The sequence below is a fragment of the Centruroides vittatus genome, unplaced genomic scaffold (genome assembly GCF_030686945.1).
Source record: "Centruroides vittatus isolate TY-2023 unplaced genomic scaffold, ASM3068694v2 contig_1032, whole genome shotgun sequence".
NCBI lineage: Eukaryota > Metazoa > Arthropoda > Arachnida > Scorpiones > Buthidae > Centruroides > Centruroides vittatus.
In genome coordinates this window covers 348908-471883 of record NW_027120670.1, presented here as the reverse complement: position 1 = coordinate 471883, position 122976 = coordinate 348908, and the positions used below count along the sequence as shown (strand labels likewise).

The window sequence follows — 122976 nt, the reverse complement described above, 5'->3', positions numbered from 1 at the left end:
ATTTGATATGGAAACTTGTATATAAGGCATTTGTTGCTATGACCCCATTCGAGTTTATCTCTCTCAGAAAAAGCATTCATGAGTTTCTTGGTTCTAATTCATTAATAATGAGTATTAAATAACGTCAGAATTTTATGAAAGTTACGTATGCATTTTTGTATATGACCAGCAATGGCCGATTGGAACCATAGTAGATAGTCGTGGGTTCGCACCAGACCAACGAGCTGGTCACGCGGTGTTTCTGGTTTTCTTTGCGTGTGTGACTTCTAAATAGGAGGCAGTTTACCAATGAAATTCCTTCCGGGAGGTTTTCCGGCTGTCAGATTGCCCATGTGTTACACTGACTGACTCTATTAACCCATTCTATTTCTATAATAGTATTTGCCCATTTTAATTAATTTCAACTCATTCTGTCGTATTTTTTCAAATAATATAAATTATTTCTTTTTTAAGCGTCAATAGTAATGATTAAAATCGCCAAAATGCCAATAAAACTTTTGTTAATGTAAAATTCTTTCTACTGATCTTAATTACGTTATACTTCTCCCCCTAGTCAAAGTCAAAATACTTGCTATATCTACGGAAGTAAAATCATAGCAGATAAAGATGCAGATAAGAAACAGTTTAATGTTCTGAAATTATTCTATATTTATGAGCATTTATGAAAGGAAGAAACGTTTCGAATACTTTTAAACAAAAGTGGATGCAAATTACAAAAAGGCATTCTTCGGAAATATTAAATCATGAGCAGACAAATCTCGTTTGTGTCGACATTTTCAAGAACAGATGAAACGTAAATATGAAACAGACAATCATTACTTTGCATCAGAAGTTAGCCAATTAGAAATGAATCTACAAACTTTTATAAAACTATAAATACAAACATCACCATTGTTATTAAGTCAAATACATCGGTTATCGTCGAGGGTAAGTTTCTCTTATTTTGAATTATTTAACTATTCAAAGTTAAATACAATTTTAATCTTTTCAATTTGGTTTTAAAATTGATTTATATTAAAATTATGACCAATTAAGAATTTGATTTTGTGAGATTCGCCCTATAAATTACATTTTTATTACTTAAAATTTTCACTCAAAACTTTGCGTCTATTTCGAAGGAAGTTTCAAGCGGAAACGTCCTGATAACGGAAGTACACAGAACTTTCGTTTCCCATCTTTTAAAGTCAAATTCCTTATTCTAAAGTAAAGGAAGACAAAAATATAACACCTCTGTGTATTAAAATATTGTTTCTATAAATTTTGTAGTAAATTAATTGACAAAAGAACCAAACACCTCCCATTTTTCGGCTGAGAGAAAAAGGAAGATGTTTTGTCACACTTTCCATGCAAAGGAAGTTGAATTTCCTTTCTGCCGATCACTTATCACCATCTTTATCATAAAACTTTAGCGTCATCCGAAGATTCACCCCTTGTGATCACCCCCATACATACCGTTAACGTATATAAAATCCCTCATTTTAATTGACAAAATCCTTAAAATATACCGAATCCCTCACTTGAATCGGGGAGTTCGCCGTCGATCCACGAGAAGAGAAGATCCATTTCAAACCGGAAGTCGTCACTCCAGTCCGGCATTGAAGATATCCGCCGTTTCTCTAAGAACTCCAACTAAAATTCTGTCGCTCGGGATCGTCGTTCCAGATCCATTAAGAACATCCTTCTTAATCATCAGATTTTGATGAGGTAGTATATAACTACGGGATTATTGTAAACCCTCTTTCTCTCGGCGAGATAGGTCTTGAATAGATTAATTTGTAATTTATTCAAATTTTGTTTTAACATGATCTCATTCTTGACTCGAATCTGAGCAAACAGCCTTTCCACTTACTCGCGACCCTCCCACTCGAAATTCCTCGCGAACGAATATTAGCGTGTCTAACGCTATAACTAGGCTGGTGTCAGGAAAAACAACTTACAGGGGATCCTTACGGACTCCTAATTCTCATTAAAGTCTTAGGAAGCCATCCTTCGACCCTGCGGGTCAGTTTTCCCAACTGGACAGCCGATTAAGTGGTATACGAGTTCATTCCAACTCGATATCCCCGGCTAGCCCCTCAATTTATTTCATCCGATTGCCAAAAATGGACAAAAAAGATATTTATTCGAACGAATTTCGGGCAATTTTCGAAGATGGTCAAGCCTCGAGACGTAGAATTTAAGAAGATCGTCTTTTACCTCTCCGCGATGGACATTCTGAACCATATCAATGCAGAAGATAATTTATTTATCAAATTCCAAACACAAGAAAATGATTGAAGCAAATTTAAAAAATAAATTATAAATTAATTAATTAAGAAAAAATAAAATTAATCTTATTTTTATTCTAATTTTTACAAAATTCGAAACATTGGTGACGCGTCTTTTAACGTTTGTTCGAAATACGTCACACATGACGATTCGCAGCTCGATTGTGTTTCTGATTGGGTCGGATGTGCTTTTCTTGCGCTATTGGATTGTGTGCTGTTTTTTGCCGTTTGAGGAGTTTTCTAAAGAAGAAAAGAGATTTTTGAGGTAAGTCGTAGTCCATATTGACCCTAGACGTAAGAATTTATTTAATATTCCCGGAAGAATCGTTGCCAGAAGACGTCTCGGCCCATCGTTCGATGGTCGATTCGAATCTTTTAGATTTAACAAGGGAACTGCGGTGAGCATTTTGCTTTACTCGTCGACGTAATTTAAGCTTTTGTTTTCACTCGACTAATTGCAAATTTTCTTTTTTACAGAATGAAGTTGCTGGAGTGGTTCCGCAGGAGGTTCCGACGGAGGAGGGGGTTCCTCGGCCGGCTCCAATGGCGCGGAACAAGTCTTTAGGACTCTTGACACGCCCGAAGAGACGTTGGAAAACGGGGGCTCGACCGTGTCTCTTGCCAATCGATTAGTTCGATGTGGGAAGAAACCGTCGAGCGAGAGGTAGCGGGTGAAGACCTTTCCCGAGTGCGTGTGGCGTGGCACGCTCCCGGAGTCGGGATACTGCCACGCTACACTCTGGGTCCGTTACACTTGGCCAAGGTCTTCGGGGATCATCCAGCCACAGATCTTGTTGTGGAGGATGTAGGAAGTGACGGCTCGTCCGAGTTGTCACTTCCTGTTTTCTCGTGTTCTGCCTTTTTGTCCGCCACGGGGACGTCACTGCTTTCCGGAAATCGGAACGGGAGGAATCGGAGGAGAAAGCCGCTGAAGTCGAGGGACCGTAGTGTCTGTGGTTTTGTTGCTGCGGATGGCTGCGGTTGCCTTGGCCTAGGCGATGGTCCATCTTCGACCTTTCTTCCCAAACAACTGTTATGAAGATTGAGCTTTCGGTTAGATTAAGTTAGGCTAGGCTAGGTCAGGTCCTTCGCTCCTCTCGTGACACTGTTCGGAAAGAAAGACGGATCATTCATATAAAGGTAATAATATAAATAAACGACAACTAACCCGTTACAAAGATATACAACCACCAAAGCCGAATTATCGGGCTAGAGTCGGTTATAATAAATAAATAATAAGACAATTTGGCACTAGAGCCTGGCGTTAGGCGCCATCTCTTACTAAATTTAATAATTATAATTTAATTAAATATTCGGCTTTGGTGGTTGTATAAAGGTAATAATATTGACCTTATATAATAAATGAACTTTTCGCTTTCTCACAGTCTGTGTTTTGTAAGAACATTTGGGAGGAAGTTTACTCCCTCCCAACTTTACCACAAAGAGGACGAAGTGACCATTTATCATACAAGTGAATATTTCCCGAAATCTCCGATGGTAAGAACTCTTTCGTTTTATTTATTTTTTTTTTTATACATCTCATTCTCGTATCGTAATTTACATACCGAAGATGTTCTTGGATCACGCGTGCGCACATAAACACACACACAGACACACCATCACTGTACACGAAGATAATAATACACCATAATACACGATGATAATACACAGTTTAACCTTCACTCGAATTCTCGCACTCACGCACTCGCCTCGTTCTCTGTAATTTGACAAAATGAAACAACCCGAACATTCGCTTCCCACAAATCCAACCCCTGGGTCCTGGTCGGGAAAGTGGAAATGCCAATTTTAAAGATTAAAAGTTTTTAAATTGGCTGCCGAAAGAGCTCTGGTAATCACAACTTGCATGGATTGAATGGAATTTTAGACGGTCGCATCAATAATCGTTTTGTGATGAATTTTTCTGTTAAATCTCTGGAAATTTAGTATGGCAAGAAATTAACCGCGCTCGTATTTCAGTATTTCTAACTCTTACCTAAGACAGTATTGCTCGTCGTATATTGCACCATACTTGCAATGTGGCAGCTGGTGATTTTTTGGTTTTGTTTTGTTTATCGCAGTGGCGTGCCGTGACATTTGATGACAGGGAAGCTGTGTTTCTGTAAGAAGCCGACTTCCAGGGGCAATCAGTTAATTGCGCGTCAGTGATGGTCTAGGGCAGTGGTTCTTAACCTTTTTATACTCGCCGCCCACCAAATATTTCATAATTTTTTTGTGACCCCCATTTTTTAATAATTTATATTTGATAATTTGATAATTTGATAATTTATCTATAATAAATTGATTTTTTTATTATTGCTTTATTTTTTATATAATAAATGTAAATCATAACTTTATTATTTCATTATCTATTTAAATAACATTCAAACTTCACAATTAAACATGAAAACTCATTAATTTTTAACAGAAAATAAAATAAGAAACATGTCGATAAATCGATCCAATGTCGATGCTAAAACTAAACTAAAACTAAAGGATTTTGCATATCTTTTGCAAAAATATTTAAATTTTCAAAGCCTACTATTTTTCCTAATTATTTTTAAAATTCCAAGCATTAATAGTTTCTTAAAATTGCTTTGGAATAAAAGAAGTAAATACTGCGGTGTAAGTAGCATATTTGCATTTATTTCTTCTGTACTAACAAAGTTGTATGTAGGAAGAAATACAAAATAAATAAATAAAAACTAAATAGGAAAACTTTATCTTTCTTATTTCACTTTTCAATACGATATTCGGATTATACATCAATTTTCTTTTTATTATATTCTGAAGGAAATTTTGCATAATTTGGCGGCCCCGGCAAACTTCTTATGGACCCCCAGGGGCCGCGGCCCCCTGTTAAGAATCACTGGTCTAGGGTCCATTCGTATTCATTTGTTCGATAAGCCAGTAAAAACTGTAGACTTCTCTAAATGTATTTTTAATATCACAATTACATTTGAATCGCTAGCCACGATATAAGGGCTAAAATTAAAAATAAATTATAAAAACTTACTCGGTGAAATAAAATGTGCGATGGATATACATACCTGGTACAATGTATTGTTCGATTGTATTAATATACTTTAAAGAAAATTATAATTAAAATATAGCTTTGTAAAGAAACGTACATAAAAATAACATAAAATAGTCTTTACTTTTTAAATCTTAAAACAATCCACTTAGTCAAATATCTTGATACGAGTAGCTAATGGATGGAACTAGTGACGGTCCAGGTAGGTGTGTAGTGAGTGTGTGCGTGCCAAATCCCGAGGGTGCCGATACCGGTCAATGTCAAATGCCTCTTTTGTCGCATCACTAGTATATCTCGACGCCACGGGTGTTGTAAATTTTAAACGTTTCTCACCGTAGCTGTAAAAATCTAACTATGTTAAACTTAATAGTCATTCGTTTTCTAACTAATTCGTTTTAATACCAGGTGTACACGGAAATCGGTTTCCCACTGTACTGAGCGAGTGATTGGTTCTGTTAAGCTTTTGTTGAAGTAAAATTCTGGCTCTTTCGACAGGGTTTTATTTATGTCCCCATTCCCTAATCTCTTAATTATTTACTCACTTCTTAAGTAGAAATAAGTCGAAACCAGTTACTTTGTACCTGAATATCTGTAGTCTTGGGAAAACAGTGGAAAGACAAATTTTTATGACAACGGATATATAAATCGTAAATTTAAGGAAAATAAATTCTAGAGCTTTTTTTTTTGTACCATTGTATGTACTGTACGTCTCATTCATTAAATTTGGTTGTAAATGATGCTGCCAAAGTAACAGTTAATTTTTAACACTACTAGAATTGTACACGTTTTTTCTGCATCCCCTTACAGATGGGACATACTAAATCGTAATATCACCGGTTTAACATCGAAATTCGTAAGTAATATAAGATGGGAGAGCGGAATAAACGCAGAATAAATATATCAAATATTTTAATGGAGTTTTTTAAAACTCCCGTCAACTATACAGAACTATCATAAAAACGTGCCAGTAAACTCCTATCGGTTGGGTTGTTATAAATCTAGTCTAGGGTGGGCAACCCTTTTTATAACATGGGCCAGAATAAATTTTACGTTTTTTTCCGCGCCGTAGTAGTTAATTGACGCCTTCTTGTGACTCGTAATTTTTTTAGTCTGCAAATATGAAATAAATAAATAAAAAGTTAATTACTACATTTATTTCTCTTATCGTTTTCGAAAATTACAAAGAATTGGAAAAATAACTATTAATTAGTTATTTTTCCAATTTAATAATCTATTAAAGATCTCGCGGGCCGGATAGAAACTTTTCGCCAGCCGTAGCTGGCCCGCGGGTTGCCCGCCGTTGATCTAGTCTGCTCGTGATTCACATAATCGGGCGAGGGTGGCCGAATATCTAGCAGGCGGCTAACAGCCCACAACCGCTCCGGGATATAAAGTCGCGTACTCTTTACGCGTGTGTCGCTTCTACCAGCTAAACCGTGACGTTTGTGCTATGTAAAGCGCATGCGCCAATGCCTATAATCTGGCTGCTTGGAAGTTGACAGGCAGGCAGATAACAGCCCACAACCGCTCCGGGATATAAAGCTGTACTCTTTACGAGTGTGTCGCTTCTACCAGCTAAACCGGGTGAGGTTGGTGCACTGTAAACCGCATGTGCTAATGCCTATATAATCTGGTTGATTGGAGACTGACCCGGTTTCGACATTCCTTCCGCCACCGAATTATTCGAATATACAATAGCAATCTTATCGTTTTTTTTTCACATGTAGTATAGAAATTTGTAAAAGATACATAATGCAGTTATAATAAAATATTAATTTTAATTAATTCAAAGTACGTTAAAATATGAAAATTTATATTTTATAAAATTCAAGGGAAGGTCATTGAAAGGTGGAATCGGCGCTTCCATCGCTTCCAATGACGGCACGCCACTGGTTTATCGAGGGCATTAAGAGAGAGGGATGTTTTACATTTATGAAAAATCAACTGAATGCCGAAAATCCATACGATTTCATCTATCGTTACTTATTATTTTCAAAATGTTAAAATAACGAATGCAGCATTTATATGGTAGATATTGTGAGTAAAGAAAGGAATAAAATATATATTATTCATTAGGAAATCTTATTAAAATGAAAATATTTAAATTGTTTAGTTTGAAATTGTAATTAGTTTGTAAACTAAATCACTTATTTATTTATAATTTTGTACGATATGGAAATAAATTTTTCTTATAGAGAATTTTCGGGTGTGTTACGCAGACAATAGTAGTGGAAAGAGCTGTGGCCTTTGTGTTGGTTGCTTTTCTCTTATGCACTTTAGGCAAGACTTTCTAATGTAGAAGTAAAATAATTACTTGAGGAGTTTTGCTTCAATTTCGTGTAAATATTGAAATTTCAGATATTTCGAATTTGTTTTTAATGTTTCCAACAATACTTCATTGTATTTTAGTGTGTATTGCTTATAAATATTTGTTTTAAGAGCATTCGATGTGAAGGCAGACCACGGATGTCCTAATGAATTAGAGGAATGCTTCGCGTTTTGCTTGTTAACGTTTATCCATTGGAATATGTACCCGTGAAAAATGCGTCCGCTTGACAATTACTAAGCCGAGAACTGAATAAGAAAGAATATAATTGGTTCTGTTTTCTAAAGATGGGGGTTTTTGAAATTTTTATTGTGGAATGAAATACTTTAATATACGAATGTATCCGTACATTTTGTTTTCCATTAGTTAGTTTCGAACGAACAAAATGAACACTAATTGTTCGCATTGTACCACCTGACACAAGCTAAGATAAAAGTATTAAAAACAATTACGTTCTAAAATTCTTAGAATGTGTGGGTTGAATTTATATGTTTGACCTTCTATGCGAAATCTCGTAATTGATAAGATGACGTGTTTTTTTTTCCTTTTAATTTGTAATCAAGAATTTTTAATAAATATAAATATTTAATAGAAGATAAGAATGCTTGATTAACCACAGCCACTCGATCAATTTTCAAGACAAAATGAAATGTGTGTATCAACGAGCTAAAATATACTACATAGAGTGGCTGAAGCGACGCCATGTTTGAGGAAGATTGAATACACGTCCGCCATTTTCCTTTTAGTCAAGGGACGTGACATTTGTGTTGTGTAAAGGCAATGAAGTGGAATATTCCAACTCGTCGATAGTACTCATCGTTGCCACCAAGAACGCTGTAATCACGGTCACCGCCACTAGTATATTCTAGCTCGTTGATGTAGATTCATAAACAATTCTTTCACCCCGTAAAGACCTAACAATGGCCCAACCCGAGGGCCAAACTAAAATGAAATTGATTTTAAAACGTTTTCAACTTCTATGGACAATTCTTCTAAAACGTGTCTCAACGAATTATGCAAAATATTCACGTGACAATTAGCTTTTATAATAAGTGGTGCCTCATATAATGTACTGTACCTGTACATACTTAATCTGTTCCAGGTGCACGTCCGTTATACGAAACGCATTTTCCTATAGAAATACATGTTAAAACATTAATTCGTTCCGCAGCATAAAATAACCGTACTGTATCATAAAAAAATGAACATGGGGCGCGTTCTTTTATTCCTCCGCGTAACTCTGCGCGAGCGACATCCGTTTAAAAATTCCTGCGGAACGCGTTCCTAAATTCTGGTGGGAGTGCGCGCCGTCGAACGGCAAAAACGGCCGCTTGTAGCAGTAGTTTACGGTGGAAAGCAACATGGCGTCCTCCATGGTTCAGATAGTTTCGTTTCCGGGTCCATTATGTGGTTTTATGAATGAAAATTTAGAAATTGTGAAAGCGCGAGTTAGCGCACGCGGTGATGTGTCTTTACGAATTTTTTTTCGAGGCTATTTTGAATGCTCTTTCAACAAATAATCCATTTTATGGTTAAATTTTGCAATTGGGACCCTTCTTTTGCCTTTTAAAGCTCATATTTTAGAATTATAGATTCCTCCATCACGATACTATCGATAGTGCGGGGGCGCTGCCATCTTTGTTTCTTTCACCGTCATTCCTAAATGCCTACAAACAGCAGCGCACTCCCGTAGTAGCGGAGACGCAGAGCGACCGCTATTAAAGAACGCACCCATGGAGCAGTCACCAATTATGCCGGAAAGTCCGTTGTTCGACGTCGATTCGAGGCACCACTGTACTTTCATTTACATTTTATAAATTTACGAAAAACGAAAGATTACGACTAAAACAGGCCAACTTTTTAACAGTTTTTTTTTGTAAAAGTTAAAATGTAACGTAGGATAATTAGGCTTTCGTGTAAGACTTGAGACACAGTAATTGTAGGGCTGTCCTATCGAAAGTCGGACGCGTGGCAACCTTATGTGTAAATAAAATTTTTATAGTGTTTAGAACTGAATAATTAATGAAATTTATAGCTAAGAAAGATTTAATTAAATTCTAGTTCCTTTTAGAATCATTCAAAGATGACATCGGTACTGGTAGGGGATATGCACAAATTTTGTGACAGATTGTAACAGCAGGGGGGTGTTAGAGTAAAGATTTTGTCCTAAAGATTCTCAAAAAATATTCCAATTTGAAATAATGTATAATGAGTTTGGTAAAAATTAACATTTTAATCCGAGAGGAATGTTTCGTTAGTGGTTCCTCCCCACCAGATAGTCCCATTAATGCCCACAGGAGAGGGAATTAAAACAAAACCCTGTCTTGGCAGAATATAAATAAATTCTGTATAATGAGTTAAATATTAATGGTTCGTTTCTTTGAAGAAACTGATTAGGTGTGAAGAAAAATGGAGATCGAAATTCAAACCAAGATTACCTTAATTTTATTGTATAAATATGCATATCTACACTAAGAATAAGACATTACCATAAAATGGTTGGGCACAGGCAACATAAGCTGCATACGTGGGCCGCTCGATCGGTGATGTGCCAATATGCATAACTGCTTTACTCTTTGTTTTGCATAATGCTTGCTAAGTCTCATTGCAATGAGAAATGGTACGACAGTAAGACCATTTGTACAGTTTGACAATTTACATCGAGATGCTTTCTTCTTAGTGGGGAGGGGAAACAAAACTATGTTCCGGTATGCGTACTTATATGTACATATGCAATTAATGTTAGTACTGTAACTGAAGTGTAAACAAGTTAAAAGAAATCCGAATTTTTAAATTAAGCGGCACGTCTAAAAAAATAATAATTTACGTGATTAAAATGTAAATCGGTCGAGCTTCTCGTTGGTCGAGGCGTAAAGAGGGCCCGAAAGGATACGCTCGAGCAGCAAAGAAGTTGTATCTTAACTATCTTAACATTAATTTCATACATTGCATGATTTTCAAAGCAGGTGAATGATGGACACGTAAAGTTTAAAGTTCACTATACAAAATAACTACATTATTTACATTTAAGGAAGACATCGAAGCAGCTTGGTAAAGTGCGGTTAAGGAAGGGCTGAAAAATAAAACACTGTCTGAATGCGTCAACATCGTTTAAGTAAGTTTTCTCCTATCAAAAATTCTTGTCCGATTCTCCAAAGATGGTAAAATTCGTCATTTTGGTCCATCGTGTAAATAGCTTTAGAAAATTGGGAAAGCCGGAGAGAGGTGTGAAGTCGAAACGATGATTTTGCAATGAAGATGGAAATTAATGTCTCGGAATGATTTGAAATTTTTTTGTTCACGGATTTTAAAAGCGACTATGAACGGTAAAGGTGTAATTACAAAAAAACTTGCAGAAGACATTCAGGCTACGTTATAGGAGAAAAGAGGGAATTTGGTCTAAGATTATAAATTGGACTTCTTCCGATGGGATAAATTCCAAGTGGTGCATGTGAACTACCACTTTTATCTCACCTCGACCAAAACATTTCTGGAATGTCTCCGGTTAACCTGTAAATGTCCTGCAAGCTAGAGATGTCTACCATTTTCCTACACAAAAAAGTACTGTTGTGCACGGTCGGTGTCGCTGTTTCGTGTAACAGCGTAAGTACTTTCGTAAGACGTGAAATTTTGCACCGTATTTGTGAAGCAAAATTTCGCCTGACTACAATTTGTCATTCTATTCACATATAACTGGAGATCTTCAGATTTTGATTTGGCAGTACACAATAAATACCAATAAAATGGCAGTCTGAGTAGTCGAGTTCTAGAGTGCGCTACACACAATTGCTTCTGTACACTTCTTATTCAATGTAATGCTGTCCTTTGTATATCAAACACCAATTTTGGCAGAATCAAACATTGCTTGAAGTACAAATTTCAATTAACTGTTCACATAAGTGGCTGCAATATTTAATCCAGTCATTGAGTCAATCACTATTAATACTGTAAAAACAGTATCTTTTCAGTTATGTATTTTGTGACATTGCACCCGTAACGACTGTCAGTAAAGGAACACGTTACACCATCACAGAGCAAACAAATTTAAATTTTCTCTTATTACTGCTTGATGGAAATATCAATTTTTGGAACACTTTTCATTGGTCCACTGGGATTTAAGATTCAAACAGTGCCAATAAGTCATCACTAGAACTACTTGATGTCGAGGTAGTAGTACTTGTAATTGTATTTGACGTACTGGAAGCAGTTGTGCTATTTGCGTTGCAGTTGTTTGTCGTTCCACCCAGATCAGGAGGTTCCAGGTAAGAGAGTAACTCAATAGGATCGACAACGTTTTCAGGTAACAACTGAAAATAAGCAGAAATATTTTTACAAAAAGCTCATAACTGAACAATAGAATTTACTCTCATAACTACTCTCATAACTAAAAAATAGAAAGGAAAATAAAACTTACATTAAGACCCTCTTGACCTTGTCCTTCTCCATCAATAACAGCTGCAGGATCAAAATTCAAATCACTCAAATCTGGAGCAGGTGGAAGGGTATCGTTGCTACCAGATGACTGACTATTACTGTTTCCATTACTTCCATTTTCTGTGCTGTTGCTGTTATGGCTGACCATCGATGACTGTGATGATGTAGATGGAGGAGGAACACTGGGAGGTCCACCACCAGGAGTGTGAGGTGTATGAGGAGTATGAGGTGTATGTGGAGTATGAGGTCCTCCGTGCTGCATCACACCTTGGCTCTGCGACGAAGGAGTACTTTGTTGGCTGTTTGATTGCTGGCTAAGTGTGCTAGAAGTAGGTGTTGGCCGCATGGATGCACTAGACTGATCATGCAAATTTGGAGGACCCATTTGCTATAAAGTACATCAAAATTGAACTAAATCACTGATCTAATTTTATAAATTTTCTTTTATAAAATATAAATTCTAATTGGATCAACATTAAAGATAACTTACATAAGCCATCTTTAATGTTACAAAATTAAATGGAACAGAATTAAATTAAATGTGACAAGAAGCAGCTTTCTTTTCAGTCACATGCTAATTTAATTTAAATTTAACAGTTTGTATATTGAGGCAAATGAGGGCCTCAAGAGAAGGAGAAAGATCAATTAGAAAAGGCAGTATATTAAAAATGTCTTGTGCAGTTTTTAAAAGTAATTTAGTCTAAAGGTATGCTGTTAAGCTGCCACTTGAAATTTACTAATTATATTAATTTTGAAAATTTTTCAAGAATGAAATTAATTGCATAGCTAATAGTTTTAAATTTTAATTATTATTATTATTATTAATAGTAACCACATTTTTTATACGTAAACAACCATATCCAAACTTTAATCTATTCTTAAAAGTCATATGATATCACAGTACAAAGATTCTCTTAAGAAATATAAATGTAATTATTAGTATTATAGCTGCTGATTATATTATAGCATGCTGATACAATCATCATCATTAAAATCAAAGTAATCAGCAACCTGTCTATTTTGTTGCAATCATCATCTAATAAATAAAAAGTTTCTCATAGAAAAATCTGAAGATCTAATTATCTTACTGCCATATTTCTCATTTATTAACTGAGGAGCTAACCTCAGTTAATAAATGAGAAATGCATGAAAAAAACAGCATATACAAAAGTGAATTATTTACAAGTTTGGATTTGTGCACCACCCATCTACCTTGTAAGGAACTTCATGGTTCAGTTCATGCTACTTAGGTTGTCTACATTAATGAAGCATTGCAAATTAAACTGCTGGTGAATTGAAACAAATCCTCCTTTTTTCTTGAAAACTTCCCATGTGGGATATGCCATTTTTCCCATCAAGCTCCTCAATTACTGGTAATAAATGTACAAATAATCATAATTATTGCTTTATCTCTATTCAATGCTGTCTACAGAGATATTTAGCAGTTCAAATGTAACCAAATCACATTCAGTGGCATTTTCAGTACATATGGAAAACATTTCTGTAAAAAATTTAGTACCAACACTCATTTACTAGGACACTTTTGGCACATGTAAAAGAAATTCTTCTTCCTTACAAAGTGTGTATGATGTAGTCACTGGCCTCAACTACTGAATGTCATTCCTATCAAATATAATGACCTTCACCTTGCCAGAATGCATATTTCTTGTAAAGCTGTTTTGTGAAAACAATGGCAAAATGCTGAAGCTGCACTTCAGGAATTTCACCATTATAAGGATATTCACTGAGAACCATTGACTCCACAAGTTCAAAGAAATTATATGCATGAGGGTTTAATCTAATCATTTGATAATGTACCTTGGCATTTTTCATTGGCAAATGACTTTATGCTGAGTAATGTAGCTAGTGTTTAGTGCACTTTCTCTGCTTCCCCCCTTCATAGAAAAGATAAGAAACAGATTAATATTCACTTTTATTCTGAAAGAATGACCAAACCATGAAAAAATAATACATGCAGTAAATGTATTGATTTTGTACCATAGAGTATTGTATAAATGATTTTATTGTCTTTTCACTGTACGTGTTTCTGTGTGGTATTCTCTGATAAAAGCTGTACAATAAAACAAAGTACATTTACATATCAGTACAGTTGTTCTGTATATTGACCACCTTTGTATGTTGACAAGTTTCCTTCAGTCCCTTGGGTGTCAAATTTCAGAGGTCTTACTGTATTATAATTTAAAAAAGCTTTTCATAAGCTAGAATACATGAAAATTTTCAATTTGACTTAGGACTTCTAGTAATTATCTCAAAATTACCAAATATCTGAATGATATCAAATGACTGCTAATTGAGGAAACCAACTAATTTTTATTAATTAGATGTTTTCAACTTGCTGTCATAATCAAAATTCTGAATGTTGCAAAATGGAAAACATATAGGAAATGAAACTTTTTCTGTTCTCAATGGTAACACAAATAGAAAAAATAAACTAAACTCAGTATAATTCTATTTCTATTATTCAATCTTATTCAATATATATCACATGTATACTCAACGATAATTCACAAAAACAACATTCATATTCTTGTTTTTATTCCATTTACCAATGTTTGAAATGCTGATGTCTCTTACCAAGTCAAAAATGTTTTATTAATAAAAAGTATTTGGTTTCTCAATTAACGGTCATTTAAATATATTCAGTCAGTTACGGTGACAAGTTTCATGTTGGATGTTACTGATTAGCTATATTAAAGAAGCAACTAAAACAAAAATTAAAGTTAAAATTTTCAAAAATTGGGAACAAATATTTTCATTAATTCCAGATTCTACACAAAATAGCTGAAAACAATCGTGTGGTGTTCACATATTAATTGAGAAAATCATCAGTGATTCAGAACAATTATACTAAAAGCTTTTAAAATATTTGCTGGACTTACTATAAATAATTTGAAATAGTAATTTTGTGTCCTTGTTTAAAGTTTCATGTATTTTAACATTAAATATTGCACATAGATTATTGAAAATGTTTTTTTTACACCAACGTATAATTGTATTAGTGATAATATCTTTATATATATATATATATATATTAAAATATAATAAAAGAAATTTTAAATTTTTATTTGGCAAAAATAATCAGAAAATACTTTATTGTTGTATTTTCATACAGCAATTAAAAAATTAACCAACCAAACAAAAATGGTACAGAGGAAAAAAAATGTTAAAAATTCTCAGAACTCATTATAATATTATAAATATTTAGGATTTGTGAATAATATTTTATTTTTATATCTTACTAGTCTCAATAAATCTTAATATTTAGAATTAACAAATGATTTTCTATGTTTGATTTTACTAAAATCAATTACTTAAATTTATTATTTTTTTCAGCTTTAACTAACCTGTTCATGATGATTTAATGACTTTTCCATAGCAGCCAGTGGATCAAGAGAAGCCACACTTTCATTCAGATGTGAGAGTGGGCTGCCAAAATCTGATGTCTGAGACTGGAAATCAAACCCGCTGTTCCCAAAACTCATTCCATTGGGCATCATAGGACCATTGGATACAGAACCATTTGCAATACCTAGAAAGGTTATATATATTAAACATTTTGTAAATTTTTTCATTAATACACTGAACACTTGTATCAAAGAAAAGTTTTCATAAAAAAAATTCCATCATTTCATCCTAAGTCAGGCATTACTAAAAAATATTTATATACTTTTTATCAACAAATACTGGAAGATGGATTTTTCTACACAAAATACAATGTTTAAAGCAGCTTTTTAACATCTTTAAATTCTTAATTATTATATTATTTAAATAATAATATATTTTAAAAATTAATTTCATTTAAAATATGTCACATCATTAGGAAATTAACTCATTCTTTAAATTTATATCAGTAACCAACAGACAATGAAACATATAAGAAATTTTCTTTATAAAGAAATAAAATATCTAATAACCACTGTAATTTGAGTACTGTATAATACTTCAATTTAAAATGTTTTTCTGAATCTAATGAATGATAAATTTAAATACTGCCTTTAAAATGCAACAAACTGAATTATTTTAATACAGCACAGAAAATGAAATATCCAGAAAAGATTCATATAAATGTTTCAACAATTTATCATAAATAGAGAATTATTTTCTGAAATTTTCTGACAATTGCATTATGGTTTATCATTGCTGGAATATATATTCCAATTTTGTTTAATATAATATATATGCATACGTTGCTGTAAAAACTACTGTATCTTTAAGAAATAAAAAAAATTAAAATTATTTATTACAAAAATAACTAAATCCACATTTAATGAACATTATGCAATTGGAGTGGGGTTAAATAAATACTATAAAGATGACAGTAATTTCAACATTACACAACTGTTAAGTTAAAAGTATAATTTTCAATTTGATGTATAATATTTTGGAGGTATAGTTCATATTAAATTTCAATATCTGATATTTATCCAAAGCATAAGCATTTCTGTAATTTACTTTGTTTTTTTAATCAAATATTTCAAGCTTTATGATATGAAGCTAGAAAAACAAAAAAATGATTTGTTGAAATAATTCTACATAACAAAAAATCAAAAATATAACATTTTCAAGACTCCTCATGTCTCAACTTCAAATTTCATTTATAATTAAATGTATTCTTTTCAAATTTTTTCCAATTTAATTAGACACATGCTGTATATGTATAATGACTTTGATCACCATGCATTACTGTACACAATATAAAATAGGTTTTTTTCTGACTTCTATATGCATAAAATGAAAATAATGATCAAAATGTTTAATAACAGAATGAATTATTTTTAAACCTCTACCTAATGCTGCATTTTGTTTCTATTGATATCTAATGTTTCTTTTTATATGAAGGGATTCAAAATAAATTTTTTTTTTTTTTGTTAAGTCTAGTGCAGGGGTAGCAAATTTATGGCACACCTGCCCAAAGTGGCATGTCAGGAGAAATAACCTGGCATGTAACAGTTCATACAATTTTGGATTATCATTTAATCATCCTTTTTCAATCATTGTCTTTATATTTATTCTAATTAAAGTATTTTCACTCAATTTCTTTAAATATTGTTATTCAAAATCTAAAACTTCAGCACGCATAAATATTTTTAAAGATATTTATGCTCACTATATGACAGGCAGACTAAACAAGGTTCACTATCCCTGGTCTAGAGAAATCATAAGAATAGTGAAATAAGCTAATTTTGGTATTCTTATGATTACTCTAGACCAGGGATGGTGAACCTTTTTTAGTCTGCTTGTCATATAGTGAGCATAAATATCTTTAAAAAATATTGTGTGCGCTGAAGTTTAGATTATGCATGCTGAAGTTTTAAATCTTACTTTAGAAAAAAACATTTGTTCAAGATCTGAAGATTTTTGATAAGGAGGAACATGTCCAAGGCCTAAGATGTGTTTAAAACATTACAATTGTTTCAAATATTAAGATGTATAACGCAAATGATATTCATACGATTTCTTAAAAAAAATTAAGTGGTTTGAATTTATCTGTGTTGAAGTGTTCCTAAAAATAACCACTTGGAATGTACAAGCTGTTTCTTTAAATCAAAAACCTTTTTCAACTTGAAAATTTGGCAACATTTGATTTGCTTTTTTTTTAATTATTAAGATGCTGGAAAATTGTAATATATAAGTAATAAACATTCTATGTATAAATTTAAAAATTTGCAGCATGTAATTATCAGATTACAGTTTACTGATAACAGATTAGTACAATTAATATACAAATATAGTTAATAGAAAAACTAATTTTTAACAAAAATGAGTAATTGTAAAAAATTGATTATTTTCCTTTAGATTTAACTTGCTAACATATTTCTTTAATTAAAAATAATTAGAATAAATTTCAAAGGTAAATTTATAAATACTTTTAATATTTGGCTTAATTGATTTAGATGTTTTTTCCAGCAATGATAAAGCTAACTTATTCTGCATTTTAATTAATTACCATAGTGTACTTTTAAATGTGAGCATGTACTGTACACACATTGGCAAGAAAATCAAAACAAAAAACTAAATTATTCATTTTCTCTATAAATTAGAAAAACTGTCTACATACTTTGCATATCAGGAGGAGGAATAGGATTATAAGGAGAAAGTCCTTGTCCCATTTCCCAACTACTTGTTGTAGGCATGGTCATACTGTTTGGAGACATAGCTTTGAATCGCTTTTGTCCACTACACATGGATTCTAAAATAAAAAATTAATATCTGTTAATTAAATAAATATTTTATTTTTGTGAGTACAGCACACCAAAGCATATTATGTATATATAATTTCATTCCAGAATGACAAAAGATAACAGAAAAATTACATTACTGTTTATTTGAGTTATTAAAGAATTATTTCAATATAACCATATATTATAAAAATACATTTTCTTAAAAATAATCTTTGAAACTTGACAAATTTGTAAAAAATATTATGCTATTACTAAATGATGTTATCTTAATTGGTTGATTATCATTTTAAAAAATCTTAATAAAATTTTTAAAACTATTCAATTTTGTTTCAATAAATTGCTTTAGAATTTCAAAACATTGACAGAATGAGAGTGAATTCACACCTAAAACATCTCTCATTCATTTATTGAAGTTTTTCTTTGCAGACTTTTTGTAGATCATAATACTTCTCATTTTTTAAAGAAAATTATTGGACTATATTAATTGGAATATAATATATTTTATAATAATTTACCTCCATCGTGTTCTTCTTTTATCGTCTTCATAGATACTGGTTTCCAACTGGCAGAGGCATCAATTGTAACTTCTTCAACATCCGAATTACTTAGATTTGTTAATATGCCCCATATATACTGATCTACTTCTAAACCTTCTAATAATGCTGGTTTACTATTAAAAAAATAAAAAAAAAATTTGTGTAAATGTATTACTGAGTTACCAATATTAATAAATTCCTTAACACTTTTTTCCTATATGGAACTATTTGTAGGAATTATGAAATGGTTAATAATACTTACTTGCACACTGGGCATCTCCATGCACCTCTATCACTGTTTAACTGAAGATAGGATTCTAAATCAAAGCACTAAAAAAATAAATGAAAAATAATATGTTAAATTTCCAAACACCAAACTTTTAAGATTTCTTAAATAATCTATTATTGTTGTTAATAATTTATCAACTAAATAATGTAATTATAAAAAAGGTACAATGTTATTTGATGACATGGAATGAGTTTGAGCTCTCTATTAAAATTTAAACAAAAAAACTTTACATTACTAATTTCATAAAAAGTTATTTTTTATTTTAGATTATCTATAAAGTAATATTTAAATTAGTGTATAAAATTATTTAATTACTTGGATATGTTTGCAGTCTTGTCCTCTGGCTGGCAAAGTTATTCTCTTAAATGTTATAGGACATTTAAGGGATACTTTAATAGCAGTCTGCTCTACACCATCTTCTCCATTTAAAGCACTATTGTTTGAAGCAGCAACACTAGTAAAGTTACGTTTTATTTTGGCGATGCAGTGTTCCGCAGGAAGTAATCGTTTACGTAACAAACCTTGTAACACAGAACGTACTGTTGGTCTGTGTACAAGTTGGAGTAAGAACAGATGTGACTAAAATAAATAAATAATGAATTTATGTTATTGAAAATGCAAAAAAATTTTGAAAAATGTATCTATATAAATGTAAACGTACACAACAACAAGCCGTAACCGTAATCTGAATTGTATTGCGACCAGGTTGACAAACTTCTTTTAAATACAGAGGCTTGTGAGATGTCTTGTTTTCTCCACGATCAATACTAAGAGGAGTTGCATTAACAGATACTTGCACTGATGCAGGCCAATTGGTATTCATCTGTCTATCTTCATGGTGAAAACATTTCAACTGGAGTTCTAAGTCTGTTCGCCATACTAATGTTTGATGCACAGATTGCTTTAGGTGGAAGACATGATTGCTCACTGCCAGATTGTGTTCCAATCGAAAGGGTGATAAAATAATTCCGTCACGAACCGGGAATGTCAGACGTAATTCATCATCTTCTAGAAGAAATGCAAAACATTAAAGAATATTCCATAATTCCCCAATTATTATTCTATTGAAACTGAATAAATCAAATCAAAAATATACTCACTTGGGGGTGGGATTGGTGGTTTAATATCTGGAAATGTTGGTTTGAGATCAGGATTAGGAGATAAATAAGGTGGTACACCAGATCTGGTGTCAAAGGTGGGGTGGGATTTCCTGGTATAGGAGATGGTTGATAATTCATGTTCCTCTGTTAGATAAAAATAAAATTTTAAAAATATAAGAATAATACATTGATTTGGCATTTCAATTACTAAATATATTTAAACTTATCTATTAAATTTCCTTTGTATTTATAAATATGAACACAAAATTATAAAAACAAATGCATTTTTCATACTGAATTCCATATCCTAGAATAAATATAAGTTTAATTGTATACTTATATATAAATTCTGCTTTTCTGACATTTAATAATGACTTGTTTCCTTAATACCAAATTTAATTCATTCTTTTTTAATATCAACTAGCTTATGTACCTAGAATTCTAGAGTAAAATAAAACAAAGAAAAACTTATATATAATTTTGAATTTACTTTTATTCCTTAAAAAAAAGCATATACATAATCAACTTTTACATTAATTTTCTATTGTAAAGCTTTTTGATAAACAATATTTTTTGTTTTTCCCTCTGGTGGCACATATACAAATAATTTTTTAGGACTTCCTACTCTAGAGCAAGTCATGTGTAGCTAGCTGGCCATAAAAAAAGAAATGGACTTTCAAAGTTCACACCAACCACATTTAATGATTGTCATTAATGATTGTGCTTTGTTTATAGTCATTGCAAAGGCTAATCTGACTGGAAATTGTAGCCACTAAACTGAAAGGCATATACATGAGAATTAATGGTATTTTTGGAATTAACATATCTCCCGTTGTTCTTCCTGTTAATATTTTTGCCTTGATGACATTTGGCATCAAATTTTTTACAATCATTCTCATCCCATTCCATAACTTTGGTGGGTCCAAATTTCATAAAAGCATTACCGGTGCTCCAACCCTTAGTTGTAGATTTAGTGGCTGTAAACATGTCACGTTTTCTGGAAAAATTTCCACTCCAAATATGATGGATTCTTGTATCAATTTCAAGCAGAATCCTAGGAGCAGAATTTCTCTCTTTTATCAGCACATTTTGCCATATACTTGTTAAGCCATGAACACACCAAGAAAGAGTGGATCATATCACCATGTTTGTATACCAATAAATACAAAGTCATAAAGCATTGTCATTTTTGAAGCACCTTGTTGGAAGAGCTATACAGCTCCCTTCTCAGCAGAGATTAGTATACAAGGCAACAGTTTTTGCTAGTTTCCTGTTTTTGCACTGTTCACCTTTCATTGTTAATGTTTTGTTTGGAATTACTTTGTAAAATAATTCTGCCTCATCCACACTGGATGTCATAATCAGCATAGACATCAATAATGGTCAAAATTCTTGATTTCCACTCATCAACAGCATATCTGTTTACTTTTGCACTTTCAACACTAGTCAAAACACAATGTTGTGGCACAGAAAAAATTTTAATTGCCATCTATTGCAATAAGTTAAAACACCAAATTCCATGCAACCTTGAAGGCTATTTCTTGCAGAACTGATCCTCAGACAGGGAAGCCTTTAGCCCAACTGTGAATGAACTACTCCAAAATTTCTCTGTTGACTTCTACATAAGATTGGGGATGTTTTATTTTAACGTTCTCATTTGCGTTTGCTTCTTATTCACTGAGATAAAGTTCTGTAATGGAAAGAACTGCCTGGATTTGAGTCTTCCCAGAATAAAATTTCTTTGCCAATTATTGTTGCAATTTTCCAGTTTTACTTTGCTTAATTACAAGCATCCTTTCTTAAAGTAAAGAAAGAAAGCTTCCTTTTTCAAGTACACTGAAATCTTGCTTGCACCATAACTGACTTAAAATGAAGATATAAGCCCTAAATTTTATGGTAAATCTCAGAAAAAAGATATCTTAAGGAAAATTGGGTCAAGGGAGGAAATGGATAAATCCTGATAAAGATAAGTCACCAGCCTGATGTGTATAGAAATATTTCTGAATACACACCAAAAATTTGGATAGATACTGTACTGTAATTCACAAATTTAATACCATGTTATTATTATAAGTATTTAAAATCATAATAAAATTAAATACTGTAAATAAGTTACTGTATGTACTGTAATTTATTTACAGTATTCACTGAGGAGATTCTAAAAATTAAATATAGTAAAATGTACTGTAAATAACTCCTCAGATACTGGAAGGTTATGACCTATGTTAAAATTTAATATACAAGCATCAAAACTAGAAAATAAAGATCTATTAACAGTAACCTTCGTTTCAGACATCTTGCTGTCCTGTCTTCACTAATCATTTTGTTGGCAGAGAAAATGGCTTAAAAGGCAGTTTTTTATTTACAGTATATAGTGCATGAAGTATTTTGATTTTCAGAACACATGAAGCGTGCAACGTCATAACATTGTAAATGCCATTTTTCTCTAAATATGTTTTATTGAAGAAATAAATTATAAACATGCTGTTTTCTGCTGCTGAAAAAAAATATTGTGGCAATATTGGCACTGTACATGGCTGTATTTTAAAGTTGAATTTATGTGAAGTCTTATGACATTGCACACTTTACATTTGCAGCATATGTGGTTATTTAAAGTGTGTATTTTTCATTATCATACCGTAAGGGGGTAGTTATTGCTCAAAATGGTTTTTTTCAAATGGGTATGAATTGCAATCACACATCAAAAATTCCATTCAAGAAACCAATCATATTGGACATCTTCCAAAAGAGGTGATCATCTTTGGAAGTTTCATTGTATTAAATCACAATTATTCTAAATTTGCATCCAAAGAAAAATTCTAGAATCACAATTCCCCCTAAATATAAAATTAAAAATTACATTTCATAATTGCATATCACTTTCTATTCAATTAGTATCCTATTCAAGGAAATAAATTACATATTAGCTTATTTTTCAAGGTGCTCCTTATATCACGCTAGAAGGCACACTAGGAAAAAGTGTGTTCAATCTGTACCCCTTCATGACTCAGTGCTAGAAGAGACTCCATGCTGCATATTAGCATCATTTTAACATTAAGCCATCAAAACTGTGTAACTATTGCTTTTACAATACCTTAAACTTTTTTAATTTTCTTTTTATATGATAATGATTCTTAAATGTTTTGAAACAAAATCATACAAGCTCAGAAATGAGAAATATTATGAAAGTATCTCAATTCATTTATCAGCCATACAGAATAGAGACAACTGCTCTAATTTTTGTTGTGTTCCAATTATTTTAAATTTGTCATACTCTAAAATTTTTGAATTTCATTAAAAAATTTAACACATTATTTCAAAAATTAGAATTTAAAAAAAATTCTTCAAAAGTATCACACAAATTAATTGTTTTTTAGTGTATTTTAAGCTGAGTTGGACAGTAAATTTATTTGGAGTACAACTTTATTTTAGTAATGAATGAAATTTACGGAATACTGTAAAAACAATGTTATTATTTATGATAGTTAAACATAAATTAAATCCATTTTTATCCATGCAATATTGCTTTTCATTCTCCTCAATTAATATTTATCTGACAGATTTAAATACACTTGAAAAAATGCAACTAAACACTTCATTTATATCATTTTGCAAGCTCTCCAATGCCATTACTTTTCATTAATCTTTTATTTGCCTATTTCTTAATTCTCTTCTTCAAAAACAATGTCATTTTAGATGTACCAGTACAACATCCTCCCGATTTATGGACAATCATATTCCAAAACCTACTCTGTAACCAGAGTTATAAAGTCAAATGATTATTCTCTTAAGAAATAACATAATCAACAGTAATTATATCTAACTTTAGTGTCTCTTTTTTTTTTTACTTTTTATTTTTAATCTACTTTCACATTTTAATTGCCAGACAAAGTTCCAAGTTAACATTGCCAGCTGGAATTTTTAAAATATTGGGAAATGTTCTTTAAAGCTGAATTGTTGCAGCTCTAATTAGTACAGTATTTAAAGTGAAAATAAAAACTGAAATTTTACAGACCATGTGTTTATTTTCAATAATACTTCTAATGTACCATTGCTCAGTTAAAATAGTAATTAAAATTCCCCTCATATATATTTTAAAATTTAACTTAATGTTTGCTTAAAAATAGAATTAATAAAAGTGTTATTCAAACATAACCGGAAGTGTGGTCAAAGTTGAAAGTGTAGAAAAATTGCTACCAAACAAAGCAAATAAAATTGTTAACAACATTACATGATTTATTTATAACATTATCTAATAATAAATTATATAAATTACAATGCAAAATCAGTTTTATAAATTAAAAAAGGTTTATCACTTTAAATTTAAAAAAAATTAAATATTCAATCAAGAATTAAGTAATGACCAAATATAAAAAAATATTCAGAATAATCAAAGCAATGCAGAAGTTTAAGAAATAAAGATTAACGGATCTAGAAAATTATACAGCAAGATTGAATAAATTCTCACTTATCGTCATCAATAGATTCTCGAAAACTGCGACATTAAGCAGAAAATGACTTGTTACAAAACCAATTTTACTGTAGGCTAAATACTATAAACAAAATATAATTCAGTTATTATTATTATTCTAACTGAATCATGTTTGCAACCTCTGGTATTTATTTTCCACCTCATAGAACCAATTGTACTGTATATAAAGAAAATCCAATAATAATTGTAAATGATTACAAGTGTAATTGTATCTTTCCTTGAGAACATTATAACGAAACAGCATTTAGTGAGAACTTGCTATGTTTGAAATAATTCTAATCTTAATACAGTGTATTATAATAATTTGCAAAGAATTACCAGATTATTATTTGTACAATTAAATTAATTGATGATGAATAATCATTACAATTACACTAGAGTCTAAAATTAATATAAATCTGAAAATTTGGATAGAAGCAGTGTAACCAGTAATATGCTCATATTTTAAGTATGAATTAAGGATTTGAATCCTGTTCTGGATTGTTGTCTTTCCACACAATTCTAAATCCAATCATTAAAGTCATTAATAAATAGAAAATATTCATTCTAGTAGTACTTATTTATTCAATCATTTAATAACTTAATGAATTAAACAATAATCTAGTAATTTTTGATAATTGTTACGTATTTGATATTTGTAATAATTAAGTTGACATATAAAAATCTGTTTGCAATTCTTGAAAGTTTTAGTGATTCAAAAAGTAAGTAATATATCATGAAATTTCATGATAAAAGTGTTAAACAAAATAGTAAGTAATGTAGAAGTAATGTAGTTACAGGAAAGATTATTCTTATAATTCTGGAAAGTATTGTGCAATTTCTATCTTCAATACATAATAAGTTTGTTAACTTAAATTAATAATGATTAATTTTAATATTTAAAGATATAAGCAAGAAATCTTGGGTATATCCATGGATCCCAAAAATTTTAATCATCTATATATATAATCGAGACGAGTTGATGATGATGATAATAATAATAATCAGCGCAGAGCCCAAACGGATAGGAGTTCAAAGTTGAAATTTGGTACGCAGTTAGGGTACATCACGAAAACGCACACTAAGAAGGGATTTTTCGAAATTCCTCCCCACGGGGGAGAGGGACAGGATTAAGGCTTAACACTTCCATTGTTGATGGAAGTCTTAAGTATCAATAGAAGTGTTAAGTAACAATGGAGAACAAGAGAAAGCGACGTGCAAAATTTATGGGCGCTGGAGGAAAAAAAAAAGTAATATGTTAGAACATATTCGATTTTCAAATTTAAACAGATTAATTCGGTTTTTCTCGACTTTTCTTCTTTAGAACATTCGATGAAAATCGAACGATATAATCAGAACACGTCGTGAAAATCGAACAATATTCGATTTTCAAATTCGACCTTTTATTAGAAATATTTAGTTTGTTGATGAAATTACTCTTTTTCTTCTGTGACTATAACGTAATAATCTTAATCTTCGCTATCATTACTTTTGCCCGAGCAACGCCGGGCCTATCTGCTAGTATATAAATAAGTATGTTTTTCCAATTACTTTATAACTTTTCTTCAGATTCTGCTAACAAAAATATTAACATTTGTCATCATCACTAATACTAAATTTTTTTAAATGTCATATTTATAATTATACTTCTGATATTCATTTCCAATTTCAATTAAAACTTTAATTATGGTAACTGATTAGCATGATTAAATATATCTTTATGTTACTACATATACATTCTTTATTGTTAACAATTTGAATTTCCTTTTTAACAATACAATGACTGAACATTTACTGCTTACATGTTGTTATCTGCAAACCATAAAGCATGCATAGAATACAACGAGCCTGTGTGCACCAACCGGAAATTGCTTAACATCAATGAATTTGTACTATACTTTGTTTCCAAACAAATCACTATCAACATTTATGTATTTGACATTAAATCTACATTATTGCTACTTTTTATAATCTTCTCCTTATTTTAAAATATTTTATTCATAAAATTTTGAATTTATATAACTGTGCGTTTAGAATTCAAACTATTCAAAATACCAAAAAGACCTGTCACTCTAAATCAAGTCATGAAAAATAGTAGGATTCAACTGCTGAGTGATTGATTTAAAGTGTCAACTTGTGTTTTATGATAATAGGATATAATGCTATTGTTGAAAGTTTAATTTTTGAATTTTATTATTCTGGAATGTTTTGACAATCTTCCTATAAATAATATTTTAATATATGATGACTATTATTAATGTAATGGATTTTTATCCATAGAATAATAATAAAAATTAACTATTATGTAATTCAGTACAATCCTGTGTTTTTGTATATAGAAATGCAACTCACAAGCAATTGTCAAAGGGGAGATGCCTCCCAGGACAACTTTTCTACAGAAAACTGGCCCATATTTGGATGTTACAAACAGAATGAAAAAAACCTGAAAAACTCCACATAGCCAGTCCATTGGTGAGATGAAAACCCACAACTACCTACCACTGTTCAGTAATTTTATTCACTCAGCCACTGGTGAGTGAATAAAGTTAATTTAGTATAATTTAAGACTTGAAATATATACTGTTTTAAATTTAGTTGTTACTATAGACTAATAGCAAATCATATTATTAATAATAACATGTAAGTCAATTAGAATACATAATACTTGTTATTATTAAATATTTTAATTAGTATTAGAAAATATTTATAATTCAAAAAGTAAAAGTAATTTCAGTATTTACAATTACTCTCAAATATTTTGTAAAAATAATGTTATCAGTAAATATATACACTGATATTTCTAGTAATAGTTGCTGAGGAAAGGTTGTAAAACCTTTCATCAGCAAGTATTTTTATAGTATTAAATTCTTTAATACTTGAAATAATTTCAAGCATGAAAGAATTTCATGCAATTAATAAAAACTACAGTTTCTAATTCCTGGTTCATATTTGATTGAAAAATTAAATTTAACAAAAACAAATTTTTTTGTTAAATTAATAAAAACTATTATTGTAAAATAATTTTTAACTATTATGACTGAAAACATTTTTTGGTATTAAAGCTTTAGAACATTATAGACAAAACTTTTATACGCCATTAGTATCTTGTAGAATAAAGGTATAACAGAAAAAAAGGACTAGATTACTGTTGTTTAATTTTCTAATTTGGAAACTATTCACTGTTTCATGTATTAATATAAGATGATAATCATATCGATTCTTAGGATGCTACAATTTCTTTGCTTATGAATTACATTAGTAATGATTATACTCAAATGTGTTCATTTCATTTTTTATAATAAGTATTTTCTAAGTATATTATCTTGGTCGCAGTGTTTAGCAGTTGAACTGAAGTGTTATGATGTATTTAACTATCTTATTTAACAAAAGACAACAAAAAGGTAACATAATTAGAAAAATTCAGATGTCATTTCTTTATACTCTGATTGTATAGATCTAAAAATTTAATACTTACAAATCCTTAGCTCATCATTATATTATTGTCACTCCTCTTTATGAACAATTAGGGTTAATGTTACCTTAGGTAGCCAAGATGGTGGCTCGTCCCTAATTCCAGCAAGGAAACAGTGGGACACACATTCTAACCTAACCTATTCTAATAAATTACTATAATTATTAGCAACCAAATTAGTAGAATAGGTTAGGTTAGGTCAGAACGTGCGTCCCACTGTTTCCTTGCTGGAATTAGAGACAAGCCACCATCTTGGCTACCTGAGGTAACAATAACCACAATTAGTTATAGTTATTATAAGTTATTTTGCAAAATTTAAAATAAAAATGTTTCCAATATATGACATTATTTTACCTGAGAGACAATTGTAATCACAAAAACTGTGAAGTTTCTGTCACATATAATAATCAAATTTTAACAAACATATATATGCCTAGTTATTATTTTTGGTAATGTATCAAAACACATTTAACATTCATATGTTTAAGAGAATATAATTACATGCCAATACCATCTAAAACTCAGCTTTATTAATTCATTAATATCATTATTGTTGATATATCTACAATAATGATATTAAAAAATGTTTGCAAATCTTTTTCAATCAGTTCATATAAAAATATAACCAGCTTCAAACTAAATAGAAAAAAAATAATTTTTCTTTGCGTATCAGAATTACTGATTTTAAGAGCAGTTTGTGTGTGTGATTATTGTAGTTTTTAAAAATTATTTCATAAGTTATGGAAAAAAGTTTTACACTAACATACACATGGAAAAAAAATCCAAAATGGTTTATTTTGATGAAATATTATCATTGCTTGGCTATCCTTTTTATAATATCTACTCAATATATATATAAATTACTTGATTTAAAATCATCAAAACTTTTTCCACATGCACAACAATAAAAAAATAAATAAATAATAGCACTGGAAATTGATAAATTGCCTTAAAATTTTTATGAATAGTCTATATTGGGAATAAAGGGTCAAAGCCTGTAAGGCAAGTGGCAAATCTCCTGTAGAATCATAATAGTTTCTTTAGAAAGAGAATTTAAAATACTTTTACATGTTTTGTTAATTTTTTTATAGACTATATATTCTGAAAGCAAAACTAAATTAATAATGTCACTAATGTAATAAAAACAACTGGTAAGTTCCAAAAACCAGCCAATACAAACCACCATAAAATTTGGAATTTCTGAGTGAGTAAATTGGCCATCACAAAGTTATTTGATTATGCTTAATTATGGCAGGAATTTGTATGGAATACAATGACTATTTGTAATTTTTAAAACATCTGTAAGTATTTATACTGTATACTTTAATCCTGTAGCTGAAGACTGACACATCAAAATACATTTGTAAAGAATTAAACTTTGGAAATTTTGTGTTACCTGGTTTCTTTAGTACCTATTATTACTTGTTTTTATTACATTATTAATATAATTTACTAGTTCCTTCATTGTAAAACTAATTTAATTCAAATCATATTAATCAGCATATATTTTTATATAAAAATATATATTTGTCAATATAATCTGAATTAATTTAAAGAATTTATATTTAAAAATTATTTATCATCATAGTACAAAATATATAATTCCAAACAGTTGGATAGATATATTTATAAAACAAGTAATAATGAATACTAAATTTAAAAGAAATTTTAATATTTAATTAGACTGCCTGTTTTGTGACAGGTGGCTTGATGACAGTACTAGACTGTCAAAAATATCAACCTATAACTATAATGTTTATATCATATAGTGATTCATCTTGCCATGTTCTGTTGTTTTATCCACAGATGGTATTAAAACATTATGAGGTTGTTTTCACCCACACATTATTTAAATATACTAAAAAATTAGTTGGGAGAGTAGAATAAATAATAAATTTTTGTATTCAATGAAGATGTAATATACTGCATAAACAAAATTATATTTACCAGCATTGAAAACTTTGAATTTTTAAACAGATTATCTTATGTAGCAATTAAAATTCAGATGAATTATCTGAAGTTATATTTTATTCATTTTTCTGAAATATATTCATATCTAATTCATTATATAATATGTTTATAAATAACAACAATGAAATTAATTCTGTTAAACTTTTAATAAAAGTTTTTATTATATAGTGTTTGAAAATTATATTTTAAATGTTTAAAAATTCCTTTATTTCTACAAAGTTTTTCTTAAATTTTGTTTTTGTAAATAAAAGAAAAAAATCACATTTATGTGAAATTATTTTATTTTTTTCCCTGTTATTGATATTCCATGAATAAAAACCAGATGTTTTCTTTCTAGATGTCTCTTGTTCACTAACAAATTGCAAAAACCATAAAATATTAAGAATTTTTGCTATTTTTAAGAAACTAATAAGATTGTATTTCAATTAAATAATGAAAAACAGTTGCAAATTCTTTTAAAATATAACAAAAATCTGTTTTATAGGAATTAAATCTAGAATGAACTTCACTGAAGCAGATTTTTTGTTATATCTGCAAATTCTTTTCTTTCAAATAGAGTCCTCATTTATTTTACAAAAGTCATGTGACAGGGGAAAAATTTATGTAAAACTCAAAAGTTTACTAATTAATCTCAACACTACATATCAACAATACTTTTAAACCAATAGTGTAGAATTCCTTCAGAGTTATAAACCTCATTTTCTAAGTAATAATATGATCATCTGATACATTAATAAGAAAAACAATCTAAAATAATTTGGGAACACAAATCTACAATTAAAAACATTGTTTTAATTTTTACTTTTGAAGTTAATTTAAACAACGTACAAATTAATTTGCATATTTTACCAACATTAATCCTCTATAAATTATAAGTTTATTTTCTATTGTTAACACAAACATGTCAGGTCATTTAGAAATAAAACTTTTCCAAGGCAGTTTAATTATTTTTGAGAGGAATAAGCCAAAAATTTTAAGTGATTAAAAGACAGTTTGATAATGTATTTTTCAATATTTAATTTTGGTACTGTAAGGTACATGTTATAACATATTTCCACACTATCTAAATTCAAAATTACTTACTTGCATATTTTGCTGTGGATACTGAGAACCATAAGTAGGGTCATACTGACCCTGCTGGGATGCACCATTCATTTGACTTTGCTGATAATACTGGCCAGCCTGTCCAGCATAAGGAGGTGCACTCTGTCTCATGGTAGGACGCATTTGTTGTTGAGAGAGGTAATTGTTTGAAGCCATAGTTTGCTGCTGCATTGTTGGCCCATATTGTTTAGCAAATTGAGCTTGACCACCAGAATACTATAATATATAATTAATTAATGCAGAGTCTATTTCTTGGTACTATTATATATATATTTATTTACATTAATATATTTATTTATTACCTGCATTGGTGCATAACCCTGTTGTGTTCCTGGTCCATAACCTTGCATCGCAGGGCTATAAGATTGGGCAACGTGATTATATTGTGCTGCTCTCTTTTGAGATATTTGTTGAGGACTGGGATACGGTGCAGATCGGCCACGAACTTGTCCACCCATTCCAGTAGTTGCTCCAGGATACATTCCTGGTGTCTGCTGGCCAGGACCAGCCATATTCTGAAGACCATGCATCATAGGTTTATTCATGTTCATAGGTCCATTCATGGACATTTGGGAATTAACAGAATTCATAGAATTAGGCATTCCCATCATTGCATTGTTTACAGAATTCATATTTCCAGGCATCTGATTAGACATTGCACCTGCCATTGGAGTTCCTAATGGAGTATTAAGTGGATTTGTCATTCCAGGATTGGAAGGTACACGTTGTGGTGCAGGAGGACCATAACCTGGTTGAAATTGTTGGTTCTGCATTCCCTGCATCTAATAAAAGTCATAAATATTTTCATAAATACAAGTTATATTTTAAAATATTGCTATTCCTTTATTAATTTTTTTGTTATATAATGATATCTTACCTGACTGTACTGATTATTCATAACTACCTCTTGCTGCTGCCTTTCTTGAAGGGCAACAACACTAGCTGTTGCTGTTGCTGTAGCTGTTGCTGCTGCAGCAACCAAAGCGGCAGCACTAAGAGCATTGTGAGGATTTTGAAAATCTCCATTTCCTCCTGCATTTGGCATTGCACCACCCATGCCATTCCCAACATTTGAAGGATTTGGTCCATACCTGAAATTAATTAACATAAATTAATATTGTCTTAATTTAAATAATATAAAATAAAATTTATGATAAAAATAAACTGCAAAATAAGCATTTTCTCTTCTACATTAAATTCAAAATAATAAAATCTATTAAACTTGTGCTCAGTTTAACTAAACATCTGTTATATGAGTAGATAGCAAATAAACAACTGCATAAATATTTAAATAGTAGGAGAATTAAATGTTGTGCAAATTATTTTATAAATAATATAAGCATAAAAATATGTTTTTAATTAGTATTTTGAATCTAAATAAAAATTAACCTTTAATAAATCTTACATTAAAAAAATTATCAATCAAAGTTTAATTAATAATCCTAAAATCTAGTTTCCTTTAATTACAACAAAATAACCATTTTCTTTAAGACAGAAACATCAAAAATATTTTTGGTATTTCATTAATATATAAAATTTGGTATTTTTCATAGCAGACCATCATCACTCATAGAGGATTCTTGTAATAAAAGGATTGCCCCCTCTTCTATGAAAGATTAGATGCCTAAGCTTCATTTTTCACTATACATCACCAAAAATGCACTGCCCCATAGATAGTTCTGACATTCCTTACAAAAATTCCAGTAAATAAATCCTTCCTAAGAAAGTGATTGAGCTATATTTTTTTCTATAAATTTTTTCCAAAAATTGTGTATCCCCTGTACAAAAGTAATTTTGTTTAAGCAAGCGAGCAATCGATTAATAAAATATAAGAAATATTTCATTCGGGTACATTATGTCTATGTTTCTTTATTTATATAACACATTAAAACTAATATTTCATTTAATTTTATTTTTAAAGCAAGCTAATTAAATCTGGAAAATTATGTATTATTTTTCTATTTTATTCATTTGATATATAAAATATAAAAAAATAGTAATAAATTAACATAAATTTCAATGTAATTATCAATTAAAGTTAATGTTCTTAAAAGCAACTTTAAAATTCTTAAATATTAAAAAAATCATTTTTAATGCTGAATCAAGGTAACTCGACTTTAATATTAAGAAGTTGCAACTTTATTTAACAATACGAAAATCAATTTGACAATAATTAATCTTAATTGCACTAAAATTCTAAATATTAAAGAAGACAAGCATTCAATATGGAGAAAGTGATCGAAAGAAATCAAATGGAACATAATAAATTCAAGAAAAGCTTTTAGCTAATGATAAAACCAAAATATTCTATTAGTTCAGATAAACAAAACTTCAAATTAGCTAAAAGGTTATATTATTAAAATTTAATTTTTCAAAGCTAGACCATTATAAAGATTCCCAATATTTAAATAATAAATACATAATGACATTTAAAATAAAAGAAGTTTATACATTAAATACTAGTTAATATTCAATAACTTTATTATTGTAAAAATAATTTTTAGCAATTGATACAGACTTATTAAGTTTTATATAGTAATATTGTAAGATATCTAAAGAGTATAGTAGTTTTTCTTTAAAAATGTTTTAGAAATCTTATATCATGCTTATAACGATACAAATCCTTTATAAATAGTCGAATTATAAAATCATCATCATATCTTACAACACGTATAAGTTATACGATCCGAAAATAGCATTACCATTGTAAAAAAGCAGAGCAGTATATAATTATAATTCAGCAAAACAGATGGAAGATAAACAAGGACACAAGTAAAATGATTAAACACATACAACTAAGCAAAGGAAAATAAATATGTACGACAAATAATTAAATTAATCATTTATAGCAATAAAATAAACGAAGTTCAGCTTAAATGGCAAAAGTCAGAGACAAACGCACATTTCGTAAGACAACGGTCTATAAAATGGGCTAAAAACACTTCAAAATTTATTGCCAGAATATAAAGGTATTCTCTTATTGATTTGTTTCATGCAGTTTAGATTAATTTTGTTTTTATACAACAACAAAAAGAGTGAAAACGAGATATTTATAACAACAAAATAAACTGGCAAACAGCATATATAATAATAATATTTGACGCTAAGCACTTGTTTTGTCATCTTTTGTCAGATGATGAAACGAGTGCTTATAAACTAGACCCTAACAGAATCTAGTTATTCCATAACCGATTTGATTTATCCAGGTTCTGATGGTTTTTGTCCGCACATATCATCACGCGCAAAGATTACACCACATCAGATTGAGACAATCAAACTGAGGATTCTTTGCTTCTTCGGTTACCCGACAATGTCATTTTTTGCTTCGAAACTTCTGGCATATACAAAATTTTCTGTCGTCAACTTATTTTATCCAGTTTTAGATTCATTTTGTTTGTATCTAACAGAATAAGGCGAAAACTAATAAGAGTAGCACATGATTAACTCTTCATAGATTTATTACAGAAAATCACCAATTTTGATATCATTAATGTGGAATCACTCCCAAAAAATAACGTATAAATTTATTAATTTGAATAAAAATAAGGCACAAAAATTCATTTTGTAATTTGAAAGAACACAACAAACAGACGACAAAAATATTACTTGGCGTCGTCTGCCTACGACCACCGCGCTAAGCCTAACGTGGAAAAAAGTAAATGCCATTTCTAACGCCTTTACGAATAAATTACAACCTTTTAAGCTTTTAATATTTATTATTGTTGGTCTTTTATTATTTTTAACCACCTCTCACCTACCTACACTCCACGGTAACTAAGGTAAGACCCCTATTTCCCTCCATTAGCGCACTTTTTTTAATACCCGAGGGCCTAACCCGGCCTGGGTGACGTCATTTCCGGCGGGAGATGTACGACGTTTGGCTTGGTCTCTTTTATCTTCCTTTTATAAAAATTATTTATATAATAATAAACTTTACTTTTCCTTTTCTTCCATTTTACCAAAAAAGATGACTGATGGTGCAAGAAAGAAGAGCATGCGCCGCTTATACCGAATAATTTGCGCATATGCAAATATAAATTGTGTCGTCGCCATCGTCGCCATTTACCATTCGTTTAAAAATGTTTAAATCGACAGTTTAAAATTATCATCGTTTACAACGTTAAGATTATTTTTTAATATTTTTTTTATTTTTAGTGTTATTAATATTATCGTTATTACTTTCGTATTTTTAAGAGAATTTATCACCATGTTTTTCTTTCTCTCTCTGCTCGCCACCGCAGTGACGTCATCCAACTGCATGACGCAGTCTCGACGTCATTGCAGACGGAAGAGCAGGCTCGTTACTTATTCTGCACTCGACTGGAGAATAAAAGATAAAGATAGGAAAACAGAATATAGAAAAATAAAAGAAATACAAAAAACGAAAAAAGAAATTTTGACGTATTCCTAAAGGAAATAAATGCCGAAGATTGGATTATTTTACTTTATTTTTTCCTCTCTCTCTTTTTGTTAACTACGCAGTCGCTGTTATGCTAATAACAAATTTGCTTCTGTTTTCCTATTTACGTAAATATTAAATTGTTTTATAATATAAAATACTCTAAAATTCCTTTAAAATAATTTAAAGTATTAATAGCTATACAAGAATGCTTACAAAATTAAATAAAATGTTTTAATTCTAATCCGCCATGACAGTTAAAGGCAATTTGACTTGCTTTATCATGGAGTCGTCTTAAATTATTTTTTTTTATTTAAAACATTTTTTAAGTTTAGTGTCACACGAAAAGAGATAATGTACACAATAAATTGTTTTTTAATTAAACTGAGACAAATTTTCGTATTGCGCGCGAGAATTAAGTTTTGGAAATTGAAATAGTAATTTCGAATTTTAATTTTTTGTTTTATTTTTTTAGATTAAAATAATTAAATTTAAAGTAAAATTTTCCTAGTTCATAGTAAGTATACAGTGATTAACGGGTGATAAAGTTCTAGTCTGGAAGTGATCGCGTACGTCACGTTACGTAATCACTCGTTTTCGAAAGTTCGAACCACGATTCTGGCACGATGCCGAACTTTCTCTCATGTGTTAACTACATAATAATTTTTCCACCCTTTTATCCTGAATGGGCAATGGTTTAACACGAGAATTTTCTGTTATCCAGACTAGAACTTGGTTTTGATGTTAAACTGCTCTTACCCATTATATCCGGGTGTCGGTTGTCTTTGATTAATCCCCTGTTGACTATATCCTTTCGGACCAGTCCCAGTCTGGTACGGTTGTTGAGCCGTTGATGTGTATGGGGTGGGTGCCATGCTGGTGCTACTACCCGTTCCTCCAAAAGACGAATGGACTGTGGGTCCGCTCTGAGTACTGCTAGACACTCCCCAAACTGTTGTCACCACAGAAAGTTGCTGTTGAGCCGTCTGATGATTCGGTGTCGGTGGTCCTGGCTGTTGCGATTGCTGCCATCCCAACGGTGCCATGGGATCACTAAAACAGGTATAACTGAAGGGGAAGAGAAAAAATATATCTTCCCTCAATAAAAACAGCTCGACATTATAACACACATTCCCAAGCAGCAGTTTTCATCAATAATTAAATTGTTTACTGTACACATATTATGCAAAGATACCAGGAAAAAAATACGTAAATTTTCGCTTAGAACGACGGGATAGTTTAAGTATTTGCTTGGCAAATTGCCTATGAGATGTCATTTTAAATTGTCACAGCGTTGCAAAACGTTATATACCTTTAAACACCAATAAAATTACCACCAAAAAAAAATTAATTTATACGATTTAACTAAACATTAAGCATTATTTAATTACTTAAAATTTTAACTATTACTTTCCTTGAGAAAATAAATTTTAAGCGATTTAAACGCATTAAAAATCTTTCGTTTTATAACTAAACTTAAAGAATTTTTCCCTCTAAACAGGAAAATCTAGTATAGCTGAAACTCTGTAAAACGATACATCATTGTTTCTAAATTAAAAAAATAATAAAAATAAATATGATAATATTCGCATTACATAATAACCTACGTAATATTATAAAAGTTAAAATAATTAATTATATTTCACACATCATCATATACCGTATAATGATTATTTTTAAAATAATCCCTAGCTTAATTAATTTTAAAAGATTTATTATAGATTCACGCTTTCCTATAACGCGAGGGGAAATTTAGGGATTTTTCCAGATTTTAACTAGTTAATAAGCATTTTTCTTGTACTTAAAAAAAGAGTGTTAGCGAGTGAGAGGGTGAAAGTAAATTAATTCGTTCTACCATTCACAGATGTCAGCACTACTTTCCAGGAAAACTCATCAAAGCTTTTCCCTGAGTATCACCTTGAGTTGTTGATTGAAGTAGGGGAAAAGGGGGAGTGATAGAAATACAAACAACTCGTCCGTTCCACATCAAGCCACCTGAGCTTTACTACCATCCTTTAACATAACAAGGAAACGAATCCATTCGTTTAATTAGCAAAAATTTCCTTATTCCAAGAGGAAATTTTACATTAAGCGAGGAGGGAAAAATAAAACTTGGAGATTTTTTAATTCCCTAAAATCTAGTTTCGAATACTTTTATTTTATTTTATTTTTTTACACTTTTATTCGATACGCGAATTTAGGTTGGAGCCATTAGCATCTTGATTATTAGCATTAAACAAATAGTTTAATAAACATTAACGTTGAGTAACACGCGAACGACAGGAAGTTGAGGTTAAATCGTCGACCTCCCCCCTACTTTACGGGCTATAAAATTACATTCGTTGCAACCCCCTCTCATCTTTGATACTCTTAGTGGCATACAAAAACGAGAGAAAAACTGTTTACAATTTGCTCAAATTGTTTATAAGATACGAAATTTTCCCTCCGAAATGGGGATAGGAAAAAGTGAGGAGATATCCCCGTACACGTGACAGAAAAATCGACCTTGGTAGCTCAGCCGTCTCCGTTACCATGACAACCGGCTTCCGGGAAACGGGGAGGGAGAAGATGTGGGAAAACGGGTGGGATTTTTTTTCTCCTCCTTCTCCTCTGCTCTGTCCCTCTCCGTGCAACCGGGGTTGAGGGGATGTTTCAATAGCTCCGGGGCGAGAAACAACAGAACCGACATCGCCACTTCTACCAGTCTGGGACGATCCTTGTGTCTCCTAGACCCTATTTCTCACGGGGCCTCCCCCTAAAGTAGGGAGCGTCCTGTGGAGGGGGTGGAACAGGAAGTCGTATTTTTAGAAAAACCCGGGATGATGGGGAACATATGGAAAAAGTCGCTCGAATAATTTCGATCCCAATCCCGAAAAATTTGCATTTAATGAAGGAAACTCCGACACGACACACCCTCGCGTAAAGATGAGGCGAAGTTATTAAAGCTTTCGTGACGTCAACGATTAACTCGGGGACTCTCTCTCTCTCTCTCTCTCTCTGTCATTCTTTCTTCCCCCTCGTCGAATCGGAAACCGTGCAATTCTTTCACAGATTCGAGGTTTCGTTCTCGGAACCACTTTTGCCACAAGTGGATCAACCCCATTATCTAAGAAGGGTGGAGAAATCCGAGATATAAAGTTACTTAAGTCGATTGTTGAGATTACTAAATAAAAATTCCACTAAATGGCAGCATCGTATGACTGAATTATTCATCTGAATCTGGATTTAAAAATCTGTTTTGTTCTCTTCCGCGCATTTTATCAACTCCCAAATTTCTTTCTAGCAATGGCGTGTTAATGTTCTCCTCTTCTAAAACTTAAAAAATATTTTCAAATATTTTATAAAATTCTAAAAAACACTTTATATAGTCTTGCTTATTTAATTTTTTAAATAAAATTTAGGATAATCAGACTTTGTTGCTCAATTGTGCATTAAGATTGTGTTTATTTAATTGTACGTCAGGTTTTTTTTACATTTTAGTGTAAATAATCTTATTTAACAGCCTAGATTTATATAAATCCAAGTAAAAGGCTTTAAAATATTTTTAAAAAGCCTTACTACCCCACATGGTGGATATTAATGCCCTAATACATCACCTGAATCAATAGTATAGAAATAGCTAAGTACGAAAAAAATAGGAACCAGGCAGAAAAAATTTAAATATTTTTAAAAATCTTTCCATTAGTAAAATTACTTCAATTTAAAAAAGAATTATAAAAAAAAATTATTTAAAAAACAATTAAAAATTTCAGTTTGCCTCCGCAGCGCCATCTTGTTACAGTTTTAATAACTAATTTGAAGTAGGTACTGTACTCTGGTTGCTTTAAAGATAAAAATAAAATAAAAAATCATAACCTCGGAACGAATATTTTATGCCTTAGATTTAAACAGGATAATTCAATTTAATAAAATGGGAAAGAACGGATGATGAAAAAGAACTATTACTGTTCCATTTCTATTTTATTCACCTCACTGATACAAAGGCGATGATTGTACAATTGTATGCTCCGTTTCTGTACACACATTCAATAAATGGTCGATGAGGCAGCAATAAAAGCAAATGTTAGTCGAAAAATGAGAGAAAGACCGCTCGACTAAGTTGATAGAAACTGGAAAGACGATGGTTACGAAGGAGACATTCTCTTGAGATTCACGCTATTGGAAAGGGACGAAATACGTAAAGGAAAGAAAGGAATAAAAAAAGGGAGGGAGACTCGGCTAGCGAGAAGAGAGAAGGGGGCAAAACTTATTTCCGGCCAGACAAAAGGAAGAGCAGAAAGCACAGCATCCTACCGATCGATAACATCTAATTGTACGCTGGCTCCATCTAACGGTTTCCAAATAAACTAAAGTATCTCATCGATTTTAAAACCATTCTTTAATCATAAATAACCCGTCTGCTCCGCTAAAACTAAATTTTAAAAAATGTTGAATTAATATATGTATTAAAATTTCCTTAAAATGCTCACGCTAAGCAAAAATAACGAAAAAAATTAATTAATGACATGGCGCCATCTATTAGTGACGACCGAGACATAATTTATAACTTTTTTTTTGGTTATTAAGTTTTATCTTAATAGATTAATGGAAGATTTTTAAAACTTGTGCAAAATTTATTTTTTATTAAAAAAATATATATTATATTAATTTATAAGGAATTTAAGCTTTCGACCAGTTTAAAATAATGTAAAAAATTGCGCCATCTATTAGTAAAATTAAAAATCTTTTTAAGAATAAATTATTTTTAAAAGTAATTGACAGATTAGTAATACATTACACTGCAAAGGGGGAGAAAAAATTTAATTTAAATTTTTCCCCTATAGTTCCTCATTTGTATCATATATTTTATCGAAAATTTCTATCAATACATTAACTTATCGATGAGGAAGGAAGGAAGGAAGGAAGGAAATGGTGTTTATAATCGGAGGAGGGGAGAGAGAAAAAAATTAAAAGATGACCTTATATAGTACACCGAACGTAAATCGGGTCAAATTAACCATACAGATAAGGAAAAATTCGGTTTAAAACCATAAATTGACGATAAAATATTTAGTTTAATGATCTGCAATGTTTAGCAAACACCAGAGAGAAAAAATGAGGGGAGAAAAAACACCCCATTTCGATATAGAAGAAATTTCTATTGTGAGTAATAGCAATGTTTCAATTGAGAAATCACCCCGAGTGTGGTCGGAGGAACATTTCTTTAAAAGTATTTTTTTCTTCTTCTTCTTCTTCTTCCCCCTCAGGTTTATTTGTATAGTTTCTACTCTACGTGTCCCAACCCAGAACTGACACTTTCTGAAAAGAACTGCAGGAAATAGAGGAGGCCCTTAAGGCTATCGACACTTCCCTTTGCGGTAACACTCGAAAGGCTAAAAAGAGAGGAGGGAGGGAAGAAAAAAAATCCACCATCACCTCCTCCTCCACCTCCTCCCTTGTAAAATGCTTATGGGAGAGTTACTAGGCCTCATATTCCTCTGGTACTACTTTCAACAGCGTAGTCACAGATGAGCAAATTGCCAGAGGCGAATTGACACACACACAATCCAGAATATGACCCTGTCTGGTTGCCATAACAACAGAATCTCAAGCGACCTTGAGCATGATCTCTCCATTTTGTCTCAAGTTACATTTATTGATAAGTTTCGGTATAAAACTGTGTCGCCGATTGTTCTGTTTTACTTTACTTCCAAACAACGATAGGATTCTTTTTTCTTCTGCGGATCAACAGTTAAATAGACGAATAGAAAAATGAGAGATTCTTTACGCATTTTTCTATAAAAATAGGATCAATTTTTCTCCTATCTTTAATTACTAAACTAAGCGCGGCTCTAATGAAACTTTTCGGGAACAGCAGGAACATTTCGCAAGCAACACAGCCTTTTTCTCTTCATAAAATGGAGAAATTTTCCCACGCCGGTGTACAATACCGTCACGACTTTCATCTGACGTCACATTTACTCCAACAACCCTTTGTGCCCCACTATCGCGGGGTACAGAATATGGAGCGTGTACGTAGGTGACGTCATGATAGCGAGGTCGATTCTTGTTTACGGAGCACCGGAATTAAATTCCGAACATTCGGGGGTGCGAAGCTTTAAATTTTCAAAAATCTTAAAGCGGAAGTCAAGAACCGTGCAAGGTCGAGTGAACGATCCTTCAGGTAATGCCCCGGAGGAACTAGAGAAGAAAAAAAACTTAAAGCGGATTTAGTCAATCACGTGATTCTACAAAAGGACACGACAGGTTACTGGGCGATATTCCGCAAACATATAAAACAACAACAAAAATAATACTAAGAATAATTTACGATATTCACACAAGAAAATCAGATTTTTAAATAAAATATTTAATCTTCTACAAGATTTTACCTAACTCAGTTAAAAATAAACTGAATATTCTCACATGGCGTACGGGTTAAGGCTAGTTTACTGTGTTACAACCATTTAAAAAAATGATGCCGAAAGTTCGAATTGTTCTTAATTAATTCTAAAAAAAATCGCTTAATTTTCTCATCGTAATAGAAGAAGAGTTGAAAATTTGCAGAAATATTATTATTAACAACATATACAACGTCCCGATTCAATTAGAATTTCCAAATGATATTTATTCGGCTATATTAAGGCTAATTTAATAATTACGTATGAAACAATTTGGCTAGAAGTAGGCGGTTAGGTGTGCCAACTCGTGATAAGTTTACTAATCAGAGATAAATTAAATTTTTAATTTAAATTTGGAATATTCTGGAAGAAAAGATCGGCACTCGAACCCGCAACTCCCGCTTGCCGAGCAGATGCGTTGTCAGTTACGTCACCCGAGCCTATTATTCTAAAACGAGAATAAGTCCCGATTTTTCTGATATACGTGAAAAAGTTCGAGTTTAGTTCTTGATAAAAACTTAATATCAAGAATATCTCGATTCGTTCTCGGCTTAAAGAATATCCATTTCTTTAATTACTTCGAAAAATATCCATATTAATCTCTAGTTTCTAGAGTAGATCTTTTCCTAGTTTCAATGAAATTAGATTCTAGATCTTACTTTCTAGAATTTAATTTTTAAGTCTCAGATTCAAGAAATCCAGAACCATTTACATTTCCCCCCTCAAGAATATTCAGATTCATCTTTAATTCTTCAAGAAAAGTTTACTCTTTCTTATATTCCAGACGAATCTAGAAAATCCAAACTCACTCTAAGCTCAAGAAAACTTCATGAAAAATCTAAGTTCAAAGTTTCTTCAGGAAATCGAGATTCATTTTTTAAAATAGATAATCGAATTTTTCAATAAATTAAGCCAAAAATTGATTTACTTTACTAATTATTCTTGCGCCAAAGAGGATGTTAAAGGTGGTTCCATTTTTCTGTACATTTAATCAATTTAAAATTCTCTCAAATATTTTAGGACATAAATTCGAATCTTGAATTAAATAAAAATTAAAATTTAACTGGAAATTATCGAATTAAACTCACTCATTCATCGATTGTCGCATGATTCGAACTCGCTAGACAAAGCGCTGAAATCTTGAATTTCGAAACAAAATTCTATAACGCCCGCATTTTTAATCTATAACAGTATATCACTAACACGAAGAAAATGATCTGCGAAGTAAAAAAATACCGAGTAGAGATAATAATCGCTAACAGATGATACAGCAATCTATAAGACTGTAGACGACAAAATGCCAATAATTGTTATTTTTCACGTTACGTTCTTTATTCTAAGCAATAATTTTATTAAAAAAATAATTATTATTTCTAAAAAATGATTAGAATTTCTTTATAAAATTTAAATATTCTAATTTTATTTCCAAAAGCACACCCTTAACGCGGAGTTCAACCTTTAACATAAATAAAAAGTCAATTGGTTACAGCGAGCTTTTGTAAATTTACAAGTAAAATTGGATAATTAATTTACCTCTGAGGCGGAAGGTTCTTCTGGAGAGGTTGATACATCGCACCTGTCTGTTTATTAGGACTTTCTCCACCCGTGCGGCACTTCTGATGCCGCAGTAGAAGCAAACGGCCTAACTCTTCACACCAAACCGAAAGTAAAGCTGTAAGAAGAGAGGGAGGGAGAAAGGGGGAAAAAAGAAAATCAAAATTATTATCCTCAAATATGTTATCGTCCTATTTCTTTCCAACTGTTCACTCTCTAACAACGACTTTAACCGGGGGATCAGTTTTTATTCAATAGAGATCTACAGTAGTGAAGTGCTGGCACTCGGTTGAGTTACAATCCCAGACAAAAAGCAGGGATCGTTTTAAAGCTGTAGAAAACCATCCATTGGATTGAGTTCTGTTTACATCAGAGAATTCTTTCAGATCCTCTGCGGCTTCGGTTGAGAAAAAGTAAAATACTTTAGGCTCAAAGGGACTTTTCCTGGCAACAGTAACAGAGAATTGAAGTTACATTTTTGTCTGCCATATAAATGTTATACCTATATTTACCCTTCATAAATGAAGACCTTGTGAACTTGTGATAAAAATCGCTTGATAACTATGGAAATTTGATAAGGTTTTTTTTTCCTTATTTTATTATTAATTGGTTTAAAATAATAGCGCCGATACTCTAAAACCATTTTCACACTCTAAAAACCACAGACTTATATAATTAGTTTCTCACCGATTCTTCCTGTAGGAAAAACTAGTTTTTTGTTTTATTTTTTAATTTCCTAGACTGGTAAGAATTTAGTAGCTTTATTACTTATTTTGGAGGAAAATTTATAAATTTTTTCCAATCTTTAGAAGTTTTTTTAAAAGTAATTTAATGGATGACAACCTGTTTTAAAAAAACTGCTCGATTTACCCGAACAATAATCTACAATAGGTAACATAACTTAGGGCCTCACGTTTCTGAATCTGTCATTATTTTGTACAGACGGAGCAGCTATCGAATTAAAGTTTCTGTTTTAGGGTGGCCCAGAAGTCAATTAACCACTGTGACGACTAAGCATTTTAATTTCGACAGGGTAGCCCAAATGTCAAATATTTGAACAAAGGTGGCAATTTAATATTTACGTGGCTAATTAACTTTTGGGCTACCCTACAGATTAAAAAATACGATTAAGAGTAATTTATTTACAGGGTGGCCCAAGTCAGTTAACAATCGTAAAGTACTCATTCTTACTCAAATACTTGATCACGTTTCCACATACAGTACAGTACAAGAGCACCTGGGTAATTTTTGAGCCACACGTTATTATCCAGACTAAATGTTGTTATATTATCTAAAACACACACATACACACACATATATATACATATATTATTTTATCTAGAAAGATATGAAAATATTATCATCTACTTCAAACCTGATTATATTTAATAATAAAAAAAATTTAAAAAGTATATATATTATATCAGGATGACGAAACGTTTTAAAAAGATATGCAAAACTCAACACCTGTCGAACATCTGTGCTAGAACAAATGATTAGAAAATAAATAAATATAAAGTAAAATATAATATAGAAAAAACTGTTACGTTTTCTTTTCGATTTTTAGTATTTGTTCATGTTATAAATTGAAGTGTAGCATGACTGTAGACTTAATGAGTGCGGTCTACAGGTTATCGATTGTACAGAAAACTCGCACCTGCTTTACAGTAAAGCAATATCAAAAGAAAAAGATCCCATTAAATAAACGATGAATATTTATTAAAACTTTTCTGAATTAGAAACAATTCCAAGAAAGTAAAAATGTTGTTTTAACTGGAAAATATACGATAACCGTGCGAACTAAAACACCCGCGAGAATAATTTGTAGCTCTGTAGCACGTGACCTGCACTAGCAATATGTCACATGTTCAACTTAATGTACTTATTAGCCAATTTATGTTCTCTACTTTATTAAATTGTTTAATTTCCTAACGGTGACGTCAGGATAGAAAATGTTGGCTTTATTTTATGATGCCAAGCATGCGTGTTGTGGATTCGAAAACGTTTTGTTTATAAACTGGGGAGGATGTTTATGACGTACTTCCGCCAATCACACGTGAGAAACTGACCCCGGGGACAAAAAAAGATCGCTTAAAAGATTGACCCTCTTCCGTTTTGGAATATCGTAACGCGATTTGACGTCACGTAAAAAATAATAATAATTGAAGAGTGAAAAAGCGTTTAGGCATTTTCCTGTACTGTACGTCCGATTGATGTCAAATATGACAGAAATAAGTAAAGAAATGTAAGAAAAAATTTAAATAAAATTAATTTGTTAATTACGAATTATCTTTTTCCTTTCTTTCTTTCCTTTCTTTTAATTAATTTCCATTATTGAACGAATCGATAAAAGTTAATAGTTCTAAACCTTTACGCCAGATGGCATTTTAAATGACGTAATTGTTCTTCGGGAATTAATTACGGTGATTATTAGGAAGGGTAACAAATTAAAACTAAAGTATTTCATTTAAATTTTCGAACCAAAACAGAGGCTAGAAAAGCAGGGAGGGAAGAAAAAAGGAAAGCAATATGGTGGAAAGTATTGAAGTGATGGCGTTGAATGCAGATGAGTGCCGAATTGTAAATGGCAAAGAAGAGGAAAACGTCGAGCGCTTCTCGTCACACACGCCGCACCACCTCATACCTAAAGGGGCCAAGAGACGCCCCCGCACGCGACTAAGGGAGGTCCGGAATGTGGGGGCGGATCGAGGTGGAACACAAGACCAATTCCTGAGCCACCTGTTGTGTTACTAGATCTTTGAGTGCACTTTCCTCCATACAGAACCTAAGGTGTGACTCTTCCTTTCATCTGTCACTGCAACGGTAGCCACATAAAAAAAATATCCCTTAAGGGTTTTCCTCTTACATTTGTGACCAGAACATTGCGAAATTCGCCGAATTTTTTTCCTACTTTCGACTTGACCGAATGCTAAAGGAATGGTTAAAAAGCCCACCAACGAAAAGTGACCTTGAATCTCTCTCCTCTGACATTCCTCTGTGGGTCGTCAGAGGTCAGGAGGAGGCAAATTGGTCCCTAATGTGTAAGGGGAGAGGGCGTGTAAAGAAGAACAGGGAAAAGAAGTTTCCCATCGACAAGAATCGCCGAGATTTTCTTTCTGACACCGGAAGCAATATCGATAAACTATTGAAATTCAATAACAACCAATCATATTTTTATTTACTAAAGTATCGAATGAATTCATACAGGCGTTTAAAATAATAAAAATGATGCTGATTAAGACAGAATGATCTAATTCCTGCATTCCATAAATGAGCAATTAGCTTCTTATTTACATAAACAGTCAATGAGTCACACAAAAAAATTGACCGGTGACACTAATTCAAAGTGTGCCAATTATATTCGTGTTTAGAAAATATTCTAACACTTCACACTATACTCTTTCTAAGTCCAGATCCTAATTGCTTACCACCAGAAATGAGAACAAGAAAATTACAAACCAAGAGTATTCAACGAATATTTATTCCATTAATTAGCTATTAGCCAAATTCAAATTTTAAATATTTACTAATAGACGCTTATCGGAATATTTAAATTTAAATAAAAAAAACCGTATTAATTAGACCAGTACTTATTCATTGGTGCAATTTAAATTTACATAACCAATGAGCGCATGATTAAAAATTATAATAATATTCCGAACTCGTTTAATGGTAAATTTATATATTTGAATTCATCAATCAAAGTTTATTGGTTAATTTAAAATTTCATAATTAAGGCGACGACCAATCAAATTCCGGAATCGATTTCAATTATTTCTGATAAATATTTAGCGAATAATCGTAAGTTAAACTGGTTATTGTAGTTTTTTGAATTATTTTAAGTTATAAAAATCATTAAAATTCCTAATTTTATTTTTAAAAATGATAGTAATGACGTCATCACACCTGGACGAAAAGATTGTTTTCGCTTTCACGCAATTAACCTTGCAGGTTAAAATATCTTTCTTTCTTTTATTAAACACAATACCGAAGGTAAATTTATATAAGCTTAAAAAGTAAACATTTATAACTTAACAACCATTTTGTGTTTAACCGGTAACTACGAAACAATGTTAATCATATATATATATTTCCTTCGCTTTTTCGAATTGATCTGATAAATCGTAATTTTGATGTATAAATAAGCGATATAAATTTTAATTTCATTTTATTTTTCTCGAAGGCATTTCAAAAATAACGTTTTTACCATGAAAAACAGTTTCACTTTAATTACTTAACACCTATTGGCTACAATTTTTTAAAATTTTAATGACGTAAAGTAACGAATCAACTTGATTGGATATTTAGATTTAAAAAAAAATTTTTAAATTACCTAATGAAATGTAATTAAAATCAAATTTCTTTACAAAATTTTAAAATAAAAATTTGCTATTTATAAACGAAGTATATTTTACATTTTTACTGATAATTTTATTTTTAAATATATTTCTTTGTGTACATGTAATTTAAATATCTCAAAATTTATGTAATAATGATAGCTAATCAGATTTCGATAATATAATAAAATCAATATAACTATTTTTGTTATGTATATTTATATATTACATATCATTTGCGATTTATAAAAAGAATAAAACGATTTCGAGATTTTAAAAATTTTAAATGTTCGAAAAACAGCCAATCATTGTAGCGAATTTCAAAATTCTCTGATGTCATAACAGGTTCGCAGATTTCTTTTAAACAATAAATGCCTTAACAAAAACTCGTTATTTAAACTATTAATCATAATTAAAATATTAAATAATATATTAATAGTAAACGTGCAAATTTATTTTTATTTTTATAAAAAAAACTATCATGACGACAGCAGAAATCTTAAATTTATTATTATTGTTATAATCCTATAATTATATTTTTATTAAAAAATATTATTATATAAATATTAAAATTGATAATTTCTGTAAGAAATATCTTTATAATAATAGATTATAATTACTAAATAAACAGTGACGTAAAACACAATCGTCATTCGTGATAAATTTAAAATTAAATGACGTCATAGGAAAGTTGAATTTGTTAAATTGCTAAATGTTTGTTTATGACGCTTTATATAACAAATATATTTGTCATAATACCTTTTCAAATACTTTTAAATAATCAATCAACAAATCACCTGCATTCATTTAAAAATTACTCTGACGTCATCATTTCATCATTTTTTCTTATTTTTTCAAATTACTTTCAGTTATATCAATTACATATTACATATTTACATAATAATAAAGCAAAATAATGCGATAAAAGTGTAAAAATAGTTTCAAATATTCGACGTAGTAACCAAACGATTAGTATCATACAATTCGCAGCGACATCACACGCGTCATCAATTTTTTTCGTTTTCAAGTGTTTAATTAAGTGCAAGAAAATTTGCATTGTTTTATTTTAAAATATTTTAATATTATTATTTTGTAAATTACATCACATCATTAAATAATTTTAAACTATTTGTATAAGCAAACAACTGATTTCATATTCTTCACGACGCCATCATGACGTCAAGGCAGGAAATTTTAACAAATTTTAACTGAATGCAAACAAATTTATAAATTTTTAGTTAAATTTAATATATTTGTTATTATTTTTGATATTATTATTATTATAAAATGCAATAAAGCTGTAAAAATAATTTTAAAATATTTTTGTAACCAGACGACTGATTTCATGACGATCGTATGACGATACTATGACGTCACGACGAAAAATTATTTTTCGAAATTTTAAGCAAATTTTAACGTGATGCAAATAAATTTATATTATCTTGGGTAAATATAAATTAGGCATTCATTATTATTAATTTATAATGATATTATTAATAAGATGAGAAAATTTTTAAAATAATTTAGAATATTTTTGTAACCAAACGACCGCTTTCAGACTGTTCACAAACGACATCATGCGGAGAGTTATTTTTTCGGATTTTTTTTTGTGGAATTTTAAATAAATCTGAGATTTTGTGTGTAATTTTTTTTATAAAAAAGCTTATAAAATCAGTAAATTTTCTGATAATAATTTAGCCTTTTGCAGACATCTTAGGCTGCAGGAAGATTGGGGCGATTGTATGATAACCGGTAACCGCTTTCCCGATCGACTTTTGGCATAAGTACCGGAGGCAAATATCGAACGGGAAAGGTACGTTTAGGGAAACTAAAGCATATAGTAGCGTTGCCGATACCGCCGGAGGCTAGGAAAACGTCCCGACGATCGATTCCTTCTGTCCTCGTCAGACCATCAACGTATCGATCGGAAGTTTGCTTACGCAGCGGACGTGACGTATCTGAGAGAAAAGAGAAAACGTAAGGCCACCTCTCATTGGTTGGATGTTGGTTGATGAAAAATGAGCCGGTATCGTGACTTGGAAAATAACATCGGTCAAACAAATTATTCCGACTTAAAGCGCTCTTTACACAATGTTAGGCGCTTCTCCCTAACCCGAAAACGATCGTTTCCTTTAATAAGCGCCGGCGATTGTTTTAAAGCAATTCTTTCGATATCCTTCCGGTCACGTGACGGGCGCGGGGAGACGGGAGCGCTGCGCAAGCTCGGCGACCCCGCCGCCAACGGGCGAGAGCATCAATCAACAAGTCGGCGCTGAAGAGAGGGAGAGAAAGTTTTTTCTGGAAGAAAAGGTCCGGATTACATGACCTCCCGATCCCGTGACTCCTCCGCACTTCTCCAATCGCCCTCTTCCATCTTACCCCGTTCGACCGACAAACGTGAAAGATGATATTTACGTTCGGAACCAATCGCGTGACTCCTACCGTCTCTCGTACCAGATTAAACGGGGAGAAAAGAAAGCCGGTCACGTGCCTCAATTTCGACCCAGACCGCGTGACTCAAACCCACCGGATCCACCTGTTAACTTTCGTTTATATAGATAAAACGCCGGCAGAATTTTTCCCGAAGACCCAAGTACAAAATGGCGCCCGAACGGGATTTCTAACAATACAGAAAAAAAAGAAACCACACGACAATTTCTTAAACAATTTCGGCAGCATTTTTAATTAAATAAAGGAGGCAATAACGTGAGAAAGTGCAACCATTGACCAACAATGGTGAGAAGAAAGGCGTTTTGAGAATGGGGAAAAAATGAGGAACCCCCCGGTGACCAACGACATAATTAAAAGCAAGAAAACTGCAAAAGAGAATTAGACCGACATTTGCCGGAAGGAGGCGCCACGGTGATAGAAGTCCCCGGGGCACTTCCGGTAGTGCAATCAATCGCCTCTTTTGCCCATCTATTTTTTAACCGATATTTAATTACCGTCCAGAGAAACGAGTTTTTTGTCAAAAGGTAAAATTACCATCTCTGATTTCTGTGTTCAAACAGTAATTGTTTACTCTTCTAACTCCTAATTTTATAACTTAATTACAGGTATTAAATTTTCTTCGTGTGTGAGTGTATAATGTGTGGGATGTACACACAGTACACATGCATGCAAAGAGTATACACAGTATATATACTTTTTGTAGGGTGTACAAACCTATACGCATGCAAATTTATTGATAAGTTACAGACTACTTAACAATATAATTGAGTTCTTCTCGATGTTCCGAGGGGTTGAACTTTGTGGTATTGCGAATATACCTCTTGGTAACGCTATAGGCGATGTATTTTACGCTAAGCTTGGTTGCATCCGGATAGAAGATATTGATAGCATTGTCTGTGTTACAGGTGTACTGTACCTATGCATTATAGTCTCGTCTTTTGGGAAACTTAACGGAATGTGTGAGCTTAATTTTTATATTCCTTTTATTTGTATACAGCGTAAAAATATAAAGAATTGCTTTCTTTCATTGTTAACACTTAATTCACACACAGAAAATATTATGCTCCATTGTACACAACCACTTTTAATTTTTGGAATTACACATTTAAGCATTACAAGCGTATTATGTTTAAGTTATATTCCGATCATTTCTTTGTCTACAGTACATTTCAACAATGTCTTATTTGTTTCACTTTCTTAACAGTACGATTAAATATGTATTGTTTCAGCTGTGGGCTTTCCAGCAATACGCTTAGATCTTCATTTTATGTGTACTGTTCTGTACATACCAACAATGAGTTTAAATTTGAATTATCATTAAAGTGTATATTTCAACAATACACTTAAATGTATTATTTTTTAAGTGTCCATTTGAACAGTTTGAAACACAAAAACTGAAAGAAACGATGCATTTTTTGGCTGCTGCACGTGTTAAATTTCGTACTTAATCAGTCAAATTTGTGAAAAATAAAAACATTTCTAGTTAAATTTATCACGTATCCAGTAAAATAAACTAACTATCAAGCTCATAATTATTTTTATATATAATATAATCACGTAATTCAATCACATAGCATCAATCAATGCAATAACAGCGGAACACACACATCATCACCAACTTCGCCAATAACGATAGAAACACATAAATATTCATAAACTAAAATCGATACCGATGCAACATAGCAACTGTTATTGCATCAGCTATGCATCTTATAATTAGATAATTGAAAAAAATTAATATCTAAAGTGTACAGGTAACCTATATACGTGTTAACTCTTTACTTTCGGACTTCGGCCTGCGCGGTGGATGAAAGTCCAGTGTTTGTTCAATCTAAAAGGCAGATAGAGTGTGGATAATGCTTAAAAAATATAACAGAAAAACAGCAAATTAGTTTGGTTAACTTCACATTCCCTTTATCTGGACCGGATAGGTCGTAACCTGGCCTTGACGTTGTCTCAGGGGCATGACGTGGGTGGAAGTCGTCTCGCCCTTCTATCACTTTTTTTTTAATGTTTCTTTGGAACATTACTGTAGACGCATTCTTAAATTCTTCTGACGTATTTATACTCGTCCGAGAGGCCTCAGAAACAAGAAGAACATCGTGGATCACCGCCCTTGATCACGTGTTTATAGAAAAAATTTTTTAAAGGTGGACTAGAATAATTTAGCTGTCGACTTTTTCGGCTCGAGGTTCCTTTTGAACAAAGCTGAATGGTACCATAAACACTGTTTTGCACGCGTTTTGGCTTAATAAATTGTATTTTATATTACGTTTTAAATAAATTACAGCGATTTCAACTAAATTTATAGCAATATTTAAGTATTTCGAATCTATATCGAAGAATGGAAGAAGGGGGATAAAGTAACTCCTTAACTTATCTGTACCAACTTTGAAATCGCATGAAGCAATCCAGACGGAAATGACAAATCTATCAACACTTTTCTTTAAAAAAACTGAAGAAAAAAAACTAACAAGTAAAGATTTATCTAAAGCGTAGCTTTCCGAAAGTAAAGTGTGATAAAACTTGATATAATTTATTAATTTATTAGACGATTATCATTCAGATAAGATCCTCAACAGGTGAATAATATAGAAGTGACGTCTATTTGGAGAATGGTTGTATAGTAAAACAGCTCAGACACCCCACATCCCCAAACAGACCCTCAGGGCACACCTGCAGAGCCTCAAAGGTGAACGAGGATGAAAGTTAATCGCGTCATCAGAAACCCGAAACCTTTCTTGTGGTCCTTTAAGGTCAACCATTAAAGATTACTCCGATATCACGCCTACGTCCCCGTATTTAAAGAGTTGGTCAGGTGTATATCCGTGAAAAAATCTTTTTCAGACTTCACAGTTTTTTCAATGCTTGGTTTAATTTCTGGGCCAGGATATTATTTTTAAAAATTCAAAAAAGAAAATATTGATCCTCTATCAAAATGTAATTCACGTTTAACGGATTAAAATATATATTTATATATTCAAAAATTGTGACGTCACAAATGCTCGATTACGCGTTTTAATTGTTAAGTATTCGATTTCGTTCTAGTGTTTAAATCGACAAATTATAGAGAGAACGTGAAAACAGCCTTGAAAAATGTAAAATGAAATGTATTGTTTTTATTTTAAGCGAGGAAGATAAAGGAAAAATCCTTAATTATCATTTTTCCTTAAGAAATAAAATTAGGAATATTCAAGTTAATTGTTAAGGAAACATGTTACTAAATACAAAAATAAAACTCTTGTGTGCACGCGCGCTCGCGCGCGTTATTTTATTTTATTTATTCCTAAATTATTCGATTCTCCTGATTTTCTGTCCCGATTTATTGTTAACGGATAGAGAAACACGAGATAAACACACACAAAACAAAGCGGGTGTAGAATTTCTGTGTTGTTTCTATCGTAGAAAAAGGGGGTTATTAAAACGCGCGAGTATACACAATCAAAGCGACGTCGCGCGTATTTTACTATGTTAGCAGACGTATATTATTATCCATTAATATAACATATGATTTACAGTGGGTAAGTACAACAGCTGTCACTATAGATTCGGTTGTGTGGCAGTCGCACTTCAAGGCCGTCTCCGACGCCCACAGACTGCAACGAACTGCAGGGGTCCCTTATCAAGGACAGAGAGGGGAGCTTGGGTTATTCCGCCAGACTGGACACCCCCTTGATCACCAATCGAGCCATCTGGAGGGATGGCCAAATCTGGGACAATAGCCGAAAACAGTAGCTGCAACCTCCGATGGCACAGGGCGAAGAATCTCGTGTTTACAACTGGTGTTGTTCCATTAATTTAACACTTAACGTGCCACAGCCTTACCTGTTACATAATTGAAACTGGACTGATTTTTTTCCCCTTTAAATACGAGCCGAAGTCGACAATCTATGAGTTAAGAACAATGTAAACAGTAACCGAGCAGTTTTACGTAACAATGAAAAAAAAGTCGAAATTGACTATTTTAGTACAAGCAATTGTTAAAATAGTAACAGAACAATTACGTGTTACCACGTAAGCCAGTTCGCTTGTGTGTTAATTAGTAGCAGTGCAAATGTTACGCAATAATGTTGCCGAAATCAGTACAAATTGCTCCAATGACTCTGGCCAAAAACCGACAGGAACCGCTGTTCCTGAAATAAACACACCCAAAAACTACATTTAGGCCGTCACAGCAGTCGCAAGATCCTCCAAACTACAAGTAATCCCTAATCCACGCGCACCTCGCGCTATAAGTTACGCGAAACGAACCGAAAAAAACAAAAACAAAAAAAATGTGAACAATTTTTTAAAAACAAACACCCCGTTTTTTTAAAAAACTTACAATTTCCACCCACAGAGGGCTCGGCATCGTGTCACTTCCGGTGACGTCAGCGACGAGATAGCCGAATTTTTCGGAAGAGTAACCGTAGCGGACGCGAGCGCGCACACACACACACACACACACATAGAGTCCGAGAATAGAGATTGCAACAAGTAAAGACACGACTCACCTCAATAGCCGTTCCATCCCCTCGGATGCACGGATGTTGGGAGAGACGACGCACACTCTCACACAACACGGCGCGCACACACAACACACACACACTACACACCAGCGTACAGTACGTCTGAAGAGAGACTGGCAGCAGCGGAGGCAGCTGGCACAGTGGCGCCCCCCAACGGCAAGCCAATGAAATGTCTAGCCACCATCCATCACCTTCCCCCAGCGGTCGTTCGCCGCTTGTGGCGCCACGCTTCGCCTGACTCGCCCCGGGCCACCGGTGGCACTGCTGTTGCACCGTAACCGCTTTACGGATAACTTGTATCGCCGGTGCGGTGAGTGACGTTGAGTGAGTGTATCCCGACCGAGGACGAGGTCGGGACGCGACAGATAGACGTGTAAATTAGTTTGGCTAAACTAGTTCGCCTGATGGCCGCTTGAGGTCGACTCTGTCGCTTCTCGTCCTGGGTTAGGCGGTGTGGGGCGACACGCGCTCTTCCTTTTTTTATTTTTATTTTTTATTTTCTTGTGCAATAAATCTCTATTTTACATTGTTTACTATAGAGACAATGCACTTTGAAGTGTATACGTGTTGTGGTTGTATAATTTTTATTCTGGCTTAAACATTCGTGCACATATTAAACTAAACATTTTGTGTAGTTATGTATTAAATACATTTATTGCACGGAAGCCGTGTTACGTGGATATTTGGAGGGTAGATAACGCCGATATTTTGCATACGAGATTATTTTTAGAGGAGTGAAAAGTTGGCAATTCGCAAAGGGGGTATTAATTGTCACTTTCACATTAAGGCACAGTAATTTTGCACAAGAGTCTTTGCAAAATATCAATTAATTGGCAATTTTGCGTTCCTTTTTTATTAATTCAGTTTTGCACGGAGTTGTTAAATTGGCATTCTGTGTCCTTCTAGCAAAATATTTGATATCGCGTGATTTTTGCCTAGAGGTGTAACAATTAGACATTTTGCACTCAAGCATTTCGTGGAAAATTTTAGTCCGGTGCGCATTATTTAACTAGTACTTCGCACGGGATAGCGCTAATTACTACTTAGAACGGGGAAAATGTCAACTTATAATTTGCACGAGTGTGTAAATTAATATTTAGCAAGGGAGTGTGCCAATTATTTGGCATGAAAATACAGTAACTAATCCCGGGGTCATTTTGAGATCATTTCTATATTCAATAATCGAAAATTAGCCTCGAACGCTTTGAATTATGACCCCTCGAACAGTATCTGAAAAATGCGAAAGAAATAAGGGGGAACTACCCACTGTTCTCGATAGGTCCCACTCAACACAGAGGAAATAAGGGGAAACAGAGGTTAGAGAATTATAAATCCTAGGGGGCGATCGAGTAAGCCAAGCATCATTACATTCTCCGGTGTTCATCCGAGAAATTTATATTGTAGCATTGTAACCAATTAACGTGGCAGGAAGACGGATTCATAAAGTAAACGACATTAATGGCAGATGAAAAAAACATACCGGACGGGTAAAAAACACTAGAAACACGTACAAAAACACCAGAGACGATGATAATGTTTGTCAGTTTAGTGTGCAAAGTTCTATCCGGAGTGGAAACAATAACTCGACGACGGCACGTTGTCATCTTCCATTTTCTCTGACTCACAACTTAGTTCATTAACTGTCAAACTAGTCATATCTGCAGAGATTACACACAAAACAGATACTTCGACACGAGAGAAAAAAAACATATATTATTGTAATTTTTTAAATGGGTATTAAGTTGCAACTAGAATTTTTGTCTCCTCCCTATCGCGCTTTGAACGTGGCAAAAACAAACAAACATTAACTAAATTATTCGAAACATTCAGCAAACCCTACAGAAAATATTTTTAAAAGTAATGTTTACTTGTCTGGACTCTTGTTTTGGCAATTTTTCATTCTAATTTCTAAACTTTAAACCGTTGCCAAACCAGGAAATGAACTTTAAACTTCCGCTTTTGCATTAGCGCTACGCTTCGATTATCTAGTGCGAAAATTTGTATTTCTAACTACCGCCGACAGATGTCGCGTTAGGCAAAGTCCGCCAGCGGAGACTTCGGGTTCGAATTTTTGTTGTTTTTTTTTTTAAAGGACGAATTACGCCGGCGTGCGTCACACGACCCACTTTGTCACAAAACAGGCCAAGCGTTGAATTCTTCGTGGCGATGACACTATAAAGTTGGGAGTTTTAATCGAATAAATCTCTTTATCAATAACTCATCTGTTATTGATATTGCTGTCATGTTAAACGACTCGCTCCTGTCGACTGTGAGTTCTTTGTTGACAACGGGGGTTTTTGTTTATTTTTTAAACATTTTTTTTCCTTGAAACAATCTAGTTTATAAATCTATAATGCTGCTGTTATTAATATTGATACTGTTATCGATTTAACCCCGTTATTGATTATAATCACGATATTTCAACTCTTCTATTATTACTCGTCGTGTTTTGCTGATAATCTATTTTTATTTTTATTAACATCTTTTCGAAATAAGAAAGGTATTAACATCCTAGGAAGCGCTGCAAAAAATAACAACTGCGTTTTAAATTGTTACGTTTCAACATTTAATTATTGAAACTGATTGTTACGTAAGTTACGAGCACGAGCTATCGGCATTTATTAATTGTTCTTTTTCACCTTTTAACTATTGAAACCGAATACTGTAATTGATTAATATCTATTGTTAGGAGAGTATTGTTAGAGAGCCACCTAGATCTCGAAGAGAATTGTTTTAAGCGCCACCTAGATTTAGAATCGGTAACACTTCAGCGGCTTTAACTATTCAATAATGCAAACGTAGTATATATCCTATGTAACGTATGTAACATCGTTTAACACGTACACGGCATCGATATCGTATATTAAGCAAGAGCTATATCGGTCGAGTAGCAAATGTCCGAATTCCTAAAGTAACAAATATAGAACACTTCTAGCGTAGCAAATAGTACATATTCGGCCTTTCTAAATATACTACTATCTAAACAAAATCCGTGCTATCGTTAATTTACCCGGTGCACTATCGCCTCCTGTTTAATAAGTGGTGCCATCTATCGTTCTTAGACAATACTAATTCGGTAATTTGAACAGGAAAAGGTCCATTTTTTCCTAAACTCCTTTTTCAATTGTAGACCTGAACAATCAGCCAAATCTATAAGTGGAAATTTCAACGTCTTGTTTACCCGTTATGCCCCAGTTCATCCGCCTAGCGGTGGTCACCCGAAGTTATTAAATCTAGTCTTATAATGGGGTTAATTTCTGAATATTTTTTTCTTTTGTTCTTTGTAAAGGGCTAAAGAAACAATATCGCTTGGTAAGGACTGAAAGTTGTTGGTGATTTTTTTGATGTTGTTATTATTTTTATTTGTTGCTAGCTAAGTAGGATGTGCCACGCGGAAGTAATGTTGCGGATCACGTGAGATCTGGCTCTTTAGGTTCTTTTGTGACGTAATTTATAACGATAATACGTAGCATGTATTTAATTCCCAGAATGTCGTCTGCGTTTTTTCGATAATTTTTCTAAATTTAGGAAATATTTTATCCTAGATTTTTGCGAATGGATTTTAGGACGTTCATTTTATTATTTTTAAAAAGAATTTTTGCCCGTTTTGCGAGAAAATTGTCGTGTTTAAATTCGAATTTTTTTCAAAAATTTACAAATTATATTTAAATGCTTGTATTGAGAGAACCGCGCGGTATTTTTCTCTCGGTTTAGGGACAAATTTCCTTAAATTTTACAGATTTTTAAAAAATATTTTATGACTTTTAGGGAAATTCCCTCTCTTCCAATCGAAATTTTTCCTTTCAATTTGAGTAGAAATTTGATTAAGTTTTTGAGATTTTTACATTCTAACTACTATTCTTCTTATTTTTTCCCTTCGACAATTCAATTTTTTCAGATAGTAAAATGTTCAGCTGCTTGACTACAATTTTTCCCAAACTATATTCTGATATTACGCATTTTTAACATGAACAAAATCGTTCTCTAGCGATGGAAACTAACTTAAAGTAAAATATTTATAAAAAAAAAATTTAGAACTCGTTCCAAATTTTGGTTTCTATTTTTGGCAAAGTTTATCCCAAAGCTATCCAATAAATCCCTACATTTTTGCCAGGGTTTATTAAACTAAAATTTCGAAAAAAACCCTGTTTTATGGTTAGTTATTTAGTCAAACGGGAGTGAAGAATCCCGATTTATGTCGAGTCCGGGAAGAGAAGACGAGACGATTTGAACTGAAAAAGACGAGTTTTCTTGTTTACGAAATATTTTCATGCGGTATCGAATGCAAACCGATAAAAAGCAATATCCCTATACTGGCCGGTCGGAAACGTGAACAATAGAGGAACAAAGAAAGATATTTTGTCACCAGTCACGTGACGCGACAGATGTGGTGAGACACCATCTGTTGACGCACCATATCAACACCTGGATGATCCCTACTACCGAGAGGTCAATCGGTAGTAACATTTATTAAGCAATATAGCCGAAATTACGCATAAATATTACTAAAAATAGTTTGTTGTTGTAACAGCAGCCGACCGTTATTAAAATTAAGAAGAATTTGCCCAGATAAAAATCGAAGCGAATCCATTTTGTCAACCCCCAATTATAAACAATGGACCTTGCTGAATGGATTGAATCACAAAATCCATTATTGGCAGGGGGTGATGATAGGGAGAAACCCCTCGCGCCGTCACGTGACCGGCCAGGAGGGTCACCTGTAAGTTGAAAGAAACGAATTAATAAACTTGGGAGGCGTAGGCAGAGCGGGAGGTCTTCTCGCGCCTACGTGGCCCTGGGGGCCATTCCCTCTCTATTGAGAGAGATGGTGAATGAATCACCAAACTCCTATCGCCCTTTATAGTAGGCTTTTCCCAACGTCCTTTTGTTTTTCTTTTTGTAATATAACTATCAAGTTGTAACAATATAGTTGGATTTGTTCAATATATTGATCGCGGTTATCCGAAGCTTTTTGCTTTCCGTTCTACTTCAACCCCTACAGCATCTTCAAAAATATGTTTGCTTCTTTTATATATTTACATTTACATGTATATTTATATAAGCTACTCCACCTCTTTTTTTATTCATTTCAAGACCATGAGTTGTCTTCATAACACAAACTTACACCAGTATCAATTCCCCAATGTACACAAAAAACAGAAAAAAAAATCGCGAGTGCGAGTCTCAATTCCGCAAGAAGAATCGTTTTTAAAGCATTTTTAACTTAAATTTTTACGAATTTCTTATATTTTTCTTATTAAAAACAGAGGCTTTGCTTACTGTAACTACTTTCAAGACCACAGGAAATTAGAAGAAGCTCAAGAGGAGTGATGCTGCTGAGCATTAAAGCTGAGATTACACGATATCATATATAAGCGTTAAGAAGTATATATAAAGACAAAAATGATCTTCAAAGAAATAATAAATTTGTTTAAGGAAGATTTAAATGGCTTGGCAAAGAAAGCATATAGGGGCATTATTACAATATACGCGAATTTCATCAGCATCAATCATAGAAAACATCTCGTTGTTCTGCAAGAAAAAGAAAAAGATAAAAAACGGAGGATGGAGGAGGAGGAGGAGAACGACAAGAAGAGTCAATAAACGACAAAGGTTTAAATCCGAGACGAAAACGTAACGTAGACGCAACGATAAGAACGTAAGGTATTGGTGCATCGACCGTTTTCTCTCTTCAAGTTACCATAGAAACCGCATCCAGATAGCCAGAGGCAAATTTCAGTATCTGTGTTGTTTGTGTATGGGGCGGGGTTGTAGGTGCCCCAAGGCATGATGGACAACCATGGAGGTAAATAGAAGGAAGATTACCAGTTTGACTAGAGTGCGGTCACTTCTGTTCTTATCTCGTCAGACCGTAGCCAATTCTGAATCAATGTATGAGGCATGAAGATGAAGGAATGGAGTTACTCTCCAGATTACTTCCTCCTCGCAGAAGGAAGTAATCTCGAAAGGAGAAATGTAGAAAATTCGACGACGTTTTCTAGAAAGAGAGAGAAAAAAAATATATATAGAAAGACGTTCGAATCCAAAAATTTACAGGGATAAAATATTCGGGTTTTTTTAGGAAGGGGACAACGCAGGACAAGCGATTTCTATGGGTAAAGTGTCGTTAAAAAATGTATAAATGATGGTAAAGATCTAAAATAAACCATACGAACCGGTTTATGGCATCTGTACAACAATAAAATATGGCACGTTATGTACTGTGACGTAACAAATTTCGGAGATTTCTTCATTTTTGTTGTTGTTTATCTTACTTTGATATACATCTATGTTAAAATAAAAGCAAATTTAACCTAAATTTTAAGAACTCTTAATCAACTTTTGGAGGAAAAAGTTGGGGTATGAAGATATAGGCATTAAATACATAAACGTATGTTTTAGGGTGGGAATAAAATGCTTTAAAACATCAAACAACGTCTTAAAATATGCTGAAATCATCAAAAGTCCAACACTACAATATTTTTGGTTTCTGATACTGTAACGAGCCACTTTAGGAACATTTATTTTCCAATCTTTCTCTTGTTTTTTTTTAACTTTAAAATCTGTAAGTTAAACTTGTTTTACGCAAAATTTCATGTAAATACTTTTTAAAAAAATTATTTTTATGGGGAATTTCTAGAGGAATGTATTAAGAATTCTAAAGATTTAAAAAAAGAACAACAAAAACTATGGAAGGGAATCTTGTAACTTTTTTTAAAGAATATTTTTCTTTGATAGTATAGTCTATCGATAAGTCGAAATATACTGATTAAGTTTTCACAACTTAAATAATATCATAAATTTCAATAACCAATAAAGAAAAGATTTGTTACGCATGGTGTAACCTGTTGTTTACACGTCACGCTTACATCTAGAGTGGATAAAACTGACAAGTAGTCAAAACAGCCATTTATCAACCTGCCCCTGTGGGTTGCTTTTTCACTACAGTCATTACGTCAAGCAGTGAAGCGGTTTCACAGGGTGGGTTATTTTTTTTCCTCCTCCTCCTCTTCCTTCTTCCTCCTCCGTTTTGCAAAAAGTATCGATCGCAATTTTAGCACTTTTTGTAAGTGGCACGATATCCCAAAACGAACCATTATTCACATCTTAAAAAAAAAGAGGGGAAAAAGCCTTGTCGTTTCTCGGGGTTAAAGGGAGAATTTTAGTAAACTATACCATTCTCAGCATTTCTATTCCAATCTTTCCATGTAGAAATTGGTGCCAAAATATCGCCAGAGGGGTCGAATTTTGCGAATCTCTCGAGAAAACTATCCGAAATGATCGTTGACAAATTGAATTTTAAATCGTTACCAGAAGTCTGAACGATGGCATTGAATACACAACAATCAATCATGGGATTCCTGCTCTTTCCCCTGCTGGCGATCTTCACCTCAACACGTCTAACAAAGCGAATGCGTCCGGGTTGACAACTTTTGACAAGAGGAATTCCCACATGACACTCGAAATTAACCGTGTTACAAGTTGCACACGATAGCACGAGCTGAATAACTAATTTTCGAACGTGTTACGCCGCTATTACAGTAATAATTTGAGAAAGGCAATAATTTTTAACGTGTGTGGACGTGGCTCGGCTCTTCTTTAATGTGATTTACGTCAATGGAAAGTTGCTAGTGAAGCTTACCACAATCCAAGCTAGAATAAGCCCGAAAATAATTTAGTCATAGATTCTATCCTCCAAAATATGCATAATTCATGGTTGAATTCCCATTGCAATACTGATTTACCGTATTGATATTTCCTTTCGAGTACTAGGGCCTTCACGGAATTTCGGTACAGTGAATCATAGCAATCCCATAATTCATTGCCGTTACAATACGAACTTCGTAACTAATTTTCAGACTTGTTACGGTTAATAACACAGCGAATTTAGCGAATTTTTGCGAAAGACAAAGGCCATTCATCACTTCTTTATTGTAATTTATAACGATAGGATATTGTTTTCTTATAACTCATTGCCACATTAGAATCTGCAAATAATTTAGTCACGGATCCTTCCCCAAATAAGCATAATTCACTGCTAAATTCCCATTGCTGATACCGGACGGAACATTATTGATATTTTCCTCCATACAGGCAGACCACATGAGATTTAGGACAGCGTCAAACCTTTAAGCAAACCCCTAACTCCCTTCCCCTAATTGATCATAATTCGTGCCATTAATCACCCTTAAATATCACCGAGTGGTGCCTCTTGAAGCGATCGACACGATGTAAATCTCTGTTTAAAACTAACCCCGGATCAAACTGAACTTAACACGATCAGAGACGTAAGCTCTTAAACGTTTTAACACTTAGAAATAAGGTTAGAGTAAGTAACTCACCTGCAGATTTAGGTGATAATTTGTCTCTCTGAGCGGCACAAACTGCGAGAAGTCGATAGCCCAAATCAAGATCGAACCCGCGTTGTGTGGCCACACGACTAACGACCTGAAAAAATAAAAATAAAAAAATAAATAATTTCATTTACACGCTCCTCAAAAGGGGGAGAAAACTAGCTTTTTTCAGCAAATTGTTGAATTCGAATTCCGAATTAGAGTAGGTTTACTCGAAAATTGGATAACAAAGTCTCCTTTTCGTTAATATATGAACGCTTTCAGTCTGATTCCCTAAAAGAGTTATCCAACGAGTTGATACCGCTTTTACGTTCACTTTCAGTAGTCATTGAAGATTAACTTTCCACCGAAAATCCGGTGAGATATTATGAATCTCTTTCCTTCCATCAACGTAATTGCTGCACCCGTTCTAACTGCAACGACTGCCACCAATTAGAAGATTTGGTAGTCAAAGGGGTCCCTAGGGAAGCAAGGGGGGAATCGACCCCTTTTAGGTGTGGCCCGTCATCAGAATGGCTTGCCAACACAACTAATCCGTCCTTCTCACTGAGTAATTACTATGTCTGTAATTAAATGAGCTAATGTTACTTACGGATGGGAAAGTTTTGTTATACGTTACACAATGGAATCTCCCACTTCCTATTTATTTCCGAAGATACAACCCTTCTTCCCCTTTCTTTCCGGAACCCCTCTAGACAACGAGTTGATTCGTTAGATTGTTGCCATCTTTCGAGAATAATTGAAACGAATTTAGCTCAGTTTGATGTAACTTGTGACTATTGTTTACGTAACAGTTTATACCCGACTAAAATGGGGCTAGATAGAAGAGGAAGATCATTACGATTTTATCTACGAAAATTTCCCATTACAACGTAACATTTATAAATGTAAACTCGATACTTATCTTATAAATCAATGTTTGATTGGTTTTATAATAAAATTCACCTTTTCAATCCACGTTTTCATTTGTAAAATGCCACGTATTTTATATATTTAATCAGTTTTATTATTGATGAACACCTTGCTGAGGTAACAATCAATTTCACTAACAAAACAAAACACGTGTCGTGTTTCTATTCAATTTCAAATGTCATAAAAACGCGATCGAATTGTCGAATTTCACTCGAAATTAATTACGTGTTACAATTTTCGTTTAGAAAATAGCACCTGTTATATAAATTTGTCTATTTCATTTTCGAAGTAGCACGTGTTAAAAATTTTTGTCTATTTCACTTTTTAAAAATACCACGTGTTACGATTTTTGTCAATTTCGCATTCAAAGTAGCACGTGTTCATAAATTTATCGATTTTATTTATTTATTTTTAAGTAGCACGTGTTACTTTTTTTACGTATTTCATTTCAAAATAGCACGTCCTTGAGATTGCTCGTGAAAAAACAATCAGGTGCTGATATTTATATTAATTTTGCTTAAAAAGAAATCACGTGTTGACTTTTTTGTGTGTTATTTTCAATGATCTGTCACTAATTTTATATTGCATTTTTGTGAATTTCGTCTACAATATTAATAGATTTGATAATTTTAAGCGTAGCAATTGCACTTTTGATTTTAATTTTTCCAACTGAATAATGGCTTCTTGTTTCCTTTTTAATTTAGTTCTATTTTAATTAAGGGCAGTCGTTTTTAAAACATTTTTTCAAAATTTCATTCGCAATTTTTCATCACTCGTTTTTATAACGATAAATCCAAAGAAATCTTATCGCTTATACTCGATAAAACATTGTGAATTGTCACAATCCCTGTGAACTTCGTTATAAATTTGTGATCACGTGTTGATTTCTTTATCGATTTCACTTTAACGCAAACATATATAAGGATATTCCTTCAATTCGTTATAATGCGATGATGTAATATAGTATATCCTATCAGACTCGATATAAAGCGATCATGTTGTTTTATTTGTTCATTTTCGTGGCATTATATCAATTACAATTGAAAAATGTTTGTTCTGTTGATAAAATAAACTTAACTCTCCTTTTTTCTAACATTATTGAACTTTCTTTTTATCATTATTTTCACGAAATTTAATTCGTTCATGCGGAGAAAGTATAAAACAATCAGAATTCTTCCTCTTTTTCTTCCTCCTGCCATAGAAAAGAATCGGTAGATCACTTTTCCTGGTTTTTTTATTATTTATTTATTTTTTTAGTATACGGATGAACTATCAACCTCCGCTTTGTAACACTTGACGCGTGTTTACCCGTTGACGTTGCACTTACAACAGCAACGTTCTGTTTACCGCGGTTACGTCGTTACGCTGCACTGTGCCCATTTACGACACCAAAGGGAACTATTTCGGAGGAGACTCACTACAGCTTTCGACGTCACCAACTAAACAGCACATGTTGCCAGTTAGAGGTTCAAATATCGATCGTCACGTGACAGCGCTTCCGATTCGATGATTGCAACATTCATCGTTGAGGTTTCTTCTATTTTTCTCCTTCAATAAATATTTGAAAAGAAAATTTCGGCGACAAAGATTACTAAAGTATAGAAAAAAGAGTGCTAAAAAGAAAAAAAGTCTAATTTTTTCTTGACTGTATAACATGCCCTTTCTTTACTACTTCACATAAATTATTGTAAATATAACAGACTGATTTATATAGGCTAATCTCGTACGTAAGTTTCATTTCCGGTGTGTTTAGATTATCTTCGCTTATTTAATAGCGAAAATGTTTCTTAAATAATTTCAAGGGGCTTTTATACAAGAGATAATGATACATACCGTTAAACAGCCGATTAAATTGTTTTCGAATACTTTCTGGAAGGCTCGAGCGTCACCACACCACTCTAATAATTCTCGAGCAGCACTTTGGAAACCAGAAGAAGAATTTAGGGCCTGAAAGTAAACAATTAAATTACGGCTTAAAAAGTATAATTTCGATTATTTAATTAAATTAATTAATGGATGATTTATGATAATAAAATTTTATTTGTAAAAAGATAACCCATCAATCAATAAAATATTGTATACTCAAGTAAATTTTGATTCCAAACCCTTCACAATAACACCGTGCTAATGGCGCCAAATTCAATATCAGATATTCACCATCACTACTATTAATCGTTCGCTCAACGTCATCCGTCATACTCCCATGGGCTTTCATCATGGGCTCCTATAGATATTGGTACTAGCACTAAATTTTGAACCGTAAACCCTCACGGTTATTCTAATAGTAACGGCGCTAAATTCAAAGTACTTTTCATTGTTCCTCAAGTATTTGTTCTCATCACGGACTCTTCGCAGTATTAATGAAGCTAAATTTAAATTCAACGATCCCGAATCACAGTACTTTTTAGTTCTTCCTTCAACACGCTCTTCTGTAAGGGCTTTGATCTTTAACCCCTGGGCAACTGTCCCTCTTGATCCCTACAGAAGGCGATGTTTTTAAGAATAAACTATAATCAAGATTTCAGTACAAATATTTAAATAAAATACTCTCTTCCTTACTTTATTAAACTTTTATTAACTCTAAGCGTGTATTCACACTCAATATCTAATAAAATTTTAAATTTTAAAACTAACCAATCAACGCTTGATAATGCTTTAATACTAAAACATAAAAAACAGCTTATTGGTTAATTTCAAATGCAATTGACTGACGTCATACATCTCTCGAATTTTAAATTTTAATCGAATGCTAATTGCTTAAAGTTAAAAAACAAATTATCCAATAAAAATCTTACTTATTAAATATGGCGTCATTTAAGAAATGTAACCAATCAGAAAACAGAAAACATATATACATAAAAATATGTGAAATATATATACGTATATTTAATTTCAGAAAATTATCTCAAACTTTCAAAATAATCATTTATTTAAGGCATTTTAATTTTAATTAACAAGCATTGATTTTAATAAATAAACACAAATTTAAATTCTATATTTGATAAACATCAACCAATCGACAGCAGCCGTAAATTTAAATTTAAATTTTACGATACGCTGATTGGTTATTTATAGCATTTGAAATTCTTCTGAGTGTTTATTTATTAAAATTCAAATTTTTAAATTTTAGTTTATTGCTGATTGGACAAAACGTTAATATTTAAAAAACCAACCAATAAAAGAAAATGTGACAATTTTCGTAATTTGTATCGATCATTTATGGCTATTTTTATGCTATAACATATCAAATGTTATTCAAATCAACAAATTTATTATTCGTTGGATATATTAAAGACGAAACACGAATGATTAATTAGAAAAATTGAATTATATGACCTTGCATCGCTGTAATACGGATTCTATAGAAAAGCTACAAACTTTAATAAAGAACTGCCGACTTGGGTTAACTGATACTATTGACTATCTTCATTAAGAAACATCAAATAGGAAGCAAGATTAATTAACTTGATTTGTTTTGCTAGTGTAAGGACCTCAAGGGAAAAGCAACAGTTAGGAATAAGCTTCCTGACAATTCTTATAAAACTTTGTTTATTCTTAATTAATGTTCATTGAAAAAGATTTTAAACATAGAAAATCTTTAAAAAAAATAATCCTTGAAGATTTACAGAGAATTAAAAACATAAAAAGTGGAATTTTAATAATAAATACAAATAACACGTAATGCTTCTTTCCATTGGTTCGTTTTTAAAATGTCGATTTATACCGACCAATCAAGTCTGAGGATACTTTCTTGTTAAAAACTACGCAAAATTTCATTCTTATTTTTTGAAATTTAAATATTTAAAACAACAATAAGAGATAATTTATATAAAATATAATTCTTAAATTTAATATTCAATTATTTTAAATAAAAAATATTAATTTTAAATCATTTTGACTAATTACATTTAAATTAAGTTTTTAATAAAATTTAATATACAAATAAATTATGACGTAAATTGGAAAATTTCAAAATTAGCCAATAGTAGATTGGATTTCCATTAACTTCTATTGGTTCATTTTTCCTATTCCTATCCTACTAATCAGAACAATTTACAAAGAAATTTCATCACAAGCCAATCAGATAAATGAAGACAAAAGTCATAAATTTTTATTTCTGTAATAAAATATTATTTTAGAGTTATAAAAAAATAATAATAATAATTTTCTCCTATTGGTCACTTTTAAATTCAAATTTGACCAATTAGAGCACGACTTAATTAATAACCAAAATTTGAGTGAGTTTTTAAACTCACTCAAATTTTGAATATTAATTAAGTATATTCAAATTTCTAAACAACAATCACTGACAGAAACGTAAAAAAAAATGGCCGCTGTTTGCAGGTTATTTTATACGCACTTCGTAAGACACGTTCCTGAAAAAATGGCCGCTGTTGAGAGGTAGCCATAATTGGAGGTTCGGCTATACTGCCGACTTGGGTTAAGGACCATAAAGAATTTTTAAAGCTTCTTAAACAGTTTTTTATTAATAATGTTTTATCATTAAAAAATGGTAGTTAAGAGTACAGAAAAAAAATGTTAATAGTAGTAAAATAATGACCTCAGAAAGTAAATAATTTTAAAAGCCAACGTAGAAGATTGTGTAAATTAATTTCTAAACGAACATGATCGGCAAAATCATCTAAAAACAGCAAAAAGAAAAAACCCCAGTAACAGCCAGCATAATGTTTTCTACTTACGAAAGCCATTTTGAAAATTCTCAAGTTTATTTTCAAGCTAATATCCATTGAAAGGATTTTAAAACGAAAGAAAAAATAATAAATATATTTAAAAAGCATTTAAACTGAGAGAAAAATCTTTATTAAACTAATTTTTTTTTTTTTAATTTTAAAGACTTTTGAATCTGAACTAAGTCTATTGGTTCATTTTGAAAATTATGCAACCGGCCGACCAATTAGGTTAAAGGGAACAATTATAACGTTATGGCTATTAAGCAAAATGACTAAATCACTCTGGATTGTTTGTTTTTAATTAGTACTCATTGAAAGGATATTAAATTTGAAAATAAAATCTAAAAATAAATAAATTTGGAAGTAAAAAAAGAAATATATATATTTTTTTCCCCATTTCCTCATCCTCCGTTTCTACATTTAACTAAAATCGTAATGATGTAGTCGATTGGTTAATTTTTAAAAAATGTAAAGTTCGTTGACCAATTAAACGCTTTTATGCTTCGTTTGAATTGTAAAATATATAATTTGATTTTTTAAACTTATCTTTTTTTTATTATGAGAGTAAATATATTTAATTCTTTTAAATTATTAATTGGTGCTCAGTTTTTTACGTATTTTTGGTACATTTTTTCATAACTTTTGATAAAATTTGAATCTACTTAAGCAAGTAAGCTCAAGCTCAATTTTCAAATAAGTTTTGATTCTTAATGTGATTGATCTTGAGATCATTTATATTTTTAAATGATTTCTACCGATTTCAATAAGCAAATCTACACTTTTTCAAGATCTTGATGATCTTTGAGCTGAAGATTTCCAAGAGTTTCATGATTTTCAACTCATCTTCCAGCACAAGATTCACTTCGATAACTTTTGACCTATCTTTAAACAAAGATTCTTATGGTTTTTACACCATAAGAATCCATTTATATGCTAAAGATTACCATGATCTTTGACAACTTTGAGCTGAAGATTAATTCAAAAAATTCATTAATTCATCATCCAGCTCAAAATTATGGTTTTGTAATTTTTGACCTATTTTTAGTCTTAATTTCCACTGTTTTGGTTGTATTTGAGCTTTGGTATGAACTTCCATACTGTTCACTAAACTTGAACTCAAGTTTATTCGCAAAATGCCGAATAAACACAAGCTCAAGATCAATCTAAAGGGCATTTTTGAATGCTCTGGAGACTCCGAAAGCAATAGAAGCAAATAAACCAGCTGATTTTTAGGTGAATGAATAAAATTTTTAACTTTTTTACGAGTATATGCTCGATTTTCTAAGAAAATTGGATCCGTTTTTTTTCAAACTAAGCTCCAAGTTTACAGAATATAAAAAGGAGAAAATACACATTTTCGATCCATCACAATATTTTAATACGGATCAAAAAACTGTCTTTAAACAGAGCAAAAAAGTATTTTTAAAAAAATTTTATTAAATATTTTAAAATTCAAACACTTTTTTTCTACTTCCACTTCTTCGATTCGACCTCTGATATATGTCAAGTTATTGTCAGGTGTCAAGTCAGTTTTAAATTTTGCTAATCGTCATATTCTGCCATATTCAAGGAAAACGTTCGATACGCCTTTAAATATCTTAGCAACAGTTACCTAGCAACCAAAAATGGGAGTGTTTTCATCCAGATACACACACACACACACACACTTAAAGGAGTAGAGAAGATTTCACATATTGAACAAGCAGCGTCAAGGAGAAAAAATAAAGTAAAAATTACATATAAACAAATAAATAATATCAAAGCCTCCTAACAGTTAGCAGAAATTAAAGGGGAGCAGAAAATAACGTTTCGTTCCTTTTTTAAAGGAGGGTGAGGTTTTTATATTTGTAAATTCTATGTTTCTATTGAAAAAAAACACTCGAAGAGTCAAATATATTAGCAGTTTATTTAAGTGATACAGACATTAATCCTAACAGTTAGGGGGTTAAATATCGAAGTTGTCTAGGTAACGGTTTCTATTGTGTCAACAATAGTCGCTGTTCTCAGCACCTGTTTGCTTCGTTCCTACTATAAACCCGTTAAATATATTATCACTATGTTATACTTTTATATTTTTGTTGAAGCTTAGAAACGTAGTTAAGAAGAAAACACTACTTTTTTTCTTTGCTTTTTTATTTGTAACTCTTTGTGTTACGTGGTTTGTTTGGTGAAGCTTCGAAGGGGTGAATATTGATTTCCATAAATGAGTAATTTTACTGGGTTTTGCTTAGTGCTGTGATGGGCATCTGTGGGCGATCAAGTTGATCAATCAACAATCACGCGATGTTGGGGGATTTTTCACACCTACGCCAATCATGTGACGGTTTCAGAAAAGGATTTTTACACTCGTTCAATGTTGCTATGTTAGGACGACGTTTATACGTTACAAATAGACGATCATGTTTATGTTTAAACTTTTATACTTTACAGTAGCATTTTTGTCAACACTGGTCGCTATATCACGTGATTTTTATTGTGTTTAATAGCAACCATATGTAAAATTTAAAGGAAATTTTAACGTCTTCAGGAAAGTTTTTAACAGGAAACGTCAAATTATACTTAAATACAGGGGGAGGTCCAAAAAGCAAGTCTTTGTTAAAGCTTCTAACCAATAACACATTTGAATGAGTAAGCAATTTAGTCATTTGAATGATTAACTGACTTGGACTAGCCTAAATATAAACGTGTCATTACATGATTTGAACAAGTTCCGTTGTTTTAAAACACTAAAAATGCCATAACTTACAGATTTAGTACTATAAAATGTAAGTGTTTTAGAGTACCTTGCCAAATTATTAGACCAATGCAGAAAATTTATGATTTGTTAGTTTTTGATATAATAATTCAAAATAAAAACGTCATTGTTGACAGGGTTATTTAAAATGTTAATGTTTTATTATGTCTTATGAAATAAAAAGTACGTTTTTACATATAAAAGTTTGAATTTAATAGAACTTAAAAAATTAAAAATTAAAATTAGTACTTTGAATGACCATCTTTGACAGCGAGTAGTGCTTCTGTATCACAAGAAATACTCTACACATTTTTTATATTTTTGTTCTCATAAATGGGACATGCTTCCATACCTTACTAAGAACCTCTATCACTTCCCTTGTTGTAGAAAGTTAATATTTTTACATTTACAGTGTTTACATATAAAAAACGTATTAAAAGTGTTTCGGATATAATAGAGAATAAGAACAACATGAAAAAATACTCATTCCTTAAAGAATATGATTACGAATATGATTACGAAGAATATGAATACGAAAAAAGAAGAAAATGGTACAAAAAGTATGATTTTAGTCAATTGGTCTAATAATTTGGCAAGGTACTGTATATTGTTTTATATAGGGGCTCGCTCACCCTACTGTATATAAAACAATAGAAATTAACTTCGAAACAAATATTTAAACACAAAATATCCCTTTCTCCTTCGATTTTGCATATAAATGTGCATATTTTTATAATTAGAGTCACAAAAATAGATACAAATCGTTCCAATTATTAGAAAATTGACTCCAGTTGTCCAACTGGACCTAAACATCAACAATTTTCTAACAGTTCTAGTCTGCAATTTTTGGATAACTTTGTACCAATTATAAAACCCTAATATCTATATTATAAACAAGTTATTAAGTTTCATTTATTTAAAAAATTATAATTCCAAATACTTACAATATCAGAAGAACTGTAACCCTATGTTGACCGAGTGGATAACACTGAACACTGGTACATGGTCGTGGGTTCGCACCTGACTAACTGTCTGGTCCCGTAGTGCGTTCGGAGAGTTTTCTTCATGCGTATAATACCTAACAAATTTTCCATAGAAAATTCTCCCTCCTCCCACTACACACCCCACTTGGCAGATTACCCGTCTTGCGTTGCCTTATTAATCCAATCAGGGGACAATTGCACATGAGCTAAATAAGCTGCAGCATAAAGCCTGGCGTTATGAGTCATTAAGGCCTCACATTTTTGCCTGTACCATCATTCGATGGAGTAAGGACTTTTAGACCTTTAGAACCACGACAATTCTAAGCCCGATCCTGAATCCAAATACAATTTTAAATTTTATAGATTTAAAATATTACAAACCTTCCTGTAATTATTTAATTCAATATTGTAAAATATTAATGCTGATTTTGGCAGTTCACACTAACTTTTATGAATATTTTATTTTTAAAAAAGCAGTGAATAAATGCTACCAGCGTAACTAAACCAATATTGATTTTGAATATGTAATATTAAAATATTTTTCCGAATATTTTAAAACACAAACGTCAGCAAAAAACAACTTTTTAAAAATTAAAAAAATAAAATAAAATAAAATTTAAAATCTTAATTCAACTTAGGTTAAAATATTATTTAAAAAAACAAAATTCAATTTGCTTTAAAATTCAACCTCAAATTCTCATTCAGATTAGAATTTTCGTTTAAATGTTCTTGAAACCGTGTTTTTATTGTATATTGAGCATTGAACACAAGACCGTGTTATTTATCAAACACCTGGCTTTTTCCACCTTTATTAGTTGACAAGAATTCATCAACTAATAAAGGTGGGAAAAACCAGGTGTTTGATAAATAACACGGTCTTGTGTTCAATGCTCAATGGAATTTTCGTATTGCATGAAGCATTCAGTATGATTATTGAGTTTACACTGCTTTGAATACGCATTAACTTTTACTATACTCAATCATGCTGCATATATTGCATACATTATTGCATATACAATGCGCAACACTTAGAATAGTAGTTAAATACAAGAGTGAGACGTAGAATTCTAGTTATAACCTATATGCAATTATGCATATAATGCACACATAATTGGATACACAACATGTAATAGCGTTAAAAAGCGTGCAACATAATATACGTATGAATTCTTGTCATACTCAATTATGCATATGTACGGTCGCGTATATTACATATAGTATATTGCATGCATAGTCGCATGAGCTATTGCGTGCATAATTGTATATAAGATATGCAAGAAAATTATATAATATGTATATAAATGCAATATTTAATAATATATAATAATTATAATAATATACAAATACATAATTTTGCGTGTAATAATTAAATAACTTATTATTATTTTTTAATTTAAAAAGAATTTTGAAAGAGAAAAAATAGATATGGCATGCCTTTTATTCACTTATTTCTGGACTTTAATGTAAGCGAAATTTGCTGTTACAAGAGAATATTTTCAAATTCAAACCTTTCAATAACATTACCGATATCAGACGATTAAATTCTTGCTGCACACGAAAAAAATAGGGAAAAAACAGTAACGACCGAAATTTCTGTAAATGATGTTCTACCAGCTTTTTCCTTTTTTTTTTCCAGTAGCAAAACAAGATTTAAAAAAAGTAATTTTGAAGAACCCATGACTAATGGAAATTCTAAATTTTGTATTTATTATTTTTTTAAGATATTGAATTTCTAACTAACAAGTGCGGCTTATACTCAAATTTTACTAGTAGTTTCTAATTTTCGAGTATTAAATATAAAAATTTTGCACATTTGTGATATTGATAGGGATAGGATACGAAAACGCAACATATGGGTGATCTGCCAATACGAGGGGTACCTCTCAGGAGGACTTTCTATGGGGAAACTGGCTCTTAAACAGGAGCCAGTTTTCCATAGAAAGAATTGGCTACGTGGGAAATTGGCTCCTGAGTTAGAAAACCCGGAAAACTCCATGATCGAATATCAACATTCAGTGATTTTATCCACTCGGCCACTGATAGGCACCATTTGAGATTTGTATATAAAGAAAGCATGCATAAAAATTCGCAGTTTATAAATATAAATTTGATTTTTTAATATATAGAGTGATTAAAGCTTAGTTAACCAATGTAACCGTCTCATCTAGATACTTAATCTTGTTATTTATCGTATTCACACGTTCTAAACTCAATTTTACTATTCATATTCGCGAGTGTAACCAAACACGGTTAATTGACTTTTGGACTACACTGTATTTTCTCTCAACGTTTTCATTGTATAGATACACGGAATGACTGTCAGTTAATCACTGTAAAGACTAAATTGCTGTCTTATTCAAATATTTATATAAATTTTTTTATTATTAAATGACTATTATACACATTTTTATCACTGTATTCGTCATATTTAATACAGTGGAACCTTCAATAACCGCTATTCTTTCCGAAAATTTCACAAATAACCTGCAAACGACGACCACCTCCGAACAGCAGCCATTTTTTTACGTTCCTGTCAATGGCCGTTGTTTAGAGGTTTTAAAAAGAAAATCAAATTGGCGTCAGATTAAACGTCGGATAAATAATTAAAATTAATACAATAAATTCGAATTTTTAATCATTAAAAACACCTTACATTTAATTTTATTTATAAAAATCAACAAATTAATACAAATATTCATCGACCGAACTTTATGAATAATTGCCCTTTTGAATTTTAATACTAAATTTAAGTGCGCATTATACGCCACATTTTTATTTATTTCATTTATTTACTCCCTTTAATTTAAAAAAATAAATAAATAAATCTGAATATTCCAAAATTAGAACACGTGTTGGGAGGCCTCAAAAAAGGCGCCCTTTCGACCAAACTTCGTGTACGAGAAGAATTAATAACATTTGTTTTGTTTGTAAAATCGTTATAGTAACGGTGTAAACATTAAATAATTAATGTAACACACTATATCGAAATTTATTATCCTCAAAATATATTAATAAGTTTATCAATAAAAAAAATAATAAGTTCAAAAGTTAAATTTACCGGTAAATTATTTCGCTGGACACGATTGGACAACTGTACGAAATTTCTCTCCACCCCCGTTAACACGTGACAATCAATTTCCGTCCATTCATATCCGTCTTTTGAAAAACTGTCAACAACTATGGGAAGTGGTGCAGCAGGCAGTCTTCTTTTGTGACGTCAGAAAAATTCACCGGAATTGCGGTTACCGACAAATGTTCCCATTTAACTAATATTTAACGATTTTTCTTTTTTAACACTTTTGCTTCATTTTATGTGTCTCGTAACACACTACTAAATAGTCTTGTTGATGGAAATTTTTAACCCTTTACCTTCTCACAGTCAACGATCTGAAGTAAGACAATACCTTTGACTGAATCTGAGAGTTTTTACTTCCTGTCTGTCTAAGAAAGGGTTCAATAACTCATAAATGAGATACGTTGCCTCAGAGACGATGTTATGTTGTCGTACAGACTACTGGTTACCTCTGAGTTACTCTTTCTTTTATGTACCACACAAGATATTGTCTCAGATACGTTGATTCATAACGTTAGATAAACTACAGATAAACGCGTTACGTTGCTTCGTGAACAACGGTTCGCTTGTATATTGTGTTGCGTTATTCATATATATAAATTCCTCAAAGATTAACGCTAATTTCAAACAATATTTTCGTGTATAATACCAGAAAATGTGTGTTACCTGCCCCTATAAGCAATACGTTACCGCGCTGCCGACTGTAACAATAGATAAAGGATCACTCGATAGACAATAAGATGCTTACAGACTATGACAATATACTACGTTCTGTGAGGTAAACTACCTCATAGAATATAACGTATTGTTAAAGAATGGTAACGCAATATACTATTTCTAATACACATTGTATTGTAGCGTAATCAATAAGTTAGCTCAAGAAAATTCATAAATCCAGTTGTTTGATATATCTGTTGAAACAACTGTTCTGACGCATTAGCATTTCAGACAAATCTAACGCAGAATACAGAGAGTATCGGAGATACGTTACGTTGCTCAGGTTAACAAAACAGAACGTATTAAAGACAATACAGTATACTAAAAAAAGAATAAAATTTCTTCATAGATAATAGATTCCAGGAAGACAATAAAGTTGTCCGATGGAGACTATCAATTACCTCACAGAAATAAGTTACCTCAAATCGCATTAACGAAGAGCGTTATATTGAAGAAAATGTCTGGATTTTTGTTCATCTAAACTAAGTTATGACCCAAAACCATTAAGGTCAAACTGCGCTCAGCGGAGGGGAAAAAAATCATCTGTACTTAACGAGAAACGACATCCTTCAACAAGTGACAAACTACCAGCGAATCCCGAAGCTAGCACCAAATCTGTGACAATTAACTAACAACAAAATGGTTCCGGCATAATTAACAGTTCAAGAATTAACCGAACGAGTTTAATTTGCCGAGTAACCCAGTATTTTGCGAATTAATTCGAGCATCTCGACGATGCTATTGTACAGTACCTCTTGTTTACCGATTAAACGTAAAGAAAGCAAATAAATGAATAAAAATCCAAGCGAACAAAATTGGAAAATATGTTTTCCTTGACGTATTTTCGGTTTCCGTTACCGATTACGTACCAGAGTTTCTGAACAGGACGAGCAAGAGACTAGGAAAGAGCAGAGAGGGACACGAAGTCGTCAATCTTTGTTGTTTGGTCTGCTTGTTGCTAGGATACCAACTGAGGAAGAGAGGTTAGCCAACTTCTACAATGTCTCGAGACAATCGATATCCCCCTACACCAACAGACGTAAGATTGCCTAGCTGGCAATAGAGAGAAGGTAATGCACATCTGAAGCGAGTCGTGCCTGCTTGCCAATTAGTCGGAGCCGCTAATGTATAAATGTCATTATAGAGATGGAGGCAAGCCATTGGTCCGACGATTGCACTCCCTAGTGATAGATAATTAGTCATTTAGTAGAGCTGTTTAATTATGGCGCTTGTCCTTTACTTCCACTATCCAACAAAATCGCTCCTTAACTCCTATCTATCTTTCTCTGTATTTTTCCATCTTTTTAAAAACACCAAATTAGGTTCAATTGGAGTGTCATTTAAAGCCACCTCTATCGATTATTACCTTCCTTTTTTATTTTTACTAATTCGTACTTATATACCGGTGTTTATTGATAATTAACCATTTATAACTTTTATCAACTTAATTATTTAGTAGTATCAACCCTCAACTTCTTGGAATTGTCGAGAGAGGGCGCGGCAAATCAGGAAGAGACGAGTCATGACGACAGAGACAAATCTTCTTGTTTATTGGTTGTCTAGCTCGCCATTGATCCTACGTCTACATCCGGGTAACGGGTGAATATTACTGTGATCCGGTTGGTAATAACTTCCCAGCGGGTTAGGTATCAATATGTTGGATAAAGAAAAAAATAATAAAAAGAAATATATAAATTCTTGCTTTTTCAGCCAATTCGTTTGTTTTTATTGATAAACATTAAAGTTTTTTTACCGAATAAAATAAATCTAAATCATTATCTTTCTTATCACAGCGATATGGCGGGTGAATATTATGATATAAATTATCTCTCGACAGTTTCCGCTTCCCCGACACTCTTTTTAAATAATTTAAAATAAATATTTTAATTTAAATAATATATTCCTGATAAAGTCACCGATTACTGTGAAAAATAAGAATTTAAATTTTAAACAAACCAATCAGCGTTAAATTTTTACGGAATTTAAATTTTATATTTCAATTTGCACGAGTTGATTGGTTGAAAGTTCTTGTTAGCGCCAGATTTATCCAATAAGAAGCAAATTTGGTTACTATAGTAACAAAGAGCAAATTTTTTTGTTTTAATTTAGAATATTTAATTAGTTATACATATTTTTTATTTTTTAATAAAAAATAATTATGTTTGTATATATGTATTATTGCATTGTTTAAACATAATAAACAAAACTGAATAATTAATGTTAGAAACAGGAAATGAAATTACTTTTTAGTAAATTTTTTGATATTAAAAAAATAAGATTAAATTATTTATCCTTTTTGCAAATTTTTGCTTCAAGTTTTATTATAAATTTTACTATATTTTTATTTATTTATTATTTGGGCAGCTATGGCACTTTGTTTAACATACCCAACAACAGATGGCACTGTAACGACTTCACATTTTTGAAATTTAAATTTTGTCTTACCTCTTTTATACACTGTAATCTTTCATTAGTCTGTTGAATATGTCTTTCCATAGCAGTTGCCATGACAATCTTCATAAACCGTACTCCTTCATATCACCCAATGGGGCAGCAAAGGATGTCGTCTCCCATCGCCACCTGGTGCGAAAAACAAGAACTACCGGTTACTTTTCCATGAAATTTTTCTTCTTTTTAGATGTCGTTCGCACTTCACAGGAATTTTTTTTTTCGGGAAAATTCGTGTGTTTTTTAACCTCTAATTAAGAAAAATTTGTTGTAACAAGCGCAGAGTTTGCGTTTTTCAGATTCTGTTGCCGAAAAAACGCAAAAAAAGAGGACTAAATTTTTCAAAAAGAAACCAAAAAAAAGGAAGAAAAACTAATTTTAAAACCACTACAACTATTTTTAGATTAAGGTCGAATACTAGAAACACACGTACTTCAGAAAGAATGGAATTTCGGCGATTGGTTTTGTTTATATATAAATAAACCTCCTATCGATCACGTGACGCGCGCTCTCTAGTCTAGTTATATAAATAGTACCACAGGACTATAACTCCTCGCAATTTGGCCATAAAAAAACCCAGCTATATAACTTATTGTTAATTTTATCTCTAGACTTATAGACTATCGCGCCGTATTGACTCACTAGTGTGAGAAGGAAGAGGTCACTGGTTGCTTTGCTTTTGCGATAGGTGGTGTGTTGGGTCACGAATGAATCAATACATCCTCGGCGTGCAACTCCCGAGCGACTAACAGCTCTGAAACACGAAAGTTCCAATTACACAAGCGAGCCACGTGGTTAAACCATTGCACGGCGCGCACGTGCCCCCGAAATCGACACACCGCAAAGCCACCAAAAAATTCACCAGAACTTGTAGGTTTTAATTATTTTTGCATGTAGGGAGCTTTAACAGTAATTCCCTTTCGGCACCCCGATGAGAACGGGATGGGTTGTCAACAGACTTGCTTCAGATTTTTGCCAGAATGTTGGCACTAAACACGTCATGTCATTGCACCGCGTTGCGTTGTTGTGTAGCAGAAGACAAGAGGAATTTTGGAAGGGAGAATGGCCCCAACGTCTCTCTCTCTCTCTCTCTCCCACGCTAAAGGTTCAGATATTCTATTCCGGTCTCGGTTGAAAAACGGCAGGAAAAACACACACACCCCTTAAAAATCTCACCTAAAATTAGTTTTCGTTTTCGATAATAGGAACACACACACACAAAATGCACAGTACACGTGCAAAGCACTCAGACACAGCATATGTCTAACCCATATGTGGAAATATAATTTTCCGCTGAAACTTGAAACTTCGCGTGGCGGGTAACGAACCAACTTATTACTAAAGTATATTTTGGGTTTTTGGTATATAAACACAACGATAAAAATATTATACAGAGTAAAGAGGAGTTGATAAACGTGTCACTCCATTTTTATTATTGTTTTGACTGACTAACTGGTGTGGTACTACGTAAGAGAGGAAAAGAGAGAGAAAGAGTTAGCGATACAGGTTAGACTCTGTTAATTCGGTTTATGAGACGGGACTGTCTGATTTGGACAATTCTCTTTGGATTACTGCCAAGGCAACATCACGTGATCGAAAGGGAGTGGTTGCCAGTGACGTGGCAGCTGCAAAAATGATTTTGTTCGCTTCAAAAGTTAGGCATTTTTTTCGCTCTCTCTCTCTCTCTCTCATTCCTTCTTTCTCTCCTCTTTTTTTTTCTTTATTTCTTACAACACTAGAAAGAGAGGAGAGGAAAAATTTTTTATTCATTTATTTATTTATTTTTCTATATATTCTGTATATACGAAAAAACAATTCAACTATAACAGTTTTATAAATAGTAATGAAACTTGTGCTTTTTATATATATATATCTACTATCTCTAGGTTCAGCAAATAAAGAGAGAGAGGAGGAGGGAAAGTTTTTTAGAAAGTAAACATAAGCCCTATTTATAAACTGAAGAATTTTTGAAAGGTGCAAGAAAAAAATTTATTTTTAATATTTTACATCCTCCTTCAATATTTTAGAAGACTGCAAAAGGATGTAAAATTATTTCTTATGACAATAAATTAGCGCGGGTTTTTCATTTATTTGTATTCTTTTTCAAATTTTAAAAACGTATAACCGTTAAAATCACATGTTCTCTTCTTTGTTACGTCAAACAGTCAAAGAATGAGAGAAGGAATAAGCTGTCACTCGTAACAAATACATTAAAAAAAAACAAGAGAAAATAGAAGAAACAATCAAAGTTTGAAGAAAATTGAAGACATTAAACTGGCTTTTCGTATAAAACAATAATAAAAAGGGAAGTAATCATCTTTCGTTTTAACTAATAATAAATTACCGAAAATTTCGAAGAAATGAAAGAATAGAAAAAATTCTTTAAATACAGATGTCGCCGTTAGGTGCGCTGCAATCGAGCAATAAACGAGCCATAGGAGTTTAGGAAGAAGGGGGAAGTTTGGAATCAATCACTTTCTCTGTTGCCAAGGCGACACACTGTCGATTTTAGTCCTGCAATGACTGCAATCAACATCACAGTAGAGTTGACTGTGGCGACTTGGGACAACACTCCAAGAGAATTAGAGAGCAACAAACTGAACTGCAAGGACAGTGATCTATGTGGCTGTATATGGAGGGTGTATGTCACGTGCTCAAAGTGTAGACAGCTTCCATTCGGCAAATTACAACTGTCACATTGGTAACCCTGCCTGTCGTAAGGAGATTTATAGTGATGTATGAATCTGGTAAATTCTACCAACAAATAGGTGAAGATGGCACCCGTTTATGCTGCACTTTCCATAAATCATTTAATTTTGATGATCGTTCTCGGCAATTTTTTTTCGATTCAACGTGGCTAAGATCGGGCAATTATTGAACTTTTAACAAACAAACGAAAAAAATGTTAATGCTGAAAAGTTCGAGACCCCGGGATGTACATTTTTAAAATTCTTTTATATCGTTTCATAATTTGTATCGACGTCAATAACGAAAATACACACCAAAATTCATGCTCCTCGAACATGCATAGATTCCAGGAAGTGAGACTTATCGGATTCCAGGACGCAATACACGTGTTGAGTGATAGAAGTAACAGCAGTCACGCGTATCTCGTCTGGTATTCTGTCACCTCCCTTACAATTACAGTCTTCAAATTGGGGCAACAAAGAAATTTGTATGTTTTCGTGTAATGCAAACTCTAAATGGTTTCTTCTATACAGTAGAGAGTAGTTTCGAGTAGCATTACAACGAAAAATCCGTGGGTGGTTCCTGTCTTCGTGTTTCCACAAGATGGCTTTAGTCTCTCGTAGCGTGTGCAATGATGTGTATGTGATATTTGCGTGAAAGGTATAGTAGGAAGCGCCTTGAACTCTTCGCAATGATACAAGAAATGCATTTTAAATCTGCAAACAAAATCTTGCTTGCTGACATTTTCGTAATGTTAAAGTATGCTCTTATGTTTTATTTGTGAATAAATTAACTTAGCCATTTGAAAGTAATTGCTTCGTGAAAGTTAGCACCCCTATCTCTTGCTGTATCATCAAGTAAGGGCTTTGTCATACAGCATGAGTTATAAAGTGATCACGTATCGTAGACTTATAACTCTTGCATGATTTATGTGCAATTTTAGTCCACATATATTCTTAAAATTGACATAAACATGATGTTAAATATTTAGCATTTTCGTTGTCTTTTGGATATTCTAGCTTCATTTATGGTATTAATGACCATAAATTATGGTAAGTTCTATTGAGCATTTATTAAGAATATCCTAATTTTGTGCTTTTTAAATTAATGGCATTATAAATTAGATGCGTTCTCTACATTTTTATGAATTTTAACAACAAAATTCCATAAATTTACATTATCCGACGATTTCTTCCATGGATTCTTTTAAGATTTGTAAATAAAAGTTTTCATTTTAAAGAATTCTAAGGGTTAAATGTATGAAATATTAAAGATTTATACTCAATAAAATATTGTACAAGATCATGTACCGGTACACTTTTGTGTATTTAACAAAGATTAAAGGAGACAGAGCAGCGAAAAAGTTCTTGTCCATCTACAGTTTGGGCAATTGGAACTTGTCCACGAAATTAAACGAGAAGCTTGCCAATTACTGTAAGTTATCCAGAGTTGCCTACACTTTAATCGAACTATTCGACAATCTTCGTTAACGGAAATAGTCCACAAATTTATTTATCTTTAAGACGAGTTGCAATGGATAACTTAAGCCCATCTTAAGAAGCCAACGGTTACAAGACTTGAAGCGTTTTCAGGCAACGTTCAAAAAAGTTCATTTTCGAATTAACTCTAACAATTTTCTAAAATGAACTCCTATATATATTCTTGATGCGATAACACCAATTAGATCCATTAAAGGCGAAAATCACGTCACAAAACAAGCATAGAAGATTATCCAATCGTGAAACTTCTCTGAAGACATATAACGTTATCGCATCGCAACTTAATCAGAAAGGCAACGTTTGATTGGTGGAATTAGTAGTATAGATGCCTGAAGAGAATACTTTCAAGGTTTTAATTTTGTTTGCCAAGATTAATGAAGTTAAAACGATGGTAATTAATTAGCAGGCAGATCTAATGCGTCGTTAACTGGGTTGCAGGAATTCCAATTAGTAGAAGAGGGGGAGTCAATTTTTAATAAGCCGTTAAAGGCGAAAGAGAATTCGTTTTTTTATATATTTTTGTTATTTTTTTCTTTCTTAATGACTCTTGAATTTTTCTTGTTACTTTAAACAATGCATTTTGATTTTTGTTTTATTCTGTTTATTTTCTTCTGCCATTTTTGATTGGATTTTGATCAAGAAAATAATCCGTTAATTCAAATTTTTTCCGCCCCTTTAATCCCTACATTGTTACGTCATGCGATGTTCCGAACTAGAACTCGTGACGTTGTTTCTTTCTTAGCCAATAGAAACCGATTCCAACAATTTTTTTCTTTTTAATACTTATCACGCAAAGCGCGCTTCGTTACACGGACAAATGAAGGAACTTTTTATGTAGGGAAAATATTTAGGGAAATTTCCTTACAATTTTTTGCTCAAACTAAAATATTTTAAAATGTTACAGTTCGAAATTTAAAAAAAAATCTCTAAATCATGATTTTTATCTTAAAGTCGAATGATTGTATAAAATAACCTAAGTTAGACTCGTTTATAAGTTTTTCTGTATTACAAAATAACCTTGAGAATAATCCCTTATTATACATATATATTATTTTTCCAATTTCTTTCTACCCTTTATTTTTCCTTTCTTCGAAATGCAAGATATTTCCCTAGAGAAAAAAATATTCCGTCAATGGAGGAAATATTATAAAAAGCTACATGTTCTTGGCATTTATTCAAGAAATGTCCCTTTTTTTCGGTCTCTATAAAATATACAAAATTCCCTCGCGGGAGGGAATATTCCCTGAATCCATGCATTATATAAAAGTTCCATGTTCGATATTCTGCAAATGTCCAGTTTTGTTTTTTGGTTTTCTTTATTTATTATTTTTCCTTTTTTATTTTAAAACATATTGAAAAAAATTCCCTGAAGACTGAATATTCCCGCAGTTCATACTCATGGATCAGTTAAAGTTATCAAAATATTTACGAGATATTTCTTGCTCTGTAGGGATATTTTTTATTATTAAAAATAATATCCCTGATAAAAAAAATGTAAATATTAGAAAACTTGCAAGGGAAAAAAATGTTTAAAAATAATTAAGAAAAATATATTTATTTTTTAAATTTTTACACTAAGAAAAACTAGAAAATAAATGTTCAATCAATTTTTCATATAAATCATTTTAATCCCGGAAATTCGTTATTATATTTACCATAAAATATGTCTTTTTTTAGGAAGAAAAACTATTAGGGAATTTCTCTTCATTTATTTAAAAAAAAAGCACAACTCTTTTTTCAGAGTTAACATAATCCTGTAATGATACAAATGTGCAAAAATTTACTTATTTACAACTAGCGACAAATGCTTAGAAAATAACTAGTAAACTACATTTATTCTTTCGTTATCTCATTTAGGGAGTTTTCCCTACTAAAAGATTTAAAAAGTAATATTACTTTCTAAACAAAGTAAAGAGAAAAAGTTATTAAATCTTCCAAAGATTATTGCTCATTCATCTTTTACAGAAAAATCCTTTAAGCTATTAGTAGGGATATTTCCCTAAAATTTGTTTTCACTTTTAGATTCAATTTTACAGAAAAGAAGTTTTAACGGAAATTCTCTACGAAATTCGTAAAAAAAAATGCAAATTCTCTTTATTGAAAAATCCCTAAACAATTACTTCTGTTTTAGGGAAATTTTGCGTAAAATTTCTTTACAAAGCAATTTTAATTCTAAAAAAATCTTTTAATATGAATAAAAATTTATCAAATAAATTAAAATTCATTATCTTTAAATGAAACGTTCGTTCTTTTTCAATTATTGATATTTAAATGTATGAAAATTTCCCTAAACTCCTCAAAATTAAACTCAAAATTCACGAGAAAAGTTTTATTACGAAACATTTTTAAATTAATAACATAAAAGGAAAAACAATTATTTTCAATCTGTCGAAAAAAAGAAAAATTATAACATACAAGGGGGAAAAGACGCTCATAAAAAGACGAAATCTCTAAAAAATAGGGAAATTTAACGAAAAAAAATTTCTTCCTCGTGAACCAATTTAAAAATTATCAAATAAAAAAGCTAGATTATTTACTATTTCCGACGTAATCATTAAATTTCGTTCCAAATTTCGACGTATAAAAAAATCTCCTTAAAAGGCAAGGAATTCCCCAAAAAAGGAATCTATTTTAGTCAACAAAAGTTGGGAAAATTCCCTATTGAGCGTAGAAGTCTCCCTAAATCGTCGTGGAGAGCAACAATCTCCCCCACAGTCAGGAATCGATCGATTTTCAGCATCTAATAGGCGAGTGATCACAAGAATCGAACCCGATATGCTCTTTATTCCTTTATAGAAAAGAGAAGGGAGAGGGCGACTCTTAACCGAAACAGGTTATAAAGAAAACTAACATAATAGGAGTACTTTATGAGCGAATGGAGCACTTTATCGTGAATATCATGCGGCGCGTAACAGACAACAGACAATCCTCGTCAGACATTATAATCCGCTTTACAAAACGTCGATAAATCACAACCTATTACATAAACATAGCCATTGCCATTCAACTACTACTCCGTAACTGCCCAATCGACTGTAATTGTCAATCGTACTCCCTTTTACCGGTTTCCATGACGACACAGTGTCAGTTCCACGACGAAATGGCGCAGGTGGTCGCTTAGCAACAAGCCAGTCTGTTTCCAGTCTTCCCGACGCGGGGAGGCGCACCTATCGGCGGGAAGTTGGAAAAAAGAGGAGAAGGAAGATGAGAAGGAGGGAGGAAAAAAATTAAAAAATAATCGTAAAAAATTGGAAAAATAAATAAATAAATAAATAAATAAAAAAGGACGATGCTCCGGAAAGTCATCCTCCTTATCGTTGGTGCTCGTTCGTGGACAATTGCAGGGATGGCAAAAATCAATAAAACTCTCTCTCTCTCTCTCTCTCTCTCGTTGTGTATGTGTATGTGTGCGCATATGTTCGTGTGTGTGTTATATATATATATATATATATAAGACGCTTGCAAGAGGAAGAGAGAGCATTTTATTTTCAGTCGGATGTGGAGACGAGTTGGCTGAACACAACACGTCAAAATTTTCGTGAATTTTCGCGAATATTTTCGCTAAAATGCTATCATTTACGCCAATTAGTGTAGCTACGGCGGCATTAGTCTAAATTAACAAACACTTGCTATCCGATTAGTTATTAGATAAATTAATATTGATCTATTCTCGCTAACCGGAAACTAGGTTGCGCGCGCTACATCGTAGTGTATATTTGTTCCGTTGTTGAACAGGAGGGTTCTTCCGCTATGTTAGTAGTATCTTTGCTTGTATCGGTGGCGTGAAATCCCCCGTCTGCAATCTGTGTGTGCGGTTCTATAAGTGACACATCAACTTCTGACCTAGTCGAGTCCTTTTTCTTTTCTTTGTTTGTGGTGCATGACCCAAATTTTGACCCTTAGACCGTCTATTTACAGAAGCCATTAGTTCCTGTTTTAACTGTGTTAAGTCAACACTTAAAATCTTTTACTTTCCGAAAAATCGAGTATGGCGAATGGAGCTAGAGAAGGAGAAAATTGTCTTCGGCGAATTTTATTTTAATCATTCAGAAATAAATTATTTATAGAAAGAAAATTTTTTTCTTCGACTTCGAATTGTGTTGAGTATCTTTTTCTTTGTTTTATTGGTTTGATTTATTGTTACTTTCTATGAAAAGTGAATCTTCAGCTCTAATTCTTTCTCGATTGTTGTTGGTTTCTACCAAAACTGAATCTTCAACTCCTTTTATTTATTGTTTTTCTGATCTGAACTGAATCTTCGGGTTACTGATTATTGTTGCAGACTATTGAACCTTAGCTCTTCTTGTTTGATCCTAAACTAACTCATTGCTTATTTTTCTTCTATTCTTTTTCTTTTTGCCTTTTTCTCTCTGTTTTTCCTCATATAACATATGATCTTTATTATTTCTTTTGTCACTTTCCCTGTAAGATTTTTTTACGACTGCTTCGTGACTTAATTATTTGAAAAATTAAGTTAAATCTTCATCTGTTTCTCATAATTTTTCTATCTTTAAATTATATCTATTCTTATCAATTTAAGAATCTTGTTTAATTACAATTACTTTCTTTAACAGTTTATAAAACGGGCAAAAGGAAGTATTTTCAAATTTCAATAATTTTTCGACTCCTTTCGCTGATGTTAAAGATAAGTTGTACTAATATAAAATTTTGATATCATTTTAGATCTAGAATTAATACGTAAAACTTAAGCCTTAAATATCCGAAATTCAGAGAAGAACGTAAAATATTCGAAATTTTACGTGACTAAATTCCAGAATAATAAAAATTCAATCTAAAAAATTCAAAGTTTGAAGCTCGAACATTCAGAATAGTGAAAACTTCGTTCAAAAACTACAGTATTCAACCTTTAGGACTCTAGAAAATCTAGAAGAGTTGGGATTTTGGGATTCAAAAATCGGGATATAATCAATCAAAATGTTAACTGAGTATTCCAAAACTGAAAAATTTTGTTCCAAAACTTCGGAGACTAATTTTCAATGGTTCAAAATCTAGAATTATAGAATTTTTGGTCCCGGAAATTTGAATCTGTCAAACTTTCTCTTGCTCAAAAATGAAGATATAACAAAATTCATTCATTGATTCAATTGTCAAAATTTCAAATGACTCAAAATGAAATTCAAAATTTAAAACTCAAAAATCAAAACAGTCAGAACCATGGGCATCCGCAGAAAACTTTCTTGGGGATAAATAATTACATCAATAAATTTTTATTTATATCTCAATCACTTTTATGATTATAATTTGTGGAAATTACACGATCTCGGGGAGGGGCAAGTGCTCCCTTTGCCTCACTCTACGGATGACCACGGTTAGCTAAAACTTCAGTTCTGTTTGAAGTAAAGACATTTACATTAAATAAAATGCTGTTAAACTAAGTTAAATAGTGTCATAATTATATAAATATATAAATTTTCACTTCCTGTTTTGTATTGAACTAGAATCATCAAATCACCAATTCAAAATTCTATTTTAGATCGGTTCAGAAGACAAATAAAGAAGAATTTAATGGATTTTTTCCCTTATTTCTATTCTTCATAGACTACCCCCTGTGTACATTATTCACCTATATTATCTAGCTTCGACCCCCCGAGCTCTTAACCCGACTTTATACATATTGGCAGATGAGATACGTAATAGCTACCCCCAGTCGTTGTTATGGCAACGGGACAGTGTCCTCTAGTGTTCGGAAAATTAATTACTATAAAACTCCTACGATTCTGCTTCGACCCTCCCAAACCTTCGCGGTTTTATTGACTAAGATTTATCAGTAGATAGGTCAACCGATCTTCTAGTAAGGAGGGAATTTTTTCAGTTAGGTTTCTTGTGGTGACTATTTCGCGTCCGGTTTATTATAAAGTGTAGTCGGTTGTATACATCCGTTAGGTATGTTTTGCTGTGCATCTGTCCCGTCTTGCATGACTCTTTGACCCAGTAGCTACCGTCTGCTACATCCCTTCTAATCCACAAATTCTATTTTTGATTTTTTTCGTCTGGCAGATGTTAAACACCTCAATTCTTAATTGGTCCAACTTATGAAATTAATATTCATTCAACTGAAACCGAGAGAAAAAAATAAACTTAATTTCCCCATTCTAGATTTTTGAAACCGTTTTTAAATTTCCTCGATTCACTTGGCATCACAAAAAGAACTGATTACAGATCTTAGCCTTTTGTTTGTTAAGATTTTCGTGTTTATCAAATGTTATTGTGAATTCATTTTGCTGAAAACACTTCATTTGGATTCGAAATTGAGGTTTACAAACTCTCTTAATACAATTTTGACCCGAAATACTTCAAAATTGACATTTTCTTAAGTCCTGAGTGCAGCCGAAAATAAAACTCTTGTATTCCAAACATTCGTAAAGATTGTCTCTTGGAAGCATTTTGCATCCTAAATACTCTAAATGGAAACTAGCAAACCAAATCAGCTAGATTTTGGAGTATTTTGGCCAAAATATCTCGAATTTTACAAATATTTAGAATTTAAAATACTTCAAAAAGCAAACAACTCGATTTCAGCTGAAAACAAGATCCAAAAATATCAACTTGTATGTGTTATGGTTTAAAATGCTGTAAAAATTTGATTTCATTTCCTTTATGAAGATTTAAAATCTCATCCGTAAGTATACTTACAATCTAAAATACGGACTTTCGACATAGTTTTAGGATCCACAAATCTTAATCTCTTCGTGCCTTAAAGATCTAAAAATGTAAATCTGTACAACTGTATTTTAGAAATCAGAAAGTTTAAAACCCCCAAAATCTCAATCGTAATGCGAATTCCGGATCCATAAACCTCAATAGGTACTGTACAATACATGCAAGAAAAAGTCAAGTACCTTATTTTTCAAACATAGTTATAAAAAAATGAATACAATTAAACCCGACAGATAACTAGTGCATATTGCATGAGCAGTGTACGTCTCGTGTCTGTAAATCTGTCCTATTTAGTCACAACAAACTATCGTCACGTTCACCAGCCTCAGCTCAACTCGTTTTCACATCGCAATACAAGTGTTTTAATAAATTTTAAGGTTGTGGAAGTTTGATGTCTTCATTCATAATGCAAAGTTTTATACTATTTAACACAATAAATATAACGGATAATCATTTCATGACCTGTCGAGAATACAGCAATACCATCCTACACTCACTTCCGGGTTGAGTGAAACAGGTTCGCTTGAGAGAACACCTGTTTCTATCACTAGATGACGCTAAGCATCTAGTTATCTACATGACAGTAGTTAGTTTTATAGTGTATAAAATCTAAGCGTGTCTCGTGCCTATGAGCGGTTTATACGTGCAATAAATATCGTTCTACTCGACCATTTGTAATGAATCGATTCGGCTATTCTAATAATGTAAGATTAATTATGATCTAAAATCCGGTATTCACTCAAGTAAGTAGTCGCTATCGATCGGTGTTTATCTTACTGAAGACAATTAAGAGGATGGAAACATTTACTCAATGAACTGATTCTCTTCTGAAACCGTTAATATGCTCAAATATTATTAAAAGTAGTGTGTTTTAAAACATAACTGAAGGAATTTCGAAATTGCTATCTTAAGAAGGGAAGAATTTAAGCCACGCGCTATACACGAAACCCCCTTTGCATTATTTCCTATCAGCAGACACGGTTATAATTTCTTGCACTCATTTACATCCTAATAAACAGAGATAACTAGTTCAAGAAAAAATAAAAAATTACTTTTGGTTTTCCTCATTTTATCTAGTTTAAATAGGTATCCCCTTTTTCTTCCTGGCATACTTTAAATAACTCTTCAACTAGTTCTCTTGTAATGATATCATTTGCTTTTCCTTATACATCTAAGGTTTGGTATGTCGGACGACTGCAGCACAAGCGATAAATGTCCACCTGTACCCAGGGATAAGATTTATGCCATTTGAATCGAGTCCAAGGTTACTGGAAGATTCGTCAACAAGCAAACGTTACTGAATGCATCAGACTTGTACAGTTTGTCTACGTGCGTGTGTGTGGTCGAGCATCGATGGGATAGGCCCAAACACGTTTACGACCCGGACACAATAAGTGAAGATAAATAAATTTGCTTATCGTCATCACCATTATCAGTTACAAGTTTTTCCCTATAACGTAAATTTTTCCCCTAAACGTAAAAGCTATGATATATCCTACAATAACAAAACGACAACAGAAAGCCGCATTCGTAATAAAAAAAAAGTTTGATACGTGGCGCATCAGGCATGAAAACAACATATTTATGGTACAGACTAGCAGAACATCGTTAAATCTATGGCACTACCTCATTCTTACGAATGCCAGACGTGCAAAAAACAACAAAAAAAATTTAAATAATAAAAGGCATCAGACTGTACAAAGTAATTATCGAGTGTTGGCAACATAAAGAAAAACCAGTTCATTATTTAACCAGTCGTTTATATGTGGAATAGAAAAACCTACAAAACTAGAAGCCGGGTAAGGTAAGCAATGAGGTTTTAAGTGGTTGAGCCGGCGATCTTTACCGTATTTCCGATTCCTGTGTCCGATTGGGGTCAACCAATTAGGTATCTGGCGGAGGACACTTCCATGCAGGAAGTATCGCGGATGACGTATCTGATGACCTATTAGACAAAAATGACTCATCCAATCTACTTGAGTGTATCTGTAGCAAGTAAAATTCAAACGCTTTCGTTTTTGTAATTTTATTTATTTATTTATTTACTTTTAATGGTTGCTGCAAATGCCAAAAAGGTTCTTTTATTATGCACGCGATCATTCAATTTGTCGTACCGATGCGTTAAATATTATTAATGATTTTATCTTTGTAAATTTTCTTAGCTACATACTTTTTTGTTTAATTTTGCAATTTAAAATCTGTCGAGTTTATTGTATGGATTATTGTTATGACATACATAAATATGCATATGATGTAAATATATTTCGAATATACAATGTTTTATGGATGTAAGAAATCTAGATCATCAGGTCATCTTTTACGGGAGTTAATATAGAATCTACATGCATACTTTCGGCAAAAAGCAGCATAAGACTCAATAAAAGTAAACGTTTAGGATATCTGTCTTAAGCTTGTTTCACACGTACTAAACGAGTGGATGAGGGAAAAAAAAACAGTTCTGTCATCCACACGTTCAGGTATACCGGTACATGAATACCCGGCTTTAGATTACATCCCACATTCCTTAGGTGAAACACTACGATAACTATGCACCTTTATTTTAACTTGCATCATAAGCCTCTGCAAAAATATGAAATAATTACACACACATGTTCTGCTTCATGCAAATTTATTTGAATGATTACAAGAAAACAGACCCGGATTTAAGGCGATTGGAGCGATTGGGCCCAATCGGGCCCCGCACTTGATGGGGCCCCGCATCACCACCAAAATTAACAAAAAGTTATTTTCGAAATTTAAAGCAAATTGCTTTTGACGATAAAGGATAAATTATAAATTATTCAAATAATTAAAAATATATTTATTTTAAGTTCGCATTGATAGATAAGATTTATTATTGTTTATTATAATATAGATATGTAATTGAACATTATAATATAGAATATGTAATTGTTTTTGAATTTTGTGCATTTTTATTTTTTAATGTATGTAGAAGTGTACCTATCTTATGATCCATGACATTTGATTTATATATATATGCAAATTCTATATATAAAATGCATTTTTTAAAATATTTAATATATAGAGGGCCCCGCAAAAAAAAATCCAATCGGGCCCCGCACTTATTGGATCCGGGCCTGCAAGAAAAGCATGTGCGGTATATCTTATGTAAAAGTATCATAGTATATTCTTTCAAAGTTTAGAAAAATTGCATCGCACAACTCATTACAGCTATTGCATAGTACTGCAAAGCTTGTATTCAGTTACATTTTTCATACATAAAAGTAAAAATAACACAATATTCTTATATTTAAACAATCATTTAAAGAAATAAATCGAAAATAAAAAAAACATTTTAGTATTATTTTGATAGTCTACATTAAAATTGAAATAAGTAGAACAATATAAGCTTACATATGCCTATGCGACACTGATATAGTACAACAATATGCTGTTCTCGTATGTGTATATTTATATTTATTTATAATTACGGTAATTATTATAAGGCAATAGAAAAAAAACAAAGTTTCCTACATCTTTGCCAAACATATAACAATAAAATACAATAAAAACAAAATAAATAAAAACATTTATAAAATTATACATATGCGTGTAATATATGCACATAAATAATACACGTACCAGTACATGCACATAATTATGCATATGCATTAAACGGAATTTTTGTATAAATTCTACATACATACATACATATATTGCACGTATAGTATATATGTATAGGAAATTCATCATTTCAGGTATGTATATAGATAATACATCAAATTATATAAGATAGGGCATGTAGAATTCGAAGAGTTATATTTATCTATGGCGTTATACCTAAATGTAAGCAGCGAAATCGCACTTGTCCTTTAAAAAAAACTATGTGACTAAGTATTTCTCATTACTTACTATACAAAAATCTTCATAATTAGAGGGAAAAAAACCGTAAAGAAACAAGGGAATTATTTTTTAAAAAACAGACTAAACAAACAAAGAGCATAAAATTCGCATTGTTATTCATAAATGACACCATATAAAAAAGTACCCACTATTATTAATATTATCATATATCTAAATACATGTTAATCAAAACTTTTAACAGTCACATTTGCAAATAATAAAGCAAAATTCATCGCCCGAAAGCAAATATTTAGAAAACTATTAAAAGGCAATTTGCGTTAGAAAAAGTGGCCAAAAAATTATACGAAAAAAAATACATATTTTTTTTATTAATTACATAATTTATGGCAAATTAAATAGATCTCGAATGAAAAAATGGAAGCTTGTTTTACTAAATAGGTTATTATCAGTTAGATGAACATACGTTTAACGTTTTGAACATGAAACAGCTGTTATCAAGTCAAAGAGAACGATTCAACAAGGCAAACAGAATTATTTCAAATGATTTTCCCAGAATACATGTTTTTAAACAGGCAGACAATTTTTTTTAACTCGTCAGATTTTTTTCGTCTATGAATTATTCATAAATTCGCTTATTATTCGATAAATTCTACATTAAAAAGTATTATTGGTCAAATCCGATTTTAAAAAATTCAAATTCGACCAATTAAACTGTTATTACAATTTAAATGACGTTTTATTGGTTAAATTTGAAATTAAATATCGATTGACGTAACAATGTCAAACGCTTTTTACTGCGTTTATTGGATGAAAGAATTTTTTAAATTTTGTATAAACTAATGAAAGTTATTAATTTTTAAAAACCTATCAGAGATAGAGAACGTGTTTAAGAGCTGTTTATTGGCTACGAAATATGTTAAACATTTTGAATCGACCAATAAAACGCTATTATGAGAATTCAATTTATAAAAGACGCTATTAGTTAATTTAATAATTTAAAAACGTGTGTAATATTGATTACAAATTTAAAACATGTAAAAAAAATACTTTTAGATGAATGAAAGCTTTCTATTTGCTAAGAAAACCTTTCTTTTTTTTTTTTTTGAAACAATCTTTCGGGAATGTTATGTGTTGATTGCAAATTCGGTAACATTCACTTACATACAAATTACAATACCCGACAATGCATCCATTAGACACACAAGACATGAAGTAAAGAAAGAAACAAGCTTCCGTTGTCTCATTTCTACTTGATTATCTGTGCGAGAAATTGCAATTTGCTCATATAATAAGACGTAAAGCAGAAGGAATCATTATCTGGGAAATAAACACCTCGTTAAGTGCAACACCGTCGCCATTTTAAATGTTCTCCATCCTCCCCAAGCGAAGGATTTATTCTCTCTCCTCATAATCTGTTTGGGAGGAGGGGTTCGAGTTGAGGATTCTAAACTCTCATTCTAAAATGGCGCTCGTTACGCGACTCTGCGTAGACTAAATAAATGATCTACAGAAGCTCACTGGATTTAAATTGAGAGCTCTGAGGAAAAAATAAATAAAGTAAAATGGTGCGAATTATTGGCATTAGCAATACGTTTTCCTTGCGAGTTAGTAAGGTTATATTATTATTTTATCATGTAATCGATGTGATTACATCACTTGATAACCTGCTAACATCATTTAGTTGTGATAGTAAAGTTATATAAATTTTTTGTAAGTGTTGCCGCTAAATTGATTTTACGCTAACGCATTGATTAAATTTGAAAATATTTAAATTATCCAATAACACGTAATATTGCCGTTTTATGAATATTATAAATTTTAAAATCACGCAATTGTGTTAAACGCTATTTAACACAATTGCGTAATGGTTTTTTTATCCAATAACGCATTATTATTGCTTCCTTTTAATTTTAAATTGTCTAATCGAGTAAATATTATATCGGAATTATAAACTCATTTAAAATTTTAAATATAATTTTTAATAATTCAAATTAAACAATATCACGTTTAATTTTAAGAATTTTAATTAATTAAAATAGAAAACTTTATTATTGTACTAAATATCTGACATATATTATATTAATAATTCTCAAAATGGGGGCAGAGGTTAGAAATTTAAGCTTTAAAGTAGCATATTATTAATCTACATATCTTAAATTGTAGTCTCATTTGCTCCGTTTCTATTGACAGTTGCCATATTTGCACATAGACCAGATTTAGATCTTTATTCTAGAAAACTATTTGTATTTCTTTCTTGGTCATGGGTGGGGACTTTTGAAGTCTTTTTACCTTTAAGGGATGCTACTGTCGAACCCAGAAAAGGTAGGGGTTGGGGATTTTAAGCCCTGAGGCAATTGTCCTTGACATTGTTTGTGTTTTCGACAAACCGACAACAAATCGCTAACCCAACACAAACAAAAAATCTTATTATTTTCAGCTTAGTAGGGTCATGAGAACCACAATAGGTAGGGGAAAAATCCGAAATCCAATAGGCCTATATTTTTCGTATGTTTGTTTACAGAATTTATCGCCGAGCTTGATATCGATTTACATATTCGATAAATCAATAATGGATCGGATGACTATAAACAATTCTTCGAATCTATTGAGGAAATTATTACTATGGTAGCATTGTATAAGAAAAGCATACAGAATAGTTATTTTTCTTGCCATTTTTTGTTTATGTTACATTAAACAACATTGGAACAGTGAAGCTTTTTAACGATAATTATAAATCTTAAGTCTCGGTTGAGGGGTGACGCGTTAAAAAACAATCAAAAATACACTTTAAACGGTTTGTCTTGAATATATCGATGCTTGTAACTCAAAACTATTTTTAATATTGAAAATCAATTTTTGAGAACCATTTCCTACGTTTTGATAGTTTTCATTCTAAAAATGCATATAAACATACACACACTTCTACCTTATTAATGTGCGGATATTCGTGTGTTGCACCTGTTAACGTGCCTCATACGCATATATTATTTTTAAAAGATAAAAATCTATTTTTCTATTGATCACCCAACTAACCAAGGTAAACCTAATATCGAACACGCTAAATGAGGGGGGGTTTTCGTGGTTGCTATTAACAGAAATAGCCGATGGAGATCGACAAATGATTAATTTTTCGGCTATTATCGTACTATAAATAGGTCTCTGTCCATGTTTGATCTAATTTTGTCATTGTAGACTTTACTGATGGACAGGTTAGATAAGAGGGAAAGAAGTCGTAACAAATTTTTGGAATTGTAGTAGTAACAATCTGTTTAATAGAACGGCAGTAATATATGTATGTTTCTTTTTTTAATAAGTGGATATTTCCGTGGCTATTTTAGGCATTTCAGCTAAAAATGCCTACCTTTAATATCTTTTAGTTTTACCACACAATCGATGTGAACTGTTCCGACCTGGTTCCAAGAATGTTAATATGCTCATGTTTATCGAAGCATGGACCAACGAGAAGTTTGATCAACTCTTAATTAACCTATTAATGACACTTATACAAATTACATCTTTTAGTTTACTAAAAACCAATAACGCAAAATATGATCAAAAAATTAGAAAAAAACGAGTAACAAAAAAGAAATTCATTTTGAAAATTTAATTTAAGAATTCGTAACGGAGGTCATCGCTAAATTTTTAATTATTTGAGTAAAAAAGAAATTATAACATTAACGTTCTTCAGAACCACACCAGTCAAATTTAAAAGATGTGACATAATTAACGTTGCATGGAGAGATGTAATTAATATTAAAACACTCCCGTTCTGTACTGCAATAAAAATTTTATGTTAGAAAATTTAAAAATCTATACACAAAAACGTTGTTACGATTTTGCAGCTAAAACGAAGATATAAACGCTTTCCATAACGAAAAAAAATACAAAAAAGTATAATTGGTTAAATTACATTTGAAATTATCCAATAAGACGACAATTATCCGAAAAATAAGAGTTACTGTTTAAATTAAAATTCAAATGATCCAATAAATGAATTCCATTTCAAATCTGAAAGAATTATTGGTCTGTTTAAATAACTGAAAACAATTACAAATTTCAATAAATTTGTAATTGATTCGATTAATAAAACGTATTAATCGAATCAATTACAAATTTCTGAGACAAATTATTGGCTATGTTAAAATTTAAAATATCCAATGGAATGTTTTACTAGAATTATTCGTTAAATTAAATTTTAAATTATCCAATGGAATGAATTCTATTTTTAAATGAATTATTAATTATATCAAATTTTAAACGATCCAACTGAATTAAAGTTTATTCGATTTTGAGTTAAATTTATCGATTTAAATTAAATTTAAAATTATCCAATTCACTAAACTGCAACTTCTTTTAAAATAAAACTATATATTTTACAAAAGAATTACCGTTATCACTTTTTATAGCATTAAACTTTCGAACTAGTCTATCTCTAACATAAATATATCACAGATTTTAAAGAAACGTAATAAAATAAAGCAATTCTTTTCGTTCATTTTGTTTATTATTTTCTTTTAGACTTCGCCTGATTGAGATGACATTTTTTTATATAAAAATATAAATAAATGGTAAATAAATTTTTACGAAACACACCCCAGTTCTAGAACGTCACCTGATTTTTCATGTTATCGAAATAATGTTTATACAAAAACAAATGGAAAAAACTGAAAATAAAATTCCTCCCTTTCTTCTTTACAATTCTTACAGCGATAAATTAAGTAAGAAGAAGAAAAAAAGGAGCTAGAGAGAGAGAAATTGTTAGAATGACTACGTTTTAAAGTCATTCAAAGTCAAACACGATAAAAATAAATATTGTCTTTAACTCGGTAGTTACCAAACACTTCAACAAGCACGCTCTCAGATTGATCGAGGGCGCATGCCCATTGTTTCGCGAAAGCGAAAAAGTAAACGGTAACCATGACAACTGGTCATCCACCCCCGCTCCAGTATCCCAATTGAGTTATACTTTTCTTATATACAGAAGGAAGAATAGAAACAGTTACAGTAAATAAATAAATAAATAAATATATATATATATTTTTACCGATTTATCGGTTCACCTTTTGTAATACGGAAATGGTATCGTGGGTTATGACGACTGTAAAATATTATTATAAAGAGAGGGGGAGATTCCGTTAAGTAAATAGCTCCTGGGGCTAGTTATAGAACCGTAAAGCGAGGTTTACCGTAGCGGAGATCTTTATTGAAAGAAAGAATAGAGAAAGGGGGAAGGTAGGATATCTCTTCATAGTTTAAATCCGTAGCAAAGAGGGAGTTTTGCTTGAACGCTTGTTTCGGGTGTTGTAAGATGGCGGAGTTAGTACTCAAAGGAATCATAAAAACACGAGTCAAAAATTCTATAGAGCAAAAAATTCGATTGTTGTTGAATTTATTCAAAAGTTTATAAGAATGTTATTGGGGCCCATACACACAAATACAAAAAATACCGATAAAACGTAAGAGAGAACATTACCGCGTGGGTGCATAAAATGACATTTCGTTTCAACAATATGTTACTTGCAGAACCGATAAGTTGATATGGAAAAGTTTTGATCTAGGAAAAAAAAAACCAGTAGAATGTTTGAAAAGTTTAGATAGAGGATCAACTTTTTTTCTTTTAAATCTCCAGTTAAATGCGTTTAATTATAAAACGGTTTCATTTAAACACTTAATCTTTTTACGTTATATGCATTCCAAACCTCCTTTAAGATATTTAAATCAAAGAGAGTATAGAACTTTGTGTCCTCTTTAATACACTCTAAACTTATTTATGACTAGCCACCCTCTTATAAAGTCCACTACTTTCTACATTCTTTTCAGTACTAAAATGTATATATATATAGGAGGGGTCTTCGGAAAGTTCATTTTATAAAGTGCATTCACAAGTTGCCTGAAAATTATCGGCTATTAATTTAAAACGAGGAAATTCGACTAAACACAGTAATTATTCTACGATTTAAACATAGAAACTGGTTAACATACAGAGATCCTAATTATGTCAACCGTGCAAAAATAAATATACCAAGTGTAAATTACAGTATACATTATGTATATAAACGTACAAGAATGCGATAGAAAATTATTTCCTACAAGGAACTTAATAAAATAATTTCAAGACTTTTTTTTATAAATAAAATAATAATATTACAGTTTAACTGAAAAATTGTTTACAGAAACTAAATCATGAGGAAGGAGTGCAAAAAAGAGAGAAACGGGGGGAGCATTTAACTTCCTTATTTTGTACCATATCGAACTAAACGAGGACAAGTACAGGTATTCCAGTCAACGTATTGGTGTCAGTTCCTACACCACTATCTCATACTGTTAATCTACGTAATACGATCCATCGATGACTCCTACATTTCCTGTTTTTCAAGGACATCGATCACCTGACACACTCCTTATATATACGTATATAAATATTTATAGATATTTCCATCGATAATAGTTTCTATGAAATGTTACTAATGTTAAATAATTAATTTTTCATACTAGTCTCGAAGTTTGGGTTTATAAGTTAGTTCCTAAAGAGGTAAGGTGACATGTCGAATTTGGTTATAACTAGGGGTCACCTGCGCTCCAAAAACCAGTCCCGAGGATAGGTAGACAAGGGCGAACTTGGCAAGGACGTTGGTCCGGTAACGCATGCGTACCAGCTTGATAAAATTAAACTGGCAATGAACTCCATTGTCTTCTGTTTAGAAAGAATGAGAAAAAAAATCATTCCTCAAGAAGCTCATTTAGTGATTTTTCTATAGATACGATTCATTAAATGTACAGATGACGCAGATTAATATTAAGGTTACGTACTAAATTTGGTATAGTAAAACATAGCTTTAAAAAAAAGAAGGGACAATTGATACTATTTTGAGATGCGTGCTTTTTTTTCATTTCAAAACACCGACAGCGCCCTGTTATCGTTTAATTAATAGGAGAAATTTGTTTCAAAACACTCTCCCCGTTAAAAGTAACGTACGGAATTAATCACCCTGTAAGATAACAGCCAACTGATAATGTACCAAATTCGGTACAGAGATCACAAACACGAAAGAGAATCTGGACGTTAATGGAATTTTCACTGCTTTAAATTATTTATAAAAATAGTGATGATAGGAGGAGAAGATACTGTAAAATTTTTCAATTGGTGACATCATCATCAGCAAACGTGACCAAAAAAATAATTTTTTTTTTTAGACTATCGAACACAGCAACCCGATTACTGAACATTTACCTCTAGAACCGGACTACAGACGATGGGATGGAACGTGTTGTTACACTCACAACGTTCTTGTCGTCACGGTCGTCTGCGTCTCATGCCGTCTGCGATACTTTTTTTGTAATGCGTTGTTTTTCACACGACTCAGGACACTGACTCTGTTACGTCTCTCTACACCACTCAAGCATATAAGTTAATACTGGAATTAGTGACGTCACTTTCGAGCAAACCATCCGATAATTCGACATTTTATTTATTTATTTTCAAACGAAAGCTTTTATATAAACAAAATATTCTCTTTAAAAAGAAATCCATTTATCGAATTGTCATATCGATATCGAATTTAATTCTTTTCGCACGTGTTAAGCAAATGGCACATTTTCTGTGAATATTTCCCCCTTTACTATAAGACAATTTCGTGTTTTTTATTTAAATAAAAACAAAAAATAGGAAGTGAAATCTGTTTTTGTTCTGTGTTTTTTTTTGTATTTTTTGTTATTGAGTCACAGAATTTCACGAATTTGTAGCAATTTTTTTGACATTTTCGGAAATTTCAAGGCAATTTTCATTGCAGAAATGTCAGAATGTGAAATAATTTTAATAATTTTTACTATTACTTACGTATTATTCGTTATTAATACAAAAATTAGGCACGCATCTTTTGGTTATTAATTAATTTAAAAATTTCGTTAATTAAATTAGATTTAATTTTGCGGCAATTTTTGAAGGCAATTTAATCACTTTTTAAGAAAAGGAAATTGTTTCAACAGTAAAAAGCACGTGAAACACACACGACGTAATTGATATAAAAGGAAAGAGCTCGTGAAATCTTCACGAGGGTTCATTTTCTGAGAAAAATCTAAACCGCGCTTGGAATCCGCTCGTGAAGTAATTGATTGAAAGTGAAAACACACCGCAAAAGAATTATAAGAAAGTGAAAACGGCACGTGAAGTCACCTATTAAAAATATAATGAAATACATAAATATATTTAAAAACGAAAGCATTTAGAATGAAATTCGTTTCCATTTTTAAATAAAAATAAACTTAAAATCACTTTAAAAATATAATTAAAATTAAAATCTAAAGAGAAAAGTTTAGTAAGGCGCGAAATTTGGGCGGAGAGCGCGTAATTAATTAAATTTAAAATTACCATCGTGCCCTATATATTATAAAGCTATAAATGTCTAATTAGCGAAAATCTGCACACACACACACATATAAAAGAAGTGAACATGAGAGATTTTTATCTTATAAACGTGTACTGTAAAACTCGTTTCTAACGTTAGATTTAGAAAATGGTGAACTTGTTATGGTTAAATAGGGGATTCCCCAATGTGGAATGTAGAAACACGTGTTTTCGATTCAAAATATCATTCTGAGCATGCCCAGTTTATAGAATTAGATTGACGTCTAGTTTGACCTTTGTACCTTACTTACCATTTAAGTTATCAGAATATCGAGAAATTTGCTTTAAAGCATGTTAAATTATTTATTACAAGTGAGATTTATTACTTTTTAAAACTGGAACATATTTCTCTTCCTCGTATTTAACTATGGGAGAATACATTAAGAGCCAACGATCTCTTTTGGATATATTTAAGGGGGATCTTCTATGTGTTTTCCTTGACCAATCAGAAAATTAAAGATAAAATGTAATATAACGCATGGTTAAGCAGCTCACGGCGTGTTTCACCGCTAGGGTGCTACCTGTTCCCATTAGAGGGGGATAATGACCTGTCAGACTCCTACACCTGTACAACACCCCCGTTTTTCGAGAAGATAGACTATCCCGAAATGGTTCCTCCTTTCTTTTTTGATCTGAAAAAACCTGTTTATTATCTGTAAATTGTTTCTTTGGTGATATATGTGTGAAACTATCTCCATTCAGCAAATGGGTTACATATTTTGCAATTTCTTACGGATATACTCTATATAATTTCTTTTAGAAAATGTTTAGAGAGAAAATCCTTTAATTATGCTAGTTGAGTGAACGTGTAAAAATATTAATATTATCTTACTTTTTATACAATTTTAAGCTTTGTTGTATCAAAAACTGTACTTTTAATTAAACGATACGGTTTCTTGAATTCGATTACATTATTTTAATTCAAAAAATTCAATTTTTCGATGATTAAAATTAAACTTTTATATTTCCTCAATGAAGCAGACAAAAGTATTCAGAAAGCGCAACTCGTACAAGGGAGTAACTGTAGCTGACATTTTAAACAAAGAACCACGTGGTTTTTGCGCGTATACTTTATGAGAAATGAACATTAAATAGGCACGTGGATTCATTGACAAAAATTTTAAACGACCACGTGAACGACACGAGGAGTGAAAGAAATTGATTAATAAAAATAACCCAAAAACACGTGAATCCAGTCATTAAATAAATGAATAAATCTATTTAGAAAATTTAACTTGATCGTCTTACCGTTCTAACGATTTCTAAATATTTGTGTAGAAACTAAAATAAGGTGTCGTGAATCTTCTCATGTTCGACTCGACCTTGAGTCTTCGTGAAGTGTGGACAGCAGGTGGCCACCCCCCGTCCTTCCGGTTGAGTCCCTGACCGGAAGCTCCTTTCCCCAGGCATACTTCCGCTCGAGGCAGGTGTGTCACAGGAAATGTGATAAATTTCCGAACCAAGGAATTGAATTAAGAGATCGAACATCGAAAAAATAAACATTTAAGTGAAATCTATCAAATTTCGTTATTTCGTTACTCAACCTTTTCTTCAGTTTTCTTCCATTCTGTTACAATCTTGACCGTCATTACAAGAAAAAGTCAGGTTTAAAAAGAAAATAAAAAAATAGTTTTATCGAAAACGTTATTCGTAATAGTGTTGCCTAGCAACCCAATCACGTGTCATGGGTGATTAGTATGCGAAAGTGGATCAACCTTCACTTAGGTAGGCAACAATGGCGGCGGTGAAAGATGAAGCCTATTCATTATCAAGTCATTTAACGCAGAATGTCACTGATACATAAAAATATATTTTTAACGAGGGTATAAATAATTAAGCATCGTATTCTCAACCGTTACTGAAGATAAAAACTAGCCAGAGGGTTATAAATCACAGTAGAAAATTGTAAACTCAGTTGATTAAGACCAGAGAGTGTCGGGTGGCATTACGTTATGCACCCGTAGCGTACGCGAGAATAAACAAACGTCAACAGAGAATTATCCAATCCAGATCATAACTCACCCTATACGTGTCACATGATTCCGATAAAGCGGCTATGGCACAAGCATATAAATTAGCACAAACTTCCCCCATATAAACCCCACTATTTTGGAATTTCGAGATTATGAGGGCAAACATAAAGATCTATTAACGGAATAACCGATCGACATCATAAATCACTTACTCAAGCTGTAAAATCGCATGATTAAGTTGAGAAATATTCATGCAGATGTCAAGTACATAATGTCCAAACCGGGCATAACACCTGAGTTCAACCGGGGAACCATTCTTAATTAATATCATAAAGGAGAACCGAAAAGCTGTCATCTGTCAACTACCTGGGAGGTCACAAACCACCTGCCAACCACAGTAGTATCCCTTACATCTTGTTAACACTAGCCAGGGTGTTGAAATCCCACGATAACACTAATTTAATGCATTACAGCTACCAGTTGAGAATAATTGCTTTGGGTTACATATCGTATATATATACAACATACAGATGAAGATAATGGAATAAAATATGTGTATTCAACATTTATTAAAGCTTAAATATGGCTCAAATCTTTAAAATTCCGGTTATTTTAAGTGGAATCAAACTTGTAAAACCGATGGTTTTAACCCGAACAAAACAAAGAACTAAATTTAGCCCAAAAGTGTTAATTACAGTCAACTACAAGTATAATTGAAGTCAAAGTCAAAATTTAGCGTAAAAATAGCGTTAAAATCAAAGTTAATCCATCGAAAAAATTAATTTTATATAAATTTATAAACTAGTTTCATTTATTCCATTTAAAAAAATTTATTAAAGGAAAAAAATGACGAGAAATAAAAGTCAGAAAAATTCAATAAAACACTTTTACAGTCATTTACAAGAATTAAATATAGGCAAAACTATTTTAAGAACAAAAATTTGAAAAACTATTTAGTTAAGTGAAAGTAGCCAGAGCGGAGAGTAACCAGTTCTCATTTGTTCGCCACTAGCCAACGATAGTTTTATTGTTAAAATCCAAGTGAACGAACCTTGCCTCAAGAATTCCAGCCTTCCCACGAAGAAAAGGGGAGGGGAGGGAGGACAGATGACTGAGAAGGCAAACCAGTCTTGTCTAACTAGACCTAGTTTATCTATCTGTTAGGTCGTCACACTATAGCCAGTTCTGCGCCAATGACACTTTCGAATAGTGTTCGACCAGAACATTATCAGTTTCAATTAATTTCCTCCCTGTTTATTATAAATCACTGACATTGGCAACGGCCCCACACCATCACGTGATTCAATATACGTATAAGCTTATATTGAGTAGATAGACGTTTAAAAAAAGGATAATACGACCTCCGAAATATGGTATAAATGCCTCACTATACACTCCTTTACTCCTCTTTTCTCAATTAAGTGAACCAACACGTGACCTGAAAGAAATACTTTCAAAGAGGTCCGAGTACATAGTGTGGACGGGGGACTTTCCAGCTACAGCTGTGAATGGCAGTTGTGAGGTTCTTATGACCCCGATGACCTTCTGAAACTGGTTAGTAGTCAAAACTGAAAAGCAGAGGCGGCAATACTATGTCAATTGACTATCGAGAATATCTTTATCCCATTACATGCTTCGAAAAGGGAGGGAAAAAAGTTGAATACAAAACGTTACGAGGTAGAAATTATCCCAATAAAATTCGCACATGTGAACTACTTGCATGCTTAAAAACGATCACGTGTTCTCTGTCATTACGTATAACAAAGAAAGGTTAGCCGTCGTGATGATGTCACAATATAACATGGGACTGTCCCTTTGTTCGACATCACGGCGTCAGATATATCAGCCGGTTGCAGAAAGTGGTCCGCGATCCGCCATCTGGCGCAACGCACGTCTATAACATCACTAACTAGCAGATTAAGAAAAAGGTAACTTACCGTCACGTTGGAATCATTTCCGGAATGGCCACGTGACAGCCGACGTCATCGCCGCACAACTTCCGCCGTGAATGAAAACACATAAACACCTTCCGTCCGAAACAAAAAAAAAATAAAAAAACACACTCGATAGTCTGATGCTCGAACACCCGGAGAAAGAGGGTCTTCAAGTCTCGGGTTACACTTCTCAACCGATATGGCAGATAGAATGACTTCTTGTGTTGGCACACTACAGAGAAACACCTATATCCCGCCGGTTTTTATCTGCAGACAAATGGCGCGAAGAGAAAAGCTAATCGTCCTTCGACAGCTGACGATTTCGCTCTCTGCAAGGCCTAGCACTGATCTGCACAACACGTTATACTTCTATCCACGTGACAGCCACAGTGTGAACGAACGTGGTGCGCTCTGGTGGCGAAGAGGAAAAGCACACCACCGTTCTCCCCTCCCCTCCAACAATCGATGCTGAGAGAAACTATAGCAATCTTCTTTTTTTAAAAAAAAGAAAGAAAAAAAACAAACTGAATTCATAAAAGTCGCCGAATATAACTTTAAAAAATTTTATTTGCTTCCATGTTTGAAAATGGATCGAAAAAGAAAACAATAAAAGAGTTTTGAAGTAAAAAAACGGAAAATAATGCTATAAATAACGCGGATTGGTTAGATTTATAAAAGATTCGTTATGTTATAATTTAAATATTTAAAATTGACCAATAAGATGGTGTGATTTTTAAAATTTCAAATACCTCTTCTTGCTTATTGGAAAATTTATTTATTTCTTTTTTATATCATCCAATCGGCAATTAATTACGAATAAATTGATTACGTTTCGTATGAAATTATCCAATCACTTATTACGACTCTTAAATTTAAACACTAAATGTTAATTACATATTAAAATATAATTAAATATTTAATCAATACTATAAATAAGAAAATCAAATATTTTAAAAATCTATGCTACTATGCTGAAAATCAAATATTTTAAAAATAACATTTCGTGACAGAAATAAAAAGCAATTAAATTTTTAATTTTTTTTATTTTTTATTTTTTCTTATTTTTCCTAAATTTCAGATTTGAAATTACCCGATTAGCTACGTCACAACAAAGCGACCAATTAATGTTTAATATATTATTTTAAATACTTCAATTATCTGGTATGATTGGTTAATTAAATATTTAAACTGTTATTATTATAATTATGGTTTAAAAGGGGATTTTTTTTGTTTTAGTAATTTTACATTCCAATATTATAATAGAGATTAATTCAATGATTACTTTTTTAAATTATAATAACATTGAGTAAAGAAAAAAAAATAGAAAAAATTTGTTACGTCACAAAATCAATAAAATTTACTGTTGAGAAATTTTTTAAAAATTTAAATTAATTCGTTCTTAATGTTTTCTTTTTCATAAAAAGAAAACTGATTTTTTACGTCATGAAAATAAACCAATAAATGTCTCTATATTATTTTTATTTTTTTTAAATCTCGCGCAGTGATTGGTTAATATTCGTTTTAATTTCTTTATTTTTTATATTTTTTTATTGGAAAGAAAAATAAATTTTTGTTACGTCACCAGGTTAAACCAATAAACGTTCAAAATACTTTTTAAATTATTTTTAATCTGCTCTATGATTGGTGGAAATTATTTTTAAACTTTATAACGCATTAAAATGACTGTTTTTAGACTTTTAATAAGTTTTTGAGTGCTTATTAATAAATTTCATTTCGAAAAACCAAACTCTTATTAAGGGAGGAAAATATTCATGTTCTCATCCAGGTGTCAGCATGATTATCCGATCCATGACGTCACACTGCAAGCTGGTCACAAAGAAGAATGACGTAACTGAGGGGACAAATGAATCGATCTTTCCCCTCTGACGTGTCAATCTAGATAGTTATGAGTAAGCCGTGACCCACACGAAAATAATTAAATCCTAATATCTGATTGGAGCAAAACTGGAGGGTAGAAAATGCTAAAAGTATGAAAATCAGAGCAGTCTTTTACTAACTTGTGGCTAGCCGGAAGGTCATACTGGAACTAATCAGTTCCGGGTGGAGAATAATTGTGGGTCAAGGAAAGGTGAGAGATCACGACGATTAAGGTGTCGGCATCTCTTTTGTTTGTTGCGTCATCGAGTACCTGCAAAGTACTTAGAATCACACCCATACATGTAAGAATTGTTAAGAAAACAACGCGTAAACGTCTTCGAAAGTAAAAGTGTCGCGGAAGAGGGATTTAAAAGAGAACAATGCCCTGCCTTTCCTTTCCGTAATGCCATTGGTTTGCTTCGGTGACGTCACGGCATGGCACTTACAAAGCAACATTTCGGAAATCGAATTCTTGACTTCCATTACAGATACATCCGAGGCCAAATGCAACAGAAGTATGGAGAAATATAAATTGAAAAATGTGAAAAAAAAGGTTAACTTTAAAAAATACTATCCTTTTCTTTGACTTGTTTTTAAATTTTATAAGCCATATTTTCTGTTGAATTTTTTCCCTTCAAACAAGATCTGAAGCAACTACCGATAGTTACTTCAGCTGTTTTTTTAATAGTACAGTCGCTTCAAAGTAAAGCTTGCAGCTGGAGTGTAGTCATTTTAAAGGTTTAAAGAGCTGAAACTCTGCTTGAATTACTGATAGGAGATGCAGTTACGAGTCATATCAATTAGATACTTTTTGCATTTCTTCTAGGCATGCTTTCACGAGTACTTTCATGCTTTATACGTCATATCTTTGTCATACATATAAAGCATGAAATTCTTGCTGAATGCCTAAAAGATAATATCAAATTCTTACTAAATAAATGCCTCTGGGTAATTGTTTCAAGCGAAGCTTTAACCAAATACTGAAAGGGTGCACGTTAACCATTTTGTATTCTCTTTAGGAGTTCAGGAAGAATGAATCACCCTTCTAAATTATGCATATAAATCAGGTGATTGTGAAATTTATAATTATTATTTATTTAATATTTCTCCAGAGATATGAAAATGAGAAGTATCGTGTTAAATATAGTTAGAATTTAGTTGCCATACTTGGACCCTACACGTAATCTCCTGTTTGGACACACGCGAGCCACATCTCTCTTTGTAAAGAATATAAACCAATCTGGAACCTCCTAGAACTTTTTAGAGGGGCTGAAAATAGAATAAACTCGGAAAGGTGTTTGGGTTCGGTGACTGTAAACATTGGTACAAATAAAGTAAGGCTACTCGGTTCGTCCTGTATCAAATTTCAGAAGTCAGACGGAGTGAAGAATGCTACTTTATTTTCTGTTAGGGAACATCGGGTATGAGGTTAAAAGAAAAAATAGGTCAAATATTAAAGTCAAAAATAAAAAATGAGCGAAATATATATCGTTAAAAATATTTTTTTAAAAAAACATTAATTTTTCTATATGTTAATACACAATTTCAAATTCCTTGAAGCTCCACTTTGTTTGAGTTTAAATTATTTTAGGATCCTTCTATTACATAAAATAATACGATTTAAAAAGAGAAATAAACCATAATTTTGGCAATTTTTGGATTTTTATGAAAAAAGAAAATTGAGATTCCCGTTTTATCTCAAAGGAAATGTAAAAAAAAAACAAAAAATTCAGAGGAAATTGTAGAATTCTCGAGAATTGAATCAGAGGAAACAGGGGATAGTTGGATATTTTTTGAGTAAAAAACTAAAGAATTTTCGTTTTTTTAAAGAAAATATCAGAGGCATTTAGGGGATTCTCTTGCTTATTATAAAAGATTAAAGGACGTTTTAAAAATATCTACTAGAAGATCTTTAACAATTGAAAACAAATAAATAATTTAGAATTTTCTAGGTTGTAAAAGATCATATTTAAGAGGAAGAAAAAAGGTTAAAGTAGTTTTGTATAACCTTGTAGAATTTTCTTAAACGGTCTAAATTTGAACAAGATCATTTAGTTACGCGAACAATGGTAGTAGATCAACTTGCGACAGAATTCGTGCAAGATTGTATTCCAGAAGCATTGTCGAGCTTGTCCTTGTTGGTGGGAATAAATTTCTTTGGATACACGATGTGGGATATTGTTACTCGAATAAAGAATACAAAATAGAAAGAATTATCTTTAAAAATTGCTACATAGTAGGGGTATAATGATAGTTAATGCGACTAGCTAAACATTTTGATCTCGGAAGGTTTATTTGGATGTCATTCAATAGGACCACTTTGCATTCCAAGTGTGGCTAAACCTGAATGGGACATTTTTTGGAGTTAAATATGGCAAAGAAAAATTACTTCATTGTTTTCAACATTTTCAGGCATAAATCACACGTTTTCTCTATTAGTTCCCACTCACCATCCAGGATGAAATTTAATTAATAATTTTATTTTTAAAATAAAAAAAAATCAGTACAGGGAAAACCACGGGGGTTTACATCATATATAGAGAATTATGGGGAATTTTTGCATAAAGTGCGTGATGCATCATCCGCTTTGTAATCCCTGTTGGATCATGTATCGGATATAGATCTTATATGACTAAATAAATCGAAATACGCTTTCTGATAGAATTATGGTGATGGAATAATTCTTTTCGGTTTCTATTTGCTTTAAAATTTTCCTATTTTCTCTAAAAAGTATGCCGACGTTGAAAGAATAAGAGTGCTTTCAGTAGCTTCAATACACATTTTTAGGGAAATTTTAAGGAGTTTTGCGTGTATTATCTCATTTCTTCGTTTTTATCAGCTTTATCTCCTAAAATTATGCAAGCTATTGTTGAATAAAGATATATTTTTAAACTTGATCACAACCTCTACTCTAGAGTCTATAGCTAAGATGTTTAAAGTGGAAGGGGTTGGATTATGTTAAAAATAATGCAAGTTAACAATAATAGATCTATTTTTCCCATACCTTTAGGCAATCTACCACAAAGAAATTGTGGTAGGCTGGTTAACTTTTCGGTTATATTCAAGTTGGCAAAAATTAAATTAACCAGAGCAGATGCTTTTTGTATCATTCCTGCAAACCCCTGATGTTAGGGGGATTATATAGGAATCGTTAGTTTTTGCACCCTAAAGGCGCGGTCCTTTGGTACATGTGCCACTAGAGAGAAAGATGGAGAAAGAGACCTAATTTCAACTCCTCTTGTTTTCGTTCCAGGGTCATCGAAAGTTGCTTTCCTTGATTCGCTTCTTGACAAATTTTCCGCTTCGTGTGTCCAAGCGACAACGCATCCGGAATAGACGCAGGCAACACCCCAAGATTGGAGAAAGTATAATCTGTACATTCCAAACTCGTACAGTTTGAGAAGTTAGTTGCTATATTAATAACATATCGCTAATGTAATTGTCTGCCTTGAGGTGTAATAACTTCGACTGTTTCCAGGAAGAAATATTTCTGATAACCTTAGCAGATGAGTGAATACCCCAACGTTGTAGGGCTTACCACAAATTATAATCATTTTGGAATTCGTTAATACATGGTTGGAGTATTTAAATTTTGAATTTTTGATTAGTTGAAAACTTGAAAATAACGCTTTTCAATTAAACATGCTTCAATTTTATGCTGTTGTATTGTGAAATTCAACTCCGAAATTAAAGATTTTCTATTCTCTGACCTCATTTTGTAACTAAAGCTACTTTTTATGGCCATTAAGTAATTTTATTTTCTTTCGTGTGATCGTTTTATCAGTTAAATATCTCGTTAAATCACGGTACTTGAAGAATACTGTAATTTAGATGCTGTGAACATCGAGTAGCTTTAAATTTCGCAGCATTTCAGATTATCTAGTGAATACTTTGTACTTAGTTAATATTATTTGCGTATTGATAACTTTTCAGGAGGACTTAAGCATCCGTTTTACTATTCAACGAAGATATTTTCATAATTTTAAACTTGTTTTGAGACAGTTCCAATTGTTATCTTCTAATGAATGTTATAGCTTCACTAGTCCTACTTATCAATCTCCATTTAATATATTCTGGTCTCATTTATTAGTAGCTATTGAATAATCTCTTTATTATCTTCCAGTGAATATTATAGTCCTATTCTTTAGATTCAAATAAGACTATAGTCTCGTTATTAGCATCTATTGAATATAGTCCTATTTATAGTTTATATAATAAATTATATGTATAACCCTAAACTATAGTCCTTTAAATATTTACAATCTTTTAATATAATCCTTTTTACCAGTTTGTAATGAATATTGTGGCTCTCTTCTAGTTTCAAATAAATATTATAGTCCTAATTATCTAGTGAATATTAGGTTCAGTGTATGATATTCAATGAATATTGTAATTAAATCATTCCTAGTGAATAGTTTACTTCAATTATTTAATATCGTTGTCATAATAACCCTATTTATCAGTTTCTAATGAAAGGGTTACAAAAAGTATTGATTAGACTGTTGCTTACGATAAATAATATAATTAATATTCACTGAAAATTATAATAGAATTATTTATTGCATATTATCTGCATGTGTCCGGCATTGCTCTGGAATTTCAGGGGGGGATTGGCGAGATTGGGCTGCGAGAGAGTGATAAAAACAATGGTCTTAGTTACTAAAAGATATAGTACATCTGCAAAACACAATATGTTGCTGAGAGTTAAGAGGAGTTGGGCCTTAGAGGAGGTTGGAGTGGTCCCCATAGTAAGCCTATTTTTTCCGGGATGTCATGAAGAATATTCATGGCAAATTTGGTACTAATACGTTGAACGGTGTAGGAGCGTTCACCTAATATACATTCAAACATACATATTTTGACTTTTATATATATGTTTCTAGTTCGTATTAAAGCTCAATTAATCTCAAAATTATCTTCATTTGAGCTCTTTATTTATAAACTCAGAAGAAGAATAACTGCTAACTTGATCTATTAACTGATTTATTGATTTAAACAGTATTTAAATCTGCGCAATTGAACTAAGTAAAATAACAAACATAAAAAATAGCTTGCACTAGGATTCAGACAAGCAAATGAACTTTTGATTTTCCTGACATCCCCGATGACTATAGATTATCTTAAACCTCATCAGTTACATATAACATCGTTTAAAACAATCTTTCGAGACTTCTGGTCCTTATTTTCGAGTTAAATGGGTCGATGGTCATCATTATTCACTTTAGTTATTATTTATAGAATAAAAACTGGTCAGCTTACAGAGATTAAAACCATATTTTGAGCTATATACAGTAATACATACATACAACTAACGTCTGTTACTCAACATGCCGACTATTTATTACACGAAATTCAGATTATATATACTACTAAATATCTCAAATGTGGATAATTTAAGGAGAGCAGCTTATATTTAAAGTGCTGTTTAACTAGAATATACTCTTCACAAAAAAATAAAAAATAAATAAAGCGGAGGCTAAAATGATGTGGAAAGTGGGCCAACCACTCCAGTTAAGTAGGCGATAACCCAGAATCGAAGAGAAACATATTCCTACAGTATCTGTATATATTTCGTCTTATTTTCCCTATTTTTTTCTCTCAATTTTAAGGTAATAGGGCCGTCTAGAAGTTAGTTTTATTGCAGATTGTTCCATTTAATAGTCTTAATTTGAATATAGCTTCGAGTTTAGATGTTCGTGCACCTTTGCAAATATGCCACCACCTAAAACTAACTTCCAATTATGCTCTGAGGTAAAGCACTGTTTGCAACTTTCTCTTCAAAGTATCCGACTCTCTCACTATTGACCCATTTAACAACAAGTTCTATTCTATAGTTAATATTTATATACAAATGAATTTTAACGGTAACATAATCTGACCCTGTACTATATTACACAAAAGACTTTTTTTTATTTATCGTCATCCTCGATTAAAAGTAATGTAGTCTGACTACGAGAAATTGCTAATTTGCAATCAAATTCTACTGTACTGCACGTACTCATCACGGTAAGTTTATGATCCTAAACAAAGTTTCGTAAGGATGAATTGTTAACGACTCGCAAAAAATTCTTAAAACAATCTTAAATTTATCTTAGAATCCTCTTGAATAACTTTTAGAATAGTCTTTAGAATGTTTACATTTTTGGATAACCACGTAAATTCCTTAGAAAAGCAATTTATTTAGGAAAATCTTTAAGATATTCAGCAAAATATCCACATTTAATTTTCTTCGAAGGGTTAAGAGAAAAACAAGATGGATGCCTTTTGATATGATGTAGAATGGACTATAAAACAAGAACTCAACTTACAAGAATCAGAAACTAAACATTAATTTCTGAAGATATTCAGTTTAATTTATAAATATTAAAATACTTCCTAATGAATGTAGAGTTGGAGTGAATAAACAGAGCCAAAGCTGAAGATTCATACAGATTCAACATATTACAGTTGTTAAAATTATAAATTCAACTTTAAATTTTGCTAGTATAAACGAGTTTTATGCACCGGACTTTACGATAAATTCCAACAGGTATATAATATTTGCGTGTGGTGTTGTGTTTCAGCCCATTCTGAAGTTACCCTTCGCAATTCCACCGAATAATGGCTTTGGTTGTCATGAAAGCCAATTTTTTTGTATCTACCAACGTTTACATTATGGCAAACAAACAATTGTGCCACATTGACACTTGGCGATCCGATCCGCGGGGATGTAATCTGTGGCTCCCTCTGATGAAAGGAATGTGGGTCATAACGCGAACAGCGATTTGTTTCTTCTGTCAGTCGAGAGCTTCGGGTAAACGAACTCTCTCTAATCGATTAATAGAAGCTCAGATTATAACAGCAATTTAAACATTCCTTCTTTGTACGTTTTTTTTCAAAATCGTTAATTCTGTGAATCTTCCTCTTTGCAATGCGTTGCGGCTTCACTGCATATCACCTATGCATTGCCGTCTACACTGTAGAAAAAAATATATATGGATAAATTCGAGTTCCACTTTGAATTTTATCACTCAACTCTCTCGAGATAACGAGAAAACATCGAGCTCCCACATATCTATGGAGTAAACAACCAGTGCTTTGGCATTCGTGATGAAGCGAAACTGCAAACCGAGAAGATGCTTTTTTTTTTTGCCTAGTAGAAGCACTGAATTTCTGGTCATAACTGTTACTTTATGGTGAGACATATAAAAATTTCATGATAATTTCACTTAAATTTGAAAATATTCCAGAAAGAAATGAGAGTGTTTACTCTTTATACCCTCGACCACACGATAACAGTTATTTTTGGGGAGAAATCACGTAATTTTAATTACTAAAGCATTCATTTAACACCGATTTACTAAAATCCCACAAAAAATATCATTTTACATATTAAGATACGGTTATATTTAAATAAGCAACAGTTAACGAGTGACGAACGCGATAACCATGCGATCAGTTTTAATACAAGGTCGATTATTGCGGATAAAACTTAATTAATTCAGTAAATTTGTGTATAATTTTATAAATTATCAAACGTTTAAAATACTTTTTAAAAAGGTATAAAGTTTTACTTAGAAAAAAAGCATTAAAATCATTGAAGAAGGATAATCGAAACCTAAAGCTATTTTGGGAGGGAGCTAAATGAAATTTCCAATATAATCGCTTTCCAAGAGAGCGAGAAAGAGAGAGAGACATTGGGCGGACCCGACTCATAAAAAGAAATCTGTCAGAACGCATGCCCAATTGAACAAGCGTGGGAACTTCCGCTTTGACGTCACAATTTCATAAGGGAGCTACCGTTAAGTGTATAGAAACAGGGAGGAAGAAAAAGAAAGAAAGAAAAAAAACGGATCCTACAACTAAGGGAAGTTTTAAAAAATCGCATCTCTTAAAACAAGAATTAAAAAAAAAATACAGAAGCTTGATTGAACAAACTTGATGTTTCAAGCTAAGTCAAGCTGAGGGGGGAAGCTGCAACTTCCGCAACCGTTTCTTTGGTAAAATTTCCGAATCGGTCGGCCACTTGGCATTAGTGGGGCGCGCACTTGACTTGCCACAGCGTTACCTAGGAGACGGTGGCAACCGGTGAAATATAACCTAGAGGCCCGACAAGGAGGTGGAGGTGTTTGTGTCATTGATACACGCTCGTTCAAGATATCGACCGAAGAAACGGTAAACCCGACAGAAACTTACTCTCTAATGGAGTGTGGCCAAGCCAAGAAGCAAAGGAATTGTGTGGATCGATTTGAAGGAGTTTTGGCTACAATGGTTATACCGTATTTACGGTTATATTCCACTTAGTTTTTCAGTTCTATCTTCTTCCCTAGGGGAGAAGCAAAGGGGCGTTGAGGGGTGGCTGAATTCTTTGGTATTCTTACCTCCGGAGGCGAGTATGGGAGGTACGGACGCATTTTAGAAGCAATTGCTAACTGACAATTATGGTCTAATGCAGAAGAGAGGACATGTTTGTCGCTGAAGAGTATCACATTCGCTTAATTGTTTTCTTATATATTCTTTTGCATTAATTGATTAAGTTGATGGAACGAATATGGCGTCGATTAAAATAATTAACAATTGCAATGATCCTTTATGTTATCGGTTAATTTGATTAATGAATCTATTAATAACCCACCCCTTTTAACAATTGATGCTTTCATATTCTTAACTTCTGAAAATAAATTTGTGCTTCGTGGTGCTTTATGTCCGCAATAATAACTTACTTAATAACTTATTAAATTTAATTAATTGCGCTTTTAAATTTATGTTAAATTGCTTTGCAATTTTTAAAAAAATAAGATTTTTTTTGCATGCTCAATTCCAATACTCTCTCTTGAATGCCCCTCCATTGCAAAATGTAATTGATAAGATTCAATTTGATCTATCATAATTTTTCATGAAAAATTACATTGCTTTGCCAGATTGTTGGTTAAAACTTCTCAGAAATTTCATCCCGAGCAATTTAGGATGAAATTTTTGAGCTGTAAAGGCCATGAGCTGATGTATCAGAAGTCACACTCGAAGAATCGCGATAAGGATGCGTCAAGATCAAATATGCAACAGAAAAACACAATTTTAGGTGTTCATCTTTAAAATCCTGATTTAAAATAGGATTAATTAATGTGTTTAATGCTCACTTACTAAACTAAATGAGATCCGGATCCATTTTCGATTAGTAGCTGTAGTTATTCTGTGATTTTCATCACTAAAAATTCTCAAATTTATAGGATAAAACTTAGAGCTGAACCTAATGAATATCCTTAATCTTCGAAAAAAACCTTGCGTGTTTAATCCTAAAGCAATTTAAAGGATAAAACAGAGAATAAGCTGAACCTTGAGAGTATCCTGATCTTCGAGAAGATCCTTGCGTGTTAAATCCTAAAGCATTTAATTAGCTATGAAAATAGTTCAAGGACGAAATGTGCCTTTAGTAGTGCGGCGTTCACATGATTATCCATTTAACCCTTTGCACAAATGCTGCTTCAACAACAAGCATAAAAACCTATTAAATATTAGATATTCTATCAATTATACATTCACATCTGAGCAATTTAACTGCTTGACAATCCACATTTAATAATTTTCGATATGTCAATCCGAGATGAATATTTTAGACCAAGTACGAATTTCAATTCATTCGATTAAAGATAGAACAGAATAATTTTGATCGAACACGAAAGTGAATATCTTAAAATCGTCTTAAATATTTTAGATCGAATATTTTGATTGTTTTTTTTTAATTAAACATGAAAGTGGATATTTTGATTAAACTAGGATTTGAGTATTTGTGATTAAATATGTAATTTATAATTCTAACTAAGTTTAATCTGATCAAAAATGCTAATTAACACAAAGCTGATTAGTTTTTAATTTAAAATGGATTAATCAAACGCAAAATTGCGGTTTCATGCCACATATTTCTCGATCAAAACACTGTATTCTACTAAACACAATAATAGACAAGCTACGTACAGAACCTACTTACATACCAAAAACGAAACGTGTGGTACAATTGAAAACACCGAAAATGCCCCTCGATCCTATGACAATCGGGGAATGCCAACACCCAGGTGTCCATACCCACTTCATCCTTTGTACGTATCCGGATTTAAACCCCACTTTCCTCTTTTTTCCATTGTTCTGCGGTCATTCGACAGCAATTAACCTACAGCGACGACAACAAAAGTGTTTACGGCTGCACTTTTACCGAAATGACACCTGCACAACCCAGAAGACAATCAATATACGAGGTCAAACTTAAATTTTATTTTTGTTGAATCCGAGTAGCAAATTGTTATTATTGTAATGGAGAATACGTGATGTAAAGCAAGAAGGGCAACAAGTTAAATATCATCTCGTTAAAGAATAACAAATATTTATCGAATATCGATGACGAGTGCGATGTTGAATGAGCCTCCTCGCTACTTACAAAAGTGATACTCATCTTTAGTAGAAGGGCTTTAGATACCCGGTTGCATAAAGCTGAAGGTAAACACGATTTCTTAACCTTGTAAATAAATCGTGCATTTAAGGATTTTCATTATATTGAGTGGAGAAACACGTCACTGCTTATACACCTTTCACTTCAATTATGAAAGCTAAGAAACCAGTTGTGCGCTTTATAATCAAATTTTTACACGCTTCGTTTATTTCGTATTAATATTATTATTTCGGGAGTGGCGCGAAGTATGCGACTTCGCGACGAGTCGCGCTTCAAATATCTGTTCTTCACCGTTTCCGTCGCGTGGCTCGTTGCGAGATAATAAATTTAAATTATATCAAATAAACAATAAGATTCTACAATGATCCGAATCGATAAATATTTTAAATTATTCTGTGACGTGAAGAAAGGGTTGTACTTATAAATCGGTTACAGCGTGTTTTCTTGTAGGAAAGACACTCTTGCGCGTGTTTTGATCTCTTCATTTAACACACCGCAACAGCTTGTCTTTCGAGCACGAAGGGGACATTCTGGTGGGTGCTGTAAATCATTCGGATATCTGTGTAAATATGAAAATTAGATCATAAAATTGTAAAGATGTCGTGCGAATTTGTTGATGTTTTAATTAGCTCCTCGATCTAGATTTCGAGACAGATTAGCTCCTACCCAATAGGATGTGTTCTACCTTTAAAAGGAACCCCAGAAGAAGGGGAGAAAAGAGGAAAGTGCTTAAGGTGATGCACCTGAAACATCTACGAGGCTCGAAATGGGGCTGAAATCAAGCATTAATTTTCTACTAGAAAGATACATAAAACGATTTCTCTTGACAAAATTCGACACTCTTAAAAGATTCCATAGTTATGCTCCTTTCTAATTAATTAAACCACTTCTTCCAAGATCGTATTTGCATCCGTTTCCACCCTTTTCAAGGACAGATAACAGATAAAGCTCAAAGGTTTACCGCTAATTATGTACTGTACACTATTATCTTTCGGATCGGCATGCAAAGAGATAATTATTATCTAGAAAATTAAGATTTAAAATTTGAAATCTTAATTTAAATAAATTCTTTTTAGTTTTCTTTGTTAAAAAAGCAATTTTCTATTGGCTAGATATTAGAAAGTAAGTGAATCTTTAGGGGATCGACACACTGACAGCTCGTAATGAAGTCGTTAAGCTTATTGAAAACAACTCTGTTGCTGTAACTATTGTATTTAGAGCTCAAAAGACGACCCCTCTATCATAGACATCATCACTAACAAAACGAAAACCTCTTAAGATTTCTATTGAAAAGAATCTCGCGCTTTACATTGCACCCCGCGTGTAGGGCTGAATATCTTATGATTTCTGTGACAAAAAAAAAATAATAATAATATACCAGAAGTCCCGTAAAAAGAGTGCTTATGGTTTCGACTACTTTCCTACAGGAACATTTCACGAACACGTGGTCCTAATCTAAGCGAGATCACGTGACGTTCACGAAAATCGCCTGCCATTTTGCATCCTCAGTTACGCGATCGGCGAGAGACTTATTAATTACAACTTCAAAAAGCGCACGATGCTTGGCATCTTCTCTGGCAAATTGCCCACTTTGTAGACAAAACAAAAGTCTCACCAATGACAATTAATTGGCCCTATATACAGTTAAGGGTAGTGGGTGCAGTGATTAATTTGCATGCAAAAGTCGACGGGCGCCGATTAGCCCTAATTACGCCGTCACGCGCCATCTGCTGGCCGCTTACTTAACTAAAGAGAAGCATTTCGTGCCTTTTTAAATCACACGATGACAATACTTTTTTGGCAATTTCCGATTTCCCGATGGATCTTCGAGATCCGAAAACTATTCGAAACCCTTAACGACACCCATCAATCGACTGGAACGCCCCATAAAACACCCAGTCGCGCGACAAAAGATCGTCCAGTGAAACCCCAGGAAAGGAAAAAAAACACTTACATATGGCACTGCAACAGATAAATAAACCTTTTAAACCTTTGTTTATCGTCACCATAATATTCTGAATAATTAATTTTAGTTGTCATTGAGAGTGGCACGCGGAGTGTGGCGCGCAAACACCTGTGAAATAGGAGGGCGCGCACGTGTTCAGCCCACCCCAACACGAGTACCATGCTTTAAGTGAAGTAAATAGGCGATTAACGTTGAAAGAAACTGAAGAGAGAACGAGAGCGAGAGAGAGAGAAGAGAGAAAGCACTCAACAATTGAGACTTACCTTCTAACGAAAACCTTATCGGAGCTTAACAGGAGGTACACATCATCTTATTTATCTAAGCCTATACAGTGATGTGCTCCCGGCTTCCTCCGTTTGGTCGGGACGGGTCGATTTCTCCTTTCTAGTGGGTTGCCCACACCCAACCGGAGGGACTTAAGAATGCAATCTTGGAAGGAGGCACCGACATGGCCGGTAGCATCTTTCGCCTCTCCTCTCTACTGTACCACAGCTTCTTATGGTTTTTTGGATGGTGGCACCGTTTGAACGTCTACAGTGATATAGGGGGTGTCTATATTTTATGATCTCGTTTTCTTCCCTTCATTGTATAACCATTTTTATTGGCTTGTTATTATTAACCTATCGCGATTTGATAGGGGTATGGCTTCACAGTAAGGATTGTAATCCTTATAATTCAAGAATTAAGAATTTGAATCATTAACGACCTTAATAACGTTTATTTTCTTAGTAAAATCTTAATAAATTCATGAATTTTTCTTTAAAATATAAAAATATATATATATATATATATACTTTCCAAATTTAATGAACTACTTAAAGCAAGGTGCATCGAGTCTTCCAAAAGTACTTGAAAGATATTAAAGACTTATAAAATATTATATTGTTTCCCAAAAAATATTAATTTGTCAATAAAAATTGCAAAAATAGTCCACATTTTAAGCATTTGCGTGAAGAATTTATTATCGAATTGATCGCATCAAATCCTTGTGAGAATTTATGGGAAAAAAATTCGAAAAAAATTTCTAGAATTAAATCTTAATTCTAGAATCGATACTTCAATTTGAGTAATTAAAATGTTTTAAAATTTTAACTAAAAATATATAACAAGAATATCGTTTTACTATTCTATAAATATGTTATTGCCCATGAAATTCTCTTAAACGATTGTTGAATACTTTACAAAGGATAAAAACTATAATTTTTGCATCAAATTTCCAGAAAATTATTAATTTAATGTACAGAATAATTATTTAATTTATATTTTTAAGTGCAGGAGCATATAAAACTTTAACGTTTTGCATGATTCAAAATTATATCACCACAACATTAAATAGCTCCAATTGTATACTATCGAGAGCTTGATTTATACATAAGCTAACTTAGGGTCCCGCAATATTAGACACTTTAGTTTAGATCTTAACGCTTTTAAATCCCTGTTACTTAGCGAAAAAAGGGCCTCTTATATGTAACAGCTTATATAGTCACTAGTTTAAATTTGGCCCAGCCAGGACCCATTGTTGAATTCACGCCATTTGCGTTAATCTAATCAAAAAGTAGCATAAAAAGTATGCACTTTAGAATTTTACTCGTGAAATTTTAAGTGTTTTAAACGATACTTCAGGAGGAATCATCCGTTGTAGATTGCAAATGGATGCAAGATCATGCGAGCTTAACTCCTTAATGCATGGTTAAACAAAGCATTTTACTATTTAAACATTTTTTTTGAAGTATCTAAGCCACTTCTTAAGAGATTCATCGGATCTAATAGCTTATTGTATCTTAAATAGCCAATCCATCACGTTCCTATAACAGCATTATAATTTTCATTATCTCTTATGCACTCCCTTATTTACTAAATGCTACCGGAGCAACAAGAGAGTGCAGTGGAAGAGATAATGTCAAGAACATGTTTCTAACTTTATTACAGAATTTATCCAGTTAAAAAAAAACGAAGTCAAGAGATACAAAACTTCATTATCATATCGCTAAAGTGGTAAATGTTCAGCAGTCACGTAACTAAATAGAAAAGTGAAGACCATTATCCTGTTGTAGCAACACGAACCATTCTTATTATATGTCTTATACATGTTTGCACGATTCTATTATCCAGAAAACTAGAAGATAATCCCACGCAATGAGATTATTTGCCCTAATTCTAGTAAAAAAAATATTTTAAAAATAAAAAATAATAATAATAATCTTTAAGCAATAAGAGATAATTTGGAATTTTTCTGAATTAAAAAAGAATAACTTAGATACGATATGCTACCCACCTAACAAAAGTTGTTTTGACCTTCGGAAGAAGTAAAGCGGACGACCTCGACCATCATGACCTTTACTAGTGGATAATGACTGTAAACAAGAGGTTTAGTCAGAATTTCGAGTATTTTTGTCAGCTGTAAGTTGGCCTCTTGTTTGCCTTATATAGCTAACAGGTGCAATATTCAAAAATTTGCATCCTTTTCCTTCCTGCTCGAGGGCATACGCGTTACGCCCGATTAAACGTTTAAGTAAGTCCAAAGTTTGTGGTGTACTTAAAGCATATTGATGTATATAAAAGGGGGTTTCCTAGATGGTCATTAAGTACTCTTTACGATTCCGATACATTAAGTTTAAACAATTTAACACCCACGAGAATGCTCGAAAGGATCCTTGTTACAGTATCATATAAGAGGCATCGTATAGCCTAGAGATATTCCGGTTTAATGCCCCATTTTAGCACATATTGATTGTTGGTGAATCGTTTAAAATGATCTTTCAAAGTGTTCTAGAACAGTTGTGACCTGTGCTAGAAATTTACGGTTTTCTTCCTTAGACCATACAAAAATCAAGAGAGGATCTTGGAATAAAATGTTCTTCGTCGTATCTAACACTGTGCTTTAAGTTATCTCGAACATTTTGAAGCTAGCAACATGATAATGTTGTTGGACTTCAGCTTTTCTTCACTCGTATGCTTGAATTTAA

The 122976-nt window shown here is 32.1% G+C and overlaps 1 protein-coding gene across 1 annotated transcript; it reads right to left on the bottom strand.

Annotated features, from left to right (window-relative positions):
- Positions 1-10046: 10046 nt before the first annotated feature.
- LOC136968101 (zinc finger MIZ domain-containing protein 1-like) lies at positions 10047-106101 on the bottom strand. Its single transcript, XM_067262056.1, is given in 19 exon segments — positions 10047-11931; positions 12039-12446; positions 15424-15608; positions 18138-18269; positions 18777-18931; positions 19060-19127; positions 19402-19665; positions 19748-20094; positions 20187-20270; positions 20273-20330; positions 31184-31420; positions 31507-31986; positions 32082-32295; positions 36363-36671; positions 43517-43655; positions 63176-63281; positions 65933-66046; positions 78743-78877; positions 105750-106101. Coding segments are annotated over 18 exon segments (3567 nt in total). The 5' UTR covers positions 78818-78877; positions 105750-106101; the 3' UTR covers positions 10047-11739.
- Between the last annotated feature and the right edge of the window lie 16875 nt (positions 106102-122976).